General features: G+C 46.8%; 4 protein-coding genes across 9 annotated transcripts; 2 read left to right on the forward strand and 2 right to left on the reverse strand.

Moving 5' to 3' along the window:
- Positions 1 to 849: 849 nt before the first annotated feature.
- On the reverse strand, positions 850 to 20,240 carry P3H1 (prolyl 3-hydroxylase 1). Of its 5 annotated transcripts, none has more exons than XM_061601817.1 (15): positions 19,650 to 20,240; positions 14,698 to 14,850; positions 13,404 to 13,593; positions 12,883 to 13,014; positions 11,161 to 11,300; positions 9,900 to 9,989; positions 9,475 to 9,527; positions 8,131 to 8,252; positions 6,903 to 7,030; positions 5,130 to 5,225; positions 4,745 to 4,895; positions 4,533 to 4,650; positions 3,023 to 3,098; positions 2,515 to 2,655; positions 850 to 1,645 (listed from the first exon to the last, which is right to left on the reverse strand). In XM_061601817.1, the coding sequence occupies exons 1-15, from the start codon at positions 20,223 to 20,225 to the stop codon at positions 1,493 to 1,495; spliced, it is 2,319 nt and encodes a 772-aa protein (XP_061457801.1). In that variant the 5' UTR covers positions 20,226 to 20,240; the 3' UTR covers positions 850 to 1,492. The 5 variants fall into 5 exon arrangements, with proteins under 5 accessions (XP_061457801.1, XP_061457800.1, XP_061457804.1 ...); XM_061601816.1 differs by having other exon boundaries at positions 11,161 to 11,316; positions 12,860 to 13,014; XM_061601820.1 differs by lacking the exon at positions 14,698 to 14,850 and having other exon boundaries at positions 11,161 to 11,316; positions 12,860 to 13,014.
- A 271-nt stretch (positions 20,241 to 20,511) lies between these two features.
- On the forward strand, positions 20,512 to 25,494 carry C18H1orf50 (chromosome 18 C1orf50 homolog). Its single transcript, XM_061601824.1, has 4 exons — positions 20,512 to 21,338; positions 22,811 to 22,897; positions 23,116 to 23,247; positions 24,203 to 25,494. The coding sequence occupies exons 1-4, from the start codon at positions 21,177 to 21,179 to the stop codon at positions 24,386 to 24,388; spliced, it is 567 nt and encodes a 188-aa protein (XP_061457808.1). The 5' UTR covers positions 20,512 to 21,176; the 3' UTR covers positions 24,389 to 25,494.
- Positions 25,495 to 25,743: 249 nt separating this feature from the next.
- Positions 25,744 to 46,734, forward strand: CDC42 (cell division cycle 42). 2 transcript variants are annotated; one of them, XM_061601823.1, is made up of 6 exons: positions 25,744 to 25,900; positions 36,577 to 36,718; positions 37,875 to 37,947; positions 39,421 to 39,530; positions 39,645 to 39,842; positions 43,875 to 43,979. In XM_061601823.1, the coding sequence occupies exons 2-6, from the start codon at positions 36,614 to 36,616 to the stop codon at positions 43,962 to 43,964; spliced, it is 576 nt and encodes a 191-aa protein (XP_061457807.1). In that variant the 5' UTR covers positions 25,744 to 25,900; positions 36,577 to 36,613; the 3' UTR covers positions 43,965 to 43,979. The 2 variants fall into 2 exon arrangements, with proteins under 2 accessions (XP_061457807.1, XP_061457806.1); XM_061601822.1 differs by lacking the exon at positions 43,875 to 43,979 and adding an exon at positions 45,352 to 46,734 and having other exon boundaries at positions 25,755 to 25,900.
- A 14,582-nt stretch (positions 46,735 to 61,316) lies between these two features.
- On the reverse strand, positions 61,317 to 111,048 carry LOC133372304 (protein Wnt-4). The gene is made up of 5 exons (XM_061600707.1): positions 110,798 to 111,048; positions 77,395 to 77,630; positions 74,313 to 74,444; positions 72,035 to 72,177; positions 61,317 to 68,326 (listed from the first exon to the last, which is right to left on the reverse strand). Exons 1-5 carry the CDS (start codon positions 110,872 to 110,874, stop codon positions 67,859 to 67,861), a joined length of 1,056 nt encoding a protein of 351 aa, XP_061456691.1. The 5' UTR covers positions 110,875 to 111,048; the 3' UTR covers positions 61,317 to 67,858.
- Between the last annotated feature and the right edge of the window lie 31,268 nt (positions 111,049 to 142,316).

The following is a 142,316-nucleotide window of genomic DNA, read 5'->3' on the forward strand; positions in this document are numbered from 1 at the left end:
AATTGAATTCTCCCTTTTCTCAGCCCCTTTCCCCAAGTTCAGCTCAACCCCTCATTTCCTCCACCCTCCGCTCAGTACTTTCCTCTTGTGTCACGCCTGCTTTAGAATGCAGACCTTTTGTCTACAAGGTTTTCTATATGGTGCTTAAACTACTAGTGGCACTATAAAGCATAGAGCTGGAAGGAAACTTGGAGGTCATTCTCGCATTATCCAATTTCAGGGAAGCTATTTGAAGACAACTATCAAAATCCCCTTAACATTCCCTTCTCCCGATGAAACGAGACCCAGTTCTTTCACCAGTCTTGGTTACCAGAACCCTCCTTCTGGACACTCTGCAGTTTTTCTTAAAACATGACACACACATCAGAACTGGACACCAACCTCCAAATGCTCAGTCAACATTATCAGATGCTTGTTCAATATCGTTGTAGGCCTGGAAGGCTTATCATCTCTGCACTAAGCAAAGGAGGATTTAAGTTCTTTCAATGGTTGCTGGCCCTGGTACCTAAATGCAGTATTTATAAGCAGAGATTGCCTGTCACCACCACCTGATAATCGTAGACACACAAGGGATAACTGCCCACAGCCTCCTTGACAAAACCACCGCTGGAATTCCTTGATTAATTTCACATCATATTCAGTTGAAAAGTGTGTGTGCACATTCATTTGAAAAAAGTGTGTTGTGTATATATATATATATATATAAAAAGTACTGTATCTCTTTCTCTCTGCACATGTGTGTGTTATCTCTCTCTCTACATATATATATATATTAAAAGGAGGAAATATTTTCTTTAGCAATTGCCTCTGCGAGGCACTTAGTTGTTCAAGGGCAGGAAAGTGGTATCCATCTCATTTTATTTGGTACATTTTCATCCTACCCTTCCTCCACAAATCTCAGGGCAGTGCACGTCAGGTATACCCCCAGCGATCCTCACAACAACCCTGTGAGGTAGGTTAGATTGAGAGAGAGGGTGACCGGCCCACGGTCGCCTGGTAAATGTCTTGGCTGAGTGGGGATTTGAACGCAAGTCTTCCAGAACCTGAGCTTTCCCCCATACCCCAAACTGGCTCTCCGGTTTGGGAAGTGACTCAAGCTGAGCTGGAATACCTCTAGGAGGGCCTCTGGGCCTAGTCAAGGCAACAGAGCTGATATTTTTGGTTTTTTTTAAAAGAACCAAAGTCAGTGGTGTGTCCTGCCTCTGAGAAGCAGAACATAAGAAAGGGAGAGAGAGGTGGCAACAGGAAGGCCCACCCCCTCCCCAAAATAAGTCCCGTCAGGCCACAGCAACTCTACCTAGGACGTGCTATAGTCCCTGGCACTCAGGAGTGGCTGCGATCAGTTTTGTTTGCATGTCGGACAAAGGCCCCAATCCACAGGCTGGCAGTCTGCCACGTTGCTCAGCACCAGGAGAGCTCTGCCTGTTGTCCATCAGAGACTCTTGTTAGCCGCCGTGGGGTGTGTGTGCGTGTGTATTAGGGCGGGGGTCAGTTACAGCTCATCTTTCCCTACGGCAGCATCTCGTTCGGGCTCTTTCGTGGGGGCTGGTGTGGGTTTCTCCGTCACGGGTGCCTGGTCCGGAGGCAACTCTGCTTCCTCCGTGCTGAAGAGCATCCGGACCAGGTCATCGGCCTGGACTCTCTCCTGCAGAAGGGGAGAGGAGAGAGCTGGTTATTTGGAGGTGACCGGGTGTGCGTGCATCAGGCCCTTGCGATTGGTACAAGAGGCTCAGCCCTTTTTATTAGCGTTTCTCCAGCAATAATAAAGACAATAATGCTGGGGAAAACAGCAGGGAGTAGAAAAAGAGGAAGGCCAAACAAGAGATGGCTTGATTCCATCAAGGAAGCCACAGACCTGAACTTACAAGATCTGAACAGGGTGGTTCATGACAGATGCTATTGGAGGTCGCTGATTCACAGGGTCGCCATAAGTCATAATCGACTTGAAGGCACATAACAACATAGGTACTTCCTTAAACTGCAAGTTTTTTTGCCTATTAGTGAATTATTCCTCATTTATCTGTGTGCATTTGGGCAGCACCAATGATATTTCAGTTGGGTATGTTCTAACAGAAGGGAGTAGAAAAAGAGGAAGGCCAAACAAGAGATGGATTGATTCCATCAAGGAAGCCACAGACCTGAACTTACAAGATCTGAACAGGGTAGTTCATCACAGATGCTGTTGGAGGTCACTGATTCATAGGGTAGCCATAAGTCGTAGTCGACTTGAAGGCACATAGCAACAAAAAACCTGAGCAGGAGTAATAACGCTGGAGACAACCCACTGAAATGAATGGACATGACTAACTCAGATCCATTCACTGCAAAGGATCTACTGTGAGTAGGACTTAGTGAGACACAACTCACTATGTCTGCGCATGTGAAGGCACAGAAGGAAACAGGGTTTCCACTTCTCCACATCAGCATATCCAGACGAGAGAGCAAGTGACAGAGCACATATGTGCATGAGAGAGAGAGAGAGAGAGAGAGAGAGAGCGCAGCTGTGGCACATACCCGTTCGCCATGGCGGGGGTCCAAGGTGAACCACAAAGCGATGGCGCAGCGTTGGCCTTTGGTGACGGCTTTCACCCCATGGGGGTTTTCAGAGCCAGAGGAGAAGCCTACAGCCCGGCCACACTGGGGCTGGACCTCCGCCTGGAAACAAACATAGGGGATCAGAGGACCATTCCAAGTGGGATGGTGCATTGGTCAGCTGCTTTACTGGGTGGGGCCACTGGGAGCTACAGTCCAAGAATCTGGGGGGCACCAGGTTGGCAAAGGTGGCTCTGTATAGCCACTATGTGCTCTCAGCGTCTCAAGGGGAAGAGACAGAAAAAAATCTGCTCATGTGGAGAACGGACACACAGATTGCAGAATGCAGCACGGAGTCTGCTCCGTTGCAGAATTAAACACAGACGGCAGAATTCCGCAAATATTACCTTGGTGAAGGTTCTCCCCCCCCCCAAAGACGCAGACACACACCCTCTTAAGCAGCGAATACAAAGAGAAACATCCGACTCACAGTCACCGTCGTGGCATCCAGTTCCGTAAAGTAAAAGGCGCCTCCTTCAAAATCACCGTTTAGATAGAGAATGGCACTGGAATTCAAAGGGGGGGGGAGATGACAGCTTGTTTGTTTTAAAGCCCTTCTGAGTGGAGCAGAGAAACTTGTGAACTAACCTTCTCCGGGCTCATTTTGTGCCACCTGCTCTCATCACGTCCAGCAGAGTTCATCTGAGCCTTGAAAAGGGCACAGAGGTGAAGGAGGAAGTGGGAAAGAGCGTACCTCTTCCAACTTCCTGCTTTCAGCTCAGTGTGCTTTTCAGGGAAGAAAAAGGTAACCACCCTCACCAGCTCGTGGTCAAGGGGGCGGTGAATGGCGGTGGCAGCTCAGAGGCTTTGTCAGCCCCAGGGAAAGACCTCAAGGGCACCGCTACATCCACAGGCTCCAAACGGGCGACTCCTGGACTTTAATTTGGAGTGTTGCAGGACATGAAATTTGAGGGCTTGGGAACTGCTTTGAGTCTGCCTGGTGGAAACAAGTGGGATATACACTTTAAAAATCATGGAGGAGACACAGTTGGCGTGACATGAGTCAGGGTGGCCAGGGCTGGCTCCAGAGGACGGCCAGGATGGGCCCTGGCCGACGGGCCCCTACTTAGGGTGGGTGGGTGGGTAGCGCTCCCTAAGTAGGAGCATCAGCTCCTGATCCTGCTGTGGATTGCAAGAGGGAGCTCTCAGGCACTCCCCTGCTGCTGTGCATGCACTCAATGTCGGCCTGCATGCCCCACCTACCTCTCCCTTGATGTAAATATTGGGTGCACTGTGGGTGCAAGCCTGCCATCAAGGAAGATGGCGGCTAAGGTTTCCCTAAGGAGCTGATGCCCTGCCGCCATCTTGGTTGGTGGCAGGGATACATGCGCGTAGCACGCATGCGTACCATCGACCAAGATGGCAGCGGAGGCATCAGCCCCTTAGGGAAACCTTAGCCGCCATCTTTGTTGATGGTAGGCATGCGTGCGCAGCGTGGGCAGAATTCACCCAAGGAAAGGTGGGTAGGCAGGTGGGGCGTGTGCCGGGGCCTAGGGCAGGCTGGGGCCCAAGGGCCCCGGCATGCCTGGCCCCGGCTCTGGGGGCTGCGGTGGGGTAGAGAGAGAGAGAGAGACGGGGTGGCAGTGAGAGAAATGAGGGAGGGAGCTCTGCAGTCCTGCCAACTCCATCCATTGCTGACTCTGACCCAGCCCACTGCCAGAAAAGAAGTTCCCCACCCCTCCCTTAAAAAAATAATAAATCCTGGGCCACCAGGAGGATCTTGTCGGCACTCTGGGGTGAGAAGCCTGCGGCCTTCCAGACACGGCTGGACTACAACTCCCGTCTTCCCTGATCTTTGGCTGTGCTGGCCAAGCCGGATGGGAATTGTAGTCCAGCAATACCCAGAGGGCCACAGGGTCTGCCCCACACCTTGAGAGGCAGTTGCCGGTGATAAAGAGAGTCTCTCCCCCCCCCCCCAGCATTTTCCCCACAGGCATCACCTGTAGTCCCGAAATGTGTACGCTGGCGGCTCCTTGACACACACCAAAGCCTCAGCATTAAGGATGCAGTTGTCCACGTGCACGGGATGGCTAGGATCCGCCCGGTCTTCCTGCTTATCTACACAGGAGACAGGCAGCATTTAGGACGTTGTATAGCTGCAGCTACCTTGCCACACCTCCACAATCACACTCTGCAGCGGCGTCCCACTTGCCTTCGATAGCGGTGCGGCACACCAGATGCGAGTAGGAGAAGTGCAGGGGAGCATCCAGGCGGAAATACGACTCCATCACCCGCCGGACCTTCTCCGTCACGTTGTAATAGAGGTATGCACTGTGCATGGGCACTTTGCCTTCCTGTCCCAGCTGCAGAGGCAAAAAGCACGTAGGGAAGATGGCCACACCACCAAGCGCTCCCCTTCCTCCCCCACACACAGACTAAGGCTCCCCCCGCCTCGTCTCTGCTCCCGTTTGGGAAACTGGTCTTCAAAGTGCATCGCTGCAGCGACAACGGTGACACCTGCACCCTCCTTCCCTGACATCCATGTGCCTGGATTCCCCGACCTCCCAGAAGCCTGGCCTCGGCTTCCCGAGGCTTACCTTGAGTGCTTTATAGACGGTCACGCCGTAGAAGGTCTCTGCAGGTGTGTGTGGGGAGGTTTTCCCACGATAGCCATCCCCGGCAGAAGCAGCTGCCTGTGGAGGCATCAGGGAGAAGGTATATAAAAATTGTGCATTCCAGCCCTTGTTTCGTTTGCGGGTGAAGGATGGGGAACTCGAGCAGGAGAAGAGAAGACTGAGGGGAGATAGGATAGCACTCTTCAAGTATATGAAAGGTTGTCACACAGAGGAGGGTCGGGATCTCTTCTCCATCGTCCCAGAGTGCAGGACACGGAATAATGGGCTCAAGTTACAGGAAGCCAGGTTTCGACTGGACATCAGGAAAAACTTCCTCACTGTTAGAGCCGTATGACAATGGAACCAATGACCTAGAGAGGTAGTGGGCTCTCCGACACTGGAGGCATTCAAGAGGCAGCTGGACAGCCATCTGTCGGGAATGCTTTGATTTGGATTCCTGCATTGAGCAGGGGGTTGGACTTGATGGCCTTATAGGCCCCTTCCAACTCTACTAGTCTATGATTCTGAGAGACCTCTCAAGCCAGCGGACATGCCTAACCCTTTACTTAGTTGCACGCGGACAAGTACGACAGCCGTACTTGCATACAGGGTTGAGCAATTCCTTGCCTTTCGCCTCCAAACAAAGGCAGCCCATACATCAGTGGCTGGAGCCTCTTGCTTTGCACGTAGAAAGTCCCAAGACCACAGCATCTCCAGGTAGGGCTGAGAGAGACCCCTTGCCCGAAACCATGGTGAGCTGCTGCCAGTCAGTGTGGACAATACTGAGCTAGATGGACCGACGGTCTGGCTCAGTATACAGCCGCTTCCTACGACCCTATAGAACTTTATGCCCCAGTTTAATCATAAGCTTGAAAGTTTGGCGCAGGGATCTTTGGGCGCTCCCCTCCATGTGCAGTAAGACCAGTTTCCTGGTGTGCCCAACTTTGAGAAACTGCAACTTGTTCAAGCCCATGGTGTACCAATCCTAAGTTGCGGCTTGGGCAGACCAGTTTCCCACATCAGGAGCGTGATGGGAAACTGGTTTGTTCCCAACAGTGAACGTATGCTGGTTGTTAGAAGAAAACTTTAAAAACTAGTGCCTAAGTTTGCTTTTCCCCCTCTCTTTCTTCTCCCTCCCCATCTTTCTCTTTTAATGTTGCGTCTTTCTGATCCTCCTTTGCTTTTTCCCTGTCACCCTCCGCATCTCTTTTTCTCTTTCATGTTGTGCCTTTTAGGTCTTCCTTAATAAAAATTAAAAAAATCAGCCTGTAAGCCACTCTGCAAGTCTTTTTCGGTAAGAACCTGGGAGAAACAAATTAATACAATAAAATTTCCTTCCCTCACAAGCAAGGAGGGTGTTGTAGGTCTGTAGCACATTCTCATAATAGGAAAACATCTTACATTTGAACTGGGACGTAAAGGTCACATCCACACCATACATTTAAAACATGTGACTCCCCCCAAAAAGAATCCTGGGAACTGTAGTTTGTTACAGGTGCAAGGAATTGTAGCTCTGTGAGGGGTCAACTACAGTTCCCAGGATTCTTTGGAGGAAGCCATGTGCTTTGAATGTATGATGTGGATGTGGCATAAGTCGCATCTTCCTCCTGAGTCCATAGTCATGCCGCACGGGTTGAGGATTCCGGGATCAGCTGGAGGAGTGGGCGCAGCTCAGTGGAGCATCTGGCAAATCAGTCCCCGCGAGGTTCACGCACTTAAAACCAAGACCTTGAAGAGAGGTGGTCAGCCACTTACGTTGGTTAGACTCTGCAGGGCTGTACACTCTTCCTCGGAGAGAACGCCGTCAACCACCACGCGCTGGGAGCCGTTCAGCAGCTTGGAGTTCATGGTGACGCTGAGCCCGTCGTAGACCAAGGGGCCTCCTGTTTGTGTGGGGGCGGGCAGGGGATGGACAGACAAAGGGACAACCAATTTATTTATATTTATCAATACATTTGTATGCCGGTATTTCAGTCAAGAAAACCAAAGTGGTTTACAATAAACAATATTTATTTATTATTTGATTTATATCCCACCCTTCTTCCTGGCAGGAGCCCTATAAAAAAAATACAGTAAGAACCATTAAAAATACAATAAAAACAAAGGTCGACTATTGCAAAAAGGCATCTTCTTAATTGCTTGCAGAAGCCTGGTGGCACAGAAAGTTTTTCAGCAGGTATTTAAAGGTCAAAACAGAAGTGAGGATTTGAACCCTTGTCTCCCGGGTCCCACTCTGACACTCTAACTGCTGCATCACACTGGATCTCCACGTCTTTAAGCCTCTGCCCCTTCTTTCTTAAAATTAAAAAAAGAAGCCATCTTCAAGGGCAGCCCCACATACAACATCTTGCAGCAGTCCAGACATGACATTACGACAGCATTACGATACCAGTCTGTGACTGTGCTGGAATTGCTTTTTAAGATGCTTTTAAAGTTGTTTTTTTAAAAGATGTTTTAATGTGTGTTTTTTTAACGTGGCTTAAAGTGCTTTTAGCGTTGTTGTTTGCCACCCACGGCTCCTCCTGGGAGGAAGGGCAGGATATACATTAAATAAACAAAACAAAACATTGCAGCTTTGCCCTAGGAGAGGCTATCAGGCTGGTGCCCCAGCGTCAGCTACTGGATGATAGTCTGTGCTTACGGAAGCATCCAGAGATCTGGCTGGCTGGCTTAACGCAGGAGCAGCCAATCTGATGCCCTCCAGAAGCTGCTACAACTCCCATCATCCCTGTCCACTGGCCAGGCTGGCTGGGGCTGATGGGAACTGGAGTTCAGCAACACCTGGGGGAGGGGCACAGATTCTCCATCCCTGTATTAAGTGACCTCAAGTAGAAGGGGAATATGCATATCAAAGGTGGTAAACCTTTTATCTCCTCCAGATGTGGTTGGGCCCCATCTCCCACCCGCCCTAGCCAGCAGGGCCAATAGTCAGCAAGCTGGAATCCCCTATGCCCGAGTAAGACCCCTTCAGACCCCTTCTCACCTTCCCGCACCAGCTTGCTCATATCCGTGGACTCTTTCGTCTTCTCCACCACCAGCGTCTCGATCTCCTTCATGAGGTTGCCAATCTCCTCCGAGATGCGGGCTGCCGTCTCACGCTCCGCCCTGCAGAGGACGCAGAGGCAGCGAGTTTTCATCCACCGGAAGAACCACAAGTAGAGTGAGAACATGGGACAGAGGCGGATTTGAAACCTTGCTCAGCCAAGAGATGAGTGAGACGTCACTCTGACGCTTGGAAGCCCCCCCCGCTACACACAACACACACACTCCTGTGTGTCTGAACAATCTCTGACAAAAGGTATCGGCATCTCTAGGTAGGGCTGGGACATACATCTGCCTGAAACCTAGGACAGCTGCTGCCAGTCAGTGTAGATGCTACTGAGCTAGGTGGACCAACGGTCTGACTTGGTATAAGGCAGCTTCCTGCATTCCTATGAATGAATGTTGCAGGCAAGATGCCAGGAGAGCAGGGAGTCCAGTCTGTGGCTGTCGGGGAGATAAGTAAGCGAGAGTTTGCGGGAAGTGATGGAAGAGCATAATGAGAAAATGGTTAAGAAGGGCAAAAGAAAAGGCAGTCTAAGAGAGGGGCAAGGACCTTTGTTTAGCCTGAGGGCTACATTCCCACGGGCAGCCAGCTGCCAAGGTGGGTGGGGCCAAAGGCAAATGTGGGCGGAGTAACAAAGACACATTTTACTTTTGCACAGTAGGCTAGTTTGCACACCCACTCGCGCTCCCCTCTCCAGCCTCCGCCCAGGCAATGAAGAGGCGTGATCTGAGTTCGAGGACACCTTCTAGCCAGGCAGAAACATTCACAGCAGGGCTGCTCAGGGGCATGGAGGTGGGGCCACAGGACAGACCTGAGGACCTGATAGAGAGGGCTGGAGGACCGCATTTGGCCTCTGGACTTGAGGTTCTTGCCCCTCGTCCTAAGGGCTTGGCCAATCTCCTCGACTTACACATTCTCTTCCATGTGCGGCGTAGCCCCAAGGAATTATATTTCTGGTTATATTGTATTTTATCATGATATTGTACGTCGCCTAGAGTGGCCGTTTATTCGGCCAGATAGGCGACTCACAAATAAAATTTTATTATTGTTATTTATTTAACCAGGGCCTGCGGAAAGGTTGCCCTGAAGCGAAATCTCACCTGACCAACAGTTGTTTCAGTCTTGACCTGAAATCGTCTGCTACCTGTGCAAGGCCCCCAGAGAACCGACTTTAGCCAGACATGCAGGCCCCCCAAACTCCCGAAAGTTGGAAAAGGAACTCAGGAAGAAAAAGCAGGGGCGATGCAGATACAAAACAATGAGATTCAAAAGGGGGCTCACTTCTGCTTCTCCCGGAGCCTCTTCGGAATCACTTCCTCAGGGGTCCACGTGTCCTTAAAAGCAGGAAAGCAGGGGGAATTGGGATGAGCTAAGGCAGGTGCTCCGAAAGAAAGGCATATTCTGGCTTAATGTGTTGATTGTAGTTGCTTTATTATGGGCTGTATCCACCTAGATTTTACTCAGAGTAGGCCAATTGAAGTTAGCGAACCTATGTTAATTAAGTCCCTTGATGTCAATAGGCCTACTCTGAGTAGGACTAGCATTGCATACAACCCTAGGGGTTTCCCTTGTGGCAAGGAGTTCCACAGCTCAACTTTTCCTTTGCCACATCCAGGCCTCACCCAGGCCTTGCCCATCGTTCCTTAAAAAGGGCAAAGGATCCCTGTGTGTGAATTCCTGGCAAGGGGCCAGGGGTCTCTGCTTACCGGGTCCACAAACGGGATCCCAAAGACGTCGTAGGCAAAATACAGGTGCTCCTTCTCCAGAAGGCTGCGCCGCTGATACAAGTGGACTTCCTGAGTGGGCAAAGCACGGTGGGAAGAGGCCAGAGGTCAGAGCAGACAAACTGATTCCTCGATTAGCTGGGAAAACCTGTGGGCCTTCAGATGTTGGACTCCAACTCCCAGCAAGCCCCAGCAGCCGTCATGGCTGATGGCTGGGAATGATGCGACTCGTACTCCATCATCATGCTCACTTTGGTGGGAACGGATAGAGGGATCTGTCACCGCTTCCCACCAAAGTGAGCATGATGCGAGGCTTGACGCACTATGTCACGGAGGCCGACGTCAGGGGTGGCAAAGCCCTAGGCTTCCCAATGCTGTTAGGCTTCAACGGCCATCAATCCCATACAGCAGGGACAATGGGTGCTGCAGTCCTGCAACGTCTGGAAGGCCACAGGTTCCTTACTTGTATGCTTGAAGCTGGATTCTGGCAGCGAGCAGGGGGGTTAGACTCAATGGCCTTATAGGCCCCTTCCAACTATGCTATTCTGTGTTTCTATGATCCTACCCCTGGGTAGGGATGGGTGAGAAATTCAATGCAGTTCTCATTTCAAGGTGAATCTATCAAATTTGCACTTTCCGAAACAATATGAGGTCCAAAGCACAGCCATCTTTCGAAATTTGCACTTAACCGAATTTTGCAATGCAGTTTGCCGGCCGAGCATTTACAAAAATGCATAGGTTAGGGGAAAGCGTGCGTAACAATGAATATACGAGTGAAAATATACATTACATCATGAGAAATTGCTTGCAGAAATGTGTACAGTAGTCAAAATGTGTTCATCAGGAGAAATTTGCATTAAAATTCTGGAGAATTTTCATGAGGATTTTTTTTTTTTAAATTGCAGATTGCTGCAGAAATGTGCAGAACGGAATTTAAGACGGGAAAAGTGAGAAGCTGAGAGAACTAAAATGGACAGATCTTTGCATCCCTGCCCCTGGGTTAGAACGATGCAGTTAACGATAACAGTGGGATTTGGAACAACACTTGTGTGGCTGTCGCAAGCTGTGGCTCACAGCTCAGTTGGAAGAGCACCTTCTTTGCAGGCGGGAGGACCCAATAGGATCAGTCCCTGACGTTCTCCAGTTAAACAGGTCTCAGCTTTAAAAGACTGTTAAAACATCTTTGCCAGAGACTGTGGAAAGCTGAAGACGCCTTCTAAAATTCTACCCCCGGGACACTCACCTTTCTGGGATGTATGGGCTTGGCGAGGTTCTCCCCCAGCACAGCTGTGTAGTAAGCCAAGTTCTGATTCATCACTTCATCATTAGGGAAGAACAGCAAATAGGTTTGTGCACACTCAATGGCCTTCTCATAGTTGCCGCCTGGAAAAGTGGAGAGCTGGCATGAATGCATAAAAACATAAGAAGGGCCTGCTAGATGAACCAAGGGGACCCACCTAGTCCTATATCCTGTTCTCACAGTGGCCAACCTGGTGCTCCAATGGGAAGCCCCCAAACAGGACCTGAGCACAACGGCAACTCTCCTCGTTTGTAATTCCCAGCAACTGGTATTATTCAGACTCATACTGCTTTTCTGACAATGGAGATGGAACATATCAACTGTGGCTAGTAGCCATTCATAGCCTTCTCCTCCGTGAACATTGTTATTGTTGTTGTTGTTATTATTATTATAATAATAAGCCAAAATGGATTCAAAGCTGTTTACAACTATAAAATCAATTATGAAACACATACATAATTAAAACACACAACTGCAATTCAATCAGAATATTAAATCATCAGAAACCATTAAAACTTGGGATATCCCCAAGTTCTAATATTATATGAAAAGGTTTTTTTCCTCTTTCCACACCACACATGATTTTGGCCACATCCACACCAGACATTTATTCCACATTAAACAGCCACGGCTTCCCCCAAAGAATCCTGGGAAGGGTAGTTTGGGAAGGGTGCTGAGAGTTGCTAGGAGACCGTTATTCCCCTCACAGAGCTCCAACTCCCAGAATGCTCTAGGAAGAGGGGCTGATTGTTAAACCACTCTGGCCACTAATCCTTTTATTTTATTTACCAGGTTAACATACATCAAGCATTGCCAAGTGCTTCAGCACGGAGAAGAACTGCGGAACTGAAACTATCTCCTAAGAGCTCCAGAAAAAAACACAAGTTCTTTGTTTCTGGGAGAGGCGGAAAGAAAATGGCACCACCTGCTGGTAACAGCTGCAAAAACCACTGTACTAAATTGTTTTATAAAAACGGTACATAATTTATTTCCTTACATCTGTTTGTAGTCACGTCAGTAGGTCTACTCTGGAGCAGGAGGAACATTAGATACTACCCAACAGAACAGACCCATTGAAGTAAATCTACATGATTAACTTAGGTCCATTCATTTCACTGGGTTTACTGTGAGGAGTTGGATAATACGCAAATATTTATTCTGTACCATAATGCATGCATGATGCATTTATGTATATGCTTCAAATATATTTAGTTATTTGCTTACAGTAGTTGTTTGTTTCCATAACAGAAGCCCACACCTCTACTGGCATTCTACTGGCTTTTGAACATGCTCCTGTCTACACCGGCATTTCTCCTTGATCTCTTGATCTGATTCTCCTGTTTTAGTTGAGGTGCTGTTTTAATGGGATTATTTTTACTGCATCATTTTAATTGTCGAAGTTTGTATTTTAATGTTTGTGTAATTGGTTTTTATTCTTGTGAACTGTTCAGAAGTTTAGTTCTGCACCAAGAGGCATATAAAGCAATAATATTTACTGTATGCAATATGATGCATTTATGCATGTGACATAGATGGGCATCTGCAGCAATTTTGGGGGGGAGGCAAGGATCCAAAGTAAATCAATGAAAAGGAGAGAGGAAGCTAGTTTCTCTCCCCCCCCCCGCGCAAATAAGAATAGTACCTGTACATTTGGCCACAACTTACTGTTGTAGTAGGCAAACTGAAGGTAGTTGAAATGAGATGGGAGGAACTCTTCGATGGGCTTTTCATGGCCAGCTTGAGAAGCGAGCTCTGTGGCACAGACTTGCTTGCAGCTCAACACTTGCGTGTAGTGATCTGGTGAAAAAAAGGACAAAGAGTTTGCCAGATCGTATGCGACTTCAGGCGTGGGACAGGTAAGGCCATGGCTCCAAAGGAACAACCAGGAGCTGACTTTCAGCTCACTTTAATTGTCCATTTGCAAGCAGGGCTTGCTCATCATTGCTGACAGCAAGCCCCACTTTGCCCATCTGCAGGTGTGGTTTGGATCCAATTTTTCCAAACCCGAGCCCGCAAATGAGCTTCAAAGGGGCAATTCAGCTGGGCAGTTCTTATGCTCTTAAGTGGGGCAGTCCAACAACAAATCGACCATGTGACCACTGGCTGTGCCGGTTGTCGGAGATTCCTTTCTCCCGTTCACAGGATGCAGACAACACCAAATCCCACCTACAACATGCGGCGCTCACCAATGATAGCTTGGAAAAGGTCGGCGTTGTACTCCAGATAGTTGTAGCCCTCGTAATCGTACGCCCCCTCGCAAAGGGCTCGGCACTCGGTGCTGGCGACCCAGTAGCTTTCCAGTGCCTTCTCCAGGTGCAAGATGGCTGCCTGCGGCTTTTCCTCCGTGTAGTAGCTCACACCCAGGCGGAATTCTTGCTGCAAAAGAAGTTAAAAAAGTAAGAGCTCGCATTTGTATTTAGAGGCAAGAGGAGACTATAAAGGAGACATGGGGCACCTTTGGCCCTCCAGATGTCGCTGAACTACAACTCCCATCAGCCCCAGCAGGAACAGCCAATGGCCACAGGTGGTGGGAATTGTAGTCCAACAACATCTGAAGGGCCAAAGGTTCCCCACACCTGATATAAAGGGAGGCATGTGTTGGAAGCGCCTTATCCTCCCCTGGGTTGTTCTGCCAGGAGTTCTTAATGGGGACCGTTAAAATATACACATATACAATATCTCTCCTTCTCTCTCTCTCTCTCTCTCTCTCTCTCTCTCTCTCTCTCTCTCTCATGGACCCCCCCCAACAGACCACATGTACCTCTCTCCCTTTCTCTCTGCCCAAATATCTCCCTCTCTTTCACCCCACACAAACACAAACATTCAGAAGAACCCCTCTATGGGTGAAAGAATGGTCTGCTATTTAAAAAACAAAAACCCACACAAGGGCCGCCAACCTGACACTCATGCCAGGGGTTGGCAATCCCCAATATAGATGTTGGAGGCTCCGCCCCTTTGGGGCTTTCAGTAAGACCCAGATCCAGACAGGTGCTTACATGTGCTTCCTCCTGAGTAGACCCAGGAAGGCACTTTGACGGTAGCCCTTACTCCTGTGACCCTGGAGGCGATGGGGAGTTTCCAACCAGGAATCCAGGCAAGCGGTGTGTGAACTACAGTCCTGTGGTTGGAATGACAACGTTTGAATGCTCCTCAAGGATGCTGGCGATGTGAGCTTGTGTGTGTGTGTGTTGTGTGTGTCCATTCTGCTTCTCCTCCACCACCTCCAGGGCAGGGTTGAACTTTTTGACACCTGCCTGCCAATTCTCCACTTCAAAGCCTACCCCCCCCCGCCACCGTGGAAAGACCAACTTGGAGACCAGGTTTGTGGCTCACAACGTGCAATTCCTGCAGTCGAGGCTGCATTCTGCACCATGTTAGGGTGCGAGTCCAGACTCACAGGCAGAATCTGGACTCAGTCCTGGTGATGGAGAGAATCGGGGAGGGGCACTGGTGGTGGGCGCCAGCCAGCTGCGTCCTCACCATGTGCGGCTTGGCCTCCAAGTCCACGAAGTCCGAGTCTTTGACGCCGGCCATCATCTGGTAGTACTCCAGGTTCTGCCGCATCTCCACGTGGTCGGGATTGGCTGCAAAGAAAGTGTGGGCCGCTGCCACCGCTTTGTCGAGCTTGTGGATCTGAGGACCGATGGGAAAATATAAAAGCGATGTGGCTGCATCAGATGAACTCAAACGCCTCCCTGCCCCAACCTGGCACACACACTTGGCAATGGGAAGCAGTAATGGCAACCAACTTGGATGGCTTTAAAAGAGAATCAGACAAATCCATTGGGGAATAAGGCTAACAATGGCTACCAGCCACAACGGCTATGCTCTCCCTCCATGGTTTATTATTATTATTAGGATTTGTAGCCCACCCTTTCTCCCGAAGGAGCCCAGGGCTCTGAATTCCAGTTGCTAGAAACCACAGGAGGAGAGAGTGCGCTTGCACTCAGGCCGTGCTTGCAGGCTTCCCGCAACAGGCACCTGGTGGGCCACTGAGAGACCAGGATACTGTGCTTGGTGGGCTAGTAGCATGATCCATGAAACTTTTGCAGGCACAAATAGCACCAAAAGTGGGACGGCATATAACCATCCCAATACCATAGTGAGCCCAAATAATCATGAATGCACAATGAGGAGGACAGCTGGAGGGGTATGCTTACTGACGGGGACGAAAAGTATAGTCGCTGGATGGGTTCAACATGATGCATCTTCAAATCCCCATCCATGGACATACAACTTGTGCTACTGAAAATCAGTCTGTGCATTATCCTCAAGGATGGCACTACCACCTGTTGTTATGGGTGTTGTGTGGGGGTGGAACGATTGTGGGTGAGAGGAGGGAGCGCCAGGGGTGGGGAGTCTGTAGTGTCACCCCACCTTTTGGTAAGAGCATAAGTTGGGGAGGTAGCAGCAGACATGGGAGTCATGATGCGACTTGTACACACACACTCGTGTGTTTGGTGGGTGGGGTTGTTTTGTTTTCCTGGTATATTTGTGTTTCAATCTGTTAGTAGTGATTATGATTTATTATGTTAGTCATTTTAGGTTTAAGATTTTTTTTAAAAAAAGTTTTGTGTTGTCTTAAATGTGTAATTTGGTTCTTACGATGTTTATTGTTAATGTTGAGATGTTAATGTTTAAGATGGTTTCTTTTAAATGTTTTGTATTGTTTTAAATGTGTAATTTGGTTTGATTCCCCCCCCCCAACACTGTAAACTGCTTGGAGGCTTTTTTTCAAGCATGAAGTGGTATATAAATAAAATTTAATGGGAAGAGAAACAGCCTGCAAATGCATCCGGGTGAATGCAGAGCAACCAACCGGGGCACATCAGTCACCCTGTCAGATGTCGAAGTAGCCAGAAGACGAAGGAGTGAACGTTTTGGCCTTTAGGAACGAGCAGAGCTTAGGAACCAGCCGTGGAGGAGTGGATGAGCAGGCATGGGGTGGGTGGGAGACAGCCTGTCTCTTTCCACATTTCCTTCCTGGGCTCCCCATTTTCAGATCGGCTCTGAAACCCGAGACAGCAGTGGAGTTTTCTCCCCCTTTTCCTTCTTCAACAGCATGGCCCCTCCAAGTACGTGGCACAAAGCCCCTCCTAAGGAAGGAAGGTGGAGGGGAAGGGCTGAGCTTCTAGCCGCAGGGGAATGGGGGGGGGCAATGCTTTCTAAGTGGCTGGAGCAAACATGTGGCAGACACAGGAAAAAAAATGGATGGAGGATGAAAGTGGATCAGGGAGACGGCCGGCTCAGCTTTGCAGAACTGGAAACAAGAGGAAAGGCACAGCGCTTTCTGCAAAAATGGGCACTGGATCCCCACAGCACATTCATCAGCCCCCTTTTGTCCCCTTCTGCGACGCTTACTCAGATCCAGGCCTCCTCCAGCACTGCTTCTTATATAAGCCCCAAACGTTCCCAGATTTTCTGATCATGCCAGCAGGAAATCTGGAACAACCCAGGGGCAGATTCTCTGGTCTAGGTCAGTCTAACCGCCAACAGAAAATGGAAATGGACTGCCTTCAAGTCAATCCCGACTTATGGCGACCCTATGCATAGGGTGTTCATGGTAAGCGGTATTCAGAGGGGGTTTACCATTGCCTCCCTCCGAGACTAGTCCTCCCCAGCTGGCTAGGGCCTGCTCAGCTTGCCGCAGCTGCACAAGCCAGCCCCTTCCTTGTCCGCAACTGCCAGCTGGGGGGCAACTGGGCTCCTTGGGACTATGCAGCTTGCCCACAGCTGCACAGGTGGCAGGGCACGTCACCCCTGAGCCACTCCCTGTGAGGTGATCTTTAGCTGGCCCTTGACGCCCAGGAGACATGAGCGGGGATTTGAACTCATAGACTCTGGACTCCCAGCCAGGCTCTCCTCCCCACTGTACTATACCAGCTTCTTACTTCCAACAGAAGGGCCAGGATTTCAGGCCTGGGGCAAAGTTCGGAAGGGGTGGTTGGGGGACTCATGAGATTAATTGCATTGCAACTGACCCAGCAACGGGTGCATGAGAAAGGCCGAGTGCACTATCTCAGAGAAGAGGTTTTTTGTTCCTCTATCCTAGATGGAGAAGTGATGCACCAACAGCATTGCTCTATGAACCTAGATCAGGCCAAAGGCCCATCTGGACCAACCTCCTGTTTTCACAGTGGCCAACCTGACACCTCAAGTGGGAAGCCCACAACCAGGTCCTGAGTGCCACAGCACTCTCCCCACCTGTGATCCCCAGCGAGTGGTATTCAGAGGCACACTACATCCAATGCCGGAGGTAGCACACAGCCATCATGGCTAGTAGCCTTATCCTCCCTGAATGTGTCTGTTCCTCTTTTGAAGTCATCCACGCTGGTGGCCATCGCTCCCTCTTGTGGGGGGCAAGTCCACAGGAAGTATGCGCTGTATGAAAAGCCCCTTCCTTTGGCCTGTCCTGAATCTTCCAACATCCGGCTTACACAGGATGGCCGCAGGTCCTAGTATTATTGCAGAGGGAGAAAAAATGTCCTGCCCACTTTCTCTGCACTGTGCATAATTTTATACACCTCAATCATGCGCCCCGCACTTGCCTTTCCTCTCAAGTAAAAAAGCTCCAAATGTTGTAACCTTCCCATAAAGGAGTTGCTCCATCTTTTCAGTTGCCCTTTTCGGAACCTTTTCCAGCTCCACGATACCCTTTTTTGAGGTGAGGCGAAAAAACTTGCACACAGTATTTAAAGTGCAGTTGCACCATAGATTTGTTTAAAAAAGGCATTATCCTTCCCCTTTCCTTTGTGGAGGTTGCCACCACAGCACTGACAGAGGACCACATCGCCTTTGTAGTGGCAAGGGCAGGGCACTGGAGAGACCCCCGCAGGATGTGGCTGCGCATCTGGTTCGCCATTTTCTGCATGTGGCACCATCAGATTGTGTCAATGCGCCAGGCGCAGGCATGTGCCTAGGTAAGCATGACCAGTCTGAATGATCCAGATCTACCAGGCAACTCCAAGATACAACCCCAAGGGCTACTGATCAAGCTATTTCCTGGCTCTCCAGAGACACTGTGATTAGTGGCCAATTTCATTTTCATCTCTCCTAATTATTCAGCCTTAACAGAAAAGAAGAAAAACATTTGGGGCTCCACTGAAAGAAAGATTCATTGCTGGATCTGATCACATATTATTATATTTATATCCCACCTTTCCTGCAAGGAGCTCCAGGTGGTATGCATGGTTCTCCTCCCTCTCCATTTTATCCTCATAACAACCCTGTGAGGTAGGCTAAGCTGAGAGATTGAGACTGGCTCAAGGTCACCCAGCAAGCTTCATGGCTGAGTGGGGATTTGAACCCTGGTCTCCCAGGTCCTAGTCCAACACTCTACTTACTACACCATGCTGGCTTTCATGCCTATGTCCATCTTCCAGCCCAGTGTTGTGTCTCCAGCAATGCACAGCCACATGCCTCTGGGACACTCACAGGCCTAGTGGAGACTGCCATCCTTATTCATTCCCAGTGTTAAGAAATGGTATACTGCTCTGAACTGGGGAGGTTTTGTTTTCAATGCCATGGCTCGCGCAATTTGTAATTCTTTTGGTTTGCCCCCCCATTTACTCCCTGAAGGGTCCCGATCCACTTGAAAAGGACACCCACCCACACCAGAATGTTTCCAATGCCAGTTCTACTCAGAGTTTGTTGTTGTTGTTATGTGCCTTCAAGTCGACTACAACTTATGGTGACCCTATGAATCAGCGACCTCCAAAAGCATCTGTCATGAACCACCCCATTCAGATCTTGTAAGTTCAGGTCTGTGGCTTCCTTTATGGAATCAAGCCATCTCTGGTTCGGCAGTCCTCCTCTTCTATTCCCTTCTGGTTTTCCCAGCATTCTTGTCTTTCCTAGTGAATCATGTCTTCTCATTATGTGTCCAAAGTATGATAACTTCAGTTTCATCATTTTAGCTTCCAGTGACAGTTCTGGTTTAATTTGTTTTAACACCCAGTTATTTGTCTTTTTCGCAGTCCACAGTATGCACAAAGCTCTCCTCCAGCACCACATTTCAAATGAGTTGATTTTTCTCTTATCCGCCTTTTTCACTGTCCAACTTTCACATCCATACACAGAGATCGGGAATACCATGGTCTGAATGATCCTGACTTTGGTGTTCAGTGATATATCTTTGCATTTGTGGACCTTTTCCAGTTCTCTCATAGCTGCCCTCACCAGTCCTAGCCTTCTTACATTAAAACAAAACGACTTTTAAAACTTTTAAAAAAAGTTTCAATGGGTCTACTCTGAGTAAAGCTAGCATCTAGGGTAATTTTAAAAGCTAGTTTTGTCTCCCACCCTGGGCTCCTTCTGGGGCGAGGGCGGGTCATTATTACCATTCTTAGAACACAGCACCCTCTCCCCATCCCACCCCACATTTACTCCGCGTAGGGTCCCGATCCATATGAAGATTTCCCCCAGCCCTATACCTTGAAATAAGCCACTTGCAGATAGTTGTAAGGGCTCCGCTTCTGGAACTCCAGCTCCGTCTCCTCGCCCAGCTGGTAGCGGGAGACGCCGTCGGGGAGGCACCGGCGGAGACAAGCGGCGCGGCGGAGGAGCTGCCCGAAGAAGCGGAGATCGTCCAGCGGGCGCCGCTCTCCGACGGCGGGAGGCGGCTGCTCCTCCTGCTCCGTCGAGCGAGGCCAGGCGCCGTCGGCGGTGCAGTTAGCGGCGCAGCGCTGGCGGCAGTGGACGAGGCGCGCCCCGTGCGCCTCCCGCGCCCGCAGCGCCCGTTCCATGTGCAAGATGACGGCGCGCCAGTCCCCCCGCGCGTAGGACTCCGCGCCCGCCGCCAGCAGCTCGTCCGCCGGCGCCCAGGAAGGGTCCGCCTCGGCCCCGACGGCAGCGAGGGAAAGCAGCACCAGCAAGAGCCGAAGGAACAGCCCCCGGGCCACCGCCATCGTCGCTCGGTAGCTAGCCGCGAAGGGGCGTACCGTGTCGCGGGCGGGCAGGGAGGCAAAGATGCTGGCCCCGCCCCGGTAGGAAAGTAACCACGCCTCCATCGTAGAGGCTCCTTCCTTTGCCTTAGAGCATCATGGCCACGTCGGCGGCGCAAACTCTGCCTGCTCCGGAGATGCGCAAGATGTATTAGCAGCTAAAAGTTCGGGGGAAGGGGCACTAAAAAAAGTAGGGGCGCTTTATTTTCCCTGAAATAAATTTATTTTTGGGGGGGGGAAATGTAGGTGGGCTAGGAAAATTTTAGGCTAGCCCTCGCCCTGGCTTTCTGTTAGGTTAGGGGGTCCCCATGTTTTTATTATTTATTTATTTATTTATTTATTTATTTATATCAGCACGGAAGAGGAGTGTGTTAGCTACTGAGAAGACTCTTCTCAGTGGCTAGCACCCTTTCGTGCTGATTGACTTGTAGGATGCTGGAGACATAGGACCCTTCTTTCAAAAACATATGGGGTCTAAGACCCCCCGAGACCCTGGACGACTACATCCTTACTTCCGAGCAAACATGTAAAGGACTGTGATCTTTTAAATGCCTCACTCTTAACAAGTCCTGGATCAGAAAGAGCAGGGACTTATATCTTGCGTGGTATCTTTTTGCATGTGTTCTGTGTGTGGGTTGACCCCTGTTGCTTAATCAAAGCGACCACAAAATTATGAATTTCCCTTGAGGAAGGAGGGGGGAGAGACAAAAAGTCCTACTGTTACCCGTAATAATAAGTCATCAGCCTAGTGGTGGCTGTCCTTTCTTTTAGCTAGTCTATGCCCTGCGCCCAGGAGCTCCGCCCCCTCTCCCCGCAGGCCCGCGCCTACCGAAGACAGCCACACCCCCTCGGTTCTCCTGAGACTCCGCCCCTTCGGCGACGCCTGCGCCTTCCTCCGTCGGCCGACTGCCGGCTCCGCCCACCCAGTTCTATCCTGGAAGCCTCGCCTCCGGTTTCGACGTAAGGAGCACAGAGGCCAATGGGAGGCCGAGGGGGCAGAGCCTATTCACTCTCGGAATGGCGGCGAGTGAAGCCGGTGTTGCGGCGGGGTCTCCGGTTGCCTCTGCTCAGGGGGCGGCATTGATGGAGCAGAGCTGCCGCGAGGGCTTCCAGTTAGCGCCCGCCGCGCGGAAAGCGCGCCCTTCGGACTTGGTGGCTCTGGCAGAGCAAGTGGAGAAGGTGAGCAAGGGTGCCTCTGGGCGCGTGCAGAGTGCCTTGTTGCCTGAGCGCTTCTGGCGTGTGAAGAGTGCTCCCCGTCCCCCCCTCCCCAAGTATGCTCTAAATGCATAGTGTGGATAAGCCCTTGGTTTCCGTGGAGAAGGTTCAGAGTTGGATCCCTCTCACTCATTGAAGTTAATGGAGCCAAGTTCGCCAGCTCCAAAAATTGCCCTACCTTCCTGGATTCAGTGGGGCTAACTCCCAGGTCTGTGTGGTTAGGATTGCGCCTTAAAGCACAAACAAAAATAGGGATGCCTTTCAAGTGGGCCAACCCCACCCACCCCACAACGCCCCCGGTGGGGGCAGTCCTGTTAGGGGGAATGCCCCACCAACTCTCAGTCTACTCTACCAGCCCCTGCCTGCCTGCCTGCCTGCCTGCTTGCTTGCAGGCAGCCCAGGGAATGGCATTGGCTGTCAGCCTTCGTCTCAGTGTTTCCCTTGTAGAACTCAGGAAGGAGGATTGTGTGGGTGGGTGGAATTAGAATTAGTAATTACGTCTGGCTACCCTGATCATTGGCTCTGGCCCCATCTACCGTTGGTCTCCCTTCATTCTGCCCTGCCAGTTCCAAAGGGTACCATCCCTCCTCCCCCAAGCCAAAAACTCGGTTTAAGAAAAAATAGGGCAGTCGCCCTAGTCTGGAAACTTGCATTGCTCCATGCATGCATTGGGTGCGCACAAAGCATCAAATACAGCCGTCTGCTCAGGTGCAAAGTTACTGGGTGGCCTTTGGCGGCTATTGTGTACTCCTCCTCGATGTGGAGAGGCTATTGAAATATATAACCCCCCTACCCCCAAAAAAACCCTGGAAGTGGTATAATATTCATTATGTGGGTTGCTGGTTAGATCGGCCTTTCCCAACCAGTGTGCCTCCTGATGTTGTTGGAGCACAACTCCCATCAGCCTCAGCCAGCATTGCTAATGGTCAGGAAAGATGGGAGTTGTGGTCCAACAACATCTGGAGGCATGCTGGTTGGGAAAGGCTGGGTTAGATGCTTCCGCTCTTCCTTCGTTTTGACTTGTAACATTTCAGGAAATGCAAACCGAACCTGCATATGGGATCAGTTAGTCTCAAGATCTTAGTCCTTGCTAAAATGGTAAACCTGTGCCTAGGCTGTAGCTCTTCAGGCTGCGAGTGGTGGTGAGGGGAAGCACATAATGTTTTCTAGTCAAAAAGAAAAATCCATACATGTGGAAAAACCCAAATATCGGGCATTCTTCTCTTCTCCCTGATGTCTAGCTTTACGTGTCTGGGTGTCTTCAGTCATCTGCAGTCTGAAGTGATGTAGCCCAGACACAGATCTACCACCTTACTGAGAATTAGCTGTTGGGTGTTTTGGTATGTTAAAATGTTGATCTTTTGATGTTTATAGGGAGCCCCCAAAATCTCTCTTTTTTTTTTTTTAAAGTATACTAATTCTTTTCTTTTCTACAGGCCGATGATTTCATCCGAGCAAATGCCTGCAACAGGCTGACCGTCATAGCAGAACAAATCCGATACTTGCAGGAACAAGCCCGGAAGGTAAAGGGGTATTCCATTATCAAGACCCTGTGCAATTCTAAAACAGCACATGCCAGAGAGATTTTCTCCTGGACTTAAGGAGTACAAACAAAACCTCTCCTGCTATGTGGCCCCTGGAAGGCTTCCAGGAAGGGAATGCAGCCCTCCCTGATATAAATTTCCATCCAGGGGGGAAGGAGAGAGTTTATCTCTCTCTCTCTCTCTCTCTGATGTTTTAGGTTTTGGAGGAAGCTAACAGAGACGCTGATCTGCACCACGTCACCTGCAACTTTGTGAAAAAGCCAGGCAGCGTCTACTACCTGTACAGACGGGAAAGTGGCCAGCGCTATTTCTCCATGCTTTCCCTTAAGGTACCGAGTAGTTCTCTCTTGAAAGGAAAGGGAAGGGTCGCTCCGGTATTTGAGAAAGTGTCCTGCTTTTTTAGCAAAATGCTTGCCATAACAAACCCACACAACAGGGGGTGTGGAAGTGTTTTTGGCCCAGTGGGCCAGATCTTTATCTCTCCCGACCCCTCGGAAACCAAGGCCAACTTTGACACATGTGCGGGACCAGCCACCTTCCAGTCTGGTGACTGATAGGTGGGCGGTCTTGCCTACCTGTCAGAGTTGGGTTGCGGGGGTGGGGGAACGGTCCGCTTTGCTGCCGCATTCCCCGCAGGAAATATGCTGGCCAAGCGGCATCTATCAGGATCGAGCTGTCTGCTCCCCAGCGGATGAGTGGAGGCTTCAACCCTCCTCTCTCTTCAGGGGCCTGTCTTGCCAGCGCCCCCTCTGCAGCACCTAGCAGGATTGAACCCCAACCATCAGCGGATTGATAGGTGGCCGTGTTTTGGGGAAATGGCCTTGTGGGCCAAATTGGATCCCCCCAGCAGGCCAGGATTGGCCCATGTGTCAGCGGCTTGCCACCCTGCTGTAAGTAAATGGTAGAGGACGTTACTTTTCTTGCAGAACATCCTGGGTTCAATCCCTGGCATCTCTGGGTAGAAAGATCAGATGATGGGAAGGGATCTCTGCCTTTGGGGGTCCTTCAACTTTGCAGCCCCAGATGTTATTGGACTCCAACTCTCATCATATCCCGCCAGCTTGGCCGATGTTTAGGGATGACAGGACTTGACGTCTGACCACATCTGGGGAGCCAGGGTTGAAGAAAATGTTCACTCAGTGACAGGGCATCTGGTTTGCATGCCACTTTTGATAGATTTGATGTGCCATCGAGAATGCAGAGCAGCCGTTTCTCCAGGCATTACGGGGCAGTTGATACGTGTGGTTTTTTCCCCCTCTTCTCTTTCACCCCCGCCTTTCTTAGGAATGGGGGGCCAGCTGCCCAAGCGAGTTCCTCGGTGCCTTCAAACTGCAGCACGACATGTCCTGGACCCCTTCCGATGACATTGAGAAGCGTGACGCTGAGCTCAACGTCCTCGAAAAGCTGCTGAACCAGCAAGTGGCGCTACCCCCCTGCAGCGAGCCCAACTTCCGAGGCCTTACTATGTGATGTGACCTAGACCACCACCTCTCCACCCCTGAGCTTGGTGCCCTCCAGATGTTTTGGATTGCGACTCCCAACAACCCCAGTTATTTATTTGTTTATTTGGATTACAGCGTCCATTCTGGCTGGGGCTGATGGGAGTTGTAGTCCACTGTTCTTCAGCTTGGGGTCCCCAGATGTTGTTGGACTACACTTCCCATCATCCTTGGCCACAGGCTAAGCTGGCTGGGGTTGATGGGAGTTGTCTGATGAAAATAAAGGATTGGTTATACACATTTAGTCCATGCAACATGTTCCACAGTGGCATGCTTTTGGAAAGGCCTATCTGGAGCTAACACAGAATATTGGTATAAGCTAAAACTAAGTATAAGATAAAACTAACACAAAAACTCAGAGTCTCTAGAGGTCAAAGCAAAAGTGATACGTTTATTTTGACTTGGTCTGATTTTGTACAATACGCGAACAAGGAAGAACACAATCAAGTTCGTTTGCCAGCATATAAAGGGATATGATTTCTTTAAGTGGGTCTTTACTCTTTTCTTTTCTGGTTTATCCCATGCCCAGAAAGAAAAGGCATAGAATAACCCTAAGCAGGATAAGCAGTGTAATGAAAATTGTAAATGAAAATTGTAAATGAAAATACTGTGGCTTTCAAAGTTGAATTCCACTGTAACACCAGTCAATATGAGTTTATTTTAAATTATTTTTGAGTACCTAAGTTTGTTAATGCTGTATGATTTATATATAATGTTTTGATGATGTATGATGGTTTTTAACAATGGAGTAAAATTAATAAAGATTGATTAAAAAAAACACCCAACTCCCATCAGTCCCAGCCAGCATTCATTAGCATCTGGAGGGCCCCCCTTCCTGATCTAACACAGATGTCATTGCAATTGCTACAACAGGCAGAGGGAAATAATCATTAAGTGGTCGGTTTCAAGTGGTCTTGCAAGTCTCAGGGTCTCGGTGGACCACTGAATTTTTTTTCCTGCCTGTTGCAGCAACTGAAGTCCCATAGAATTCAAACAGCAATGCAATAATGTAAAAATATATATACAATATAATACAAAAATATTATACAAGAAATAAAATAAGCAATTAAAAAATAATATGAATATTCAACGCGGCTGGTGTCTCATCTTCAGCGGCAAATCCGCAGACGTTGCATGAAGCCTTCGCGGGCCGCAGTTTGGGGATCCCTGATACAGATAGTGGAGGGACGGAGGGAGGAAAACCCATCCCGAGAAGAGCCTGGGTGGAGCTGCCGCGATGCGTAGGGGGGAGGGGTTCGAGAATGAGCAGTCGAGCGCGGCTGCTCCGTTTACGCGCTCACCCTCCCTCTTCCAAATGAAAACCGAAAACTCCTCAACTCCCTGAGGCTCCGCCTTCTGCGGAGGGGGGGAACGCGGTGACGTCAGCGCGCACAGCCGTGCCCTCCTCCCGCCCTTGCTGCCCAGCCGAGGAGACCCCGCAGCGAGCTGCCAACGCCCGGCGGAGGAGAGCGAGCTCCGTGAGGTAAGGGTGCAGGCTTGAGGCGAAGGCGACCCGGCCTAGCCCGGTTGGGGCCCGCGGTCCGCAAGCCGGGTCGGCTGGGTGGCCTGTTAGCGGTGGGGCGTCTCGGGTCTCCCGTTGTCTCGTTTCTTCCGCTCGCCTCGTTCTCGGGGTGGGGGAGGAGGAGGAAGAGGGAAAAAACGGTTTCTTGAGGGAGGTGGTGGGGGAGGGGCGACCGGAAGTGCTGTGAGGAGGAGGAAGAAGGGAGGAGGAAGGGAGGGGGGCTGAAATGGGAGGGGGGCGCCATATGAGGGGGTGTTTCACGCTTCAGGGCGGATACTGGGCGGCATGTCCGTGCCAGCCCAGCCAGCTTCCTCCCATCTCTTTTGCTGGCCTATCACCCCCCGGGTCTTGCTTCCTCTCGCCGCCCCCCCATTTCTTTCCCTCCCCCCATTTTAACCCGTTTCTTTCCCCCATTTTTTTCGCCCCCCCATTTTAGCCCATTTCTTTCCCTCCCCCCATTTTAACCCGTTTCTTCCCCCCCATTTTAACTCCTTTGGTATTTCACTCCCCCATTTTAACCCATTTATTTCACTCCCCCATTTCGGCCCCTCCCTCTTTTTTAACCCATTTCTTTCTCTTCCTCGAGTTCTCTCTCTGTCGCCTACACACACTCTTTGCATACCTGATAACGTCCCCCCCCCGAAAAAAAACTCTCCCCACCTTGATGTTGACTGGGTCCTGAGGCTCCAGTGGTGCCTTACACCAGTTTCTGCTGAGAGGGAGAGAATTCTTCCCAAAGGGCTTATGGATGGGACCTTGGCAGGGGTGGGGGGCAAGTTCTTGCTACTTTAAGGCTTGCCCTGTAGGGAGCAGACAGAAGTGAGAGGGGAGGGGAATGGAAAAGGGGGGCTTCTGTGAATGTGTTACTCTCCCCCTCTGGTCCTTCCCCCCCGGGGGGGTTACAAAAGAGGAGCTGACAGGTCTCTGCTCCCCAAAGGGCTTGCAGAGAGTGAGGGGGCAGGCCTCTGCCTCTTGACAGGCCTGGGATGTAGGAAATATATGGGTGGTGGGCAAGCAAAAAGGGCACTTCTGTGGAACATGTCCTTACCCTCCCCTCCCACCCAGGAGCTTACAGAGGGCAGGAGGGTAAGTCACTGCCCCTGGGGGTCTTACAGTGGAGGAGGAGTGGGCAGATGCCTGCTTCCATCACTTTTGCAGTGTAGGGAACAAGCCGGAGGGGGACAAGGGGATTTTGGTGGGATGTGTCCACGATCTCCCCACTCCCCAGAGCTTATAGGGGGTTGGAAGATGAGTCCTTGCCCTGAGGGGTTTGCAGTGTAGCTAACAGGCAGGAGAGTTTGTGGGCTTCCCGTTGGAGCTTCCAGAGGGCAAGAGGGTTTTTTTTTCTGTATTGTAAGAGGTTTGCAGTATGGAAAACAGGCCCAAGGGCAGGTTAGAGTAGCAGGGGACAGGTTGACAGGTTGGCCAGTCACTGCCTCTCAGCCTAAGAGGGAGGCAATGGCAAACCCCCTCTGAATACTGCTTACCATGAAATCCCTATTCGTAGGGTAGCCATAAGTTGGAATCGACTTGAAGGCAGTCTATTTAAATAATAAATAAATAAATATTTCCATTTTGGGATCAAGAATAAGTGGAAAGCTTGCAATCTGGAAAACAGAAAGGAGACAGACAACATGTAGAGGGAAATGGAGGATGGGGGAAACATGCAGTTATTTCGTACTCAGTCTTGGCTACAACAGGGGATAAAGGTAACAATACTGACCTCTTAACTAGGATTGCAGTAAGTTTGGGTGTGAAGTGCTGTGAACTCTAAATGCTGTGGGTTGCATGCAGTCTAGAGCAGTTGCATTTAAATTCATGGGGCAAGATAGTCATGATGTGACTTAAGTTTTGTTGATTTCGTTGTGAACTAAGTGCAGCTAACTTAGTCTGGGCCCAACCCAATGTTACTTATTTCTCTTGTCTACAGTATGAAAATCATAATACTGGACTACCTTATGTGATACCCCCTGACTTGAGATTCCCCCATGCCTCCAAAGCTAGTGGATCAGCAGAGAGGCTTAGCCACCAATCAGGAAGTATTTCTATAATCTCCCCTATCAAATCTTGTCTCTGTTGCCAGGATCTCCTTAGGTGGCCTTAGATGAAGCTGCTCGAACCTAAGACCTCCCCCATCGGTGATATTTGGGAAGGGATGTTAATACCGCTGGCATAATTGATAGGGTTGTTACCAGGATTGCCACAAGTTAATGCATGTGGAGTACCTTGAACATCATCTCCCCTCCCAAATCTGCAGTATGGAAATTATAATACCAGTGGCTAAGAGACGAGTTTTGATTTAGGACATCCCTGATTCGGATTGTGCACCACTGCCATGAACTTGCTAGGTGGCACATAGACAAGCCTCCCTTCCTGCCTCACCCACTCAGTCAGAAATATTATTGCTATCCACGCATACTTTTTTTTTAATGAAGAAATGGGGGAGACCGGTTACTGCCCTTGAGGGCTCAACAAATATAGAAAGAGACACAAGGAAGATAATGGAGAAAGGGTGGGATGGATATGTGGTTATCTTAGTTACACCTTGGTACAACAGAATGTTAGAATTAGGGTAGTACTGACCTGTTGCTAGGGTTGCAACAAGTTAATACAAGTGAAGTGTGCTGAAGGCATTGCTAGATATAATCGTATCTGCAATATGGGAGCTGTAATTCTGTTCTATCTTAAGGATTTGTGTAGTGCAGTAGCTACATGACTGAGCTTCAAAACAGATCTTGCCTAGTTTGAACTTACCTCTTTCTCCCCCCACATTCATAGTATGGGAATGATGGTGATAATGACCCACTTATTGGTGAGGTAATGTGAAATGCATTAAAATACTATAAATTTGTGCTACAGTACCAGTAAAATTTCACTAATCAACGCCAGCAATCTACACATATTATATAAATACTTATTAGATTGTTAGTGTAGTGGTATCGTATCTTAGCCTTGCATTTTTAGCAGCTCACCTGGTCACCTTGGGCAGTAAGGAATTCCATGCAGGGGGATGAATAGATGGGCAGATGAGGGATGGATAGCTCTGCAACTCTTCTGCCAGCCAACTTTGTGTTCATGTTGGCCATGGAGAAAGGGGAAGCCTCCTTGTCTGGCCAGCAGAGAAACTAAGCAAGCGGGTGAAGAAGCAATAGGGTCATTCTCTGCCAGCCCATGTGGTAGAAGGCAGTCGTTTTAATAGCCTGCTTTGAGGGGCTCTTGGAAACACAGGCCACTAGCCCATCTAGTACACAAATTCTAAAAAGGTTAGTAACTTTTGGGGCTTATTTACAAGGCTGGTGTATCATGACAATAATAAGAGGGGGGATTGAGGTACATCATGTGTCCCTTGAACCTATAACTTTATTGTGCCAATACCTGGTGTTACACTTTTTAAAAAGTGAAGCATCTTAAAACATATCCCATGGGACAGAATTTATTACTTACACAGAATAACTTACATATGGAGCTGTCTTGTACTCCACTGTTATGTGTACAGCTGGTGTTGCAGAGTGGCAAAGAGATCAGTTGAGAAAACCCTGGTTCACTTTTAAACTCTGCGCAAGGGAGCCTTAGGAAGGCTACTCTCTCCCAGCCTCAGTCTCCTCTCTCTTTCCTCCCTACCCCTGCAACAACAGGATAATAATGAATTGCTTTAGAGCAGGCATAGGGAACCTTTGGCCCTCCAGATGTTGCTTACCTGTAACTCTCATCAGCCTCAACAAGCATGGCCCATGGTCCTAGAGGGCCCTGGAACATGGGAAGGTGTTTGGTGTGTATGCTCAGCATGCTTAGTGATGGTGTTGTCAAAAGAGATTTTGATGTTATTGACCCTGTTTTGCTGTTCAGTGACCGCAAACAATAAAGATGAAGACCCTGTCTTGAATGTTGGCAGGCTCTCAAGAAGAGGTTGAAGGGATGGGTGTGTCTGAGCATGTCCAGAGTACACACTTTTCTGCCATCTTGGCCATCTACATATCTGTGTATGTCATTACCAGAAATAATTGCGCCTTCTGCTAAAATACACAGCATTTTGCACAACTAATCTGAGGCCTTGTAAACGCAGGGTTTTTTGTTTCATTGCAAAGTGGAATAGTAATTTCTCCTGATCAGCTAATACTTTGTGATAGTGCGTGGAGGAACAGCATATTGGCTTATAGCAACATAGGAAGGTGCTTTATCCCGAATCAGACCATTGGGCCATCTAGCTCATTACTGCCTACACAAGGCAAGGAGTCTTTCCCAGCCCTATTTGGAGATGGTGGGGATTCAATATGGGGCTTTCTGTATGAAAAGCAGATGCTCTACCACTCAGCTTCGGCCTTTATTACCAGTCTTATCCCTGCATGTTAAGGAATTACTGGTCCCCTGACCACTTTCTCTGGAAACATACGTCAGTGGTACTATTTGGGTATTGAGATGGGCAGCAGCATGCCTCCTGTTAACAAATATTGTACTGGAAGAAGGACACCTCCACAAAAGTGTTGTGCTAGAAACACAGGGCTTTGTTCAAGCCTTTATGCGTGCAATGAGATGTATGCGTATGATGAGCAGTTCTTTATGCCTAGCCTGGGCACAAAAAGGCCATCCGTATAAGCCATTGTGTTTATTTAATTTTGCAATGTAAGCTCTTTGCGTACATCTTTTAGGTTGTTTTTCTGATTGCTTCTGATACTGGGCATGTTCTTATGCTAAGCATTAGATATTGATATATATTGTGTAGCATCTAACATAGATTGAATGATGTAATATCACTTTCTGATGGAAAGGCTTCCTGGGAAGCATCCTTCATGGTAGGAACAATTGGTGATATGGTACTACTGCAAGATACAGCATATTTAAAACCTGCCTTTCTATAGGGGCTCTGTCTTGTGTAGCCTTCCTTGGCTAGGAATTTATGCACTTAATCTGACCTTCGCTGCCTGTTAGCCATAAATCAAATTCCCTAATGTATGTGTCTAGGGAAGTTAACCTAGGTATTTCTTGTGCATTTATGCAGACAGATGCTAGATGGTGTTAGATAAATGTCAGCCGTGTTCACCCAGAATAATTCCATTGATTGCCATAGGGTATTTGGAGGACTTTTGTATATGTTACTGGCACCTAGGCATGGTGTGAACAAATCTCAGCTTACTCCTTGAGTACTGTCTGTTTACAATAACATTGGTTTAGATGGCTGAATTTCTTTAAAGATGGGATAAGTAGATACTGTTTTAACTATTATGATTCTTCCATGTAAACTACATCTCTGAGAAAACAGTTGTTACTTGTTTGTGTAGCTAAGCAGCCAGCAAGCTGTCCTTCTCTGCTTGTTGATCTAACAGTTTCCTCTTCTTCTAGCTTGTTATCTTCATTGCATAAACTCTAGATTAGTGTTTCCAAACTTTTCTCTCTCTCCTCACAGACAACTTGAGAATTGCTTGGGATCTTGGCAGATCAGTTAATGATTTTTATGTCTGTTGTAGCAGTTGTCATGTGCTGTGCTAGATGCTGTATGATTTTAATTGTATTTTATTGCTGCTTTTATTTCTGATACTGTATTTTGCTTGAGTACAATTAGCATTCTATGGCATTCCAACTGTAATACAGTAAGATACAATGTAGGAAGTCAAAGGAACAATAAAATACAATTAAATATCAATGTGAATAATGTGTACATGCTGTGGGCCACCTGAATAAAGCTCACGGAACATAGTTTGGGAACCCTTGCTCTAGATTCCTAATTGGGGCGGGGTGTGTGTCACTGATAGGAATCCTTTGCTGTGCAATTTATGCAATTTTTTGGAGCACCCAACTTTTTTTGGCCATAGGCACATTTGGAAATCGAAGGACCCCGAAATACCAGTTTCAGAGAAGAACATGGGCAGTGCTCAGACCCTTCCCACAATAGGCAAAACATGTAACACCCTGTAAAAACCAGTTTTAAAAAAAGAATCTGACCACACTCTCAAGTACAGATAACACTCCCAAAGATTTTTAAAAAAAACTTTTTTTTAAAAAACAAAACAAAAAACCATAAAATAGGAATGGTCAGATGCCAGGTGCTGCATTGGAGACTTTAGTTTAAAGTAAACCTTATCAATTATATCTTTTTAAAAAGTCATATAGCCTTATCATATTCTTGATAATTTTTAATTCATAATTATATGAATTAAATATTCTTCAAGCAATGCATTCAGTTGCATGCCTAAAACATGCTGTGTCTTGTTTGAGGTATTGATTTTGATGGGACCTAGATTAATGTAACACTGTTGAGGATTGTAATCTTTGGCTTAGTGAGATTTACTCCCAAATTTACCTGTGTTTATATTGGACTGTTAGTATCCAGTAATGTAGTGGCAAATTCAAATGTGCAGGGTTATAGTCATGATAGTCACGATAGTCACAGCAACACACTCTCTCCTTTTTTGACACTTATGGATAGTCACAGCCACACGCTCTCTGCCTTTTTTTCTTTTGCTGCTGGATTGAGAATGAAATCCTTGTTAATGCCTTCCCTCACAACAGCAGGTGTCCCTAGGAGCCAATCAGTATGAAAGGGGAGAATGTTAGCTACTGAAAAGAGTCTTCTCAGTGGCTGACACCTTTCACTTAGATTGGCTCCAATCAGCAGGAAAGGAGAAGTAAGTAAGTTAGAAAACTCTTCTCAGTGGCTAGCATATTTCCCTTTCATGCTGAATGTTTCGTAGGCCACTGGAGATAGAGGGACCCTGCTGGGACCCTGCTCCCAAAAAGGCAAAGGGTCTAAGACCCCCTGAGACCCTGGATGACTACACCCTGTTAGTAACATATATGCCTACTTTATAGGTCTTGGCTGTACGTTATAATTACCGTTTTAAACCAGTGGTTCTCAAACTTGTGTGTCCGCAGGTGGATCCTGATATGTTCCAGGATAGGTCATATGAGGAGCTATTTTCATGGCTTTTTCCCCTAGACTGACTGCTCATTGTTAGTATCGTGTGGCTCACTTAAGAGACAGGCTTGCTTGCCATCTCCTCCTCTGTCATGCTTTAATTCGATTCTCAAATATATAACCATTGTAACATGAAAAATGTAAAAATTGTTCAGTGTTAGCTTCTGATGTAATAGTCCTATGCTTTTTTGTTGTAAAGGGGGAAAGTAGAGCTTCAGAGCTGGGAATATTTGACAAGTGAGGCCTGAAAGGCTGAGTAGGCTTACAGGTGGGGTTTGCTTCAAACGTTTGAACCCAGTGCTTTCTTTTTTCTGTCTCTCTGTGTTAAGAAGAAGTTAGTATACTGAGTTTTTAAAAAGTGCAGCTGATTTATGTGTGTGGAATTCAGGTAGCTTCTTGGGGCATGGTGAGTGTATTAGTTTTCAAGGCACCAGTAACCTCTTGTGATCGATAATCCAGGGGTCTGTTAGCTCTGTGCTTGCTAGGAACATCTGTAAAGTAAAGCATCTGCTCAGTGCTCTCCCTGGTTTCCTCCATTTGTATTCTCTTTGGAATATGTAATCTGAACAGGATGGTGATATGTGTGGAAATTGATTTTCCATCTCACTTTAGAATTATGAAAGCAAGTATCAGGATGAATATTTTTTTAAAAAACATCAGGACTGTATTTTTATTTTCTTAAAAAATAAAGTTCCTCCCAGAATTATGAGGTTTAATTAAAACGTTTGAAATTAATCTATATCTGTTGTTAATCTCCAAAACTTTATCCATGACCCTCTGTCTAACACATTTAATCATGTTTTTCTGTGTAATGAATGGGGGAAATTTGCCTTTTGAAATCAAAGCATTATAAATAGGGCACAGTGTGTGTCACATGTGTATTGTGAGCTTGACCCTGGGATCTGGGGGCAGTGGCACTTCATCACTCGTGTTTGGATCCCATTTCTGGTTCCCAAAAATCATCCACCGAGCTTACCTTGGTGAGCTCAAATTCTTGTTTGAAGACCTTTTAACTATCTGAGTTGCGCAAGTATGCTTACTCTTAGGTTATATATGTGACTGTACCAATCCTTATCTCTGGAATGTTCTGGAAATGTAGTTCTGCAGCAAACGGTCTTCCTTCGTGCTTTTACAAGTATGCAAAAGAGACAAACTGAAGTCCTCTAATTCAAAGTTATCCTTCTCTCTAAGTAGGATGTTGCGGCTGTCAGGGTCAACAAAATTTGGCTCATTTTGTAAGCCAGCTAAAATTTGTTCTTGTCATGATCCCTTGCCCTCGGAAGGGGCAGAGTCTTCTAACATTATGCTGAGCTCGAGATCTCTCACAACTGTGAGATGAGCCTCATCCTCCTCCACAACTGAGGAAAGGAATAGAGTTTTGTCCCCGTTCCACTAAGTTTCAGAAAGCAGGAAGAAGTCTTGCGTCTCAGAGGCTCAGTGCAGCATCAGTGAGAGGTCCTGGCATTTTCCAGTGGTTCTGAAGTCAGCTGGTGAGACCCTTCACGTTGCTCCAGGCATAAACTCTCCTTGATCTTGTACTCTCACCAGAGGAAAAGAAATATTTGCCACTGATGGGCTGGTGAGGGCAGTTGTGGATGTGGGCTGCATTAGTAAAGATTCTCACTTACTCTCCTAGGTAGTATAAAGGTTGTGCAAAGGTGTACATGTGTTTGACCAGTTATGGCAGGCTGTTAGTATATACTTTGGTTTAGGAAATAATCTGCATTACAAAATGGGAAGCTTTATCTAAATTAGTCTTGGTTGCATAATTACTTGAACCACCCTGGAAATCATCGTTGAATGTTCATTTAAGTTTGCTCTGTGGGATAGTATAGGTAAAGTTGGAAGGACTATCTAGCTTTCCTTGGTTCCTGCTGTGGTGAAGTCTTAGAATGGGCAATACTCCTGTTTCCCAATTTTTGTAGAAACGCTTCATGAACTAGGTGAAATGTGACACTTGTGAGGGAAGGAAAGTCAGGAAAGCTCTGCTGAAATTGCATCACACAGTGAGATGGGGCTTATGCTCAAAGTAGGTGGGGCTGCCTCAGAAAGCCCAGTGTAGTGAGGCTCCAGTTGTGTTGCCATAGTGGTGTACCAGTACTCTACTGAGTGAGGTATACCTTGATGAGAGGGTGTTAACAAGTGTTTTCAAGGCTTTCCAAAAACTGCCTGTTAACAGCTCATACGCAAGCTGGGTGTGTGCCATCTCACCTTATCATCCAGTCTTCCACAATACTTTTCCAGTCTTACTTCCTTGCTGGTGTGTCTCTGCAAAAGACATAGAAAAGGACACTTAGAAAAGGAGCAAAGCAAACTGCGTTGACTCAAAGGAGAACACACCCTGCAGTAGGAGGGAGTTGTGACCTCATCAATCTGTGCATATCTATGCTGATAAAAGTAAGAACAATGCATTTAGATTAAGGAAATGACTAGCTGTAATAAACTCAGGGTTTCTTAAGGAAAGTGGGTGAGGAGGGGACAGATGCATATATTTAACTTGCTGAAACGGTTCATCTTCAGAAAAGAGCACGAACCTTTCACGATGGAAATAGCCAAAGCAGCTGCATCTGGTTGGTCTCTTCTTTCATTAACTGAAAATTGATTTCGAACACTGAAGGATGGAAATTGATGTTGGGCTGAATCATATATTGGAGGGTTACTTTAAATGTAATAGGTCTCTTAATAGGCAAAAGGGGTGGTGGAAAAGGCAATTTCTCTCCTATGTTGCAGATATTGGTCATATTTTAAAAAGTGTAGTTAATTTGTGCCATCAATTGTTTGGTGTTTTTTTTTTGCTTGGCTGGAATGTTATTGTTACTTCTGGGTGTCTGCTTGTAAAACAGGAAGGAAAGGGGTTGTGGTTAGAAGCCAGACTCCAGTTGTGGTGCAGGATATGTAGGCTGAAGGTTCCAAACTCAAGACGTTTAAGGCTTTTTATTAACTTTGCATGTCTGATTAGATAAAAAATGATGTCTGTAGAGCTAGATGTATATTACATCACTGCTTGATAGACAAAACCATATGATATGGAGATACATCATGCAAAAATGCTAATTTCCTCCTCCTTGTTCCTAAATCTCATTTCAAATCAAAGACACATTTCTGTTAGTACCTTTTTAGCAATGCTTCCTTCACCAAGAAAGCCCCTTGAGCTCACAAGAAAGCTTCCTGAGCCACCAAGTGATGAGGAAACAAAACTAGAGTCTGACTGGAACTGGCTATAAGCAGTTGGGGTTCGTTGGCAGATGTTGAGGAGGAAAAATGGTTCCTTTTGAAAATCTCTTGTCTCTGACATTTTGTTTCAACAATTTAGCTGTTCCAATTGCCATGGGACATAAAAAAGACTTTTTTATTTCAACAAGCCTTTGGAACTGAAAGCTGTTAAGGACAGGTCTTGAAGGGTGCTGCATTATTGTTGCCTAATTGTATTATTTTAAACTGAGTTTGAATTATTTTAACTGTATGTATGAATGGTTTTAATACTGTAAATTGTTTAATTTGATTTTAATCTAGACTTTTGTATGTTTTTAATTATATGTGTGCTTTTATCTGGAAGCCGCCGTGAGTTCCAGTTTTGGAAAAAGGGCGGGGTAAAAATAATGATAATAAATAAATAAATAAATTTAGCCAAAGTTGTTGGTGGGCTTGTACAGAAGCTGCAATAGTGATGAAAAAATGTTTCCCACTGTTATATATGAACGAGACTTGCCTTTTTCTTTCTTTCTAGATTAATCTGGGACCTAATAAACTAGCAAGCTTCAGCTATGCAGACAATTAAGTGTGTCGTTGTGGGAGATGGTGCAGTTGGTAAAACGTGTCTTCTAATTTCTTACACAACAAATAAATTCCCCTCTGAGTATGTACCAACGGTGAGTAAAGGACAACATTTTTCCTATTCTTCTTTTCTTTTCTGTGCAACATGGAGAAGAGAGAATAATAACCCTGTCAATTAGAGCATATACTGGTACATGGATAGTTCCCGATTTTTGTGCATTTCCTTTTAGTTTTCTTGGGATAACATGATGTTGGCTTAGCACTGTTTTCTGTGTGTTTTCGTATCTATATTGACTGTTTGGGGGAGTCAGTATTCCTCCTAGCTTGTAGAATTGGGAATTTGCAGGTTCGTTTTTGAGGTCATTGGTTCTTATTCCATATGGATGATCAGATGAGTCTCCAGTTTGCCCTGCCCACTTTCCATTCACTCACTATGCAGATACTCACAGACTATGATCCCTCTTTCAAACAGATTTTTTTGCAGTAGAAAAAACAAAACTAGTGATTGACTCCAACCTAACAGATCAAATATTGACTATCATTAGATATTGATACTGAGTTTTACATTTTTTCTGATAAAAAATTATCAGCTTGAATGTTTTTAGTTAAGGCGTCTTGTTGGAAAGGATCATGTTCTGTGAATGTGTGCATGTTCACACCTGTAGTGCAGTAGATCAAGCATTCAGCTTTGACCACTCTGATTGACCATAATCTGAGACATGAACCCATTTGAGTAAAGATCATTTTAGTTTCTTTTGCCTATGCAGTGCAAGTGTATTTCATTGGTTGGCAAACATGTCATCTGAATTAAGGTGTGAACATTAAAATGCCATCAAGAGCTCGAATCTTTATTAAGTTCCTGTCTGGAAAAGTTCCTGTCTTTAAAATGGCAACTCTGTTTAACTTTAAAAAGAATAGAAACTATTTTGTTTGTTTTAACTACTTGTTGCAGTTAGTTTTTAAATTTGATCTTCAATAGACTAGAGACATTTTTATTCTTTATGCTTCATGTGAGTGCCAACTGCCAATTTTGAAGAAGATAGTTTGCTTTTTCATAAGTTTGATGTCATTGGCTGGTGTGCTGACTTTAATATTATTGCGTCCAGCAGTGATGGATGGACTCTGCCTTCTGATTAGGTCATGAACACAGGTTCACACTTGTTTAGACTATTGATTTACCTGACTGTGTGGCTCATGTTTGGAATGTGATGTTGTGACTCTGAGGTTTGTTTCTTGTCTCTCATTCCCCAGGTATTTGATAACTATGCTGTAACAGTGATGATTGGTGGAGAGCCATATACCTTAGGCCTATTTGATACAGCAGGTAAGTTCTCTTTTGAAGGCCAACCTTGGGGGAAGAAGGTGACTTGGCTTTCTAGATGCTTTCCTAAACTCTTTGATTTTTTTGAATAAAATTCCAGCTCTCAAGTACACACAAACATAGCAGAATATGACTTCATTGTTTGTCCATAGTAGTATTTCCCAATTGAAGCTCACCACCTCCTGGTCATTGTCCAGCTATCCTGCATTCTTTGCCTTTCCTCAGGCAATCTTTGAGCTCAGACCATTTTGCGAGGGTGTGAAAGGTGTTTACGTTACGAGAGAGAAACTCTTTATTTTCCTAGTAGAATGGGTAGAGCCCACTTGGGAAGCACCTGCATTGGGAGAATGGAGAAGAGAGGGGGTGAGGGTGGAGCAGAACAGTGAAGGAAAAGAAGTACAGTCTGTATAATGGGAAGAGTAGAAAAGAGGATGCAGTATAGTTTGTGTGGATGGGGGAAGCCTTATTGTACTGGGGGCATATGTCGTATATAAAATGGCATAGTTCACACTTTGTGGATATTTTATGCATTATGTTGCTATTATGTTGGAGTATTAAGTGTGCATGTTTCTGATTTCAGCCCAGGAACACCATATTGGTAGCACTCTTTTCCCTTTCTTGCATTTAGGCAAGATGGAAGTAGCTGTTTATGCTGTCTCTGTGATGCTCCGCAGTATTTCTAGGTTGGGAGATGAAGCACAGGGTGACCAGGGCTGCCAGTCCTTGCTTTTAAAACACCTGACATGGGCACCTGGGGATAGATATAGTAGTGTACATGAATAAGCTGCTGTGGCAGATCAGCAAGACGGACAGTTCTAGTGACGTTGTGGTTTGTCACATTCTGCTCAACAGGGAGCAATGGCAACTTCTCAGAGGGTGATTGGCAATTTACATGGCAGCATTGCCTTGTAGTAATAAATAAATAATAAATTGTTTGGGATCAGAGAAGTTCCTAATCTCTAGTAGTATTTTTCCCCCTGTAATGATGTCCGTTAGTGCAGCATAGTGTTGGAAGAGAGCTTTGCACATACCATGGACTGTGAAAAAGACAAATACTTGGGTGTTAGAACAAATTAAACCAGAACTATCACTAGAAGCTAAAATGATGAAACTGAAGTTATCATACTTTGGACATGTAATGAGAAGGCATGACTCACTAGAAAAGGCAATAATGCTGGGAAAACAGAAGGGAGTAGAAAAAGAGGAAGGCCAAACAAGAGATGGATTGATTCCATAAAGGAAGCCACAGACCTGAACTTACAAGATCTGAACAGGGTGGTTCACGACAGATGCTATTGGAGGTCGCTGATTCATAGGGTTTCCATAAGTTGTGATCGACTTGAAGGCACATAACAACAACGTGCAGCATAGGTGTTAGAAGTTTATGTATACTTATAGCTGCATAGTTATCTGGAAAGATGGTCCATTTATACGCTCCCCCTAAGCTCAGGCTTCTGATGTCATTTTTTTTTATAGGACAGGAAGATTATGACAGATTACGGCCCCTCAGCTATCCACAGACAGATGTGTTTCTGGTCTGTTTCTCAGTGGTCTCACCATCTTCATTTGAAAATGTGAAAGAAAAGGTGAGTTTGTCCTGACCCCAAATCCAATTTCTGTAAGGCTTTGTAAAACATGTCCTGCGCTGTTTGATCTCCTGAACTTTGCATAGTGACCATTACATTCTGTCTTCTCTTCAGTGGGTACCTGAAATCACTCACCATTGTCCAAAGACTCCTTTTTTGCTTGTTGGGACCCAAATTGATCTCAGAGATGACCCCTCAACAATTGAGAAACTTGCCAAGAATAAGCAGAAGCCTATCACTCCTGAGACTGCCGAAAAGCTGGCACGGGACTTGAAGGCTGTCAAATACGTGGAATGCTCTGCACTGACACAGGTAAGGCTTCTCATTTATTGTGGTCTGGACTGCTATTTTTTCCTTAGCAGCAGAGGCGAATAGCCAGTCATGCTATTTGGAAGGTGAGTTCTTTCTCTAGGGTTCATTCTGATTACATGTGAAGAATTTAAATACTGTTGATGTGAAGGTACTAGAACTGCTGTCAAGTGTTCTGCACTTATTCTGTACCTTTCAGATGTTTATCATTAACAATACAGCACAAGCATGTATCTTGGCAGGACAGTTAATACTGTTGTGAAAAAAAGGCTAAATTATCATTCTGATTAGAAATTCGATAGTAAATAAAGCTGTGTATCTTAACGTTACAGGGTGCTGGTATTCCATAGGGGTCCTAGGTGGTAGTGTCAGCAATTCTGATGCCAGAACACTAGCTAAAACAAGTGGATGGGCACATTTGGCAACCCATGTTAAGTCCCACATAGCACATGCAGATTGGAGGTGTTTCTCACCTGCCTTTGATGCACAGCAAGCCTGCATTCATAAACTTAAACTGGCATGTAAGATGGTGTACTTGATCACTTGATTACTCCCTTATAGGGCATGTGTTTTGGTGAAATATTAGTGATAGTATGGAACTGGAATGGTAGTTATAGTGGAACAATTGATGGTCCATATAAAGAGTAATAAGGCTGAACTTGCACAAGCAAATGAGTAGCTTAAGGGTTTGAATAAACCTTTTTCTGCCTGTTGTAGGCATTGCACCCAAACTATGAAACATTTTCAGAAAATTGGCTTTCAGGGATTTGTGACTAGCCGTGCCTGACTTACTTTCATAAACACATATCATTTTTAAAGTTTTAGCGACAGCAAAAGAAAAGAAAGCAGACAGAAATGATATACCTATATGAAATGTGGCTGAGATCGAAAAACGTGTGCCTTGGGTAGCGTTTTATTTGGACATAGAATTCTAACATCACCAAGTATAGGGCTGGATGGATTTCTGATTATAATTCTGTGAACAGCATTAAGGTTTGACATGACTTTTCACCATCACTTGGTGGTGATTTGTACAGGATAGTTTTGAACTGTGGCCACCAGGTGCTCTCATTCATTGCTGGATCAGACACTTCTTTGTGAGGGTCATGGCTTGAAGTTTTGTTGTACCACCATTCACAGATGCTGACTAGAAATTCTAACCAGCTTTTTGTGCACAATTCTTCAAGTAGGGCAGCCTTCGCTGTCCTGGCGCCCCCTAGATATTTTGGACTACGAGTCCCATCAGCCTCAGCCAGCATGGCTCTGCTGCAGCGGGTGACGGGACTTGTAGTCCAAGTCATCTGGAGGGCACCAGGTTGGTGAAGACTGAACTATGGAATCCTTTACTTGTACCTGGGATGGTTTTGAGAGGGATGCTGGCATTTTAGAGTGAAAAATGGAGGTCGAGATTAAGTTCAGGAATCTGTACATACATATTTAACATTCCAGTCTTATTTTTCAAAAAGAATTTGAGATGAAACTATTCATTGTTCTCTTATGAACGGCTGACACACTTTTATTTTGCAGCAATCATTGTGGCTTCTGACGTTACTATTTACTATAGCCTGGAGTTGGCTGTACAGTAGGGCCCTGCTTCTCGGTGCCCCACTTTTCAGTGTTCCGCTAATACGGCGCCAGCAGAGCGATCAGCTGGAGGGGGGGCTGCAGCTTCCCACACTCCAGCTGATTGCGCCGAGGAGGGAAGATCAGCTGTAGTGCGCTACAGCTGATTTTCTCCTCTTCTGGCTCGATCAGACTCCTGCTCGAGTTGATCGTGCCCGAGGAGGGGAATGTAATGTTAAAATAAGTATTGATGCTTTAAGAGTTCTAAACTTTTTTGAGGGGGAAAGTCTCTATAGAGAAAATGGTGAATAAAAATAACTTTTTTTGTAAAATGGTTTTTTTTTACCTGCTTTAAAACAGATCTAAAACAAATTAGATCTAAAGTAGAGTCTGTGTTTACAGCCCTTTCACACTCATGACCCAGGATCATGTAAACTGTTTTTCTTTGTAAAGAACAAATCAAGGGAGGAACAGTGCTTTCTGGTGTAATAGATCATTTACATTATAAATCTGATACTTCTCTCATGGGACTGGCCAATGATTATAGATGCAGGAATTGGGATCTAGTCCCTGGTTGCAGGAGATCCATTATCTGACTCTCCTGAGGATGTTCAGCTGCACCTACCTTCCTGGATGATCTTGTAGGCCTATTTCATGACCTCTAATCACTTAATATCCACAGTTTGCAAGGTTCTAAAGTTATAAACATTTGACTTCATGTGCTCAGCAGTGTTAAATTTACTTCCATTTTATGCAAAGCAGTACTGGTTTTGTATTGAACAATTGATGCTTTATACCAAATAAAAATCACTAAATAATGATTTAGTAAAATACAATATAATTTCAGTTACAGAGCAACATGTTTGGGTGTCTTTAGCAAGAAACTGTTTAGGAGCTCTCTGAATAATATATGAGAAACTTGAGTCACTGATTTCAATTGGCCTTTTCTCTTTGTGGTTTAAATTGCTTTGACTTCAGATAATTCACTTTGTAAAAGGGAGAAAAAATGTTAGAAGTTTCAAATACCCATTGTCCTGGGAAATTTGCTGTTTTTCTTGGCCTAGTTATGAATCATTAGACTGGTTATGACATATATCTAGTCCATTGCTTGGTAACTTAAAACTTTATGTGAAAGTTTTCCATGAAACCAGTGTTCAAAGCAAGATGATTATCTAAAGTAGACCAATAAATGAAGAATGCCTCTGTTTGGGGTTGGGGTGTGCTTTGTGCAAGTAAGATGCATATTTGCAGGACCTGTTTTCTTCCAGTCTCTCTGACCTATTGGCTGTTGCATATAGCACAGTAGATTTAGGTGAGTCCAGTGTCTTCAGTTTCAGTTGCAAATATTTATCTGTCAATTTGTGACAGTGGCAAATCTGTTACAGAGTTGCTGTTTCTTTTCTTAGAAGGGCTTCTGTTGCTCCAGATCAGTGCTTTGTGCATTGAAGTGACTGTTGTAGACAGAACTATTTTGTTTGCCTGGTGTCCAGAACACATAGTTGTCTAGAGCTCCCATTTCTGATTGTCTGATCTGGCTTCAGTGACTCCAGCGGCCATAATTGCTGTAGCTGGCAAACTGTGAGGAGGGGTGGGTGGGGAGGGGAAGTGTCCTGCCCATAAGTAGCAAAGTGAAACTGGAAAGCAGCGAATGAATTGCTGGGCTGGGCTGCCCTGTGACAGCTCTAGCCTCACCCAGTCTTTCCTGTGACATCAACAAGTTGTGAAATAACCAGATCTTACATCAGGCCACAGATCTTGCCTGTGGTCCTCTTCCGTCCGTGCTTCACTGAGCAGGGCTTGCTGCTTAAATTAACTACAGAAGCAGATGGCCACACAGTGGCAGTGCCATCAGAACGTGAAATGGGTGGGACTGCAACTGCGCCAACAGGCTGTCTCTATAGGTAAGCAACTGCCATGTGATTTGCTTGGTAACGGTGTCAGTGTCAGGAGTATGCTCTCCTCAGTGTATTGTGTTTCATTTGGAGTGGGACATGCAGTTCTGAGGCTTTTACTAACACCGGTGAGGAACCTTTGCCTCTCTAGATACCGCTGAACGACAACTCCCATCATCCCTGGCCTTGGCCATGCTTGCTGGGGTGGATGAGAGTTGTAGTTCAGCAATATCTGGAGGGGCAAAGGTTCCTCACACCTGCATTAACACAGTAGAGGAACTCCTTCCCAGCTCTTTCTTCTAACTTAGGAGGTTCCTTGTGGGAAGACGTGGTATAATACTTCACTCGTCCGGGGGTGAAGACTTCTATTCAGGTAGCATTCTTGCTAACCCTCTGCTGTGCTTGTCTTGATTCCTCTTTCCCTTAAAGATCTACTTTTTAACAAAGTAAATCTGCTTTGCTGACCATCTTTATCCCGAGTGCTCTTTGTATCTGCTTGTGTGAGTGTGTGTGTCTGCTTCTCTCTCTCTAATCCTCTAACCTGGCTACTATTTTTTCTCTCCTCCCCTCTGTCTTATAGAGAGGTCTGAAGAATGTGTTTGATGAGGCTATCCTAGCTGCCCTGGAGCCTCCGGAAACTCAACCCAAACGGAAATGCTGTATATTCTAAAAGAGTTTCCTCTTTTCCCTTTCTTGTTGCTGCTTCCTCTGTCCTGCTGCTGTAGAAAGTTGGTTGAAAAACAAATAAAACCATCCTGATTGAAAGAAGCTGTGTCTTTACTTAATGTCTTAGAGCAAACTCTGTATTAGCGTTTGGATAGGAAACTGCTTATACAATTAATTATGGCTATGGAACATGAACTGGACTCGCTTAAACCTGGATCTTTTATAGCTTTATGGGTTAGGTTGCTAAGAGACTGAGGGTCTCATTTCAAAATTTAAACTGGAGAGGAATAAGTGAAAACCTGGTTAAGATTTTTTTTATATCCAAATGAGAAGTGATGTGCAATTCATTTTTCTCTCTCTTGTGGCTCTGTTAACTGTATTTGCATGATGATTGTATCTGACATGGTGACCTGCAAGCGATGCTGAAATGGTGAAGGATTCTCTGATTTTACTGTGTGCAGTGGGGCTTGCTGTTGCTTTGGCTGTTTGTGCTGTAGTGGAGTATTCGTTGATCCTCTGGGTGGGAGGGGAGGGAAGTTCAGTGTACCTGCTACTGCTTGACAGACTTCTAACTTCTGTTTTCGGTGACATATTAGCACTCATTTTTATTCATTCTCAAAGCTTGCAACTGTGTAATGTAAAGCTTTCTTTAAAACAAAGTCACATCTTTTTGACTTCTGTTGTCTGAAGGAAGGAAAAGACATACCATTGTAGTACTTTACAATTCAAAATTAAAATTAGTTGTTTGTATAAATGTCTGATGAAGCATTATTCCTGTCTGCATTCATTTGCTTCAGTTTAACATTTATACGCTATGATACCTATCTGTTCATTTTCTCATTTTTGGATTCTACTGTCATTTCCTGCTTCTGAGTCTACTTCTGCTGCTTCAGTAACGTATGGTACGTGACAGGATCTTGACTGATTTGTGCCAAAGAGTTCTCCATTCTTGCTTGCTTGCTAATCTAAAGTGGGTGTCACTTGCCCCTTTTCCTTGAATCATTACTTCTTTTTCAACATGGGATAATGCATTGCCATTAGCATGAGAGGTGATACACTACACCCACATGCACACACATCCATGGGAACTGCTTTAGAACGTGCACTCTATTTCTTGAAATATCTAAGCTTGCGGAAAGTGTTCTCGCGCTATTTTATGGCTTTAAATGTCAGGTACTCTCCTTTTTTTAGGTTCTTTAAAAAGCGATTAAATATGCAAATGTGGTTTAGACAATTAGAACATCTCAGATACCCGGAAAGGAATATTGCTTCGCTGCAGGATCTTCATCTCTTCTCAATATTTAATTTTGTCTTTGTGGGCTTTTTAAAACACAATTTGCTTTTAATAACCCAGAAAATGAGACAGCCCCTTTCTCTTTGCCCCTTTTCAGAAAGGCCTAAAGAATGTATTTGACGAGGCGATATTGGCTGCCCTGGAGCCTCCGGAGCCGAAGAAGAGCCGCAGATGTGTGCTGCTATGAACGTCCCTTCACGGCCCCTTCTGCAAAGCTGGTGTTGATGTCATACTAAAAGCAATGTTGAAATCAAACTCAAGATTCAGATTTTTCCCATTTGTCTTTGCAATAATGACAGATGCCGTGTGCCCTCCTCCCATATGCTCCCTGTGTGAGATGCAAATGTTAGTGCTCTTCTCCAGTGCCCTTCAGTTAGATTAATTTTTTAAAAAAAGAAAAAGTGATGTATTTCAACAAACACTGATCAGTACTAGGGTTTCTGTTTACTGTTTAATTTTTTGTTTTTAAAATTCAGGCATGCTTGTGGTGATTTTTCTCTGTAACAGACTAACTTTCAGGCTCTGGCCGTTAAGCCTTTCCCCATCAGGCTAGGCTGGCGCTACTTGGATTCTCTGGTTTTCTGTGGCCAGCTTGCAGTCTGGGGGGTGAGCAGGCTTCAGTCCTTGGAACAGATTCTGGAAACGAGAATGTCCCCAAACTGGTGCTCCTTTGAAGAGGGTGCAGTGCATCCTTCTAATCTGCATCTCCTCTGAAGTTGCCTTGGATCTGTTTCCCTTTCTTTCCTCCATGCAGGCCAGAAATTCCTATCTTGACCTTTAAAACATGAAATATGTAAACATGCCCTTTGTTTATATATTCAGCCAAAAGCTCTTTTTGTTGTGACACACACACACCTACATGAACCCCACCTAACTTTGCCAATTACTATTTTTTTTTGTAGCTTTCAAAACTTGACATCATTAGACATTAATTGAAAGGGGAGAACTGTATCTTCTTCAAGTCAGCTCAGTCCATTGGATTTCCTTAACAGCCAGACCCTCTCTTGGCCAGGAGAAACTTCTGATCAGCCACACGAGTGAGATATTGAAACTCACCCACGTGGCCTTTGCCTGCTGTAATGGAGGGTTGAAGGTAACCAGCTGACTATGCCTCAAAACGGTTCAGTGTTCTCTTTGAAGAGAGGGAAGGAGACATGCCTCATTAGGAGAAAATGTGGAGGGGAAAGATGTTCAGCATGGTACCTTGGGGACCAGTAGAGGAATTACCTTTAAAAGTGCATTGTGTGTCAGCAGCTGTGACCTCCCCAGGTGGTTGCTTTAGTGTAACAGATCATATGAGGGTCTTTGACTCCAGTGTTAATAAGAATCTTACCAGAACTATACTCTGGATTAATACTTCTCAATTTCCCCAGACTCTAATTCTTGTAGTCTCATTAGTGTTGAACTGATGCTTTTTTCCATGTTTAAGTTCTTTGTATATGCATTTTTCAGATGTATTAAACATAAAGTATCTTCACAAGCTGGGCTGAGAATACTTTTATTTTCCCTGATTTGTCTAAGGGTTGAATCCAGCTAAGTTTTACTCAAGTAGGCCCACTGAAGTTAATGGACCTAAGTTAGTGCTGATTGGAGACTTCTTGGGCAGTTACATGCTCAAAGGGTAGTTTCCTGACAATTTCTAATTGCTACCAAGACAGTAAAGAGCGAGCCTCTTTTTGCCTTGTAGGGAGGATTTCGGAGGGGTTTTTTTAACTTTGTACATTTTGGGATCCTTCAGCTTAGAAGAAAATGTCCCTTGATTTAGTTTGTGCTTGTGGTTTACATTTCGTATTCCGAATGTGATGTTTTTCCTCAAAAGAGAAGTCTGTTCTCTGGTTGTAAAATAACATCAAACAAATAAACCTTTTGGGATGTCTATGAATAACCTCTTGCACTCTGGGCTTCTAGCTATTAAATCACTTCTCAAAGCCTAGTTAAAGTAAAACATCTTCAAGAAATTCCTAGAGTAATAGAATCCCAAGGATGAGTTACGTATAGAATGTGAGAGTAGTCTTCTGGCTCCAACTATATTTTTTGTGGATTTATTTTTAAAAATGACCAGTTATTATGATGCCTTTGTCTTACGCCAGTGTTCTTTGCAAGTTGCCCAAGGCCTGGCATATACCAATTCAGCCTATGAGCTGATCATCCTCTGATACTGCAGTGCTGATGCTGGATTTCTCATGTAAGTGTGCTCTAGTAGGGACCTCAGCTCAGCCAATTCTTTATTCCAGGGGTGGCTAACCTTTGGCCCTCCAGATGTTGCTGGACTACAACTCCCATAATCTCTGACCATTGGCCATGTCAGCTTGGGGTGATGAGAGTTGGAGTCCAACATCAGCCGGAGGGCCCCTGTTCTGTTCATTGCAGAATACATCCAGCCTTACTACAGTAGGCCAGCTGAGAGTGTAACCTTGGCACCGTGAGATCCATACTTAATTTGGAGGGGGGTTATTTGTGATCAGGATTGTTTTTAAATGGGAAGAGGAAACGAAACATTGGAGGCAGTTAAGTGGTCCCAGGCGATGGTCTGAAGGCACATGAGGCCACCACCTTGCTGAAGCAGGTCTGGGTCTGGTCAGTGCCTGGATGGGAGACTGCCTGGGAACCACATGTATGCCACCTTGAGTTTCTACAATGAAAGAAAGGTGGGGTATAAATGTAAGAAATAAAGTGCCCAGCAGGGTACTCGGGGCCACCTCTCTGATCACTGGATGTCCTGCCCTCACTCGCTCTTGATTTTTTAATCTTTACTGGGCATTGTCCACATTGATCTTTAAAGCTTTTCTAGACTTTTGCAACTTCATAGTCACAAGGGAACTGAGAAGGACAGTTTGTGATATTCTCTGCTTGTGCAGTTTGGATGGCAAGGCTCTCAAGCAACAAAAGTTGCTCACGTGCATATAACCAAGCTATGTACACGGTAGATTTGAATGGATTGTCAAGGGAAGTCAGTTGCCTTCAGTCCAGATTGAACAGAAATGGAATTTCCCCCAGCCATCAGTCCAACAAAGAACTGGTGTGTGTTCTGTTTTGTGTGTAAGTATGCAAAATCTTGCTAGGGATTTTTCTTCAGTTACCACTCTATTGGTAAAGTTGTATGTTGTCCTTCAGCTTGGGCTAGACAGGATTGTGGGGGTTGGATCACAATATCGTATGGACAGCATTTTGAAATATATTTTCCTCTCTTCTCTCCAGCAACTTTAACTATTATTTGCTATCTGCCAAATGCACTTAAGGTGGCCTGCAATTTAAAATACTGAAGCAAGGAAACAGAACAAATATGGAAGAATTTTCTTAGGCCACTGGTGGTCTCTTAACCAGCTGATATGAGTTCCTTCGCCTGTGTCTTCATCCCCACCTACCAGGGATTGGTTGCGAGCACTTTCGGAAGAAATATTGACACAAGGCAGTCATTGATTCCAAATGCAGACACTGCTCTTCCTGCTTCTCCCCTGTAATATGAATTAGGATACCTGTTCCTGTGACACCATGCGCTGACCTGTGGAGTCAGTTGATCCCAGCTTGGGGAATAGGACCTGTGTGTTATGTGGGACTATGGAAGGTTTCCCCAACCGGGTGTCTGTGAGATGCTGCTAAACTACAACTCCCATCATCACTTATGGTTGGCCATACTGACTGGGGCTGACTGAGTCTAGCAACATCTGGGGGGTAGCCTGGACAACACACGAGGGTGTATATGTTCACATGCATTAATCCCTTGGAATCAAATATTTGCCTTCCAAATCGGCAGTATCCTTCAAGGTGTATTAGAAGAATTTCCAAGGGGTGCAAGTCCACAGTGACTTCCTCTGAACACCCTGCTCACTGGCCACTTCCTCATGAGGTTGGCAAGGGCAGTTACCTCCCATCCCCTTCAAAAGTACATGTTACTGAAGGAGGAAGTTTCATCTGTGACGTGATGTTCTCCTGGTTATAAGCTGCTTTGAGCATTTGTGTGTGTGTGTGTGTGAAAAAGTGGCTTACCAATGGTGTTGATGGTCATGAGGCAAGAGCGAGATGCATTTCCCTCTTCCTGTTCTATGTGGTTTTCAAGGCTCAGATTGGCACCTGAACAACTGAACATAAAAATGGAACAACCCAGAGGGGTAAAGAGAGAAAGGGGAGAAAACTGGGAGGGGGGTTGGATAATGGAGCAACTGGGGAGGGGAGGTGGAAAGGAGCACCTGGGATACTCCAGGACATGGGGGTGGGGCGTGGAAATGAAGCACATGCAACATACAGTTCCAGTAAAATGGATAATTTCAACATCTTGTATGAGTAAGCGGTGACATAGTAGAAGTGTATACAGCTATTCATGGTATGGAGAAAGTGTTATGAGGGAGAAAAGCTTTTCTCTATCCACAAGAACTTACAGACATCAGTGAAGCTGAATCTTGGAAGATTCTGGACAAACAGAAGAAATACCTAGTTCAGCTATGGAATTCATTCTCGCGAGAGGCAGTGATAGCCACCAACCTGGATAGCTCTAAAAGAGGATTAGAGAAGTTCATGGAGGATAAGGCTATGTTCCACTGTTGCTGTCAGAAGTTCCTGGAAACTGCAGGAGGGGAGAGTGCTCTTGCACTCAGGTCCTGCTTGTGGGCTTCCCATAGACATCTGGTTGGCCACTGTGAGAACAGGATGCTGAGCTCGATGGGCCACTGGCCTGATCCAGCAGGCTCTTAAGTTCTTGTATAAGGTGAATGTCCAACTAACAATCTGAGAACCAGTTTTGTTACCCAGCAAATTGGAACAAAGTTGTGATAAAACTCAGAGTAGTTTCACTTCTACATAAAAATCTGAATGTTGTCACAGATTCCTTGCTTCCCTTTGGGATTTTGTATGGATACTTCAGCCAAGTATCTGACCTATATCTCTGCGAAGCCATTGTTGCTAGGTAATGTATTCTTTTGTTAGTGTTGGAGTGGAGAATCTGCAGGCTACAACTCCCGTAATCCCTGACCGTTGGCTCTGCTGGCTGGGACTGATGGGAGTCCCAACAAGATCGGAAGTGTTTGCAGGTTCCTAGCTTCAGTGATACAGCTTCTGTTTTGCTAGCTTTAATCCCTGGAATCTCCAGGTAGTGCTAGGAGAGTCCCCTGTCTGAAATCCTGGATAGCTGCTGCCAGTCAGTGTAGACAATGCTGAATTAGATGGACTCCATATAATGCAGCTTCCTAGGTTGTCTTGTGAGATATTTCCCAGCTGCTGAACCAGTCTGGAAAATAGCATGTATCCCTTTAATATAGAAGTTGGGCGTGCTTGATACATAGCTTCTGTTTTTATTAATTTTTTAAATATTAAATTTTACAAAATATTTTTTTAATAAAAAGGGGAAATGGGAAACCCCCCTGTCAGCTCACATTAAGAATACAATAACCGTCAGTACTTCCATCTGAAATGGGAAGTCTGTATAAGCCCTCCAGATGTCCAAATAGGTATCCACAGAAGATTGGTGTTGATAGAAAATATGCTCAAGTATAGCAAGGGCAGTGAGGTCCCTGGACCATTGTTGAATAGAGGGTGAGTTTAATAGAGGCTTGAAGCAGAAGAGACCATAAGGCCTTGCAAAATCTACTTTTGTTCTCCAGCCTGTGTTGTGTCCCAACCCACAGTGGAGATTGGTCCAAGGAGGCAAATGGGCCACTGCCCCACCAACCTCAGGCTGCCCTCACCCAGCCCCTACCCATGTGTTGTCCTTGTAGACTTCAGCAAGGAGGAGAGTAACAAAATGAGAATTGGCTGGCTCCACCTACTATTTGATTTCCTGCCTTCCACCCACCAGTCTTGATGGGCACCAGCCAGCAGTCATCTACCGAGAGCTGGTTGATGTGCTTGTTGCAGAATTTAGGATGTATCCTAATCTGCACTTCTGGAAGAGGCCACTAGATGGTGGAGCTGGACCAATTTTGCCAGTGCTGCTTCTCAGTTGACTCCCCCCACCCCAAAGAAGAGGGAAGGCTTCTGTTACAAGATGTCCATGGGAGGTGTGACTTGTCCTAGCAGTCTGTGGCTGGCGTTTGCATGCAGTTGTTTACTTACTTACATCTTTGCGTTGCCTCAGCGTTGGCTGTGTAGAGTGGGCAAGCTGCCGAGCTGTTTACAAATGTGCTCCAAAGGGATCAACAAGAGATGTTTCTGGAAGAGCTGAACAGCTGGGACCAGGTGTGTTGAGGACCGGACCCTGTTCTAGAAAGTCCGCATGCTACAGCTCCTAGCCGTGCCCTACTGTTCTTCCGGCAGTGCTGGGCCCTCTGTGATGGCCAAGGGCTCTGGGTTACAGAGACATTGGGGTGTCCAAGGTTGCAGCCTCTTCCTCATCCATGGACAGTGTGAGGATATCTTCAGAGGTATGCTGGACGGCTGCCTTCACTGTAGGTCAGCATTCCAAGTTTGTTTATTTATTTTATTTGTATCCCGCCCTTCCTCCCAGCAGGAGCCCAGGGCAGCAAACAAAGCACTAAAACACTTTAAAACATCATAAAACAGATCTTAAAATACATTAAAACAAAACAGCATTAAAAACATTTTAAAAAACAACCTTGAAAAGGGTTAAAACATTATTAAAAAAACATATTAAACAATTCTGACGCAGATGCAGACTGGGATAGGTCTCAACTTAAATGGCTTGTTGAAAGAGGAAAGTTTCACCTTGTCCTTTCCATTTCTGGAGCGAGCATAACCCTCCACCCATCTTCCTCAAATGTGCATTTTTGCTACTAGGAAAAGTAAATCGAAGTAAAAGGTGTTGGGTTGTTGTGGGGGGGGGCATAAGCTGGGCTTGTAAATAGCTTCTTGCCTGACTTCTTATGTTGAGTAAGATTGGCTTCAGGGCATGGTGGCGGGGGGGGGGGGCAGGCACAGGGCTGAACCCTGATAAAGCAGGTCTTTTTGACAGTGTGTATCGGGGGGGGGGGCTTCTGTTGAGGAGTCATCTCCATGGACTTAGTTTATTTATATGCTGCTTTTCCATGCTGAGCTGTCCCCAGAGCGGCTTCAGTGAATGTTCACTTATCAAAATACAAAGTGCTGGGGTGGGAGAGAGAAGACAGTTTACAAAAACATATCAGTGAATTCAGGACAGGACAAAAACCGTCAATTTAGCAAACAGAAGGAAATGGCTATTACAAAAAGAAATAAGCCAGATTTAAATACATCAGTACAGAGCAAAAAACAAAGTTCCAGCTGTTGCTGCAGGTCTTAACTGCACTCTAAGGAACCTCAGCAGAGCCTGGCTTACATACAGTGCAGAGGGGAAGGGTCCTCTCACCAGGCTAGATGGCTTACAGCTGGCTCCGTCTTCTCTCCTCCGGAGGAGACCGACGGCAGCAAAAGGAAAGGTTGAGGAGGGTAATAATGGGGAGTTCTCTTACCGGCCTCCAATCGCTGGTGCAAGTCTTACTGCCTGCTGGGTCATGTGTCAGGGACCACGTTATAGCAGCGGGTAGGTTGGGAGCCAAAAGCAAATGGACCACACTCTTCTCGTGGCAGCCCCCTTTCACCCTGTTTTTCCTCTTTGTGAACTGCGTGGTATTAGGCCAAGCACTTCATGAAATTTGGCTGAAAGCCGCATGTTGCCCTCTCCTGTCCTTACAGCAGGTGTGGAGAAGCTTTGGCTGTCTCGATGTTGCTGAACTCCAACTCCCACCAGCCCTACCAAGCCTGACCAGTGGCCAAAGATGAGACAGAAGAGCTGGGATTGGCTCTTCTGTTACAGCACGCTTGCCACTTTCCCTTCTATTTCTGCCTTGAACTTTTTTCTTTTGTTTCTTTCACAATTAATCTTGCAAGTTCTGCAGCGTAATCCCACTAGGCTGTCAGACTCTTGATATCCTTTGATGGAAAGAGCAAGGCCAGCCGACCAAGGACTGGCAGTTTACATCCTATAAACCTGTCTGCTGGAGCCTTGTGGTTATAAACCCTGTGCTTTTTCCAGCAGGTGAAGTCCAATCTCCTCAGACTTGATTCTTTTGTTTTGTGCAGCAGCCCAGGTCCTCATCTCTCGTGCAGAAACGTGTGTATGGTTCTAAAGCAGGTGTGGGGAACCTAAGGTTGCTGAACTACAATTCCCATCATCCCTGGCCATTTCCCATGCTCTCAGGGCCTGATGGGAGCTGTAATTCAGCCACATCTGGAATGCCAAAGGTCTTATTTGTTTATTATTAAATTTATATCCCGCCCTTCCTCCAGAGCTTCCCCACACCTGTTCTTAGGGAATAGCACTTTCCTCCATAGATCTCTCTCTTGAACATATTCGCACAGTGGCTTGAGCAAGGAGAACAGGGGTTGCCAACTTGGCACCTGTGGGCACAATGGTATCCTTGAGGTCTTCCCATGCGGCCTTGCAAATCTTCTTACCCTCCATTAGTCATAAGATAGGGTGGTTATTTTTTTCTCCCTTGAAACCACATAGAGCTGAAGGAGGAAGTGGGAGAGAATGCCACTCTTTCCCACTTCCTCTTTTAGCTCTATGTACTTTTCATGGCTTGGATGAATTCTGTTGGATCTAACTTTTGGCCAGATCCCTTGGAAAAATGGTGTGCATGTGTGTACACACACAGTGTTGTATCCAATATCAGTCCTACTTGGAAGTACATCCATTGACGTTAATCGACATGGCTTAATTTCAGTGGGTCTGCTCTGAGCAGAGCTTAGTTGGCTGAACCTATACTTTTTCTGTCACTCTGAGGGTGAGGTAGAGGGAGATTTGGGGGAGAGAAATAGTCAGAGGAGGTGACATCCACAGCAGTCGCTCAGAAGTCTAAATGTGCCCATGGGCCTAAAGAAGTTGGTGGCCCCTGGACTAGAGAATCATGGCAAGCCTAAAGCTCCTGTGTGTCTTAGCATGTACAGTCAGAAGTGGGGGCTGTTCCTTGTGTAGAAAACAGCTCCGGCAAGTCATGACTCTGCTTACGAAATGTTCCTGAGCAGGGCCGTGCCCTACCCTGACTACAGAACGCTTTGCTGTGGCCTGGCCATACCATGGGAGCTGACGACTTCTGAGTGCTTCCTTGCCTTGGGTCCCAATGATGTTGTGTTCTGCTGCTCTGTCCAGGTCTGGAGGGTGGAAAACACCCTTGGATCAGCCTCCCTCCTTCCCCTCTGTCTCTCTCTTCCCCCCCCCCCCCCCCAGTTGTTGTTTCAGCTGTAAGTGTTGAAGCGGTGTTGGCCAGCATGCCTGGATCTCTTGCCCACGCAGGTGCTGTTTGCAGAGTATTTATATCATCTCAATGGAGCTCTTCGAAAGCCGGAGCTGTTTTGAAACCACAGCCCCGGCCTTGCATCCCTTCCACCTTTAGTCGTGACCGCGGGTGCATGTATGTGAAGCAGGGGGAAGAGTTTGGCATACACAGGGCCTTGTTGCTTGCTTTTCCCCGCTCCTTCCTTGACCCCAGGCTCTCGGAACACAAGCTGTCTTTCTGCCACTTGCCGAGTGACTTGCTCTCTCTCTCTGTGTCTGTCTGTGTGTGTGTGTGTGTGTGTGTGTGTGTGTGTGTGTGTGAGAGAGAGAGAGAGAGAGAGAGAGAGAGAGAGAGAGACTTGCTGGCCAGGCCAAGCAAGTCTGTGCCTCCAAGGCTGCCTCTTAACCTGAAGAAGCCTTGGGGTATGCGTGTTGTTCTTGGCAGGGCTGGCCCGGCCCTTTTCAAACACAGAGGTGAGTGTGCGTGGAGGTGCTGAGTGAGAGCCAGCCCGTGCTGTTTGTGTTGGAGCTGGCTGCACGGGAAATTAGTTTCAACTCTGCTGCTAATTGCTCCCGAAGTGCAAGGCTCTGTGAAAAACACACACAATAAACCTGCTAGGGCGGCCAGTGGCTTACCGGCCCGCTTCACAAACGATAGTGATCACGGGGTTCTTGCTGCCTTAGACCTCAAGTCAGGAAGGCGGGACTTCTGGAATAGGTGCCATTTTCCCCAGTGTTCCCTTCCATTGGTCCAGTGTGGCCCTCCAGGCTTCTCTGTTTGGCCTTCGGAACTCCACTGGTCCTGTGCCGCACCCTCCAGATTTTTTTTTTTTTTGCCTGACTGGTACGTGTCCTTGAACAATGCCTCTTACCTGGATGGAGAAATGTGTGTGTAGAAACCTCTGACTATTGCATGGCTGTCGCCTACTGTACAACGATTAAAAGGTGCATCCATTACACTGCATCCACTGCCATGTGGCCCTTGGAAGGCTCCCTACCAGGAAATGCATCACTTAGGCTGAAAAGAGTCTCCACCCCTGCATTAGTCTGTTTTGGCTAGATGTTTAGGGGGCACTTATGCTACCTATTCCAGAAGGCTTGAACCCAATGATAAAGCCATCCATATTAATTTAAAATGGAAATGGACTGTCTTTCAAGTCGATTCCGACTTATGGTGACTATGAATAGGGTTTTCATGGTAAGGGGTATTCAGAGGGGGTTTGCCATTGCCTCCCTCTGAGGCGGAGAGGCAGTGACTGGCCCAAGGACACCCAGTGAGCTTCATGGCTGTGTGGGGATTCGAACCCTGGTCTCCCAGGTCGCACACCACCAGGTCAGGTACGTGAGGCCAAAGGGGACATTTTAGATTGAGCATTGTGAGCATGCTAGATTGTCTTTTGCTGGCGCCTTGCTGTTTCAACCTGGCCACCAGAGTCATCTGTCGCAGATTCTTGAAGGGTATGTAATCCTAAGAGTGCCTGCTTACACGCTTTAAAACGGGCAGGGAACCTGTGGACTTCCAGATCTTGTTGGATTCCCAACTCCCATGTAAGCCCCAATCAGTATTGCCAATTGTCAGGGATAATGGGAGTTGTAGTCCAGCAACATCTGGAGGGCCACAAATTTCCCCATCCCTGGTTAAAAAAAAATTAAAAATCAGTTGTTGGCCTGCCACTTGAAAAGGCAGCTGCTGCACAGGTAGTCAAACCCTTCTGGTGTGCTTTGGAAGGAGATAGAGGAAGATGGGTCGTTGGGTCCATTCTGACCCTAAAGATCTTCCGGGTATGCAGCCTTGCGTTGGCTGCTGCTAATGCACCCTTCAGATACAGGAACTGCCTTATTGGTCCCTTTAACTCCTCCATTTTGTCTGCACTATTAGTTCTCAGCTGGTGGGTCAAGACTCCAAAGTCACCCAGTGAGCTTCAGGCCCAAGCGGGGGTTTGAACCCTAGTCCTAGTCCAGCACTCTTAACCATTTTGCCACAGTGGTGCCCTCATTCCAGCAGATGGCAAGCCCAGTTTGAGCTGTGTGTGTGTGTGCACCATGGGAGGTGTCCGCGCTTTGCATTGGCATAACCTGAGCTGCAGTTATGTTACAAGGCCAAATGCAGGAGGTTGATCTCAGCTGAGAGACAGAGAGAGTTGGAGCAGGAAATGAGGAATACTTAGAGAAACAATGCACACTTGTCGGGGCATTGCTGATTAAGATAGCTTTACATGCAGTAAGCAGTTGGAGCAAGGTGATTATAATGCTCCTTGGGGTGGAGAAATTTATTAAGGCAGTGCTCAGGTAAAATGATATGAGGCCTTTGCCATCAAGGAAGGCGAAAGAGAGAGAGAAGGCTTTCAGTTCTTTCCCATGGTGAAAAATAAGAGTTTAAATGCCATGGAGGAAGCTAAAAGTGTTTTATCTGAAAACCAAGAGACAGGTGAAAGGGATAAAATGACATAATTATTGAAGCGATGCAGTATGTTAGAATTACTGAAGGGTCAGAGATGGAATTTGCAAGGCAACATTGGAGAGAAAGAAATGGTAGGTGTAAGACGAATGTGGGAATAAGCTGGTAACTTTCAGTGGTTTTGCTTCTAGTTTTTATAAGACAGATGAGCCAGATGCATAGGAAGACCTTTCCTGCAGGTGTGGGGAACCTTTGGCGCCCTCCTGCTGTTGCTGCACTACAACTCCCATTGCCCCTGGTCATTAGCCATGCTGGCTGGGGCTGATTTATTATCATTTATTATTTTATTTATATCCCGCCTTTCCTCCCAGCAGGAGCCCAGATGAAAACCAAACCTGGATAACGGCTGCCCCAGGGTTAGCAAGCGGCTGTCCAGGGTCTCAAGCAAGGGCCATCCTCAGCCTTACCGAAAGGTGCCAGGGGTTGGACCTGGGACTTTATGCAAGCAGAGCAGTGTGTGCTCTTCCCCTGAGTTACGGCCCTTCCATTTTAACCCTGTAGACCCCACAAACGCTGGCAAGGTGCAAAAGAAGGACTGGACATATTAATGAAGGATAAGGCTATCAATGGCTACTAGCCACGATGGCTGCGCTCTTCCTCCATAGTTGGAAGCGGTATGCTTCTGAATGCCGGCTTCCTGGAAACCACAGGAGGGCAGAGCGCTCTTGCGCTCAGGTGCTGGCTTGCCGGCTTCCCATCCAGCCAGCCACTGCGAGAACAGGATGCTGGACTAGATGGGCCTCTGGCCTGATCCAGCTACAGGGCTCCTCCTAAGTTCTTCCATTCATAAGGGTTGTTGAATTCACTCCCTGCGAGGCCACCAGGGGGCATTTGCCATTTTTTTCTTGTTCTGAGCCGAGAAGCAGCCTGACTTAAACGTGGCCTAGCTGGATCAGACCAAAGACCCAGATACTTAAGAGCAGAGATTTCTCCCAGGGCAAAGGGGTGGAGGTTACCCAGGGAATGCCCAGCTGCCCAGGTGGGGCAAGGATCTCCCTGAGCGTTCCGAAGTCATGAGTGCCAAGACGTCCATTGATGTCATGCCCTGCCCTTTGCCTTGATTGGCCCATGCTGGAGAGGAATCTCCTCTTCCTTCCCCCCCCCCAAAGATTTGTGTTCTGTTTTCTGAGGGTTTGTTTCCCCTGGAAACTTAGGACATGCTGGGTGCCCCGTGTGGATCTGTTTCTCTTTCTTTTGCCTTTTGATCTGTTTGTTCCAAGGCTGAGAACAACACTGCAGAGACTCAAAAGAGGCCGTTTGTGTGTTTGCTTTCTGTTTTGTTCTGGTGCTCCGCCAGCACTTAACTTCTTGCCTTGTGAACATCGATCATGCCAGCCCTGCAGGACTTCCTACCAGGAGCCTGGCTCGGTCCCTTCTTTCCAGAAGAGTTCATCTCATTCCTGCCGTGATTGCTTCAGCGGCTGATGCTTTAAATGAGCGTTGTGTGTACAGAGGGCCTCCATGTGACCTTCTCTGTTCCCATGGGCAGTGATGTAGTGATGACCACTGATTTGGATGGCGTTAAAAGAGGTATCAGCTGGTATAGCACAGTGGGGCGGAGAGCCTGGCTGGGAGGCCAGAGTCTGTGAGTTCAAATCCCCACTGGTGTCTCCTGGGCGTCAAGGCCAGCTAAAGATCACCCCACAGGGAGTGGCTCAGGGGTGACGTGCCCTGCCACCTGTGCAGCCGTGGACAGGCTGCATAGTCCCAAGGAGCCTAGTTGCCCCTCAGCTGGCAAGCTGAGCAGGCCCTAGCCAGCTGGGGAGGACTAGCCCCAGAGGGAGGCAATGGGAATCCCCCTCTGAATACCGCTTACCATAAAATCCCTATTCATAGGGTAGCCATATGTCGGGGTGGTGCCCATCGTCACTAGTGGGGCGGGAGGCACAGAGCCCAACCAGTAGGTGGAGCCAGAGCCAATGACAAGCTGAGCCAGCTAATTCCAGTTTCGTCCCCATCCTCTTCCCTGCTGAGTTCTCCAAGGGTAACACTGAGACTGAGGAGGAAGAGGAAGAAGCTGACAGGTCTTGCCACCCCCTGGACTGCTCGTCAGTGGGAAGCTAGGCAGGCGAGGGCTAGCTGAGGTTGGTGGGGCAATGCCCCACATGCCCCAATGGGCCAGCCTTCACTGCTTATATTAATACATTGAACTACATTTGCCATTTCATTGCTCATTAGATTAGTCCTTTTGGCATGTGCTTGGTCTCTCTCTCTCTCTGCCCTCTTTCCTTCCCAGCTGCTGGGGAAAGCAGCCAAGCTCAGTCATCAGGAAATGACTGCATTTGGGCAGGGATGCACACATTGCTTTCCTGATGCAGCAATGCAGCCCTTAGGTCTGCTGTGCAGTTCAGGGGTGGGGATCCTCTGTGGCCCTCCAAATGTTATTGGCCTCTGACAAGAAAGGCAAATGGTCAGGGACGATGGTAGTCCAGCAACACGTGGAAGGCCAAAGGTTAGCTGCTCTTGGAACAGAACATAAGATAGAGCTACTCAGTGTGCTGCAAGTTGTTGGACTCCAACTCCCATCAGCCCAACCAACATGGCCAGTGGTCAAGGATGATGGGAGTTGTAGTCCAATACCATCTGAAGGGCACCACCTTGGCTACCCCTGGCATAAGCTAAACTGGGATGGTTATTATTGTTGTGACTACTACTACATTACATTATATCCAACCTTCCCTCCCAGATCACAGTCCAACCTTCTAAGCCCTACACTACACTGGCTCTACTGGAGCAACCTTAGGTGAAAAATCCAGCATGGGCATTGCAGGATCAGAGGACGAACAGCCTTATACATTTATTCTAGAGGCTAGGTCAGTGATTGGGAACCTGTAGCTCTTCTGGTATTGCTGAACTCCAACTCCCATCATAAATTGAGGTGGAATCCTGTAAAGACAGAGATGTGTCCAGAGTTCTCATGGGGAACTCGGTGGGTAGACGGTCTGCGCTGGGCAGGATTGCTCTCCCCTGGAAGGAGCAGGTCTGCAGCTTAGGGGTACTCCTGGTTCTAACATTGTCACACTGGAGTCTCAGGTGGCCTCAGTGGCTAGGGGTGCCTTTTTACAGCTCCGGCCCCTTTTGGACAGAGATGACCTGGCAGCTCTCCCTGCTCTGGTAACTTCCAGATTGGATTATTGCAATGCACTCTATGTGGGTCTGCCCTTGAAGATGACTCAAACTTCAGCTGGTCCAAAACACAGCGGCCAGATTAGCGGCTGGGGTTGCTTTTAGAACTCGTATAACCCCAGTTCTAAAATAGCTGCGTTGCTTGTCAATTTGTTCCTGGGCCCAACTTAAGGTACTCACGTTAGTGTTTAAAGCCCTAAATGACTTGGGTCCCAAATATCTGAAAGACCACCTCCTTCCCTACAGGCCCTTTTGGTAATTCTGCCCCCTCGGAAGCTCAGGGTGGTGGTGGCCCCGGAGAGGACATTCTCTGTGGCAGCCCCTAAGTTGTGGAACTCCCTCTTCACCGAGATGTGCCTGGCCCACTGTACAGTTTTAAGCAGATGCTGAAGACACACCTCTTTATCTTTGCCTTTGTCACCTGAGACATACATTTTTGGGACCTACCTTACTTTGTGATTTCAGGTTGTTTTTAATGCCGTATTTTAAAATGGGTGAAGGGCAGGTAATAAATGTTCATCATCGATCATCCCTGAGCATTGGCCATGCTGGCTGGGGCGGATGGGAGTTGTAGTCCAACACCATCTAGAAAGGCCTTGGAACTGGGGAGTTGCTTCTCCCACCGCTGGAATAGCACCACCTTCTTTAGGGCTTTTCATTTGCTTCTTCTACTCGGGCTAGGGGCTCAAGCACGTTCTTGGCATTTCTCATGCTTTCTGTCTACCACAGGAGTGGATAACGTCAGGTTTGGGGGTCAAATATGGCCCTTCAGCACTCTTTCCATGCTACACCTCTTATCAGTCCACACCCTCTGTTCTCAGTGTGTACTTCTCAACAGCCCAGCCCCACTCCTTCGAGTGTGATTTTGCCTAGCTTCATTGTGTTCAGGAGCAGTGATTGTCTCTTGCATTCCTGGTTAGAGGATAGAAAGGTTTGTGTGGTCTGTGGCTATTAACAGAAACATCTATCTTTCATACATTTTCCTTCACCCACTTTTGCCTCTGGCCTCGCTCGCTATACACACGCGGCCCTCGGAATGCAAAAAAGTTCCCCACCCCTTGTCTTCCAACCACAGGGACTAGCCCCTTGCTGTCACTGAAAAGCTCAGACTAACCCTCTTGTCACACAGCAGGAAGATCCGGGATGTTTAGTAAAGAGATATTGCAGCCTTTACTGAGCATCACTAAAGCTGAACATTTCTCTGTCCTTTCCCTTCCTGGCACAAGAGAAGCAGGCGAGTTCTACATTTAGCAAGAAACACAAGCTCCAATCAGCGGAACACATAATTGCCAGAATTACAGAAAAATCTCTCTTCTTTTTTTTTTTTAATAGGAAACAACCGCTAAAAATGTGAGTCAGACTACATGATGGAAACATTGCGGCCAATCATACAGTGTAAAAGAAAGGCGACCAAGGTTCAAAAACAAGAGTCAAAGTACCATGTGGTTTGGAATAGCAGCATCCAAAATCTTGCACCAGTCCAGCTTCCAAGTGAAAATGTTGTGCCACAGGGGAAACGTACGAGGGAAGTGGTCAGCCTGGCCTTCTCACTCCTGAGCTGCCAACAGAGAACAGAATGCTGTGACAGCCAAAATGATTCAGAGAGAGAGACCAAAAAGTACATGTTCACAGCAATTTCATGTTGTTTTCCCCTTAGCGGGTGAAACGCCATGGGCCTAGTGCCTAGTCACAAAGGGGGGTTGTGTTGAAACCCCTGATAAAACTTAAAACTCCCCCCCACACACACACTCTGTTTAAGCAGTGCCTTGTCTCTTGTGAAGGGCTTTTCCCAACTTTGGGACTTCGAAGCAGCAAATCACCTGGCATCATTATGATGTCAGATGGTTGACAGGCGGCCAGTCCTGCATGCCCATTCCTGATAAGGATCTGGTCCATAGAGCTGAAGACGTTCCCTAGGGAATGATAGGCCCAGTGGGATTGCCTCTATTACCTCCACTATTGTAGGCAATGGGTTTATAATTTATTTATTTTTTATTTGATTTATATCCCGCCCTTCCTGCCAGTAGAAGCCCAGGGCAGCAACTAAATCCAACTAAATCTTACTCAGAGCAGATCCATTGAAATGCATGAACCTAAGTCAGCCACGTTCATTAGCTTCAGTGGGTCTGCTCTGAAGGGGGCTAGCATTGGCTGCAATCTGATATGCTTAGCTGCTGGGAATCACAAGTAGGGAAGGAGGGAGGATCAGGGTTACAACTGGAAAATCTCCCCAGATTAAAGATTCTTGTGCAGATGAACAAATCAGCATCCACCTCAAAAGTGCCTCTGTGTGGAAGCAGAACATCTAAATCAGGGGTGGAGAAGCTGTGGGTTTTCCAGATGTTTTTGGACTTCAATTCACATCAGCCCCAGCTGGCACGACCAAAAGTCAGGGATGATGGGAATTGCAGCCAGGCAGTATCCGAAGGGCCACAGGTTCCCCATCTCCGATCTAAGGGTTTGATCCATCTATGTTACACGCAGAGAAGATCCACCATTAAAATTAATGAACGTTCATCAGTCATGTCCAATAGCTTAAATGGCTCTACTCTGAGCAGGACTATTACTGGATACAAATCCTAAATCTCTGCAAGCCACCTGATGGCAGCCTGTGACAAAGGGCAAATAAAGAGGCCCTCTTATACACACACTCATTATAGAAGTAGATCCCATTGAAGTCAATGGGCCTCATTTCTGAGAAGGCATGTACAGGATTGCACGGTAAAGGTTGTATCCAATTAAGTTGTACTTGAAGTAGACACACTGAAATGAGTGGACCTAACTTAGACAACATCCGCATGAACATTTAAAGCACTATTTAAACAGTCACAGCTTCCCCCAAAGAATCCCAGGAAGTGTAGTTTGTGAAGGCTTCTGAGGGTTGATAGGAGATGCCATATTCCCCTCACGGAGTGACAATTCCCAGAGTTCTCCGGGATGAGGGACCGACTGTTTAAACCGCTCTGGCAATTGTAGCTCTGGGAGGAGAATACGGTTCACAAACTCCACTTCCCAAGATTCTTTGGGGGAAGTCAAGACTGCTTGAAGTGGAATAAATGTATGGTATGCATGTGGCCTTAGTCTTGCTCATTCACATCAATGGGTCTACCCTGAGGGGGACTAGGATTGGATACAACCTGTTGTCTCCTACCTGCCAGTGCGGTTCATTGGAAGTCCTGTGCACATTTGTATAGAGGGCTTTTCCATCCCTTACTTATGAAGGCAGCCACCCAAAGGCCCACGAAAAGCACCACCACACACGCTTCTCCTGCTTTCTCTCCAACGGCTTGCAGGCCTGGTGGGTGAGCAGAGCGCATTTTTCTGCTCCATGGGCCTCACGTTTGTCTTCCTCCCAACAGAGCGAAAGGGGAAAGGTTAGGAAGGGGGGGTAGGATGCAGACACGCATTCAAGGCTGTCTCTGCTGTGGCAGTGATGGGGCGGGGGAGTGCTGTGGTCACTGGAACAAGCTCCAGATGAGGTCCACCTGGAACATCTTGGCCGCCGAACGACACGGCAGCAAAAACTCCGTTGCGGGAGCTGAGCCGATTGCCCGGAATGGGCCCCTTTGCATTCTCTGCCAGGAGGGAGAAGGAAGACCCCACATGCTGCCCCATTTGCACCCTTCCCTGTAGATTCCTGTCTCAAGAGGACAGCCGGCTCTAGCTCTTGCTGTGGGTTTGCAAAGAAGGGGCCGAGAAGCATCTCTGCGTCTTTCTCTCTTGCCTTTTTAAAAGCGGAGGCCTCTCTCCGTGCGCTTGAGTCAGCATTGCCCGTTGGAAAACCCGGCCTGCAGCTCCTGGCAGACGGATCACAGGGTGAACCACAGAGGCCGTCATATCTGCCCTGTCTGGCTCACGTTCATCCTGAGCATCCCCAGTTCCTAAAGTGCCAATCCCAAATGCGTGGCTAGATGTTCCGATGAGGAGGGACACACGTCCTTAACCGTGATGCCCTTCCAGCCGGGGACACCACTGTGTTTCTGCCCCCTCATTCCCCCTAGCAGTGGTGGAAAATAGAAAAGCCCTGCCGAATCAGGCCGAAAGCCATCTAGTCCAACATCCTGTTCTCACTGTGGCCAACCAGAAGCTCCAACGAGAACTCCGCAAGGCAGGGCCCCGAGTGCGACAGCACTCCCACTTGCGATTCCCAGCGGCTGGTATTCAGAGGTAGACTTCTCCTGAGATTGGGGGCAGTACACAGCCATCACAGCCTTACACCTCCATGGCATGAATGTGTCTAATCCTCTTTTAAAGCCATCCAAGTTGGTGGCCACTACTACCATCCTGCAGAGTACGTGCTTGGCGTACGTAAGGTCCCAGCTCCAATCCCTGGTAGGCAGGGAAGACTTCTTGAAACCACGGAGAGCCACTGCCGCTCAGCCTAGGCCAGCCGTTCCAAAGCATGGTGTCCTTCAGATGTCGTTGGACTCCAGCTCCTATCGGCCCCAGTCAGCCTGGCCAAGCGGTCAGGGGTGATGGGAGTTGCAGTCCAGAACTAATCTGGAGGGCACCAGATTGGAGAAAGGCTGATTTTCATCGGGACACCACCCCTTTTCCTTGACCGCTCGGCGTGACACTTGGAGTGACGTTTCTTGTCAGTCCCCCACTTCTGTTTTCTGCTCCAGCATCCTGCTCACAAACCTCAGTGCCAGGCCAGGTACGAGAGAGAGCTAACTCAAGTTAAGCCTTCTTGAGGCACTTTCTCCCGCTTTTTGGGATTAGTCCGACAGATGCAGCTGCCAACAGGACACTTCTCAGGACAACGGCCAAGGAGGCAGCCAAGATCAGCACGTAAGATTAGAGCTGCTGGGCACATCGCTTGAAGAGTGACCCTTGCAAATGTCAGCCTGATCTTGGATTGCTTTTTCTTTTGTTTATGTTGACTTCTTTTTTTTTAAGAGTTCCAAGCTAAATTAGCTCATGGGTTTGTTTTTCTTGACATGAAACAGCATTGACACTCGCCCTTTTCAGCTCCGCAGCGTCATCCTGAGTCAGCCCGCTCGCTCAATAATAAGGGGAAGAGGCTCCCTGCAACCTTGAGAGAGCGCCTGAGCTGAAGAGCTTTTCTTTCCTCTTTCTTCATCTGCTGAAAAACATAGCAGACCGTGTGGCACTCACTGAGAAAGATAACACAGTGGCCTGTGGTATACATGACTTTAAAAAGAAGGGGGGGGGACCCTACTTAACAGGTCTCTAGACTGCTACAGCCGCTAGCCGGAAGTGCAACTTCATTTTTGCAACCATCTAAAGAGCAAATTTAGGGAAGGGCCGTAGCTCAGTGATAGAACATCTGCTTCGCATGCAGAAGGGCCAAGGTTCGGTCCCCGGCATCTTCAGATAGGACTGGGAGAGATTCCCGGTTGAAACCCTTGAGAGTTACTGCCAGTCAGCGTAGGTGATACTGAGCTTGAGAGGAAATGGCCTGACTCAGTATAAGTCAGCTTCCTCTGTTAAGGGAAGGGATAGGGCTGGGAGAGACCCCTGCCTGGAACCCTGGGGAGCTGCTGCCAGTCTGTGCAGGGAGTACTGAACGAGATGGACGAATGCTCTGGTGTGGTATAGTGAAGGGCTGTGGCGCAGTGGTTACAGCATCAGTTTTGAACGCAGGTGGTCCCAGGTTCAATCCATGGCATCTCCAGCTGGGGCTGGGAATATCCCGTCTGAAATCCTGGAGAGCTGCTGCCAGTCAGTGCAGACAATACTGAGCTAGATGGACCAGTGGTCTGACTTGGTTTAAGGCCACTTCTTGTGTTCCTGTATCTTAAGGGGAGGGCCGTAGCTCAGTGGCAGAGCACCTGTTTCTCTGCTTCTCTGTTTTTCAGCCTAAGCCAGGGGTTCCCCAAAACAGTGGCCCATGGAGCACCAGCTGCCCAAGAGCTTCATCGAGGTGGTCCGTGGCATGTCTACATTAAATATATCGATTTGTAATTGTTCTTTTATTTCTTGCGCTGCAGTTTATTGTGTTACAATGGAATGTGAATTGTAATACAATAAAGCACAATATAGGAAATAAAAGCAGCAATGAAATACAGTGGAAAAAATGATACAGCATTTAGCGTAGCAGATTACAATCGCTGCAACATGCAGAAAAATAACTGAGTGGTCTGCTAAGACCTTCAGTAATTTTCATAGGGAAAAAAAAATATTTGGCAATCACTGGCATAAGGAATAATGTTTCAGGGCCGTTGCAGCACTCGGGTTTTGACAACCGAGCTAGCTGTTCAGTTGGTGCTGGTTTAGCTTCCTAGGTCTTGCTTGCATTGTACCCAGAATCTACTGGAGTACTAAATGCCACAGGAGAGTTGAAAGGGACCTTTGGCCCTCCAGCTATAGCTGAACTACAACTCCCATCATCCCTGGCCATAGACCGTGCTTGCTAGGGTGGATGGGAGTTGTAGTTCAGCAACATCTGGCGGGCCAAAGGCTCCCCACTCCTGCCATAGGATGTTCTGGCACACCACGCCTCCAAACAGCCTTGAGAAATCAGCAGGCAGCGCAGACTATACTGAGCTAGATGGACCAATGTTCAGAACTGGTATAAGGCGGCTCAAAGCTGGCCACGGATACTGCGAACCTTGGGAATGGAGATCTCTTTCAGGACCTTGAAAGTCTGGACTAAAACCTGGAGTGGATTCCACTGCCCCACTGACATGGCACCATCAGCCACCACTGACCAGAGGTCTAGGGGAAGGGGTGGGGGGACCTCAGGGCCAGGGACAAAATGCAGGCCTCCCTACCTGGCCCTTGGGATTGTGCCCAAGCCTCATCCTCCCAGGCCACAAACCTCCCAGGCCCTGCTCTGCGCCTTCTTCAAGTGATTTTACCTGGCTAGAATGCATCCTTGAACTGTGATAATACCTCTGTCTCAACTGGATGGAGGACGGGGGGGGGGGGTGTCTGATCATGCTTACTTTTTTTTTTGCCACACCCACCACTGGCACGTGGCCCCTTGCAGGTTGTCCATGAGGGGAATTTGGCCCTCAGGCTGAAACAGGTTTCCTTAGGATCTACATCTAGAGGCCTGGCTCAAGTTAAGCCCCAGCTGACATCAGAAATATCTTCAGGGCAACCAGGAAGGTCAAGGAAGCTTGCCTATGAGGGCTTGTCTCACTCGGGGGAAATCACTTTGCTCTTAAAAGTGGCACGGGGCAGAAAGTGAGCGAGAGGAGGCTCACGGGCCACAATCCACCGGGATATGCTGCATAAGCCCCATAGAAGTGAACCAAGCGATGCAAGAGCTCATTTTGATATACTGGAAGCGTTCTTGGCCGATCCCACCCCACGTTTATTATGCTGGAGATACAGGAATGGAGGAGGGCAGTTGCCCATTCCTTGATCTGCCTCAGATCCCTCCACTCCACCACAATGCCCTCATGATAGACAACTAGTTGCATCCAGAAAATCTCCATAATGCAAAACACTCTGCATTTTTTTCAAAAGAAAAACCCACAGATTCAGGACTAGTTTCAAACATGCATTGTTGGAAACAGCGTTTGTTGCCGGGCATGACCTTCCCCATCCATTTCGGGTCTGTGGGTGGAGACACAAGGGCCTCGGGGGGGAGCAGCCTTTCCCCACGGCACCATGGAGCAGAAGGGACCCCGAGCTGGGAGGAAGGGTTTCTGGTTAGGGCAATAAATACAGCAGGCCAAAGATGGCAACGATGACATTTAAAAAAAAATACAATCACTATTGGAACTTTTAAATATTTTTCCTTTTTTAAAAAAATCTGTTTCCCTTTGAAGCGTCTCCCAAGCGGGGTGACCCAAGGCCCTCTCCCAAGGCGGTCTCTGGGTCCACCTCCGTCAGCCAGGAACGGAGGCTCCTCTGCCCATGTCACCGGCACGTATGCATCTCCGCAACACGGTGGCACTGTTTACACTTGACAAAGCAGCACCAGTGGAACTTGCAGCTGCACCGCTCCACCACCTCCACCTCGTCCGTGTGGAAGCCGCGGCCGCAGCACATCAGCTCGCAGCCGTCGATGGCCTTGGAGGTCTTGTTGCAGTGCCGTCCGCTGGTGCCCAGGACCCCGTTCCTCAAGTCGTGCTCGCAGAAGTCGGGGCTGGAGTCCAGGTAGACCAGGTCCTCGTCTGTGTGGGGCTTGAACTGGGAATTCTTGGGAACCAGCACTTTGGTGGAGCCGATCTTTCTCTGCTCAACCTCTGTGGCCCCGTCAAACTTCTCCTTCAGGACGTTGCCCACCTTGCGGAACGGAGGTATGGCCTTCCAGCAGGTCTTCACCTCGCACGAGCCCGACACGCCGTGGCATTTGCACTCCACCCGCATGTTGTTCAGGATGGCCTAGTTGGGGGGGGAGGAGCAGAGATTTATTGATTCATTCATAAAAGCATTTCTCTTCCGCCATGTTGTCTCATATCCAGGCTTTGGCTATAACTTGCACTTGGTTGCCTAAAGAACTTGATTGGTGCCATACCAAAGTACAACGTTAATACAATAAATCATCAATTGCGCATAATCATTAAAGGGAACGGCTAATCAAAATTTGTAAAAAATTAAGCAACTGCAGAAGCCTGCCAGCATAAAACGGCAGGTCTCTAAGAGACACCTGGAAGTCAGCGGCAAGGATGCCTGTGGGATCTCTGCTGGAAGCGTGTTTCACAGCATGGCACCAGCAACACTAAATGCCCAACTTCTGGTTGAGGCCAATTGTGCCTCTCTAACTGCACTCCTCTGATGATCTCAGTGATTGCACTGGGATATAAGGGCTCAGGCCATCCTTAAGGTATCCTGGACCCAAGTTGTTCAGGGCTTTGCATATCAACACAAGAACCTTGCCAAAAAATGTTTGTTGAAAACTAAGGGCCGTAGCTCAGTGGCAGCGGATCTGCTTTAAATTTATTTATTTATTTATTGCACTTGTATACCGCCCCATAGCCGAAGCTCTCTGGGCGGTTTACAGCAATCAAAAACATTAAAACAAATACACATATTTTTTAAAAAAATTAAAACACAATTTTAAAATTCAAAACAATATAAAAACAATTTAAAAACACATGCTAAAATGCCTGGGAGAAGAGGAAAGTCTTGACCTGGTGCCAAAAAGATATCAGTGTTGGCGCCAGGCGCACCTCGTCACAGACATCATTCCATGATTTGGGGGCCACCACTGAGAAGGCCCTTAAATGCAGAAGGTCCCAGGTTCAAGCCCTGCCACCTCCAGTTAGGACTGGGAGAGACCCCAGTCTGAAGCCCTTTAAAGCCACTGCCAGTCAGAGTAGACAGTGCTGAGCTAGGCAGGACAATGGTAGTTTTCTGTGTTCCTAAGAACCTTGAACTGTTGAGGGCCTCCCTAAACCTCATAGATTTGTATTAGTCCCACGCCTCCCCTCTTTCCTTCTCTGTCCGGTTTAACTGTTGCTAGAATTCATTACTGCAACCAGGTCCCAGATCGATCATTAAGACCATCTGGGGAAAGCACTACCCGTGGCCCCCCGTGGCCCAGAAGCACCACTCATGTCCACCAGGAGTTGGGCCTTCAGTGTAGAGGGCCCAACTCTATGGAACCGTTAGGAATCAGGCAGGCACCATCCTCATGGAGTTTCAGGTGCCAGGTTAAACCAGTTTTATTTGCTGGGTAAATGCTGGGCTAACGTTTTCTTCTTTGACACATTATTGTTTTCCATTATGTATAGTGTATGTTTTAATATTTGCAAGTTGCTTTGCAACCCGGCCGTGGTGAAAAGAGGGGTATGCATTTCTAAAAAAAACAAAATCGTAGCAGAGGATACAAAATGCACCACACACGTGCACGCACGCACACACACACCTGTTTTTTCACAGTAAAGAAAAGGGAGTGTCTTTAAATACAGTCATATCTGGTATTCCACTTTCCGATTGATCATGGATTTTCTTACATTCTTATTTTTAAAAGGCACAATTTGCATGCACATTTTTTGCCTGCATTTTTTTTTCTTTGCTGGGGTTGTTTCAATAACCTTATACTGTATTTAATGTTTATGATCTATGGACCACATAAACTGAAGCTGACACGACTGCTTCGATCTGTGGAACCATACAGTGCTCGTTCTGCATCTGTTAGGACTCGGTCTTTCAAAGTGGCAGCATCTTGGTATTCTAGTCATTAGGGAACCAATTACGTCTGTCTCTGCAAGCATTAATTTTCTGCTGTCCCTTACCCCCTTTTAACATGAACATAACCTGCAATTTTATTCAGGAAGCCTTACTGTGGTAACTTACCTGGGCAACTGCCAGTATCCAACCACCTCACCAGGAGACCGATGGCTGGTGCATACCCTGGACCTCACTCTTAATTTTTTCCCCGTCTAGGCAACCACACCTAGCCTCCTTTTTAATTTTCCACAATGGCCTTGAATGCTGCTGCATTGAAACATTCTGGGAAATGCTCCAGATTTTGTTAGACTGACCCTCCAGATGTTGGACTGCAACTCTCATTGTCCCTAACCATTGGCTGTGCTGGCTGGAGCCGATGACGCTTCCAAGCCCAGCAATGTCTGCAGGGCCACAGGTTCCCCAGCCTTTTTGGCTGAGATCTTCATCCCACTCTGTCTATACTGGATTTGAAATTCTTTTTACATATGAAACCATTTTTCGTTTTTTAAAATAGTTTTTATATAAGTTGTAGTCAACTTGAACGCACATAACAACAACAATATACAATAATATATGAAATTATATCACTTTTTTCATTGCTAATGCTTTTATTGTGAAATTGCTTCAAGACATTTTCTGGAAAGCGATTCATAAATGGAATTAAACAAACAAACCCACCCCATTTTAGGGGTAGAGAGATTAAATGCCGAGAAAAATAATTTTGGGGTGCATTTTCTACCCCAATGAGATTTCCAACTTATGGTGGGCTGATCTCTTGACTCCAGATAACATTTGTGTCTGTGGAGTCAGAAGACGCGTGCTTGACAACAGCCAAACACCCAGAGCCAGAAAACACTTATTCAGAGGATACTTCTGTGCATTCGATTGCAATGCTCTTTGTTCTATGAAAAACATGATGCTGTTTTTACTACCCTTATCCGCTGGCATTGGCTGGGTACTAAATACACCCCAATGCATTTCTGGGACATTTTATGCCCCAACCGGGTTTTTGTTGTTTGTTTCCAGAAGGAAATCAGTAAGTGGCAACTAGCTGAAATTTGGGGACATTGTACAGGTGACAGTTTGCAACAATGTCCTAGAAAGACTACCCTGCAGGCCTACTTATGTGTACATTCCACAGTGAAAACTGCTGAGGCTAGGTCTTGCTCCACAAAATTGGATGAACTTAAGTTAGTTCATATCTGCTTGTCCTTGGCTACCAAAATACAGCCCCCTCCGAGAAATTCTTGCAACTGTGTCAGTGTTTTGCTAGATCTGCAGGGGTGTTTTTTTAATGTTGTGGGGATAACGCAGCCTTCACCAACCTGGTGCTCTGCAGATGTTTGGACTATAATTCCCAACAGCCATGCCGGCTGGGTCTGATAGGCGCCATAGTCCAAAATCATCTGCAGGGCACCAGATTGGTGAAAACTTGGATTATGGAAGGCCCTGAAGCCTGGAAAGAGGAGAGATGATGTAGGCTCACACACAGCGCAGTGGCCAATAGCTGTCCTGCCTGTTGGGGAAGGGCTATAGCTCAGTGGCAGAGCATCAGCTTTGCATGCAGAACCTCCCAGATTCAATCCCTGGCATCTCCAGATAGGGCTGAGACAGATTCCTGCCTGAACTCCGGGAGAGCTGCTGCCAACCAGTGTGGCCAATAGTGAGCTAGACGACTGGGCTCCTGCTGGGAGGAAAGGTGGGATATAAATCAGATGATAAAATAAATTAAAAAGGCAGCTCTCCTATGCCTGTTGGCACTCGTCCCTTGCTCATTTATCCTCTGGCTTTGGAAGAGCCAACCAGTTGTTCCCCACGTACTTTCAATCTTTTCTCTGAAGCCTTGAGGGCTAGAAACTTGCTCTTTTTCAAAAGCAAGCCAGCACAGGAAGCAAATGCACAAGCCACTCTCCTTACCTTCCTTCCAGCTTCGTTGTTGTGAAGGTTCATGAGTGCCCGGCTAGAGGAGCCCCCTTTGCTCCTCTCCCTCACATCGATGAAAGACTGAGAAAAGGCCACCCCGTAGGCAATGTTGTCGGAACAGCCAGACCACTGGAAGCCTAGAGCAAGGGGGAGGCAGACAACAAATGGCAGCGCTGATGCAGGGGAGGAGAACGCAGCTTATTTAGCATGACGATGCAAGTGAGGCGCTTCCCCTTCCTCCTGTCGGAGGCCCCAAGGCAGGTGTGGGGGAAACTCAGGCCCGGGGGAAGGGGGGAAGGCGGCCCTCCAGGCCTCACTGTCTGGCCCTTTGGACTCCATGTTCCTTCCCAATGTGCCCTTGAGTGGCGATAATGCCTTTTGCATGTCTGGATGGTGGAAATGTGTGTGTGAGTGTAGACCTCCAACTTTTGCTGGAGTGCAACCAGGTAAGAGTCACACCTGTTGCTCCACCCACTTTTACATCTGGCCACACCCACCACCGGCATGTTGCCCCCAGAAGGTTTTCCCAATGGGGAATGTAGTCCCTGGGGCTGAAAACACACACCACACGTTCTTCACCCCAGCTCCAAGGAATAGCTCTCTCCATGGCTGAGAGGCAAGGCCAGGTCCGGGGTTGAGGCAGCCCTCAACATGATCCATTCTAAGCGTGATTCATATTCATATACCCCATCTCACCCACTTTTCCACACAAAGAATAATTAACAAGACTGACACCAAAACTAGACAAAATCTGAGCGTGTGCACGTTCCTTCAATCCATGAAGGAAATGAAATTGCATATGGGAGACTAATAGCTCTAAAGAAAAGAGCCCCCTCGGTTTTTCAGATGTTGCATTCCTGTTTCCTATCACGCATGAGAGGGAAGACCTCTTCCATCATGGCGCTGCCCATCTGCCATTTTTAAACAAGCAGATGCATTTCAAATAATTTACAAAATTAAAAATATGCCCAGTTAAGACAGGGACTTTTAGCTGATCTAAATGTATGTGCATGGATGTTGGAGGGGGAGACTGACGGGTGATTAAGGCTGCAATCCAAACCTCCCTTAAACCAGGCTGGATTGAGCTGTGAGGTTGCTCTGATCGCAATAACATCTGGAGGGTTACCCCCTCTTGGCTATGCCTGGTATACGTGGATCAGAGAACATGCAGTCTGATGTCCTACTCCCTCCATTAACAGCTGGTGCTCCAAAAATTGAGGCATAATCTTGCACAATTTCAGAACGCAAGCCTGAATCATCTGTTGTGCAAACAAAAAAGTCAGGGTTGGGGTTTTTTTTGTTTTTTTTAAAAAAAGTCTGAGCATCCAAACCTTCAACCCCTGTCCTGTCTGCAGTCTTGAGAGGTACCATCCAACAAAAGACACAAAACGAGGCTGCAGGCTGAGCTCAGCTGTGCTTTATTCCTCTGTGCCCCCCTCGAAAAAGGAGAGGGGCAGGAAGAGGCACAAATTTTAAGTGGAACCATGTAAACGTAACAAAACAAAATCAACAGCAGGGCTGACCGGCTAAGCTGTGGCCTTCCAAATGTTGCATGACTGCTACTCCCATCATCCATGACCATTGGCCATGCTGGCCGGGGCTGGTGTCCAGCAGCATCTGGGGGGGTGTCCAGTTCCTTATTCCTGATCAACAGGCTCTTGCCATCGCTATCCAGGCTGTCACCACTAGCATCCCAACCTCCACACCAGTGGTGAGGAACATGCGGCACTCATGTTGTTGGACTCCAACTCCCATCAGCATGGCCAATAGCTGGGGTTGATGGGAATTGTAGTCCAGCAACATTTGGAGGGTCACAGGTTCCCCAGCCCTGTTTTAAGGAGTCCATAGATGGGAACCCATGCAGTCCTAAGCCTCTGGACAAAAAGCTGTCTTCAAGGGCAGCCCCACGCACAGCATCTTGTGGTAGTCCAAAGATGGCATTACAAGAGCAAAAAACACACTGACTTTGCTCTTTCTGTCTCTGAGAGGCTGTAAGCTGGTGCACCAACCTCAGCTACCAGACGATGGTCTGGGCTACAGAGGCCATGTAAGCCTCCAAAGATCTGGATGGATGGTCCAACGCAGGAGTCGCCAAGCTGATGCCCTCCAGAAGCTGCTAGATTCCGATTCCCATCAACCCATTGGCCATGCTGGCTAGGGCTGATGGGAGTTGCAGTCTGACAATGTCTGGAGGGCCGTCGGCACCTAACCCTTGATTTAGGCCCTGCAGCATGTCCCCATCCACCCCTCCAGCTCCCACAGATACACTTACCCTGAGGGCTGACCCCATGCACAGTGCGATCGCACCCACATTTGTCAAGTTCTCCGCTGCTGCAGGCCCTTGTCACGGCGAAGGCGACGCCAGCAGAGGAAATTGCATACACAAAGGCAGCCTCCCGGGTCCCTGGCAGAGTAAGCAGAGAAGAGACATGAGCGAGCACCTAAGCCGTGTGTGGACAAGTGAGACAGATCGGCCAAGAATCTCATGGCTCTACACCGGCCGAACGACCTCGTGGCTCTACAGGAGCTGCCTGATACTGAGTCAGACCATTGGTCCATCTAGCTTAGCAGTGTCTACACTGGCTCACAGCAGCCCTCTGGGGTCAAGTCAGCTGGCAAATACTGGCATCGCTTTCTACGACTATCTAATCCATCCGGGAAACTGCTAAATTCTTTGCCAGGGCATCTTCCTTGTGGCAAGGAGTTGCACAGCTCTGCTTAACGGAGGTCCCCCACCCCGAGTTAAAGGAAGGAGAAAAACAACATTAAGGCTAATCAACTGGAGGTATTAATTTAGCAATGCCGGGATGTCAGGCGTTGTCAGTGACACTCCTTTGTGAATGGGCACTTGTGCTTCCTTTTCATACATTTACGCTTTAATGTAGTTGTCTTGGAAACGGCATAATTACAACTCATTCAGAAGTTCTATATTCACTTGTGTCTGAAAAAACAGTTTCCTGTACCACAACCCCATAAAACAACTTCTCTATGAGGAAAAGCTACGTGTGAGTTTCCCCAGAGAAACTCCAGACACAGCCACGCATGAACTCTCTGTTTGCTCCGTTGTCTCCCCTCCGGAGGAGGAGGAGACGCAGTGGTGGTTGTGTGCATTCCTCCTTCCCCAATCCCACTGCCCTCATGAGGGTAGGTGCATGCAAAGGGAGTGGACTAAAGAGGGATATTGGTTTAGCAGTTCCCAATTATGTCTTGCAACACTCAGTTCCTGCCAAGGGCTGGTTAGACTGGAACAGGCCCTTCTGTCTTGGAGGATCCTGGCATGGGCGGCTGCGTTCTCACAGCCCCCCTTCCCAATCCCTAACAGCCAGGAGGGAAGAGCGCAAATGCCCTTGACACACACACACACAGAGGCGTAAAAGCATCTCGGCGGTCAGGACAGCACAGGCACCCAGGGACTCCAAGCCACGGAGCAGCGACCTCCAAGTTAATCGAGGTTAATAGCAGGCCTGAGGTTCCTCGGTTTTGCTCTGCAGCCTCCCGAGATGGAGACGACTTCAGTCGCTGGCATTTGTGGCATTTCCAGGGCTAAACCTTCAGAAGCACAAATCGGCTGCCCTCTCTGAAGACGGGGGGGGGGGGCTTGTGGAGGAAAGTTAAATAGGATGTTTGCAATGGCAGGGGCGGTAACCTGAAAGGGAGGGGATGGAGCAAGATTGGGAGAGATTTCACAGAGAACAGCAGAGGCCTCTGTGGGGTTTTCTGATTTTTTTTGGGGGGGGGGAAGGATCTGAAGGAGGCAACAAAACCAATTCTAGTCCTTAATCCTGGATTCTTGAATCCTCATACAAATTCATGGGAGGATAAAAGGTCTGATTTAGCTGCTGTTTCAACCATGTCAACGAAATAGAGCCTCCATGTTCAGGTGCAGTCTGTCTTTGAATCCAAACTCCTGCAAACAAGCAATGGGAGGAGGCAGTTGTAAGACCATAAAGCCCTGCTAGATCAGGCCAAAGGCCCATCTAGTCTAGCATCCTGTTCTCAACCAGATGCCTATGGGAAGCCCCCAAGCCGGACCTGAGTGCAAACGCACATCTGCAGTTTCCAGCAACGGGTATTCAGACGCACACTGCCTCCAACAGTGGATGCAGAACATAGTCCTCCTGGCTAGCAGCCATTGGTAGCCTTCTCTTCCATGAATTTGTCTAATCTTTTAAGCCATCCCAGTTGGTGGCCATCACTGCTTCCTGTGGGAGCAAATTCCATAGTCTATTTATTTATTTATTTATTATTACATTTGTATACTGTCCCATAGCCGAAGCTCTTTGGGCTGTTTACAACAATTAAACAAATATACACATTTAAAACACTTTTTTTTAAAAAATAAAAACAATTTAAAAACACATGCTAAAATGCCTGGGAGAAGAGGAAAGTCTTAACCTGGCGCCGAAAAGATAACAGTATTGGCGCCAGGCGCACCTCGTCAGGAAGATCATTCCATAATTTGAGGGCCACCACTGAGAAGGCCCTCTCCCTTGTTGCCGTCCTCTGAGTTTCCCTCTGGGTAGGCACCCGGAGGAGGACCTTGGCTGTTGAGCGTAGTGTATGGGTGGGTTTGTGTCGGGAGAGGCGTTCCATCAAGTATTGTGGTCCCAAGCCATGTAAGGCTTTATAGGTTAAAACCAGCACCTTGAATCCAGCTCGGAAACATACAGGCAGCCAGTGCAAGCGGACCAGAATCGGTTTTATAGGTTCGAACCATCTGGTCCCTGTTACCAATCTGGCCACTGCATTTTGCACAAGCTGCAGTTTCCGAACCGTCTTCAAAGGCAGCGCCACGTAAAGTGCATTGCAGTAATCTAACTAGGAGGTTACCAGAGCATGGACAACTGAAGCCAGGTTATCCCTGTCCAGATAGGGTGAATCAGAGCAGTCGTCCATCAAGCTCAGTACTGTCTACACTGACTGGCAGGGGCTCTCCAAGGTTTCAGACAGGGCGTATCCTCAGCCCTACCTGAGATGCTGCTGGGGATTGAACCTGGGACCTTCTGCATGCAAAGCAGGCACTCTGCCACTGAGCCACAGTCCTTCTCTTGCAAATAAAGCAAGGCTCCTGTCCTCATGATGCAGGCTGGATTTAAATAGGAAGCTGCCTTTTACCAAGTCACATCGTTGGTCTGTCTAACTCAGTATCGGCTGCACTGACTACTGGCAGTGCTCCGGAATTTCAGACACAGGATGCTCCCAGCCCCATCTAGAGATGCCGGAGAGTGAGCCTGGGGCTTCCTGCGTGCAAAGCAGAGGCTCTGCCACAGAGCTCCAGACCTTCCGCTGCCCAGAGAGCATCCCACGAGCGAGCCAATGTACCAAGCGGGGAAAAGAGAGGGGGGGAACTTCACCTTGTGTGACCACCTTGCCAAAGACTGGGAGGCTGTCTAGGGTGGAGCAGTTCCAGCGGCGGTTGCGGAACTGGAACTGGCACTCCTCGATGGCTAGCTGTGCCCCCCGGCGCACCGAGTCCATGACTTCTAAATTCCTTTTGCACATCTGGACTTGGCGTTGGATCAGACCCTTCAGCTTCTCACAGGTCTCCTCCTCCGAAATGCTTCCCACCGAAGACAGCTTTGCCAAATATCTGTTAGGATGACATTGGGGAATGGGATGAGCAAGGCCAACAGTGGAGTGAGACAGGATCCTGACCCATCTAACAGCAAATCCAGGACCCTACAGCCAAACTGGGTGTTAGATGTGTTGGGAGTAAAGCACCAAAGCATGTCATGCGACCTGAACCAGTGTGGGGTGGAAAGACGGAAAGGCAATCTATTCTTCCTTCTGCTGATTCCTCCTCTGAAGTGTTTGTTGTTTTTGCAGGCTTTGCTCCTCCCCTCTCATGCTCCCTTCTCTTCCTGCCTTTGTTCTCAGTTAGTTAGTAGATGGCTCCCTGTTTCAGCATGTATGCCTCTACCTCTATGTAGTAATAAACCTTACGTTTCTTTACGCTTTCAACTACCAATCTTAACACACCAGGATTTTTTGCATAACTCTGCTGCAGTGCACACACACACACACACACGAAAACTCTAACAAAATGCATCTTTGCATTTAACAGGAAGGTTTTTAAAAATGCAAATAGCATCAGATAAGAGGGGTATGTGTGTGTGAGAGAGACAGAGATAATTATCAGAACTGCAGCAGGTGTAGAAGGAGAATTTAATCCTTGCCTCCCTTCCTGTCCCAAGTTCAATCCCCTGCGTCTCCAGGTTGAGCTGGTAGGGAACCCTGTCTGAAACCCCAGAGAGCTGCTGCCGGTTAGTGCAGACAATATGGAGCTATGAAGTCGAATAGGTCTGACTCAAGGCCAAACCAGATGTGACACAAGAAGCATCTTTGCATCCCACATGCAAGTTTTTGAAAGCACACAAACAGCATCAGCAAGGGAGAGGCGCGATAACGATCAGAATAGCAAAAGACGGGGAAGTAACCCTTGCATCACTCCCAAAGAAAATCCCTTCTCTGAAGGTATCATTTGCTGTGCAGGGAGGCATCCCACACTGGCCCCCTCCATATCAGCTGCAATTCTGATAATTATCAGTACACACACACACACACACAATCTGATACTATTTGCATTTTAAAATAACAGACAAAACCCTGCATGTTGGAAGCAAAGATGCCTGTAACGTCTCCCCTAGTTTGGCCCAGGTTCCTGTTATCTGTCCTAAGGACGCAAACATCTTTATTTACTTAATTTATAACCTATATTTGGCTCAGAGAGACCCTCCCCTCTCTCCAGTGGCTCAATCATTCAAAGTCATAGTAAAATGCATTGGAAATCACTACAAAAATCCTAAAGGCAGCAGAAAGAAAACAGAAATAACAAAAGTTCGACAGGTCTCCAAACACGTGGTGAAATTAAGAGCCCAGAGCCTGTTTTTTAAAGGTTAAAATAGAAATGGCAGGGCCAGCGCAAGACATTTTGCTGTCCCAAGGGAAGGAATGCAGGAATCAGCTTTACACTCAGTCAGTCCACTGGCCCTCCTAGTTCAGCACTGTCTACACTGACTGGTAGCATCACTTCAGGGTTTCAGGCAGGGGATATTCACAGCCCTACCTGGAGATGCTGGAGATTGAACCTGGGACCTTCTGTATGCAAAGCGGTTGCTGTACCACTGAGCTATGGCTGCCCCAAAGGGATAAGTTTGTTCCCTCACCCACCTACCCAGCCAAAAAATCCATGCACAGAAGCTGACTGAACTAGCAGGTTATTGTTGCTTCTAATGAAGCGGCAACTTTCACTGAACCCAAAACCAGGATCCTCGATTAATGCATTCAGGAAAGCCGCATGGCACACACAGCTCTGTCCTCTAACGCCTTCCTTTTACTGCCAGCTCCTGGCATTGGCCTCTCAAGTCAGCCAACTCCCTCTGCCTAACAGCAGGGACGGCTCTGCAAACAGGTTGGGCATTTCACAAAAAATAAAATCATAAACTGCCCAGTTTTAAAGCATTTATGTCATCGTGACAGCAACAGGGAAGATCTGCAGCAACAGGCATGAGGCCTGCTAACGGTAAACATTGCAAGACAACAACCACCCACCAAGAAAATAGATTGTTATTACCATGAAACCAAGGTATTCACTTTTTTAAAAAGTAACAATTTTATTACATTTTCATTCTGTCATTCCCCTCTCCTTCGCCCGCTGCCCAAGAAGCTCAGGGTGACATGCATAGTTCCTCCTATTTTATCCTCATAACGATCCACTTGTGCCTCTGGCCTTGCTCACCACTGGCATGTGGCCTCTGGAAAGTTCCCCGGAAGGGAATGTGGCCCTTGGGCTGGAAACGATTCCCCACCCCTGAGCTAATCAACTCTTTTGCAGGCAAGTCCCATTTTATCACAAGACTGGAATAGACCTGCGCGTCCCTCCCCCCTCTTATACAACAGTTGCTCGACACATCCCACCTTCCAAGTTTTCTTGAGTGAGCTTGATGCTTTTGCAAACACCTTATCGCTGCCGCTGCCGCCACCACCTTTATGCGAACAAGAGACTTGTCCTTCACTTCTTCAGGGACTAGAGGGCGCCAGGATCCTTTCCCCAAGATCCTGCAGGCTCCAGGTTCTGACTGACAGGGAGCCAGACGTCAAGAAGTGGAGCACGACTCCTTCACCATGCAACAAAACATGCATAATAAAGCCTAACTGCATGGCACAGTCATGTCCTAGACCACGCATCCGTCTAAGCACCACTGCTTTAAGTGTGCTGCTGTTAGGAATGGGGAGAAACTAGATTTGCATTTAACAGTGAACCTACCCTCATTTGCACTTTCCCAAACGATACATAAACTGAAACATGGCCAGCCTGCAAAATTCACACTTCTCCAAACGTTGCAATGCAGCTCTCTAGCCAAGGAACTCACACAAAAACGTATACCTTACAGCAAAGGGTGCATAAAAACACACACATTAGTGACAAGAGCATCCAAAAATGCATCAGAGGAAATTGCTATGCAAAAATTGTATGTACGTGTATGTTAGAAGAAACTCTGATAAATTTTCATGAGGAACACACACACATATCATTTACACATAATTGTGATTAACAAAACAGAACTTTGTAGTTTTCTAGCAAAATGTTTCGCCTTCCACCTTCATCAGCTGCTTACATGCAAATGTAACGACGCTGTTTCCAACAGGGCTGTGGAGTCGGTACTCCAGACCTTTGACTCCAACTCCTCTATTTTTCTACTGTCCGACTCTGACACCGACTCCTTCCTAAATAAAATAAAATAAATGGCAAATTTATATTAACTAGTAATAACAAATTTACTGTAGTAAAATGGTAGCACAAGGCATTTCATCACCACCATGTGAATCCAGAGCTTGGAAAAGTTACTTTTTTAAACTACAACTCCCATCAGCCCCAGGGATTGGGCTCTTGGGAGTTGTAGTTCAAAAAAGTAACTTTTCCAAGCTCTGGATTCACGTTGTGGTGATGAAATACCTTGTGCTACCATTTTACTACAGTAAATTTGTTACTACTAGTTAATATACATTTGCCATTTAGGAAGGAGTCAGAGTCGGTACATTTCTACCGACTCTGACTCCACCCAAAATTGCTCCCAACTCCGACTCCACGACTCTGACTCCGACTCCACAGCCCTGGTTTCCAAGGTGGCAGTTATAGAGCTTTAAGGACAGAATGCTCAGAGGGGCTTCATTCACAGAACCTAAGTGATGATGGAACTGTCCTCCAGGTCAAGACCACATGGTGCCAATGTATCCAGGGTGCAAATCAAGAAGTTCTCCTTGTTAGGCTGCAATCTAATACATGTCTACTCAGAAGTAAGCTCCACTGGGTTCAATGGGACTTAATCCCAGGTAAGTGCGTATTGGATTGCAGCCTTAGTTAATTTTGTTGGATCTGTTGGCATCTCTGTAGTGGCTATAGATAAGTCTAACAGGCTGTAGTTTTCAGTGTAAAATGTTTTGCAACTGGTTGCTCCAATAATTTAATCAAAATTGCCCATTTGTGACTTCAAAACGTGCATAGGTGTAGTTTTACCTACAAACTGGATATGAATCCTAGAGGCGTTCTGCATTTGTTTTACTGGGGGGGGGGATATTTATTTCTATGTATTTATTTATTAAATCTTTACCCCGCCCTTCCTCCCAAAAGGAGCCCAGGGTGGCATAAAAACCAAAAACCTCTGTTTTGTAAATCACAATTAACGTACATATATGTTTTTAAAAGGATTAACAGAATCCCTTGGGGTGAAGTTCTGTTTGTTGCTTTCAAAATTGTCCATATGAATGCCGATCTGATGTGGAAATGCAGAGAAACTGAACTGAAGAGTGGGGAAATGGGGAACTGACAGATTTAGCCATCCCTAGCTGATGGACGAAGGGCTTGGGGTATTCCCACCCCTCAAAAAAGAGAGAGAGAAAGAGAGAGAGAACTCTGCCTGGGAGGCTGTTACTCTCAAGCTCAACAGCTGCCCTTTGTCTCTCCAGAACAGAGAGGGATAGGACTTGCCCTGTCAGTTCTGAGGAGTCCCAGTGTATCCAAAGGCTATTAAGAGAAGCCAAAGTGGTGGACGGCCAGCCAAAGTCAGCAGAGCTAGGACACCGGCTGCCAGCGCTGGCTGCCACAACGCTCCCTCAGCACGGGCAGTGTCCTGATCACCCGAGGCTCCCTCAAAACCACTTCCCTCCTCAAGGCCAGGCTTCGCTTTTCCTGGCTCCCTTTCCTTTGAACAGAGTCAGGGCCTTTCAAGAAGTAGGCAAGCCAACCTTCTACTGGGCCAAGTTCAAGGTTTTGGTACTAACATTTAAGGCCCTGTGCCACTCAGGACCAGGTTACTCAAGAGGAAAGATCTGTTCATGTTGGTTCCCTCTGCTTCTCATTTTTCCACTGCTAAATTCAGTCTTCCACATTTCTGCATCAGTTTGCGATTTTTTTATTAAAAAAATCCTCATGAAAATTCTTCAGCATTTTGCTGTGCATTTCGCTTAATAAACACGTTTTTGTCTGTAGTTTTGACTGTGTACGTTTCTGCAAGCCATAAAGCACTTTAGTATGTTATTTTCATGAATATATTAATTTTTCCAAATATTTTTTCCTAATTTATGCAGTTTTGAAAACATTCCTTGGTTGGAGAACTGAGTCACAAAATTTGCAAAACTGCAAATTTCGAAGGATGGCTGTGTTTCAGTATTGTTTCAGAAAGTGCAAATTTGATAGACTCCGTGATGCACACAGAATCAAATTTCTCCCCTAACCCTAGAGACCGCCTTGCTCCTTACATACCCAGTAGGTCACTGCATTCCGAAGGAGAGTTTCTCCTAAAAAGTCCCCAAAATATCGGAATCCCACTTGACGGTAACTCAGAGCAGGACTTTCAGTTCTGTGTTCTTTCAGCCCCTGTTCTGTGGAGCACCCCAGTTGACGTAACGACCAGCTCCCACTTTCCGGAAAAAAAACCTAAAGACCTTTTTATACCAATAAGCTTTTGCAGCCAGATGAAAAGGTCTCTGCCATAGATGTTCATTTTGGGTCAATTTTGAACCTATCTTGTTGTTTTTTGCTGTTTTTAAAACTATTTTTTAGCTGTTTTAGTGTATGTTTGCAGATTGCCTTCAGATGCACGTAGGAGACGATTAATAAATTAGTTTTTAAAACATAATAGAACACATAGGAAACTTATGAAGCTGTCTCATCTTGAGTCAGACCATGGGTCCATTTTGCTCAGGAAGTGATCCTGGGAACTTCTGCATGCAAAGCATGGGTTCAGTCACTACCTTAAAGGTAAAGTAAGGTTCCAGTCCTCATGGTTCCAAATTAATAGCTGTTTAAATAGGAATAAAAGGAACTGGCTTATATCGAGTCAGACCATTGGTCCAGCTAGCTCAGTTTTGTCTACAATGACTGGTAACAGCTCTCCAGAGTTCCAGACCAGAATCTCTCCCAGCCCTACCTGGAGATGCCACTGGGGATTGAACCTGGGCCTTTCTGCACGCAAAGCAGCTGCTTGATCCCTGAGCTAGGGGCCCTTCCCAAGCAGGCTATGATTTTTTTTCCAGTTCCAGAGCCCGGTGTCAATCAATAGCTATTTTCTGCTGTATCTAATTATACTCTAAAGTGGCACACCCCATACTTGAAAGACATCCATCCATGCCTTCCCTCCCTAGTCATTCATGTGCTAACCCTCCATAGCTGTGATGCCCACCAGTAGCCAAAGGGGCAAAATCAGGCATATTTCGGACTCTTTCTTTTTTAACGGTGTGCAGTTTTGATCATCACAGCCTGAAATGCGTCCATTTCATACGAACGTTCAGCCTCTTTTAAGGCCTCTTTTTACAAAGGTGCCATGCTGAGTCCATCAGCCAGCCTCTAGTCCACTGTTATCCACTGTGATTGGCAGTGGATCTGCAAGGTCTCAGCAGTGGCAGCTGGTCACTCCATGTTGGTGGGGCAGTGGAATCCGCGCCAGGGTTTAGTGTGAACTCTCAAGGAGCTGTCCCAGGCACTTCAGCCACCAGCCACTACAGTCTCAGGTGTTTCCTGTCATCTGCTACTTGATCCAACTAGATCTAGATCAAACTAGAGACGCCAGGGTTTGAACCTTGGGACATTCTGCATGCAAAACATGTGCTCCATCCCTGAGCTACCGCCCCTCTAAAGGGATACATTTTGGAGGTGTCTGCCATGTGTTTCAGAGGGACAATCCTTTTCTGCTAAGTTTCCTTTTCTGGATAGGGGAGAAATTTGATCCAATTCACCTTTAAAGGTGAGCCAACCTAACTCAGACTGTCGGAAACAAGACACAAAGCCAAACACAGCTTTCGGACTCCTCCAAACGTTGCCATGCAGCTCTCCAGCCAAGTGATGCATACAAAAATGCAGATGCTAGGACAAAACATGCATATGAATGCCTACATTTGTGAAATGCAAAAATGCATTACGTTCAGAAAAACTGCTTCGCAGAAATGTGTAGATTAGGCGAACCTGCCTAGGGAAAAAAAGATGTGTCCATTCAGAGGAATCCCCACTAAAATGCTAATGAATTTTCATGATGGCTTTAAAACTGCAAATTGAGGTGGAAATGAGGATAAGTGAATGGAAGAGTGGGAAAATGAGAAAGTGAGAGAACCGAAATTGACACATCTGCCCATCCCTAATGGACACACATCATCGCCAAGCAGTCACAAGATAGGACTGCTCTGAATGGCACTGATCTGGCTCACAGCTCTTTGGGCGCCTGCTGGGCTCCAGCTCCCATCAGCCCCAGCCAGAATGTCCAATGGTCAGGGATGATGGGAGTTGTAGTCCAACAACATCTGGAAGGCCACAGGGCCCCTAGCCCTGTCCTATGGCTTCTCCAGTCCCCCTTCCCAAGGCAATGTTGCAAGTTAATGCAGATGGCTGCAGCGGCAGGAGAGAGTGGTAGCAGGTGACAGCACCCTTCTCCTTGGAGCATGGGAGGATTCCAGCTGGCAATGGAAGAAAACTCTCGTTCAAAGACCCAAGATATTTCCCAGATATTTCCAGACGATAGAAGCATCCAAAATTCAAGGGGAGGCGAGTCAGAGCCCAATGGATCCCTTTCAAACATTTCCAGAACAGATGCGCCAGATAAGAGCTTTCCCAAACAAACGCTTATTACTGTTAGAGAGGCTAAAAATGAAGATAAACCGTGTTGCTTCAATGATCGAGTGGGGTGTCATGGGATCAGAGCAACCGGCTTTAGAAATACAGTTGCCAGATGGCACTCCCTGAGACTTGCCAGTCCCACAGAATGGAACGGCTGGCCCTTCCTGCACTTTGCAAAACTCTCTAAATTAGGTACGACAGAGACTCTCGCTGTGGCCCAGGTCCAAAGCAGTCTTACGTTTAACTCATCTGATCGCCATAGGCGACCAAGGATTATACACAGGCAGATGAGAATGATGGCATAAGATGAGCATGGCGACTAGCCTTGTAAATGAATCCCACAAAGTCACTGGCCTTTTAACAAGATTAGACAGACAGACAGACAGATAAGATAAGATCCAAGACAAATACAGACTGTCACAGCACAGTGAAGGCTGAGCCTTACTCAAGAGCAGACCCACTAGAATTAAGGAACCAAAGTTAGTCAAAGGTCTTGTACTTAGGTCGCGCTTGAGGGCTTCCCATAGCATCTGGTTGGCCACTAGAAGAAGAGGATGCTGGACTAGGTGGGCCTTTGGCCTGATCCAGCAGGGCTCTTATGGATACTGCAGTCATGGGTCTACTCTGAGTAGGACTAGCATTAAATACAACCCAAGGTCTCTTACATGCACTTGCAACATGCTTCATCTGCAGTTTGCTTTCAGCTGTGCGACAAAACTTATGGGGGGTGGGGAGGTCAGGTAAGAACTGGTGTTTATGCAGGTAGGAGCAGGTAAAAGTGGTAGACAGGGGAGAGAGCAGAAATAAATGCATGAGTTACCAAGAGACAGAGGGAGAGATTTTCAGGGGAACATTGTTTTGAGAGCAAAGTCTGCTTGCTCCTCTAGGCCGAATTCATTCAAGCCAATTGACAAAGAATGCTAGTAGGAACATGTCTCGTGAGCCTTTTGCTCGCTGACAGTTTGACAGATTCTCCTCCCTTTCTATAGGGACAAAAAATTGCTCTGTGGCTTCTCAGGTTTGGGAGAGTCAGAGAGAAAGAGAGAGCATCCTTTTCTCTTTGAAAGCCAACCACTCATGTGCACGTTGAAGGAGGGTGTTCTCACTCAGGTTTCCATCTGCACATGGAAGCTCTGCCCAGGCCCAGAATCAGCACCTAGCACCATCAGGCAGTTATCAGGGCCCCGCTAGGACCCCCCAGCACTGACCCATATCCTGAGCATCTTCCTCAGTGGTGGCAGCTGCAGCAAGCAGCCTTTTCAATTTACCACAATCAGCAGTGCCACGCCAGGCCCGCTGGAGCATTATGGGAAATTAAAATGGCTGCCCTTAGGAGGCACCAGGCCAAGGGCTCCCTCAAAGCTGAAGCCAGTCTTAGCCAATGCCAAAGGCTGTGATTACATACCATATATTTAAAGCACATTTACCCCTTCAAATAATCCTGGGGACTGTAGTTTGTTAAGGGTGCTGGGAAATTTAGCTCTGTGAAGGGTAAGGTATAGTTCCCAGGATTCTTTGAAGGAGGGAATGTGCTTTAAATGTAAGGTATGTATGTAGTCAAAGTCTCCTCTAGACTGCTGCCTTTAACACTTTAACCTTCCTGGGTCACTCTCCTTTACTGGAACCTGGTTGCTTCATTCATTCATTCATTCATTCATTCTGTGCCACCTTTCCTCCAAGATCGTGGCATACACGACCCTTCTCACTCTCCCCTTTTATCTTCACAACAACCCTGCAAGGTAAGTTAGGCCACAGCCCAAGCGACTGGCCAAAGAGCGGCCAATGAGCTCCCTGGCCAAGTGGGGATTTGAACCAGGTTTTCCTTATGTCTAGCCCAACACGATTAACCACTGTACCAGCCACTGTTATGGGCTACAACTCTCATCAGCCCCGGCCAGCATGGCCAATGGTCAGGGATGATGGGAGTTGTATTCCAAAGCAGCTGCAGGTCACCAGGCCAGGGAAGGGTGCAGTACGCCACGCTGCCCAATTCTGCCACAGCCGTTTTCACCTTTGAATGACTTAACATGGCGCATGACCATAGGAAGCCTCACCATAGGAACTGGTCATGTGCCACAAGACTTCACACGCACCAGCATGCAAACTTTTGTCCCTCTGTAACACTGAGCTCTGCTATTAGGACAGTGAGGGGGCCCTCGTCCTCCTCTGAAGATTTACTCTGTGCAATCCGTCCCAAGATACCACGCAGTCACTGCTCTTCTAAAAAGCAACTCGTCAAGCTTGGGTTATCCATTGTCAGACCAGAGAAACAGCGAGCGTCTCCCCCAGAAACAAACAGCTCATCAGTTTAAACAGAAACCCACAACCCCGTTTGCTTGAACGTGCACAGTTCTGCACTTGCCCTGCCAACAACTTTTATTTAGTACCTAAAAGATCATCTAATCCCTTATATACCCAGTCGAGCACTGTGCTCTGCGGAAGAGGGCCCTCTTATCAGGATGTCTATTCCATACAAGAATTGGGCCTTTAATATGCTTGGCATCTATCCTTTGGAACTTCCTCCTACTAAATCAGGAGTGAGGAACCTTTGGCTCTCCAGATGTTGCTGAACTCGGACTCCCATCAGCCCCATTAACCACAGTCAATGGCAAAGGATGATGGGAGGTGTAGTTCAACATCTGGAAAGCCAGAGGTTCCCCACACCTGCATTAAATATTCAATGGGTGGAGACCTTCCTTTCTCAGCAAGCCTTTTAAGTAGAGATCTTTATCCAAGTCTGAATCTGTATTAGGATTGTTTGTAAAAAAAATGTTTTATGTGGAATTGCTTTTAATTGTTTCTAGGTTATTTTTATTGCATTGTTTTATCACTAAGGTGTTTGCCACCCTGGGCTCCTTTGGGAGAAAAGGAGGGATATACATTTAATAAATAAATAATAGTTTTAAGAAATTCTGAAACACTTTCAAAATTGGGGGGGGAGGGGATGACCTAAAGCAGTTCCCAATTTAAATAATAGGGTTGCATCCATTGCTAATCCTACTCAGAGTCAACCTACTGAAGTTCATGGACACAATGAAATTGGGCCCATTAATTTCAGTGGGTCTGCTCTGAATAGGTCTAGCATTGTAAATCCAAAAGATTTATATGCAATTATTATTATTTGGTTTCTGCAGCAGAAGTTCGATTGGGACTGGTGATTTTTCTCTCTCCGTGAAACCTTTATTTAGAATCAATATTGCATAAACGCACAGGAGGAGCTTCACATGGTAACATACAAGATTATGCCATTTTGCAGAGAAACAGCAAGCCCCCTTTCAGTAAAGGAATAATTAAACACACGGATCACCCAGCCAAAAACTTTATACGGAAGTCGGGATTCCTTATGAATTCCAAATCACTGCATACAACAATCAAGAATCAACAAAATGACATGAGGCTCCTGAAATGAAGAACGCTATCCCAGAGTGGACTGGGTGTGAAATGATTGGGAGTTCAGTTCTGGTACTGAAAACAATTCCCTAGGCTCAGAACTCGGAGTAGGGATGCACAAAGACCTTGTTTTCCATCCCGCCCTGTATTCGTTGCATACACCTAGGGATGGGTGAGAATTTGTCAGACCGTATCTCCCCATATGAGCCTGCCCGGGCATTGAGATCCTCAGGAGAGGCCCTTCTCTCAGTCCCAACACCTTCTCAAGCATGATTGGTGGGGACGCGAGATAGGGCCTTCTCGGTGGCTGCCCCCAGGTTCTGGAACTCTCTTCCTAGGGAAGCAGGAATGGCCCCTTCCTTGCTATCCTTCCGTCGGCAGGCAAAGACTTTTTTATTCCAACAGGCTTTTGGACTAGAAGATGTTGAAGATAGGGCCTCATAAGGTCTGTTGTATTGTTCTGTGGTCCTATTCTTAATGTGTTAAATTGTCTTCGTATCTTAAGTGTATGTTTCACCGTTTTAATGTCGCGAATAGTTTAATTCTATTTTAATTGTATATTTTTGTATGGTTTTTTTACCTATGTGTAGTTTTTATTTGTAAGCCGCCCTGAGTTCCAGTTTCGGAGAAAGGGCAGGGTAAAAATAGATTCATTCATTCATTCATTTTGATTCAGTTTGCATTTCAAGCCAAATCTATCAAATTCACACTTTCTGAAACTATGAGAAGCGAAACACAGCCATCCTTTGAAATTTGCACCTAAATCAGATTTTGCAATGGAGTTTTCCAACCAGTGTTTTTGAAAATGCATGTTAGGTAAAAGGGTGCATGAAAATTAACATGTGAGTGAAAATAACATACAAAAATGCATTGTATTAGGAGAAATAGCTTGCAAAATGTATACATGAGTCAAAACGACCTCCAAAAATATGTTTAGTAGGAGAAATGCACACTGGAGAATTTTCAGGATTATTTTTTTTAAAAAAATTGCAAATTGCTGCACAAATATGGAGAACTGAAATTTTTAAGATTGGAAAAATGAGAAACTGAGAAAACCAACATTGACAGATCTTTCCATCCCTACATGAAGCAGCGTTTCTGTTCCACTGCAGTTTGTCTTTCACACAAAATGACATTGCTCTCTGCTGTGGTAAAATGGCATAACCTAATGTACATTAATGACATAAAATTATGTAATTCCATCCATTTATTCCATCCATTCATTTCAATGCAAAGGAACACTGCAAATGGGAAAAAATGTAATCAATTACATAGCATTTGCATACAGAAAGCAGCAGCAACAGCAAATACCAGTTGTATTTACTGGATTGATTTCCATGCCAGACATGGGATGAATAAGCAAACATCGGCAATTGCTGCTCTTGCTTCTGTTTTCGTCTGACATCTCTAGCTCAGAGGCACCCAACAATTTAATTTCAACTATATGTCTTTTGCTGTGGCTGGTTTGGGTTAAAAAAAAAATCAAACTGTGTTCAGCAAGCCTGAAGACTACCTACTCCTATTTGAAAGACCAACATAAGCAAGAGACAAGTCTCAGCCCCAGGGTGCCTTGCAGCCCTTTGCATGGAGAGGAAATCTGTCTGTTGTCCTGTTGTCCTGGCCAACCCTGTTGGATTCAGACTCAGATTCACTGGTGTTTTTCTGCTTACGTTTAATGTGAAATCTCAGCTTAGAGCATTTCATAGATCATCTTACAGATTACACAGGACTCTGTGCCTCTACACAGCTTAATTAAGACATTGTCGCAGCAACTGAACATTCCCATTGAGACCCTTTAAGTAGGCTCAGGGCAGGCTTTCTATTTGAGTGGGAAAGGTTTCTCTGAATGGGACTGCGTGAGCAACGGAGCAGTCCTACAAACAGGTTGAAAAGCTGGCACTATCTGTGAGCGCCTGCTCATCTGCCTTTGCCTCCTTGGCGACGGCGGTGGCATTTCATCCAGATCCTCCACTGACACCGCCTCTGGTTGAGCCTCCAGTTTCTCATCCTCGGGAGGAGACATGAGTAGCGGCCTGGGCGACGGGGCGGGACAACGGACAGTGCTCCTTCCGTTGTAACTGGAAGGAAGGGGGTGGAGCCATCGCTGTCTAAACTGCTGAAACTTTCCCCTGCTTCAGACCCTCCCCACTGCAGCCCACTGGGCCCCTCCCCAGGGTCCCATTCTTCTTCCTCCTCCTCCTGATCACTCTGCCAGGTGTCTCTAGAAGGCCCATGACACTGTCAACCTTAAAAACCAATGCACCATAAAAAGTATTGGGGCGTTCCCTTCGACTGAATTGCACCTGCCAAGCACATCAAATTGTGCATTCTTGGACTGCTGTGGATTTGCCAGGTGAGTCATTGAGTGGGACACTGCCCGCCAATTAACCTCTGAGCGCTGAGAGATCCCCCTCCCACTTTTCGGAGATACCGTCAGCTAGGCCAATGGAGGAGGCTCTGCCAGCTCTGGAGAGCAGCCCTGCCCGCTCCAGCTAAGCTCAAGAGTTTCTGCTGGCAGGAGAAAAGGATCCCGTAAACCCACTCCTGTTTTTCTTGCAATGCTAAAATTAGCGGCTTGCAGGACTCAACAAGGGTAAAAAATTCCAGTAGACTTAAGAGGTAGCTTTTCTCTTGGTTCACCCTGCTGGAGGCTCTCCTCCCCTCCCCTTCCCCCTAGGTCATATACCCTCCCAAACCAACTAGACTATTGACTACATGCATAGAGACACATTCTTTAAAAAGCCTCTTCGTCAGTCATGGGGTGTTAAAACGACAGTGTATCAGAGAATTGCTACGAATATGTTGCATGGCCATTCCATTTCAACACCACCACCCTGTAGCTCAGGGGCAGAGAATCTGCTCTGCATGCAGAAGTTTCTAGGTTCATTCTCTAGCATCTACAGGTAGGGCTCAGAAGGGTCCCTGCCTGAAAGTTTGGGGAGCTCCTGTTTCTATTGTCTTTAGGGTACCTGTCGAAGACTTTCCTCTTTCAACAAGCCTTCTAAGGAGTGGTATTTTTTAAATCCCTGTTGTTATCTGTATTTGATTTGAAATGGCATTATTTAAAAAAAACAAAATGCAATTGTTTTAACCATTTTTATGTATGCAATTGTTTCAAATACATTTTTATCGTATTGTGAAGTTGCTTAGTGGGAAGCGACGAATAAATGAAAACAATAAATAAATAACTGGGACCAATTTTATCCACCTTGCAATATAATAAAGGGGAGGGGATGGAAGGATCTGTCCTCTCAGTTTCTCATTTTTCCAATCTTTAAATCAGTTCTCCACATTTCTGCAGCTGCTTGCAAATCTTTTTTTTTTAAGTCCTCATGGAAGTCCTTTAGCATTTTAGTACGACTTTCTCCTAATAAACACATTTTGTATGCAATTTTGACGACATTACACATTTTTTGCAAGCACTTTCTCCTAATATAATGCATTTATAAAAGGTAAAGGTGTCCCTGCACTTGTAGTGTGAGTCATTTCCGACTCTTAGGGTGATGTCTTGCGACGTTTACAAGGCAGACCGTATATATGGGGTGGGATTGCCAGTTTCTTCCCCGGCCTTCCTTTACCCCCCAGCATATGCCGGGTACTCATTTTACCGACCACGGATGGATGGAAGGCTGAGTGGACCTCGACCCCTTTTACCGGAGATTCGACTTCCTCCTTCCGTTGGAATCGAACTCCGGCCATGAGCAGAGCTTCGGCTGCGTTACCGCCACTTACCACTCTGCACCACGGAGGATCTAATGCATTTATAATGGATGTTATTTTCACCAGTATATTCATTTTCACGCACATTTCCCCTAATGTATGCATTTTTGTAAACATTCTTTGCTTGGAGAACTGCATGGCAACATTCAGAAAAGTGCAAACTTTAAAGGATGGCTGTGTTTCAGTTCTCATATTGTTTCAGAAAGCGCGGATTTGGCTTTAAATGCAAACTGAATCAAATCCCCCCCCTTGCAATACAGTCAAGGGGAACTCGATGCCCAGATAACATGCATGTCCAGACCAGAAAGGCATTGCACAGACCTGTTGCCCCTCCTGTACAGACAGTCCTCAGGCCATCTGAGGAAGGAAAACATTTGCATATAAACACCCAATCCACTTAGCAACCAGACCGTCCGCTGCCTGGCTCTTCTCGAAGTCAAGTCTTCACCTCAAGGGCTGCTGTGTCGCCACATGCGCACACACACTCTCGCAAATAAGCAGTGGGAAGGCACCACACCCTCGCTCCCATCTGAGGTGTCGCAAACCCGGCTCGGCGTCCTACGGTGCCTTTCCAAGGTCAAAAACTAACCCAAATGGGAACCACGCAAATCTCCAAATGGAAATGGACTGCCTTCAAGTTGATCCCGACTTATGGCTACCCTGGGGTTTCCCATTGCCTCCCTCTGAGGCTAGTCCTCCCCAGCTGGCTAGGGCCTGCTCAGCTGGCCACAGCTGCACAAGCCAGCCCCTTCCTTGTCCACAGCTGCCAGCTGGGGGGCAACTGGGCTCCTTGGGACTATGCCACTTGCCCACGGCTGCACAGGTGGCAGGGCACATAACCCCTGAGCCACTCCCTGTGGGGTGATCTTTAGCTGGCCCTTGACGCCCAGGAGACACGAGCGGGGATTTGAACTCACAGACTCTGGACTCCCAGCCAGGCTCTCCTCCCTGCTGTGCTATACAAAAAAATAAAGGAGGTTCCGGCAGGATTAGGCCAAATGCCCATCTAGTCCAGCAGGCTGTTCTCACAGTGGGCAACCAGACACCTCTGGGAATTCCACTTGCAGGACCTGACTGCAATGGAAAATCTCCCCGCCTGCGATTCCCAGCAACTAGCATTCAGAGACCTACTGCCTCTGAGAGTGGAGGGAGAACATACCTGTTGTGGCAAATGGCTATCAACAGCCATGCATATCCTCCAAGAATTTGTCTATAGGAATGTAAGAGCCAGCCCAACACCCTGTTCTCAGTGGCCTGCAGGCCTAGGAACTTTAAAAAAAGGAGACATGGATAAGACACAGAAACACACAACCCCGATGCATCGTTGGGTGAGGATGTGGGGCAGCATTCACCATCCTGGTGCCCACCAGATGTCTTCAACCACTGTTCTCCAGCGTTAGGTCCCCAGAGGTTGTTGGATTACAACGCCCATCAGCCCCAGGCAGCATGGTCAATGGTCAAGGATTACAGGAGTGGTAGTCCATTGACATCTGGGGACCCAAGGTTGAAGGGCAGCAGCTTGGACAACTCCCATCAGCCCTGGCCAGCGCAGCCTAGGGGAAGGCCAACTGAGAGGAAAGAACATTGGAACAGCCCTGCAGGATGGTGTCCAAGGTCCAATTGATCCAGCATCCTGTAGCAGGACCTGAGCCTCTCTCTCCCCAAAAACATTAATCAATATCACTGTAGCACAGTGGTTAAGAAATAGTGGGTTGTACCCAATGCTAGTCCTAGTCAGAGTAGACCCACTGAAATTAATGGATATGACTAAATTCATCTCAATGGGTCTCCTCTGAGTAGGGCATTTATTTATGTTTATATTCCACCTTTCCTCTGAGGAGTTCAAGGTTGCGTACAAGGTTCTTTTCCTCCCCATTTTATCCTCACAACAACCCTGTGAGGTAGGTTAGGCTGACAGACTGTGAGTGGCCCAAGGTCACCCAGTGAGTTTCATGGCTGAGAAGGGGTTTTTAATTCTGGTCTCCCAGGACTTAGTCCAACACTCTGACCACTACACAACCCTGAATCAGGAACTTTACATTTTGAATTTCACCTCTGCTATGATGCCATTAGATGGCCTTAAAGCAGGGGGTGCCAATGTGGTAGTCACTAGGTATTGGAAGGGTCCTATAAGGCCATCTAGTCCAATCCCCTGCTCAGTGCAGGAATCCGACTTAAAGCATCCTTGGCAGGTGCCTGTCCTGCTGCCTCTTGAAGGCCTCCACTGTTGGAGAGCCCACCGCCTCCCTAGGTCATTGGTTCCATTGTCATACCACTCCGACAGTTAGGAAGTTATTGGACTCCAGCTCCTGCCATCTTTGACCCCTGGCCATGCTGGCTGGGGCTGATGGGAGTTAGAGTCCAGCAACATCTGGAGGGCACTACCTCTGCCTTAAAAGCAACCCAATCCTTCCCCCTCTCTCTGCTTCCCAACTGCAACATGGGGATATCAAAACTGGCTTGCCTTACAAGGTTGTCGTCAGAATGACAACAAGATAAGGGACGTGAAGCACGGTGAGCATTTGAAAGCCCTATGAAGAAGGCCGCGTATTAATAAGCTCTTCGCAGTAAGAGAGCTGTGAAGGTATAGATCTCCAAGGAAATTCTTGAGCAGAGGAATAATAAAGGCACAGAAGAAATATTCAGTTCAACTTCACTAGTTTTTAATGAGGCTTGACCCCCTGCAATTGCCCTCTGCCATTGTTATCTGGGTTTTTCGTTAACTTTTCTTGGCTCCAACGTCTTTTTATTTACCGGCGACTTTATCAGATGCTGTTCTGTGTCTGTCTGTCTGTCTGTGTGTGTGTATGTGTTGCACACACACTCTCACACAGAACACTTGGCTGCTTTTGTTTCCCATGGCTTAATGGATTTTTGCATCTCCTGTTGCAAGGCTGCCTAAAAGCAACTTTGCAAAAAAAAAAAGTGGGGTAACATGTATTCAATTATAAGATCCCTTAGCTGCCCTTCAGTGCAAGGTCCCAGGGTGAGCTATACAGCAATACAATCGCATGCAATTAAAAACACTTTTTTTAAAAAAAGTAAAACACTTATAAGAACAAGAGCTGTGTGGTGTAGTGGTTAGAGTGCTGGTCTAGGACCTGGGAGACCAGAGTTCAAATCCCGACTCAACCATGAAGCTCAATAGATGACCTTGGGCCAGTCACAGTGTCTCAGCCTAACCTACCTCACAGGGTTATTGTGAAGATAAAATGGAAAGCAGAACCACGTACACCACCTTGAGCTCAATGGAGGAAAGGTGGGATATATATATATTATAAATAAACAAACAATCCTGCAATTCCAAGCAAAAGCAGCATAACCAAAACAGATGGAGTTGAGTCCCATAACATTAACTTGACTGTCAAAGGCTAGGGGCAAAGAGCTGCAACATTCACTTAGAATCAGAGGGGGCAGAATATTATTATTGTAAATGTTTCGCACAACACTGAAATATCTCCTCTCTATGTGCCTGAGTACCTAGCATGGGTTATATCCAACTCTTACTCAGAGTAGACCCATTGAAATTAATAGATCAGCTAACCATGCCCATCAGTTTGTATAGATCTGAGGAGGTTAGCACTGGATCCAATCCTATGTCTTTAGGAATAATGTTCATTACTATTTATAGAGTGCCTTTTTCTTAAATTCCCAAAGAAATTTTATATGCTTGATCACAGTACTAGAGCTGTAGCCATCTGGGGTCTTGGGGGGGTCTTAGATCTCTTACTTTTTGGGGAGCGGGATCCCATCAGGGTCCCTATGTCTCCAGCGTCCTATGAGCCAATCAGCATGAAAGGGAAGTGTCTTCTAACATGCTTCCTTATCCTTTCCTGCTGATTGGAACCAATCAGAGTGAACGGGGGTGAGTCAGCTACTGAGAAGACTCTTCTCAGTAGCTAACAAACTCCTCTTTCATGCTTATTGGCTCCTAGGAATGACTGCTGTTGTGGGAGAAGCCATTAACAAGGATTAATGTAATCGACTTGAAGGCACATAACAACAACAACTGATTGCAACCCATATAAACTGGATAATGTAGATTTAAGGAAAATATAACTGAAGACACCCTTTCAGAAGATACTATTAGGGAATAACAATTGTTAAAGATAATTTCCTGTTGTCATATCTGCTACAGGCTTCCACAACTTGGACAGCTCCTTGAAAGCTTGGACTACAACCCAGAGCGGATTCACTGCCCCATTGACATTAGCGCCACCAGCCTCCACCGGTTAAGGGTATGGTTTCAAATGGGTATCGAGTATAAGACCCTGTCCACTTGAATCAGTATATGATGGATATGAGTAAAAGCTTTCAAATATGGAAAAATATTATATCTTTATAGGTTTCAGGATTTAATATCACAGAGGAATACAGTCTCCTACTCGGAGATTAAAAGAAAATTGCAGGGGAATCTCCTGTTTGGTTAGAGTACTTCCAGATTCAATTGTGTGTTCAGGGATATGTCAGAATGCATTTTATTTATTTATTTATTTATTTATTTTCATTTCTAGACCGCCCATAGCTAATAGCTCTCTGGGCGGTGTACAAAACGAGATTAAAATACAATATAGAATAAAATGCATGAGCAATCCAGACAAGCAACAGCAGCTGAGAAGCTGATCATGAAAAACAACAAACACAGATTAGAAGAGATGTTATCAGCTAGTCGTCTAACATGACGACACTGAACCAGATGCAAATCAGAGAATATGACGAGTCCTCAAGACAGGGACGAACATGCCACTAGAGGGGGTGGGGGTGAGAAAATTAACGAGGGAAGGATTTTTACAAGTTATCGAGTAGAAACAAAATCACTCCTGCACTAATTCATAAAATCATTAAGAATTAACTGATGTTGGAAATGGTGGTTGTGGTGGTGGGGAGAGGTTTTTTCCTACACGTGGTGGGAGCTTTTGTTGTTGTTGTTATATGCCTTCAAGTCGATTTTGATTTATGGCGACCCTATGAATCAGTGACCTCCAATAGCATCTGTCGTGAACCACCCTGTTCAGATCTTGTAAGTTCAGGTCTGTGGCTTCCTTTATGGAATCAATCCATCTCTTGTTTGGTCTTCCTCTTTTTCTACTCCCTTCTGTTTTCCCCACAAACAATGGTGAAAAATAAAGATGTTAGGATATGAAATCCCACTGGAACCAGTGTTATTCTTATTGAATTATATCAGGGGGAGGAAACCTCTGACCCACTGTCCAAACTTGGCCTGCCATGGGTTCAAATTTGGCCCACCTGCCCCATAGCCGATGTCATATGTACTAAGGATGGGGGAGAATTTTGATATGGGAGCCATCCTTCAAAATTCACACTTATTTAAATTGTGTTATGCAGTTCTCCAGCCAAAGGATGGAACATGCATATATCAGGGGGAAACATGCATAAGAATAAATATAAGTGAACATAGAAAAACTTGCATCACATTAGGAAAAAATTGCCTGCAGAAATGTGTTATTAGGAGAAATTCTCACTAAAATGCTGGAGAATTCTCATGAGATTGTTTTTTTTAAAAATCACAAATTGCTGCAGAAATGGGGAGAACTGCATTTAAAATTGGAAAAAGGAGAAACAGAACTGAAATGGAAAGATACTTCCATCCTTAATCAGGACTAGCCTCATCATTTCTCAGTATAACCTTTTTGTAATATTGGTGCAATTACTTTTCTGTGCCCTTTTTTTTTTTGGTGATCTGAATGTTTCTAGCCTGTTGTGCATAATATGCTATTAAAGAACATGCACATGTGCTAATTTCGATGTAGAGGTGCAGATTTAGAAGTAATGAGCATTGTTTGAATAGAAATGCAACACATCTTACCCTAGCAGAGAAAGATGGTGACCAGTGTGCCTGCTCAGTGTGTGCTTAACTGCGGATGCTCCCCCACCCTTGGAAGTGTCTCCTACAAGAGATATTGATGGCCACCAGCCTGGATGGCTTTAAAAGAGGAGACGACAAATTCATGGATGATAATAAGGCTATCACTGGCTCCCAGCTATGATGGCTACGCTCTGCCTCCAGCGTCGGAGGAAGTATGCCTCAGAATGTCAGTTGCTAGGAATCACAAGGGGGGAAGTTGCTGTTGGGCTCAAAGCCTGCTTTTAGGCTTCCTGCCAGGGCCTGTGGCTGGCCACTGGCCTGATCCTGCAGGGCTCTACTTTTCCTAGCACTTGTGTCCCTTTCCTAAGGACAACAAAACACGCGGCTGCACATAACGTGTCGTTTGCATAGAGAGTTTGACAGAACATTCCCTTCTGTATATGATTTCACTGAAATGCTGTGGAATGCGAGTTCCAACAGGCTTAAATTTTTTTTTAAAAAAGGCTTTCAGGAGGGTGAGAGTAAGAAGAGCCAAAAAAACCACCCTCTTGTCTTGTAAAACGCTCCCTGAGCTTAACCACTAATCCGGGAGGGTTTTTCAAAAAAGAAAAGGAGAAAAAAAGAGCAAGACTCCACCAAGCCGCCTCCGGAGACGGCAAGCACCTACCCCCGCCAGCCTAAAGCAACAAAGAAGGCCACATGCACCTGGGCATGGAACAGGCAGGATCTTGGCCAAATGCAGGCCCCGCCCACCATTTCACCCCCCCCATGTGACCCACGCAGGCCTATCGCAATGCAGCGCATAAACAGGCCAGCAGTGAAGTGAAGGAGGGGAGGGGGAGAGAGGAAAAGTCCCAAGATGCACTCCACCACAGGAGCCACCTGAGTATTATTCGCCATTCACTGGCCCTCTGGCATTTCTAATTTCTCATCCCACTAGAACTCAGGGACATCCTATGGAGCTGAAGGCTGGAAGCGTCGGGACAGACAAAAGGAAGGACGCCTAAACGCACCAGCCGTGGCCACCAACTTGGATGGCTCCAAAACAGGGTGAGACTCATTCATGGAGGAGAAGGCTACCAACGGCTGCTAGCCAGGAGGACTGTGCAATGTTCTGCCTCCCCTGTCGGAGGCAGGGTGCTTCTGAATACCAGTGGCTGGAAACCGCAGGAGGGGAGAGCGCTCTTGTGCTCATGGGCATCTGGATGGCCACTGTGAGAGCAGGAGATGCTGGATTAGCTGGGCCATTGGCCTGATCCAGCAGGCGCTTCTAATGTTCTTAAGTGCATTTAGTCTCAGCGTTGCCTCTCCCCAGCCACACCCCTCCCTTCCCAGGCCGCATCCTTCACTGGTCTTGCTTTGCATCCTCCTTTAATGTTTTTGCCTGGCTGAAATGCCTCCTTGAACCCGGATCATGCTTCCTGCTTGTCCGCATGGAGGATAAGAGAAGGGTGCCTGGGGCCGGTCAGACATCTCCACACATCCACAGCCCAGCCAGGCAAAAGCACTCTCTGAGGTGTGAATCACAGATGGTGAGCAGATGGCAGGCAGCCATAGGCTTTTCTAAACCAGAGCAGGGCCGGTGTTGAAAGTCGGCATAATTGGGAACCTGCCAAAGCCCAGAGGGGCTCCCGTTGATAATCCTAAGAGGACCTCTGGCTCTCCTCTCCCTGCTCCTTGCGGCTGCTGCCCCTTCGCAGGCCGGCTCTAAGCAGACAGGCAGTGGCGAGGGCAAGGAGTGGCAGCTTCTCCTTCTGGTGAGGGCAAGCGGATGGGTAGTGATGACGTGGGCACTGAGGGCATCGGTGCCAAAAAGGAAAGCAACGGAAATCAGATGGGCAGCAATGACGTGGGCACTGAGGGCATCTTGACCAAGCCTGCCCTCCAGAATAAAAACTCTGGAGCCAACCAAAATTGAGCAAAATTGCACAGGGGAAAAAATATGTATGTTATGAGAAATTTGAACTAAAACACTGGTGAATTTTCACGAGGGCTTTAAAAAAATTGCATACTGATGTGAAAACAGGAATAACTGAACTCAACAGGAGCGGAATGAGACAATGAAATGGACAGATTCGCCCATCCCTGAAGGGCAAACGGCAGGCTGTAAAACGCAGCAAAACCCAGCACAGGCTTAGTCGCAACCTACACAGATCTACCGCGCTCGGGAGCAAGAGACAGGAGGGCCTCTGGCACGTTTCCCTCAAGCTCATACCCAGAACGAGTCGCAACAGTTACACGCTCATCTCCAGTAATGCATATGGTATGCAAAGCCCTCCCTGTTTGCTCTGGGGCTGGAGTTGATTTCTAGGTTAGACACTGGCAATGAAAATGCAACCCATTTAATAGGATCCCACCCAGCTGGTGAAGCACATTCTCTCTGCTATGCCTGCTCTCCCCATCTATTTATTTATTTATTATTTGATTTATATCCCGCCCTTCCTCCCGGTAGGAGCCCAGGGCGGCAAACAAAAGCACTGAAAGAAACCAAAACATCATAAAAACAGACTTTAAAATATATTAAAACAAAAGCATCTTGAAGAACATTTTTTTGAAAATCTTTAAAAACATTTTTAAAAGAAAAGGTTTAAAAACATACTAGAAAAGCAATTCCAGCATAGAAGCAGACTGGGATAAGGTCTTGGCTTAAAAGGCTTATAGAAAGAGGAAGGTCTTGAGTAGGCGCCGGAAAGATAACTTTATATACTTTCACTGCAAAGGTAAAAACAGAAGAAAAGCCTGGCTGGATCAGGCCGGTGGCCTATCTAGTCCAGCCTCCTGTTCTTAGTGGCCAGAGAGATGCCCCAGTGGGAAGCCTGCAGAGAGGACCTGGGTGCAAGAGCAACTCTCCCCCTTGCTATTCCCAACAACTGGCAGTCAGAGGCAGGCTGTCTCTGAAAACGGTGTGCCATCCCGGCTATCCGCCACCCATAGCCGTGTCCTCCATGAATTTGTCTAATCCCCTTTTACAGCCATCCAAGTTGGCAGCCACCTGCAGAGTCCCGTGCAGTTAAGAAAGCCAGACCAGACCAGCAGGCCTGTAGCTCAGTGGCAGAGCGCCTGCCTTTCATGCAGCAAGTCTCATCTCCTGGTAGAGCTGGGAATGTCCCCCGCCTGAACCCCTGGAGAGCGGCTGCCAGTCAGTGTAGACAGCACTGAGCTAGATGGATCCACGGTCTGACTCTGCACAAAGCAGCATCCTGCGTTCCCATGTTTTTAACCCGGCATTGAAACCCCATCAGGGCTGGTGCTACTTGCATCAGAGGTTTTCTGTGAGACCAGCTCCTTAAGGAAGGACCATATCCCAGTGGTAGAGAATCTGCCTTGCACGTCGAAGGTCCAAGATTCAATCCCCAACATCTCCAGGCAGGGCTGCGGGACACCCCGGTCTGACATCCCAGAGAGCCACTGCCAGTCCATGTGGGCAATACTGAACTAGGTGGACCGATGGTCTGGCTCAGTGGAAGACCCTTCCTGGGTCAGGCCCATCTAATCCAGCATCCTGTTCTCACAGTGGCCAACCAGACATAGGAACCTGGGAAGATGCTTTATACCGAGACAATCTGCTGGTCCACCTAGCTCAATATTGCCTGCCCTGACCAGCAGTGACTCTCTAGGATTTCAGACCAGGGTTCTGTCTCTGATCCTGGAGCTACCATAGCAGCTGTAACTTAAAGGCCACTTTCATTCCCAGAGCCCCGCCTTGCATCTTCCTGGCACGCAACATCCCTGGTCTCCCTCCGCGCACAGCTGGAAGCACCCCCCCACATGGCCAGCTGGATTAAAAAGAGCAGGAATGCTGCAGGGATTGTGAATGTTGATAAATAAGCACGTTTCCCCCCACTCCATTCCCATCCCCTCTGAAGGACAAGGTCGAAGAACCGGGCCTGTGGCGAGTTCCTGACACACACTGCGGGGAATCCCAACTCAGGTCACCACTGGGACGGCATCAAAAGGGCAGCTGTTCCGGGTAGGCCAGTGCTGCCTCTTAGAGGGGCAGACCTCACCTCGAAATGTTTTAATTGTTGTAAACCGGCCAGAGAGCTTTGGCTATGGGGCGGTATATAAATGCAACAAATAATAATAATAATATTAATAATAATAATAATAAAATGCCAACCCCTTCTCAAGAAGGACTTGTGGATTATAATTATCAGCGGTAGCAGTAGTCATCGCTTGGTACCCGAAGGTCCCCAAAGCGACTGACTCGCTGTTAAAACAAAAACGCATAAAGCACACTATAAAAACATAACAATAAACCACAACCAAACAATAGCAATAGCAACCCCCCATGCCAGCACAGGAAGGTTTGGCAGTGTATTAAAACAAAACATTGTCTCAATTTATCAAATGCCTGGGAGAAAAGGTACGTCTTTACGTGGCACCAGTAGTGTCGTGGCAAATTCAGAAGTGCAGGGTCCCTTCATGATAGTCACACCACATCGTCTCGCAGCCACGCCCCCTCTCCTTCACGTCCCTTGCTCTCCATGTTGTCTTCAAGTCCAGACGTCTCTAGGAGCCAATCAGCATGAAGGGGGAGGCAGTGTGTTAGCTACTGAGAAGAGTCTTGTCAGTGGCTGACTCACTTCCTTTCACTCTGATTGCCTCCAATCAGCATGAAAAGGCAAGGACTCTTCTCAGTGGTTAACATGATCCCTTTTCATGTTGACTGGCTGATACATAGGGACCTGGCAGGAGCCCTGCTCCCAAAAAAGCAACAGGTCTGCGACTCCCCGTGACCCCAGACGACGACACCACTGCCTGGCGCCAGTCGGACCTCACTGGTCAGTAGGGCTTACTTCCAGGTAAGGGGGTGCAGCTTAAGTTTCCTTTCATTGTATGGCAGCCCTAATGATAGAAATGGCACTTATGCAGCTAATTAGAAGATATTCATGTACATTATTTTAGAAACTCTTTTTTAAAAAAAAAACAAAACCCAAAACTATCCTGTAAGGCAAGTCAGTTTTTTTTTATCCCCATATTACAGACAAGGCTGAGAAACTGGCTTGCCTAAGAGCCTTGCGGGCAAATCCCTACGCAGAAGAATGTGCACAGGTCTGACATACAAAGCAGCAATGTTCAGAAACCAGCAGAACATTCCAATTGATTACAGGTCACTAAGGCAGCCATACCTGAACCACAGAACTTGAAAAGGTAAATTCCTGCATAAAACCGCTGAATTTCGGTGCTATTAATTTGGCTCCGATTTGAGACAATGGCTTCCTGTCCCACGAAATAAATGTTTTAACACAATTATCTTAGCGACGCTGAGTGAACCATCACCAGCTCGCGGCTGCAAAGGGTTGCTGTGTGTATTTCATATACTGTACATTTAAGCTCAGGTTCAATTATCAGCTTCCACCTAATTCAATTATCACCGACTGGACTTTTTTTTTTTGCACCTCAGTGCCATTCAGTTCTCACTTTACATTTTCCGCCTTCCTCGTGCCCTTACGTATCTCCAGCTGCCAGCTGAGATTTCACTTCATGCATCTGACAAGCTGGACTTTTCAGAGTCCATGAATGCGTATGCTGCAATGCATATGGGGGTTAGTCTTCGGATGTCACAGGATCCTTCAGTGCGTTTGCTGCAACAGAACAACACGGCGGCCCTTTGAGAAAGAGTGAATTCGTGGAGGAGTGAATACCGGGCCACCAGCTGAGCGTTAAAAGGGGATTTAGACAAACCCACAGATGATCACAAGGTAATCACTGGCTACTTGTAATGTTGTCTCTGAATAGCAGTTGCCAGAGGGCAGCAGTGGGAGAAGACTAGGGCCTTCACACCCTAGTGATAGGCTTCCCACAGGCATCCAACTGGCTGCGAAAGGAACAGAAGAGCCCACCTAGATCAGGCCGAAGGTCCATCTGATCCAGCCTCTGGTTTTCACAGGGGCCAACCAGATGCCCCTATGGGAAGCCTACAAGCGGGACTTGAGTTCAACAGCAACTCTCCCCACTCGCCATTCCCATCAACTGATATTCAGAGGCATACCTCCTCCAACTTCACTAGAAAAGACAATCACAATGCACATTCTGCATCTCAATGGACTGCCTTCAAGCCGATCCTGACTTATGGCAACCCTATGAAGAGGGTTTTCATGGTAAGTGGTATTCAGAGGGGGTTTACCACTGCCTTCCTCTGAGGCTGAGAGGCAGTGACTGGCCCAAGGTCACCCAGTGAGCTTCGTGGGAAGCCACAGACCTGAACTTACAAGATCTGAACAGGGTGGTTCATGACAGATGCTGTTGGAGGTCGCTGTTTCATAGGGTCGCCATAAGTCGCAATCGACTTAAAGGCACACAACAAAGACAAAACCTCCACAGTGGAGGCAGAGCATAGCCCCCTGGCTCGTAGCCACCGATTGCCTTCTCCTCCATGAATTTGTCTTTTAAAGCCATCCAACTTGGTGGCCATCACATCCAGCAGGAGCAAATTCCATAGTTGAACTATGGACTGGCAAACAGGACGCTGGCCTAGATTGGCCTTTGGTCTGACCCAGTGGGGCTTTTTGTGATTAAAAGATGCCCTACGCGTTGCTCAGACCCCCAGTAACGACGTGACGCCGGCCCCTTGCATGCATCCAAATCAAGGGCAAATCCCTGCTTTTGTATATGCAATGTCGGCTACCAGGGAGAATTCCCGTTTGGCCCATAAGTGCGCAAAGGAACCTAGGAAGCTCAGTAGTGGCTGCTCTGACTGTCAGTGGCTTTCCAGGGTTTGAGGCAGGAGACATTTCTAGCCCACCTGGAGATGCTGCCAGGGATTGAACCTGGGCCCTTCTGCATGCAAAGCAGATGCTCTACCACTGAACTATGGACCTTCCCTTAAAAATAAAATAAGATTCCAGTCCTCAAGGTTCTGAAAAGGGGGCTTGGTTTAAATAGGATTATACTGAGTCAGATCATTGGTCCATCTAGCTCAATATTTGCTACACTGACTGGCAGGATTTCAGACCAGGGTCTTTCCCAGCCATATCTGGAGATGCCAGGGATCGAACCTGGGACCTTCTGCATGCAAAGCAGATGCTCTGCCACTGAGCTATGGCCCATCCCTTTTAGTGCTCATGTGCAAGGACCATGGAAGTGGGGTCTCAGGGCTGGGACTTTCTCACTGGCAATCAGGAATGGATTTGGCGCTGCTTGTGTTTTAATGTGAACCTGTGCAATTTGTGCCTCCTGTAGGATGCACACCTTGACGTGGTGAGGGGGTTTGAGAGTGTCGAAGAAGCTGAGAGCAATGCCATCAGGAGTCTGGACCAAGAGGCTAGACTCCTAGCAGGGGCACCCAAGGCGGAATGGTCAAAGCTGAGACACCAGACTAGGATGCATCCAGACTCGGAGGAAGGCAGTGGTAAACCACCTCTGAATATCTCTTACCACGAAAACCCTATGAACAGAGTATCCAAAATGCATGAAACTGAGGTTATCATAATTTGGACACATCATGAGAAGACATGATTCACTAGAAAAGACCATCATGCTGGGAAAAACAGAAGGGAGTAGAAAAAGAGGAAGGCCAAACAAGAGATGGATTGATTCCATAAAGGAAGCCACAGACCTGAACTTACAAGATCTGAACAGGGTAGTTCATCACAGATGCTGTTGGAGGTCACTGATTCATAGGGTAGCCATAAGTCTTAATCGACTTGAAGGCACATAACAACAATAACATGCAATTTGCATTTCCCCAAACACGCAGACCAAAATGCAGCCAAACCTTTGAAAGCAGATCCCCAGCCCTACCTGGAGATGCCACTGGGGTCTGAGCCTGGGACCTTCTACATGCCAAGCAGATGCTCCAACCACTGAGCTACCCTTCCCCTGCATGGATCGCACAAATGGTGACTGTGAAAGAATCGCAGTGTGACAGGGAAGAGATATGGGGAGTTACATAAGCCACATGAAGCAAATTTCAGCATAACCCCCACTGCCATACCTAAATACCTATCAGCTCAAACTGTTTGCAGCTCCACTCCAAAATACTCCAATAACCCTTTGAACTCCATCTCCTTTGCCTTGCTCTCACCCTCTCGTGCCTGGCCTCTACCATCGGAGAGCCAAAGTGCTGGCTCACATGATGGAATACTCTTTCTTGTAACAAAGAACAACAATCATCTACACAAAATCTTCCTCGGAAGGGTTCTTGCTGTTCCCCACTCGCAGTTTAAAATGGTACAGATCAGAGATAGATGGACCACTTCAACGAGGACTAGAACCTTGCCCAGCCTGCTGTTACCTAAATAGGACAGACATTTAAATCCACACAAGCAAATTTAGAGGAGAGCCTCAGTGCCTGCTATTAGTTGAATTGGTGTTCATGGAAGGGTCCCCTGTACAAAATATTTCCTCATCAATGAATAGAACTCCACCCACCCACCACCCACAGCTTTCTCCCATAAGCAGGCCTCTTCTCGCTTCATCAGTTGGTAACTGCAGTATCAGAGAAGGATTTACATCTCTCAATGATTCCTTGTATGTGTAGGAAAGAAAAGTAGCTTCTGTGGGGAGGAAGTTGCAGATGGAGAGAAATTTTCATCTGGACTGTGGTGTGGCAGAGAAAAGGTTAAAAAAACTCCCCCCCCCCCAGCCACAGTCCTGATTGCCCCTTTCTGCTGCTATTTGGCATAAACAAAAAAACAGGCAATGCATTTACAAGTTACGGTATTGTGGAGTTTAGCCCTGAAACAGATTGTGTTTAAGGCCATACAAAATGCGCTGTTTCATCTCTGGTTGAACCCACAAAGTGCCCTTCAGTGCAGCAGCCAGTCTGAAGCAGAGATGGAAAGCTCTGTCAATTTCCATTCTCTCAGTTTCTCATTTTTCCAATCTTAAACTGCGTTCTCCACATCTCTGCAGCAATTTGTGATTTTTTTAATTCAAAAAAATCCTCATGAAAATTCCCCAGCATTTTAGTGTGAATTTCTCCTGATACACATTTTTGTAGGCAGTTTTGACCAATGTACACATTTTTATCAAAAAAAGGTCTCATCTAATGCATTTCTCTGTGTTATTTTTACTTGTGTGTTTAAGCACACTTTCCCCTAAGATATGCTTTTTTAGAAACATTGGTTGGTTGGTGAACTGCATTGCAAAATTCAAATAAGTGCTCATTTCAAAGGCTCTTATATTGTTTCTGAAAGTGCTAATTTGATGGATTCGGCTTGAAATGCAAACTGAATTGAATTGGTCACCCAACCCCAGGTTGGAGGCATCCCTGAGTCTTTACTGAAGAGTGTGACTCATTCATTTCCAGAGATTTTGTGGTGGGAAGAGAAAAGAAACACTGCTAGTTCAGCCCAGAAAGGGCAGCATGAAATCACAGCAAGCTAGCCCTCAATGCCATCTCTCTGCACCCTCATGAAGCCTTGCGCCAGGCATGCACAGAGCAAGGGGGGGAAAGAGCAGTTTAAATCATTTTCTTTAAAAGCCGTTGATTAGTGTTGGTAAGCAAAACAGCTGCAGAGAGTTAGGGGGGGGGAGAAAGAGCTGGGGGCAGTTCACCATGCCCAGCAGCTCTCAAAGAATCCATAACTTCTGTGGAAATGGCACAGGCTGCCACTTGCAACACTGTCTGCAGATCAGGGATGGAAAAATCTGTCAGTTTCACTTCTCTCAGGTTCTCCTTTTCCCAATCTTAACTTCAGATCTCCACATTTCTGTAGCAATTTGCAATGTTTTTAAAATCATGAAAATTCTCCATCAGTTTAGTGTTAATATCTCCTAAGAAACACATTTTTGTAGGCTGTTTTGACTAGTGCACACATTTTTGCAAGCCATTTCTCGTCATATTATGCATTATTTTCACTCATAATTATGCACATTTTCCGCTAACACACGCATCTTTGTAAACATTGTTTGCAAACTGCATTGCAAAATGCAAAGAAGTGGAAATTTCAAAGGAGGGCTGTGTTTCGGTTCTCATGTCGTTTTGCAAAGTGCGGATTTGATAGATTCAGCTTGAAATGCAAACGGAATCAACTTTCTCGCCCATCCCTACTGCAGATAGATCATTTACAAGAAAGCAAAGGTGCAGGTCGCAAACATAGTTTGAGGTGAAAAAACTGAGGCAGACAGTGAATTCAATAAAGGGTTAAGTGTGCACACAGGCCACTTTTGTGTTCCAGGTTCCCCCATCCAAAGGCCGCTTTTCCTCAGAAAAAGCAGCCTCCAGGCATCTGTTACATGTGTAGTTCCGCCCTAAACTGGTCACAAATCTGTGAGTCATGCCAATAGTCCCAGATCCAATCTCTAACATCTCCAGGTAGGGCTGGGGGGGAAATATCCTGCCTGAAACCCTGGAGATGCCAGTCAGTGTTGACAATATCAGCTAAGTGGGCCAAGGGTCTGAGTCAATGTAAGGCAGCCTCCTTATTCTTAAGAATAAGACAAAGAACACATTTTTTTTAAAAAAAACCCCAACAGTAGCTCTAAGGGAAAGGCAGAATAAAAGCATCTCAAGAGTCTGTTTAGGCAGTGAGACAAACCTCTCCTAGGGAGGCCACTGCTGCAGTGTAGAACCAGAGCTTGGAAAAGTTACTTTTTTGAACTACAACTGCCATCAGCCCAATCCAGTGGCCATGCTGTCTGGAATTGATGGGAGTTGTAGTTTAAAAAGTAACTTTTCCAAGATCTGCGAGGAACATAATTCAATATGCACTACATATTATATCCAAGGTTCAAAAATAAGGTTAAAACCCTACAATTTTGTGTCACAGAAAACATTATTCTAAACTTGTATAACTTATCAAGTGGAAGAATTAGTAGCTGGATTTTATAACCTGTATGAGAACGTTAAGAACAGTGCTGCTGGATCAGGCCAGTGGCCCATCTAGTCCAGCGTCCTGTTCTCACAGTGGCCACCTGGATGCCCCAATGGGAAGACCACAAGCAGGACCTGAGCACAAGAGCAACTCTTCCCCCCTTGTGATTCCCATCAAGTGGCACTCAGAGACGCACTGCCTCCAACGATGGAGAAAGAACTTATCCAGACATGTAGATCTTGATGTGTTTTAAACTTCTTGTAGTTTCTGCTGACTTTAATTGTCTTTTAAATATTTGTAATGCCTTGTTTTAAACTGTTTTTATTGGGTCTCCCCCAAAGAGTCACACAACAGGGCCCTTGGCCGTTGTCCTTCCAAACAACAAGATACCATCATTTCGATAAACATCATAAGACGGGCCCTGCAGGATCAAGGCAAAGGCCCATCTTGTCCAACCCTCTGTCCTCACAGGGCCAAGCGGATGCCCATGGAAAGCCTGCAAACAGGACACGAGTGCAACAGCAACTCTCCCCACCTGTGATCCCCAGCAACAGGTATCCAGGGGTATTCTGCCCCGGACAGTGGAAGAAGAACTACTTTAAAACCCTCTCGCTTCTGCAAAAAGGAGCATGTCCGCAACAAAGTGAACCAAAGTTTACACATTCTGAACAGGATTCATAAACACCCGGCGGACGGAACTCATGACTGAGTCATGCAGAAATCTCCACAAAGTCGGAAGTACAACAGGTGGCCATTAAATTTAAAATCTTATCGGCGCTGTGTCCAGATATTTAACTCTCAGTCTAGAGCGGCCTGCTTGGCATTTATTCATCTCCCGTTCAGGAAGCAATTTTTAAAAAACTTCTTTCAGAAAGCTTTTAAACTGAATAAAAGTAGAGGCCTTCACTTTCAATCTGCATTCATTTTCGTCTTTTTTTTAAAAAAATGTTACAGTGGACTTGTATTGCTTTCCATACGTTTGATCAAGGCTAATACTATTCGCTTAATTTCATGTGTGTGTCGGACTCGCCCATGAAACCACACCCTCTCTTCCAAAAACTGCTCTCCAAGGAACTCCAGCTGGCATGCATGAAGCTATTTCATTTTAGCCTCACAACAACCCCACAAGGTAGGCCAATCTGTAAAACGCCAACCAGTCCAAATCAGCCCAGGACACAGTTTCAGTATCAAGGGCCATCACTTTTCATATATATATATTTCTGGAGCTAACCCACTCACAGCACAGCCCTATTCCTCAGTCCCAGTGGGGCTTACTCCTAGGAAAGTGAACAGAGGATTTTAGCTCCAAAGACAGACACCAACAGCGTTGACATATCTTGAAAGTCAAGGATCAATCTTGCATCAAAGGGGCTTTGAAGACCAGAAACCCAGAGGCTGGGATATGGAAAGCCATAGTGAGGAAAAGGAAAAAAGGAAGAAGGGCGTGCCTGCCTCTGAGGATGTGCAAAAGGCTTCACTGAAGAGCCAACATAGCCTCCCCCTCCCCAGCTACTTGGAGTCCTGAAACACTTTTTCCCCTATAGAACTCACGCTAGCACCCTGAAGAATGGTGAGGGTATTATTATTATTATTATTATTATTAGGCTGTCATTGCTAAGAGCAGCCTGCTTCACTCGCCAGCCCTGGCTTCCAGAAGAGACGGGGTGGGCGCCTAATGTTCCTGAGAGAGACCCTAGGGGGGCAGAAGGGACCAGCTGGGAGTCGCGACCCCCCCCCTTTCCAGGTGAAACTCAGCCAGGCAACAAGACCCGGGGAAGAGGAGCAGGAGGACCCTCGACAGCTCCGTGCGCCTCCGCCGCCTGGCTCGCGGGCTCTGGAGGGCTGGGGCTCGCTTGTGCCGGCGGCACCTGCTGCAAGCGAGGGCGGCGGCGGCGGCTCTCCTCGACTGGGCTCCGGCTCCCCTCCCACCCCGTCGCGGCGCCCGCACTCACAGCCAGTTGCTGGCGTTGGCCGAGAAGGCGGCGAGGATCAGCAGCAGCAGCGAGCGCAGGAAGTAGCGCGGGCTCATCCTGGACGGCGCGGCCGGGCGGAGGAGAGGAGCGGGCACGGACGGCGGCAGGGCAGTCGGAGGAGGCGGAGGCGGTGGGGCCAGCGGCGGCGGACGAGGCGGGCCTCCAGCCCAGCCGGACCCGCGGCCGCCCGGGCTTAGGCGCTGCTGCTGCTGCCGCCGCCCGGCGCTCGGACGGCGAGAGCGGCGGGGCGCAGCCGGGCTGAGGCGCCGGCGGCAGCTGCGAGCCGGACTGTCAGCGCGGCCGGGTGCTCCCGGGATGGAGCGGCGGGCGGGCGGGGCGCGGCCCCAGGAGGCGGCTCTAGGGCGGGACGGGGACACCCCTGAGGCGGAGCGCCCGGCGCCCTGGAGCCGCCTCGCCGCCTGGTGCCGTCCGGGCCCGGGCCAGCCGCGCGCCGCTCAAGCGGTCTCCTCGGGAGTCAGCGGCGCGGCCGAGGCTACCGCCGGCTCTGTCAGGCGGCAGCGGGCTTCCTTCCGTGGAGACGGGCCGACGGCCGCCCTGGTCACGCTGCCAGCCTGTGCCTCCGACTTAGTTGGGAACACGCCTCGGCGAACGCGGTTGGAGTCGCTTCTGAGTAGATGCCCCAAGGCTGCCATTCTCGGCGTATGGCTCTGCTCCTGTGCCGTTTGCAAGGGGCTCTGTGTCCAAACGTGGAGGAGAGTTCAACTCGTTTTTCTCAAACACTCCTCCTCCATGTCCTGAAGTCCTTCATTCCCACATCCCAGGGTACCTCTTGGATCATGTGGTCTAGCCCAGCCTCTACAAATTTTATTTTACCTTACATGGATTTCCAAACCACACTTTTCTCCCTGGCCCCGGGTGTATGGAGTTACTCTGAAAAACACATTAAGCCTTCTGCACTAGCTCAGACATGCTCTCTCCCTTTTATTTTCACATAAAATTCCACCGCATGTGATTTCTCAAAGGAGAGGTGCTTGCCTGAAAACCTGGCCGTCTCTCTGCCTGGGAACACCAGGCTTTCTGATCCTAGAAGTATGGGGATGCTTAGTCAAGACAGTTGGGGGAGGTGGGGCACTCTGTGCATGCTTAGAGGAGCTTAGGCTTGCTTGTTTTGTCAGAGGGCTTCATATGCTATGAGCTCTGACAATGAACCCTGGCTTAAAGGCTGAGTCAGGGCAAGTTACGTGGAAGGGCCTTAGAGCATCAGTGACAGAGCGTCTGCCTTGCATGCAGAAAGGCCCAGGTTCAATCCCTATCATCTCCCAGGCAGGGATGGGAAAGACTCGTTGTCTGAAACCCTGGAGAGCTGCTGCCAATCAGTGTAGGCAATACTGAGCTAGATAGGCCGATGGTCTGACGTAGTATAAGGCGGCTTTCTATGGGACCTGTTGCATGAAATAGAGCCCTGTGCATGAGGTCTTTTGTTAAGGGGCTGGGACAGAAATCTACAAGCTCCCTCCTGCAAAATGTGTTTGGTAAATAGAGCTCTGTCCCCATAATTCTAGCCCCCAAAGTTTCTAGCCCTCTTGGCCAACAAGAGAGATTTGAAAGTGTGTAGGCTGGCATTACCAGCTGGCATCTCAGAAGCACAGGGGAGGGGCTGAACAGGCAGGGGGTTTGAGGACAGCGGTAGCTCTTTACACCCCCTTTAGCACGATGAGCAACTTACGCAAAAGAAGCAGAATTCACCTAAGCGTGGGGATATAGCCGGAAGCAGAACTAGGCAAACTGGCATGGGCTAAAATAACAGGCAGGCCTTGACCTGTCCTACAGGCATCTGGTTCCACTGGGTTTGCCCTTGCTGTGGTTCTCTGTGCTTTGGAGACCATTTTAAACCCACGTGGAGAAGAGCTGCGTCCTTCCTTTGTCTATAAACCAACCCTTCTTGCCTAGAGAGAATTGCTGTAATATCTCAGTGCACCAATCCACTGGGGGTGTTTTTTGGGGGGGGGTGTTTTCCAAACTGCTGCTATTTCCCTTCTTTTCGTTTTAAAGCCAGCTCCTTTCCACAATGCCTGACTTTGGACTTTATTTAGTAGAGAGACGGTGACTGTGTCGGATGTTGCTGGACACCATTGCTGTTTTGTTGGCCACCCTGGGCTCCTTGATATAAATTTAATAAACAATAGTAAACAACTGGCATCAGTCCTGACCACCAGCTACGCCTGAAGTCCAGCGGCAACATCGGGAGGGTCACAGATGCCCCACACCTCTGCCCTATCATTATTGTTGATTGATGATTCATTACGTTTATTAGTTGTGTTTTTGTGCCTGAGTACCTCACAGCGACTTACACAGGAAAACTTTTTTTAAAGTCATTAAATATATATATATATCTTATTTTGTTATAAGAAAGCCCGCATGAAAGGCGTACTGTATATATGCCCTAGGAACATAGGATACAACAGAGTGATTTGCTCAAGGCCGCACAGTGAACCTAGGGGCTAAGCAAGGTCTCTGCCCCAGTTCCCTCTGGTTAAGCTTAGCATGCTTTATGCACCGGCTCCTAAGAATCCAGATTTGCTAGCCAGGACCTCATGAACGGCATCCGAGGCAAGACTCAGAATAGAAAGAACTGGGCATGTGTAGCCTTGGGAAGAGAAGACTGAGGGGAGATATGATGGAACTCTTCAAGTCCTTGAAAGGTTGCCACACAGAGGGCTGGGATCTCTTCCCGATCGTCCCAGAGTACAGAACTCGGAATAATGGGCTCAAGTTGCAGGAAGCCAGATTTCTGCTGAACATCAGGAAAAACTTCCTAACTGTTAGAGCGGTATGACAATGGAACCAATGACCTGGGGAGGTGGTGGGCTCTACAACACTGGAGGCATTCAAGAGGCAGCTGGACAGCCATCTGTTAGGTTGGATTCCTGCACTGAGCAGGGGGTTGGACCCGATGGCCTTATAGGCCCCTTCCAACTCCGCTGTTGTATGATTCTATGATGCTAGACCACCAGTGAAGCATCCTAGCAGATACAACCTTCAGCCAGAGGTGGTTTTGGGGTCTTAGGCTATCAACAGTTGCCAAGCCAGCCACTAGAGGGAGACATGATTACATATAACCTAAGACTTGAACACCATCCTCCACGGGGTTGGGCCTATATATCTCCCACCCCCATCCCAAGATTACAGAGTCAGGTTTTCATACCACCACACGACCATCATTTCTGGAATAGGCTGATTTTTTTTTAGCCCATCAGTGCAGGAGCTCCAAAATGAATTTCAATAACCAAAATGAATTTCAATAAATTATTTAAGCTACTGGACTCAGAGGATAAAAGATGAAAAGTACTTGATCCTGAAAGGCAGGATAATGAAATCAATAAGGGCGCACACAAAAGGGCATGTCTAACCCAGCAGTCAAAAGTTTCCTTCCAACATGCTTCTGTAGATGAACCTGATGAACTACAAGACCCTTGGTCAATCCCCCATCTTTCAAACAAGAAAGCAAGAGCGTCCACAGAAACCAACCTTGATAAACAAAAAATGGCATTTACAGCTAATGAAAAAGAACCTGGTCTTTATTAACTACCCAAAACCAAATGGTTGGCTGACGCAATACGACCGCAAAGTACATCTGGTGAAGCTTATATCAGCATCACTTGCAATTTCCCTAGATTTAGACTCTATTTGGAAGATTGAATATCTTTATTATAATTACAAATCAGCTCGAGCAATGGTAACTTTCGCATCAGCTATTACAGCTGCGAAAATTTACTCAGCCAAAGAAGCGTTTAAAAGAAAAGGTATGGATGTTAGGAGGCATTTTAAGGATAATTCCCCCATTACATCTCTGGGAACTCAAAGGGAGGGGAAGAGATGCCCCTCTACTTTGAGGCAAAAGGAGCCACTGACTGGGAAATTAGTTGCGTTGACCAATGTCCCTGTTCTTATCTCGACCCATAGTTCAGGTGAAGTAACTACAGGCTCAGGGAATTTTAGGGGCATAAATGGCACTGGGGAGTCTCCAGAGAGCAATGATAATATTGCTCCTGGAAACTTTGCACCTGAAGAACGAATGCTAATTGGAAGCTTTGGTGCTCTCCCAGGACAGGAACAGTAAGAGATTTTGCTGCGACTTTCTTCCTTGAAAGAAATACTCCTAAATATGACCAATCGAGATAATGAGTCTAAATTAAATGATATCCGTCCGCTTGCTTCCAATACTAAAAAAGGAGGGGAAACCGCCCCTACCGGGAAAAGTTATGTACAGACCTCTCTGAGCCCCCTAAAGGCTTCCAATCAGTCAATAGACTGCAACACACTTCAGGGAATCCCTTCAACACACAAGTTACAATATCTTAATACAAAGGGACGGCTGGCTTTAAGCCCCGAAATTGTGGTACTGCAACCTTCTAAACTGACCCAAAATAACATCTCTTTTAAGCCTGGTGAGTTGGGGATCTCCCCAAAGTCAGCGGTATTTATTACATGTGATGGTACACACAAAAAACCTGTCCTTGCAGACCACAAAAATATGAGTGCAAAAACTACTGACTGGATAGCCTTACAATACTTGGAACCACATGAGAGTGGCCTACAAGATTCTGGTAACAATACACACAGACCTATCCCTCTAACATCTATCCCCTGTGCACCATCCTCCAACTGTCGTGTCTTGGAGAACTTAGGAGGCAGTATGGACAAAACTGAAGAGCTAGACTGACTACGACAGGGGAACGGCACCACCCCTCTAAAACATCTTTCTTGGAATATTGCTGGGTGGAAGTCTAAATGCAGTAATCAAAATTTCCTTGCCTATTTGAATAAGTGTGACATTATTTTGCCCCAAGAGACACGGTGTTGTGACCATATTTACGTCAATGGATTTGTGACCTTCTGTATGCTGCACTCCCTAACAAGAGCAAGGGCAGGGCCAGACAGGGACTGAGTATCTTGGTCTCCTCATCTCTGGATGCCAAGGTAACTGAGCTCCCAGACTGTGATCCCACCTTGCTGTCACTGATTTTGGAGATGAGGTCCGTACAGCTGACCTTGCTCTTACTTAATCTCTACTTCCCTCCTGCGGTTTGCAGGGAGGGCGCCATGCACATTGGATGGCCAAATTTACTCATGCACTCCCTATAATCGCAGGTGATTTCAATGCAAGGACTGGAACCTATCTGGTGGATGTCTCCACCTCTGGTGTCCATCCCTCTGCCAGCAGGGGACATCTTAACTCACGCCACTGGAAAGATACTCTTTTAAACCCTGCAGGAGTAGGTCTGCTTCAGTTTGTTTCCAAAACTGACCTGTGTATTTTAAATGGCTCCAGTGCTGGCGATGATTGGGGGGAGTTTACCTATGTTTCTCCCAGGGGCTCAAGTGTGGTCGACTATATTATTACCCATAAGGCCCTGAAAACTCTGGGTTATAGTTTCAGAGTAGCAGATTGCTTTGATAGCGACCATCTGCCGCTGGAATTTCTTTTGGCTATCCCTGGTGTGCTAGAGCTGAACACGCCACATTATGTACTCTGTAGCCCATCTACAGTGGTTAGCTTTAAAAAGATCAAGTGGTCCAATAAAACAGGACAGGCCTTCAACAGCTTTGTTCACCTTCCCCATACAATAAAACCTTTAGAACAAATAACAACAGATAGTTCGCCAAAAAAGGGCATAATGGCTTTTGAGGAGATGATGCAGGATATGTACTCCGCTCTCCAAACTACAAACGGTATTACAAAACACCCGACAGATAGAACAAACAAGTGGTTTGACAGAGAATGTGCTGATCTCAGGAAAAGAATTTGCTCTGCTTATCGCTGCTACCGCGTAAATAATGAGCGCCAACTCCCGCAGTCATATTATGTGCTAAGAATATAAGAAGCTTTTATATCGGGAAAAAAGTGAGGCAATCAGGGACTCTTGGCAAATGCTGATTGCAGCATCCATCACTCGTAGCACTAAATCCTTTTGGAAGCTTGTTTCCAGAGCTCTAGCTGACCATAATGGAAGCCCAGATTGTTATATCCCAGCAAATATCTGGGAGGATTATTTTCATGCTGTTTTCAACAACCCAAAAACATCTAACTCCAGTCCTCCCACTTATCTGCTCTCCGATATCCCTGACTGGCCCCCTGTTGATACTAATACTATTGAGGAACTATTATCCCAGTTAAAGACAGGCAAGGCCCCCGGACCTGATGGCATCCCTTCGGAGCTGCTGAAAAGTAATATCAGCTGGTGGGCCCCTCTGCTGGCCTCCCTCTTCACTCTAATAAACAAATCAGGAATAATTCCCACAATTTGGCTGAAAGCCTTCATAGTTCCCATCTATAAGGAAGGACCCAAGAACGACCTGAGTAACTATCATCCAATCAGTTTATTGTCTATAGTGGGGAAGGTGTTCGCCAGCTATCTAGACCTAAAGTTGAAAATGTGGATAAGTGACAACAACGTCTTGGGAGAAGAGCAGATAGGATTCAAACCAGGATGTTCCACACTCGACCACTGTTTGGTTTTGGCCCACCTAGTGCACAAACACTCTAAACCACGAGGAGGCAAACTTTTTACAGCCTTCACAGACCTAAAATCTGCTTTTGACTCTGTCTCTCGTGATCGTCTATGGAGCAATTAGAACTGCTTTCTATTGAGAAAAGGCTATTGCTCCTGATTCGCTTATTGTACCAAAATACATCTATCCAGGTACGATGTAGCTATCGAGGTCACTTCTTGAAGGAGATCTCCTCACGAGGTGTCAGACAAGGGTGTGTTCTCACCCCCACCTTATTTAACCTATACTTGGCTGATCTTCCTTCTGTCCTGGGAACGATACAATCCCATCCACCAAAGATTGGGCATACAAAAGTACTCATTCTGCTTTATGCACACGATGCGGTTCTAATTTCCCAAACCCGGCTGGGTCTTAAGAGACTACTCAGTGGCTTTGTAGAATATTGTAAAGATAATTACCTTACAATTAACTATACTAAATCTAAAGTAATAGTATTTTCCAGGAGAAACGTCAGGTACCTTTGGTTCATGGGGAACGACAGAATCGAACAGGTTGACCCCTACAAATACCTGGGTATCTGGTTCCATGAAACAGTCAGCTGGAGAATCCATGGCAAATATGTTAAGGCCAAAGCTGAGAATAACTTGGGTGCAATGACCCGCTTCTTTTTCACAAAGGGCGGGAAATTTTTGCCAGCAGCAGTACGTGTTTTAAGAACCAAAATAGTCCCGATGATACTCTATGGGGCCCCAATTTGGTATCCCTACTTTAAAGGATCACTTGAAGGAATTCAATCCTTCTTCCTTAGATCTATTTTTGGTGTCCCAAGATGTGTCTCTGGAGCTACCCTTAATTTGGAGGCTGGCCTTAACTCTTTAAAATGCTTAGCTTGGATCTATGTCATTCAATTCTGGCTACACTGCTGTCTTATGCTCACTCAAAGCTCATTTACGTCTCAGGTAATGAGGGACCCTCTTAAACCATCTTGGACCAAAGTGGTGGTGGATAAAGTTGTTTCAGCTGGCCTTTCTCCCTCCGACTTACTCTCTATGGAACTTGGTAGGGCCAAGGCGATTGTTAAACGGCGGCTAGTGGACATTGACATCCAAGAGCTTCTTGTAGCTGCTTCGGGCCCCTGTTCCCCTCGATCACTGGGTCTAACAGGTTTCCCTTGTAATGATGGGATGCTCTATCTAAGTTGGCTATCTGTACCTAAGTACAGGAGGGCATTTTCTCTGGCCCGATTCAACGCCCTACCTTCTAAACTCTTGGAGGGTAGATACGATAAAACTCCAAGGAATAATGGATGCTGCCCCTGTGATAACGCCGAAGTGGAGTCTGTTTTACATGTTCTGTTTAATTGTAGGTATTATGAAGGGGCCAGAAAAGACCTTTTATACCCTATTATGCAGTCCCTTCCAGGCCGCTCCCCTGAGTCTCTTCTGCCTGTTTTACTAGAGGGCTCTGACAAGGCAATTACCGTTCAAGTGGCCAAATTTCTGAACTTGGCCATTGTGACCAGACCCTGTAAGATTGTGAATTGTAATTAATTTTATCGTATTGTTTTGATGTCTGCCATAGCTCTGTCACCAAGCAGTCTCATGTTAATATTTTTATACCGTATTGTGGTTGGTTGACTGAAATAAAAAAAAAAAATTCAGTGCAGGAGCAATGCATGATTACCCATCCTGTAAGTTCACCAGGCATTCAGATCCTGGACCAGCACTGGTCTGGAGGTGTGGAAGGCTTCTAGATGTGTCCGGGTGGGTCTGCCTTGGGCGTTCTGGAGGCCTCTGATGAAAGTTGGTCCTTTTCTTCCAATTGACTGCCATGGTCACAGACAGACGCTTACACTTTGACATTACTAGATATGGAACTTTGTAAGTGCCCTGCCATGCTGAACGTGAACGCTGGCCATGCAAATCCAGAAAAAAAGTGAGTCCACCTCACCTTGTCTGATGCAAATTACCCTAATTTTAAATTTCAAGCTTATGTTTTCTGTAAAACCCACATCACTGGGAGCCGTAATGCTAGCTTTGATCTCCTTGGAGTACGGATGGAGGAGAAATTAGATTCAGTTTGCATTTCAAGCCGAATCTTATCAAATTTACTCTTTTCAAAACAACATGAGAACGGAAACACAGCCGTCCTTTGAAATTCACACTTAATCAAATTTTGCAATGCAGTTTGCCAACCAAACTATGCTTCTAAAAATGCATAGGTTAAGGGAACGTGTGCCTAAAAATGAAAATATGAGTGAAAAGAACATACCAAAATGCACTATGGCTTGCAAAAATGTGTACATGAGTCAAAACTGCTTACATAATTTAACTTGGATGGCTTTAAAAGGGGATTAGACACATTTGTAGGGAATAAGGCTATCGATGGCTAAAAGTCAGGATGGCTAGGGATCACAGGTGGGGAGAGCACTGCTGCAATGAGGTTCTGGCTGCAGCCTTCCCGTGGGCATCTGGTTGGCCGCTGTGAGGACAGGAGGCTGGACTTGATGGCCCACGGGCTTGATCCAGCTACAGGGTTCTTATATCCTTTGGGACACCAGAAATCTGGAGCCAGCCTTGCTGACAAACACAGGGGGCATTGCTAATAGCAAGCACCCTCAACCCAAGCAGAAAATTGCCTATTCCGTTAGTTACCTTCGGACTCCCCTTAGGATTTTAGTCCTTTACCTGGAGACCTTAAGAAGAAGGCCAGGACCGCAATCCCATACGGGCTTTCTAAGGCAGCCTTCCTCAATCTGGTGCCCTCCAGATGTTGGGACTACATCTCCTGTCAGCTCCACCCAACACGGCCAATAGTCAGGGATGATGGGAGTTGTAGGCCAAAAAAATCTAGCGATCACCAGGTTGGGGAAAGCTGTCCTAGGGCAGCCTTTCCCAACTAGTGGGCCACCAGATGTTGTTGGACCACAACTCCCATCAGCCTCAGCCAGCATTGCCAATGGTCAGGAAAGATGGGGGTTCTGGTCCAACAACATCTGGTGGCCCACTAGTTGGGAAAAGCTGCCCTAGGGAGTAAGTTCTGCTCAGATAAAGGGGGCTTCTTTCTGAGTAAGCATGTGTATAGGACCGTCGTGTCTGAATGCCTGCTTTGCATGCAGAAGAATTCAGTTCAACTCCTGGCTTCTTTAGGTAGAGAGAACCCTGAGGAGGTGCTACCAGTCAGAGCAGACTGTACCAGAGTGGATTTTATTTCATTCATTCATTTATTTAACAAAATCAATATCCTGCTTAATTGTGTGGAACCTCTATGTGGCTTACAAGAGGCATGAAAATGATCAATAAAAGTTGAGAGCAAGTAATTAAAAGCCCAGTGGGGAGGAGAGCCTGGCTGGGAGGCCAGAGTCTGTGAGTTCAAATCCCCGCTCGTGTCTCCTGGGCATCAAGGGCCAGCTAAAGATCACCCCACAGTGAGTGGCTCAGGGGTGACGTGTCCTGCCACCTGTGCAGCCGTGGGCAAGAGGCGTAGTCCCAAGGAGCCCAGTTGCCCCCCAGCTGGCAGTTGCGGACAAGGAAGGGGCTGGCTTGTGCAGCTGTGGCAAGCTGAGCAGGCCCTAGCCAGCTGGGGGGGACTAGCCTCAGAGGGAGGCGATGGTAAACCCCTCTGAATACCGCTTACCATGAAATCCCTATTCACAGGGTCGCCGTAACTCAGGATCGACTTGAAGGCAGCCCATTTCATTTCAGTTAAAAACTTTAAAACAGCAGTACATCAAAAAGATCAAAATACACCAACGTCTACAGGTCTGGGCAGGCTTCTTTTTTTCAGATGGACAAATAGCCTCATGGAAAGGCCATAGCCTGGTGGCAGAGAGGGATGGGTGAGATTTCAATACCGTTCGCATTTTATGCAGAATTTATCAAATTTGCGCTTTCTGAATCAGTATGAGAACCAACACACAGCCATCCTTCGAGATTCGCATTTGTTAGAATTTTGCGATGCAGTTTGCCAACTAAACAATATTTACGAAAATGCGTATGTGAGGGGGAAGTGGGCATAAATATGAACGCATGAGTGAAAATGACATGCAGAAATGCATTAGATGACAAGAAATGGCTTGCAAAAAATGTGTACCTTTGTTAAAACTGCTTACAAAAATGTGTTTATTAGGAGAAATATGCACTAGAATTTTCATGAGGATTTAAAAAAAATGCAAATTGTTGCAGAAATGGGGAGAACTGAATTTAAGACTGGATAAATGAGAAATGATTGAATAAACGGAGAGAACCGAAGCTGACCCATCTTTCCATCCCTAGTGGCAGAGCACCCGCTTTGCATGCAGGTTCAGTCACTGGCAGCATCTTCAGGCAGGGCTGGAAGAGACTCCCTGTCTGAAGTCCTGGACAGCCACTGCCAGTCAGTGTAGACAATACTGAGCTAGATCGACCAATGGGTCTGGCTCCTAGTTAAACCAGCCCTTTTCCCCCCCAGAACTATGAGGACTAGAAGCTTGTTTTATTTTTAAGAAAAGGACTGTCGCTCAGTGGCAGAGCACCTGCTTTGTATGCAGACGGTCTCAGGCTCAATTCCCCGCATCTCCAGCTAGGGCTGGCAGAGACTCCCTGTCTGAAACACTGGAGAGCTGCTGCCAGTCAATGTAAACAATACTGAGCTGGATGGAGCAATGGTCTGACTCGGTATGAGCAGCTTCTTGTGTTTCTGTGTACTGAAGGATTGTGTTGCAGAGTGTTGAAACTTCAGGTCAAACCTTGAAATGTGGCAACAGCCTATACTCCCTAACCCATGTGATGAGACTTTCACTGGAGAGAGCCTGAAAAGCTCCCCCCCCCTCTTCAACCCAGACTATTTTTGGAGACTTTTATAGCTGCAATTTGTTTATGAATGCAGTAAACATTCGAGGCGGCCCAGGCAGATGCAAGCACATCCATGACCGGTAGAAAGGCGAGTTGGGCCTCGGCCATTCGGAGAGGAGTGTGCAGCTGGCAGACGTGTGAGAGTGCCCTTTCCAGAGGTTGCAGATGTGTGGTGGACATTAGGAGGATATCATTTTATTTTATTTTTTTGTAACAAGCGTAATTGGTTTATTCCTGAGGCAAGCTGTATAAATAGGAAGAGAGGGGGAATGTTCCCTGTTCCAAGGCAAAGAGCAAACTGGCAGTTGGTTGGCCTTGATCCACTGAACGCCACAAGGTCTACAAGCAGCAGTGTGTCAGCCAGTCGTGTAATGCCAAATTCAGAAGTGCAGGGTCCCTTCACGACGGTCACAGCCACGCCCCCTTCTAAGAGAAGAGAAATCTTCTAAAATTATAGCCAGGCTTGAATGCTGCTTTCTGCTTCTCTGTCACCATTGGACCATCCTTTCTCGCTGTCCAAAAGATTGCTTGAATTACCGAATTCGGTGTCTACACATTTCTCTCCTGCTGCTCCCAACCTGCAACTGGTGCTGCTTCCTGGGTAGTAGTCACTGATAGCCTTACCCTTCGCAAATTTGTCTAATCTCCTTTGTAAAGGAAAGTATGATGCATAAGGACATCAGAGGAGGCCTCCTGGATCAGGCCAGTGGTCCATCTCTAGTCCACCATCCTATTCTCACAGATGCCCACAGGAAGCCGGAAAGCAAGATCTGAGTGCAACAGCTCTCCCAGTACTGAAAGCTAAGTGAATGTGTGTTTGTGTGTGTGTATTTGCAACATCTCTCCCCTCCCCTTCATCTTTTAACCTCTTGTTTTGCAAACATCACCCATGACACTTCAATAGCATCAGCGGGATGCTTGAAAGTTAATCCCCTTTTCCCGCTGGGCTCCGTTATCATTCTTTTGCTTTTGAAAGCAAAAGGAGCAACAAGGAGAGAGAGAGAGTATCCCACAGAGTATTTCAAGCCCAACAATATATTGCTTTGTTATGGAAGGGCTTCTGCGCATAAACCAACTCCTGTGAGGCATCCTAAGAACAGCCTAATCGGGGACGCACAAAAGAACAGACAGAGCCCTGCAGCTGAGCTGGGATGATTGAGAGTCCCCAGGTGATTCAAGAGCACCTTTGAGAAAACCGGGTGCCAATGGAGAGGGGCAGGAGCTCCCATCCTTTGCCAAGGGTAGTGGAGTTGCTCATTCGGGAGGGGCCGCAAGGATTGATGGATGGCATTGGAGGTGTAGGGATGGAGAAATCAGTCCATGTTGCTTCTCCCAGTTGCTGTTGCGCTTGGGAATTTCCCAGAGAAATCTAGTTGGCCACTGTGAGAACAAAGTGATGGGCAAAACAGGCCTTTAGTCTGATCCAACAGGGTTCTTCTTAAGCAATTTGACTCCTGTTCTCAGGTGTACAATCAAAAAGACAAAGCAGAAAATTAATGGGGTAATGTCATGACACAAAAGGAAAAGTGATTGGGAGAGAAGAGGAAAAAGGCAAACTCAGGCTTTCGTTCTGCCTTGCTGACCTTTGCAAACTGCTGTGGGAGTCGCCCCACCCTTTTTTTTCTTGCTGAAGAGAGGGTTAAAAATCTTTCAAATAATAAATAAATGCGGTAGGAATCGCCTTCACTCTAGCACATCCTTAAGATCCTCACAAAACTTATTTTTTCGGAGCTCACTTTGGTCTCAAAATAGTTAAATTTTGTATGTGATGCAAGGCCTTGAAGCTTGTTCTCACAAAATATGTCAGTGCTCTGCAGCAACCAGTAAAAATGAGAGGAGGCGAGGGACCCAAAACGTAGGGGGATGCTGTCAAAAATCGGGGATGTTTCTAAGAATAACGTGGATCATCGTTTTAGACAAGCAAAGTCAAAGCTGCTTCAGACAGCCAAGAGCTACCTTTGACACACTGGAAAAGCATATGTGATGGGAAAGAAATTTGATTCAGTTTGCATTCAATGGTGAACCTACCTACTTCACACTTTCTAAAGCAATGCACCAATTGAAACACAGCCATCCTTCAAAATTTGCACTTCTGAATTTTGCAGTACACTTCTTCATCCAAGTAATGTGCATCAAAATGCATATCCTAGGGTAAAGTGTGTATATTCATAAAGAAAACATACAAAAATGTGTAACACTGGGCAAAATTGCTTTGCAAAAAATGTGCATATTAAGCAAAATTGCATACACATGTGGACATTAGGAGACATTTGCCCTAAAAGGCTGATGAATTTTCACGAGGACTTTTTTTTGAAAATCACACACTGATGCAGAAATGTGGAGAACTGCATTTAAGGTTGGCTTTTTCGTTTAGAGAAAAGGCAAGTAAGAGGAGACATGATAGAGGCGTATGCAATTATGGAGTGGGGAAAGTGGATAGAGAGAAAAAATTCTCCCTCTCTCGTAACACTAGAACTTGTGGACACGCAATGAAGCTGAATGTTGGAAGATTCAGGACAAGCAAGAAAGGATTTCTTCACGCAGCGCATAGTTAAACTATGGAATTTGCTCCCAGAGGAGGCCATGATGGCCACCAACTTGCATGGCTTTAAAAGAGGATTAGACAAATGCATGGACAATAATAAGGGTTTGGGTGGCGACTAACCCTGATGGCTGCACTCTACCTCCACTGTTGGAGGCAGCGTGCTTTGGAATACCAGTTGCTGAGAATCAGAAGCTATTACATTCAGGTCCTGCCTGTGGGCTTCTTGTAGGCATCTGGCTGGCCACTGTGAGAACAGGATGGTGGACTAGATGGGCCACTGGCCTGATCCAGCGAGATCTTAAAAAATGAGGGATGTGAGAAACTGAAATGGGCAGTCTAGTTGATCCCTCCCCGTGAGAATCTCTTCAAGGCTGCCATCGCCATCTCTGGCATGATACTGCATTGCCTCCTTGTTGTTCTAGAACCCTCCTGGAATGTCAAATCGTCTCCCCCTCCAAATATATTTCATCAACCCCTCCTCCCCTCCTCCCAAAAGTGTCTTCCAAGGCTACTATGAATCTGAAATCCTGTTAGTCTTGAATTAATTGCTTTTTCTTGCCGGGCAGCGGCCTGGAACTGTCTGCCAATGCCGGCAATCATTAACCGGAGGGGGTTAGCAACGGTGAAAAGGCTCGTGCTGTGCCCGGCTTCGATTCTCACCGGCTTTTCTGCGCTGGCTTTCTTCCCCATACATCAGCCAACCTTTTATCTGGAAAGGGTCAGAAGGTTGCTCAACTGGATTCTTCTTTTTTTGTTTTATGTAAAAGAAACCTTTCCAGAACCACAACGCAAGGGTAACAAAGTGACTTATTTGACTGAATGGAAAAGGGACTGGGAACCCCAGGCACGGGGGGTCAGGGCTGGTATCCATTGTTCGGGGTACTCAGAGTAGACCCATTGAAATGAATGGACTAACTTTCATCCGCTAATTTCAATGGGTTGCATTCAACTACCTTTTACTCAGAGTAGACCTATTGAAATTGGCCATTAATTTCAATACTCTGAGTAAAACTTAGCTGAATGCGGCTCAGTGGGCCTACTCTGAGTAGGATACAACCCATCACAGAGCCAATGTGGTCAGTGTCAGATGGGGACCTGGGAGACAAGGATTCGAAAGCCCGCTCGGTCATGAAGCTCACTTAATGATCTTGGGCCAGTCACTGCCTCTCAGTTTAACCTACCTCACAAGGTTGTTGTGAGGATGAAATTGGGAAGGGTGGGGCCATGTTTGGATGCCACCTTGAGCTCTTTGGAGGAAAAGAGGGAAATAAATGTAACAAACGAACAAACATATGCCCCCCTTTCTCTACATAGCCTTCTGAACTCTCCCCAGGGCAACCCCCCCTACTGGTCTTGTTTCACACCTGAAGTGTTTTTGTTGAGCTGGAATGAATTCTGTTCATGCCTCTGGCTTGCCTGGCTAGAGAACAGAGAAGAGTGTGTGAGTGTGGGGGGAACTAGCCTACTTGTACACAGGTAAAACTTTTCACGTGTTGCTCCACCTACTTTTGCTTCTGGCCCCACCCACCAGTAGCATGTGATTCCTGGAAGGCAGTTCGTAAGCTGAAAAAGGCTGGGAGGAAGGGCGGGTTATAAATCAAATAATAAATAAGTAAATAAATACATTCAAAATGCTGGCTAAATCAATTAGGAGAGTGTGTCCAACAAACATCTCTCGCACATGTTCCCAGTTCCTGCCCTTGGTTTAATTAAAATGGTACAAGGCATTTTAAGTAATAGTTGTGTGTCTAAATGGACACCCAGTCCTAGCTTTGGACACCCAGTGGACGCAAATGGACAAAGAGGATGTAATCTATGAACCAAAAGCACAAATTCAGATTGGAAGCCACTGAAACACTGACTAGAGGTATGAAATGTTAGTGAAATTGAATAGAAACAGTCAAACGTAGGGGTGCATTGCACAATAATTCTTAGGGTTATTATTGCAAACCACCAGTCTTTCTGCAAAACTTCTCAAAAAAATCTCCCTCCCTGTACACTGTGATGTCTGGGTGGGTGCGGACCTTTGGGCAGTGCACGCTGATTTACCCAGCCTCGCAGTGGGATTAAGCGGGATCCCTTCGCACAACTGGGCAGTGTGAAACAGGAACTTGGACTTCCCAGACAAAGTTATTTTGGACGTGCTGCGTAAACCTTCCCCCCCCCTTTGGAAAATGTGACACGCTCTGATCCCCTCCTTTTGTATTTGCTCACCAAACACTAATTAAGGCATGTAATGAAGACAGGGGCGTCCATTAATAAAGAATAATTATGGAGTGGGATTAGGCAGCTTATCGGAAACAGGTGGCAGCCAGGAGCTCGTCTGCTTGAGGGTCAGCAGGCATGAGCTAACGTTCTCCCACTCATCCAGGACTAGGGGCTAATCCCTGGAACCAGGCCTCACCCTTTGCTGGTCCCCAGAACAGCCTTCGCCTTTGTCAGCTGTGCCTTTCCTTTGATACTTGACTTTTGTGGGATCGCGGTGAGGCCCCTAGCCTTGCTAATGAATTGTCGAGGACCCGACCAGGCAACAATCACCTCTTTCCTCCCCCTCCCCCTCTCTCGTCTCCGTCTTTATGTGGTGGTAATCCCGCAGGCGGGGATTGTTGTGTGCATTTTTCCCCAAAAAAATCCCCCTATGCAGCATTTTGAAGTTGTTCATCACAAATGTTGAAAATGACAGACACTGTCGCCTTTATGGGATTCACACGGACCTTTGCAAAATGTATTTCATTTTAGGACTAGGGATGGAATGACCTGTCAATCACAGTTCTGTCTCTTTCTCATTTTTCTCAAGTTAAATTTGGTTTTCCACATTTCTGCAGGAATTTGTGGATTTTTTAAATTAGAGAAATCCTCATGAACATCCTTCAACATTTAATGCAAATTTATCCTAATAAATACATTTTTGTATGCAATTTTGACTAACGTACACCTTTTTTTTTGCAAACAATGTCTCCTAATACAATGCATTGTTTTATGCTATTTCCACCCATATTTTCATTTTTATGCACACTGTCCCCTAACATATGCATTTTTGTAAACATTGTTAGGTTGGAGAATGGCATCGCAAAATTCTGAGAAGTGCAGATTTCGAAGGATGGCTGTGTTTTGGTTCTCAGATTGTTTCAGAAAGTGCGAATTTGATAAATCTGGCTTCAAATGCAAACTGAATCAAATGTCTCCCCCAGTCATACTCAGGACCGAACCTGTGGGGTTATCTCCAGCTAACTTTTAGTCAGAGTAGATCCATTGAAATGAATGGACCTATGTTCATTAATTTCATTGGATTTACTCTGAATGGAACTAATATTGGATACAACGTCATGTTTGCAACTGAAAGTTGGAATAACACAGAACTCATTAGTTGGGCTGCATGATCAGATGATTGGATGCTCATCTGAACACTCACCCAGAGTTTGTGTATAATCTTCCACGCACTATCTGGGAGCAAGTCACATCAGACTAAATACTTCTTCATAGGGATGAGAAAGCAATTCAATTCAGTTTGCATTTCAATTCAGTTTACATTTAAAGGCAAACCTATCTAATTCCCACTTTCTGAAACAATACACAAACCTAAACACGGCCATTGGTCGAAATTCACACTTCTCTGAAAGTTGCAATTACAGTGAAATGTGGATTGAAAACCATATATTATTGAACATAATATTCAAAGAAAATTGCTTTGCAAAAATGGGTATATTAGGGGAAATAGCACTGAAATTTCAGGGTTGTAGCCAACTAAGTTCTACATAGAGTAGGCCGATACAAATTAATGAATCTAAGTTAGTCGTCTCCATTAACTTCAATGGGTAGGACTAGAATGGAATGCAACCGTAAGTTTAAGAACATAAGAAGAGCCTGCTGGATCAGGCCAGTGGCCCATCTAGCCCAGCATCCTGTTCTCACAGTGGCCAACCAGGTGCCTGGGGGAAGCCCGCAAGCAGGACCCGAGTGCAAGAACACTCTCCCCTCCTGAGGCTTCCAGCAACTGGTTTTCAGAAGCATGCTGCCTCTGACTAGGGTGGCAGAGCACAGCCATCAAAGCTAGTAGCCATTGATAGCCCTGTCCTCCATGAATTTGTCTAATCTTCTTTTAAAGCCATCCAAGCTGGTGGCCATTACTGCATCTTGTGGGAGCAAATTCCATAGTTTAACTATGCGCTGAGTAAAGAAGTACTTCCTTTTGTCTGTCCTGAATCTTCCAACATTCAGCTTCTTTGAATGTCCTCAAGTTCTAGTATTATGAGAGAGGGAGAAGAACTTTTTTCTATCCACTTTCTCCATGCCATGCATAATTTTATACACTTCTATCATGTCTCCTCTGACCCGCCTTTTCTCTAAACTAAAAAGCCCCAAATGCTGCAACCTTTCCTCGTAAGGGAGTCGCTCCATCCCCTTGATCATTCTGGTTGCCCTCTTCTGAACCTTTTCCAACTCTATAATATCCTTTTTGAGATGAGGCGACCAGAACTGTACACAGTATTCCAAATGCGGCCGCACCATAGATTTATACAACGGCATTATGATATCGGCTGTTTTATTTTCAATACCTTTCCTAATTATCGCTAGCATGGAATTTGCCTTTTTCACAGCTGCCGCACACTGGGTCGACATTTTCATCGTGCTGTCCACTACAACCCCGAGGTCTCTCTCCTGGTCGGACACCGCCAGTTCAGACCCCATGAGCGTGTATGTGAAATTAAGATTTTTTGCTCCAATATGCATAATTTTACACTTATTTATATTGAATTGCATTTGCCATTTTTCTGCCCATTCACTCAGTTTGGAGAGGTCTTTTTGGAGCTCTTCGCAATCCCTTTTTGTTTTAACAACCCTGAACAATTTAGTGTCATCAGCAAACTTGGCCACTTCACTGCTCACTCCTAATTCTAGGTCATTAATGAACAAGTTGAAAAGTACAGGTCCCAATACCGATCCTTGAGGGACTCCACTTTCTACAGCCCTCCATTGGGAGAACTGTCCGTTTATTCCTACTCTCTGCTTTCTGCTTCTTAACCAATTCCTTATCCACAAGAGGACCTCTCCTCTTATTCCATGACTGCTAAGCTTCCTCAGAAGCCTTTGGTGAGGTACCTTGTCAAACGCTTTTTGAAAGTCTAAGTACACTATGTCCACTGGATCACCTCTATCTATATGCTTGTTGACACTCTCAAAGAATTCTAATAGGTTACTGAGACAGGACTTTCCCTTGCAGAAGCCATGCTGGCTCTGCTTCAGCAAGGCTTGTTCTTCTATGTGCTTAGTTAATCTAGCTTTAATAATACTTTCTACCAGTTTTCCAGGGACAGAAGTTAAGCTAACTGGCCTGTAATTTCCGGGATCCCCTCTGGATCCCTTTTTGAAGATTGGTGTTACATTTGCCACTTTCCAGTCCTCAGGCACGGAGGAGGACCCGAGGGACAAGTTACATATTTTAGTTAGCAGATCAGCAATTTCACCTTTGAGTTCTTTGAGAACTCTCGGGTGGATGCCATCCGGGCCTGGTGATTTGTCAGTTTTTATATTGTCCATTAAGCTTAGAACTTCCTCTCTCGTTACCACTATTTGTCTCAGTTCCTCAGAATCCCTTCCTGCAAATGTTAGTTCAGGTTCAGGGATCTGCCCTATATCTTCCACTGTGAAGACAGATGCAAAGAATTCATTTAGCTTCTCTGCAATCTCCTGATCGTTCTTTAGTACACCTTTGACTCCCTTATCATCCAAGTGTCCAATCGTCTCCCTAGATGGTCTCCTGCTTTGAATGTTTATAGAATTTTTTGTTGTTGGTTTTTATGTTCTTAGCAATGTGCTCCTCAAATTCTTTTTTAGCATCCCTTATTGTCTTCTTGCATTCCTTTTGCCAGAGTTTGTGTTCTTTTTTATTTTCTTCATTCGGACAAGACTTCCATTTTCTGAAGGAAGACTTTTTGCCTCTAAGAGCTTCCTTGACTTTGCTCGTTAACCATGCTGGCATCTTCTTGGCCCTGGCGATACCTTTTCTGATCTGCGGTATGCACTCCAGTTGAGCTGGAGTTTCTCATTGTGCAATGCAGTTTTCCCGCCAAGTAATGTGTACAAAAATGCATAAACCTTTTTATTGATGTATATTTTATGTCAACCACTTAAATTTAAAAAAAAACCAATTAAGCAGTACACAAATAGTGTTAAATATTTTTTAATATATTTTTTAAAAATCCCTAATTTGCCATTTGAAATTCAGAGGAAATTAATCTCAAAACTAGGTGACATGAACTCAGCCCTGACTCAGATACATGCAAAAAAAGTTTGGGACCAAGAGGGGGGTTGTTGCAGCATGGAGAACATAGCTTGCTCTCAGTTGTAAGCTGCTGCATACTAACAGATTGTCACAAGAAGAGAGCCATAGGTCAGAGAGATTGAAGACAGCCCTCTGCCCGACCCTACATCCTTGCTGAACCATTCTCTCTCCCCCCCCCTCCCATCCTGGTCACCTGTAGCAAGCAATTCAAAGGTTCACATGCCTTTTGCCTCTAAAATGTAGGAAGGTCCAGGATTGACTAGGGAAAGGTTGGTCAATTTCAGTTTGCTCCGTTTCTCATTTTATCCACAATCTTAAATTCAGTTCTGCAGCAATTTGTGATTTATTTATTTTTAAAAAAATAATCCTCATGGAAATTCTTCAGCATTTCTTGCAAATTTCTCCTACTAAATGCATGTTTGTATGCAAAATAAACACATGTTGTCAAGCAATTTCCCTTACATTTTTGTATGTTATTTTCGCTAATATATTCATTTTTATGCACACTTTCCCCTAATATATGCGCTTTTGTACACATTGATTGGAGAACTGCACTGCAAAATTCTGAAAAGTGCGAATTTCAACTGACGCCAGACTTGTATCGCTTCAGAAAGTGCACATTTAAATGCAAACTTTAAATGCAAACTATTTTTATCCCCCATCCCTAGGCTCCCCCTTCTAAGAAGGGCCTGTCTCCTTATAAGGAAAGATTATTGGAGACTTCAAAGCATGTTTTTTCTTTGCAAAAGGTGAAGCCGAGCTAATGGGTTCCCAGACAAAGAGTGCAATTTTTTTAAAGCACCATCAAATCCCCACAACACTAACTTTGGAGCCTCTCAAAGACTCCTCCTTGCCAGCATCAACTGCAAAAAACAAAACCCAGGCTTCCACACCCTTTTGACTCTCAAACTGTTTCTCTGAGGTGGAATATGTGCAATAGCTAGTAGCCACCAGCCATCAAAATCCGCCAGTTTCTCATTTAGGCAGCATTTTCTGGCAACAGTACCTGTTAAAGCAGGGTTGGGGAACCTGCGGACTCCAGATGCTGTTGGACTCCAGCTCCCATCAGTCGCAATCAGTACGGCCAGTGAGTGGGGATGATGGGAACCGTAGTCCAGCAGCCTCTCAGTTGCTACATGTTTCTTATGCCTGCGTTAAAGAAATACGGTTCATGATTAGCTACGCAAAAGCCCATAGTTGAGAAAGAAACAAAAGTCAGCTCTTCCCCTTATACAACCACGATAATGATACACTAAATGAGCCTTCGCCAACATGGTGCCCTCTAGCATCTCTCTCTCTACCCCTGGTGTCATCTTTCTCGACCACATTTCCCCACTCATCACCGAGCAGCATTGTCTGTGGTTGTATCTGGTGATCGCTCTCACTGCTGCCTCGGTTGCTTGGTTTGTTATTATGACATGATGGCCTGGCAGCGCTGTAGCCCCAAACATCTGGAGGGCACTGGGTTAGGAAAGGCTGCACGGCATGATTATTTTCTGCCTTTACAGACACGGCCCCTGAGACAAGGATCGACACAGCCTCCCCTTGTTCCACAGGCAACGCTGAGCGATGGCACCACCGAGGCCAGATTCCACCTCGATCCCACCACCTCCGTTTCCCTGCAGCCAAAATCCCTCCCCTCCGCAGCTCCAAATTGTTTTCTTCCTCCTACAAAACGCCTTGATCTTCCTGCCAAGCAATGCAGGGTGAGCAGCTGTCTGACACCAGTCAGCGGAGGGTTGTCATAAGCTCAATGCTCTTCCCGAGAGCGGAAAGGCTTTGTCTGAGAGTGTGGAGGCAGGAGGGACCCCCGTTGCCTGCCCCCGTTTCTTGCAGGAAGGAGTAGGGAGGTTCACTTATGCATCACCAAGAAAGAGGACATCGTGGGTCCAATGCTCGTCCTATAGACCCATTGGAGTTAATGGACATGACTAACTTGGAAGCATGGATCTCGAGGGGCCTGCTTTGAATAGAACTTAGGAAGGTACAATCCAGAGTTGCATAACATTTGCACACATGAATGTATTTGCACATGAATGTAGATGTACACTTGCCAGTTCAGAAATAATGGGTGGTATCTAATGCCTTCATTCCCTTAGAGCAGGTGTGGGGAACCTTTGGCTTGCCAGATGTTGCTGAACGATGACTCCTATCAGCCCGGGTCACACTTGCGGGGGCTGATGGGAGTTGTTGTTCTGCAACATCTGGAGGGCAAAGGTTTCCCCACACCTGCACAAGCATCAATCCTTGTATGAAGGGAATGGAGCTTTCCTCCTTCTCCTCCCCCCTTGTTCACCTTCCCCAAATCTGCTCTTGAGGGGGTGGGGGGAAACCCAAGACAAATATTTGGGGTGCATGAGGGGAGGAGAACGGGGCAAGTTCTGTGGCACAAGCATAAATCCTTGCACTAACAGAACAAGGGACGTAGCACTGCTTTGGACAGAAGCCACTGATTATCATCTAAACAGAAATGCAACGTGACGCAGCATAGGGGGGGAAACTGTGGCCCGATGGCCAATGTGCCTGTCTGGCATCCAGCCGCCAACCGTTTCTGGGCCACTTCAGGCCCTGTCCTCCTGTTCTCTCTTCATAGGGTTCTCTGTCTTTAAACCAGAGTTGGACCAGACAGGCCTTCAAGCAGAGGACTCCTTCCAATAAAGGTTGTCCTCTGCGGTGGAGACTGGTGCCTCTGATGCCAGTAGGGTAATGAATCCGCTCTGGGTTTTTGTCTGACCTTTCAAGGCGCTTCCAAGACGCTGAACGTCTTTTGGAAATAGGTTTCAGCACCTTGGACAGCTCTTTGAAAATTTGGACTAAAACCCAGAGTGGATTCACTGCCCCACTGACATCGGGGCCTTAGTCTCCACCGGTCCTCTGTAAAGTAGGCCTCTCTGGGACGGTGGTTCAGGAGAAGAGCTCCATGGTAGAGCATTTGCAGTGGTGGCTGGTGCCCATTGGGACTGGAAGCAGGGAGGCCAACAGCAGGTGGCGCCAGAGCCAATGACAGGCACAGCCAACTCATTCTAGTTTTATCCCCAACCTTCTCCCTGCTGAGTTGTGCAAAGGGCAACACGGAGACTTAACAGGAGAAAGTTGATAGCCAAAAGCCACCCTCTGGACTCATTGGAAGTAAGAATCCAGGCAGGCAGGAGCTGGCTGAGGGTAGAATGAAGCTGGTGGAGGACCATGCACCCTAATGGAGCAATCTTCACTTAGCATCTGCCTTGCATGCAGAAGGCCCTAGGTTCCATCTCCAGCTGGGGCTGTACATGCCTTCTGTCTGAAACCCTGGAGAAACCACTGGCAGTTAGTGTAGATCTGGTGTGAGGAACCTTTGACCCTCCAGAAGTTATTGGACTACGACTCCCATCTGCCCTAGCAAGCATGGCCAGTGGCCAGGGACAAAGGGGGTTGTAGTTCAGCAACACCTGGAGGGTCAAAGGTTCTCCACACCTGGAGTAGATAACACCGAGCTCAATGGACCAATGATCTGAAGCAGTACAAGCAGCTTCTTACGTTCTTAAGAGCAGCTATGAGTAGGGAAGGCGTATCTTGTCCGGTGATGTAAGGGAATCTCGTTTGCTGTCACCATTCTCCATTAAAAAAAATACCATGATCCAAAACTTCTGGCTGCCAGCAATGGACAGTCAGCTGGCCAAGATGCTACCCAGTAGCGATCACCCCTGAGGGCCAGATGAACGACTATCCACAAATTTCAAAAGAGATGGGCAGCCACGGAGAGGAGGGTCTAGGTTTCCTAGAGAAAGGTTTGTGCTTCACTTCCTCTCCCAAGCTGGGCTTGGAACGCTGTCACTACGCAGATCCAGCAATGCGGCTCCTTTTCATCACCCATCATGTAGCAGATGCACTCAGCCAGCAGGAGTGGAAGAAGAAAGGTGTCAAGTGGAGAAATGGTGGATGTATTTTTTTTTAGTTTACTTCTGTAACGGATCAACAACACAGCACCCGTGGGTGAACGTACACCCACAGAGGCTTCCCCTGGTGCCCCCAGGACCCTTCCTCCCCTGAAGTTGAAATAAGACTTGTTATAACCAAAAGAAGGCTTTTTCAAAATGTAAGTACCGAGGGAGTCTGACATTTGCAGGGTGTTGCAGACCCAATTTCCAGGGGTGGTTCCGGAGCCTGCGGCCCTGGGCTTTCTCGAAGAAAGGAAACACAGAATTTGGAGAAGAATGGCTGTTTTGCTTCGTGCCTTGATTCAGAAAGTGCAAACTAGTCAAGTTCACCTTTAAATGTGAACTGAATCTATTTCTCCCCCATCCTCAGTATACACACACACAATTCTGATTCAATTCGCATTTTGGGCCAAATCTATCAAAGCTGCGATTTCTGAACTGATATGGGAACTGAAACGCAGCCATCCTTCGAAACTCACATGCATTCGAATGTCACAATGCAGTTCGCCAACTGACGTTTGCAATGATGCATAGATTAGGAGAAAGTCTGCATAGACATGTACATAACACACAAAAGTGGCTTGCAAGAAATGGTGGGTGAAAACATGCACATTCGTCAAAACGCCCTACAATAATGTGTTTCTTAAAGAAGAAATTCACATTGAAACGCTGGAGAATTTTCATGATCTCTCTCTCTCTCTCTCTCTCTCTCTCTCTCTCCCTTTCTGAAAATTTTACTTGTGCAACCTTTTGAAATCTTTGCTACACACACCCTGGTATAAATTTAGCAAGACCACTTAGCTCTGGCATTGTGAATCTGAATCACTGTGATTATTTTGCACAGAATGGACTGAATTTCCGCAGAAATCTTTCAGCTCCAGTCTGCTCTCTTGCCTTTCCGTGCTGTGATGTCTTTCCTAGACAGAAAGCATCCACAACGGCAGCCTGGAAACATTCACCTTTGCTCCACCCTAAGCCCCCTATCTCACCACAAGCCCCGCAGGACAAGAGAGCTTGATCTCTCCTCCTAGCATCCTTGGGTGGGTAGGCAGCATGGGTGGGGGGGTGTATGTGAGGGGGTCAGAGGCGATGTGCCGTTTCTATTCAGCCTAACAGGATTATCTGCTGATCTGGAACGCTCCCACCACTGTGCAGATGACATTGTTGAGAGAGACTTCTCTAAGACCACCTCCTAATCCAGACCACTTCCCCCCCCCAGCAGGTCCTTTCCTTTGGAACGCAAAGACTTGGAAAGACATTTGATGCTGGCCCCAAAGCTGCATGACATACAATGGAGCTGAGCTCCTCTGAGGTCATCAAGGACAGAGTCCTTTTAGAGCAACATGGCTTCAGAGTGAGATTCTTCCTGGGTCTGCTGCCACAGCTGCCTGGATGAAAACCCCACTGGAGCAAGACACCGCCTGAAGCGAGAGCATTTGACAGGAGCATCTGTTGCTGTGGGGCTTCACGGAAAGCCCCTCGGCTGGTGAGTGGGAATTTTCTCCCAATTATAGCTTTATTCATCTCTGCTGTTTACGTCTTTTGATTTTTGGAGACAAGCAGCCAGCTTTTGACAATTTTATTTATTTAGCTGGAATCATTCCTTCTATTTCCAATGTTCAGGTTGTAAGTGCCAATCCTTACATAGCCAAAATGGTACCATCCATGCACAAGAAGGCAGCAGCAGGATTTGGGTTGGTGGAGGGAACTCCAAGGCTTCCAGAGGTCTAAAATATCTTCAGGAAACAAAGCCTAGGGGGTGGGGGACCCCCCAAATATCCCAATGAGTACAGAACATGTTTAGTGGTCACAGAATGCTGATCGACTGTTGGGTGGTGGTGGTGGAAAACAGGAGGAATGGAACTGAGTGATGAAATCTCCATACTGCAACATTCTGTTGCAGGTCTTCCTTGTTTCTTATGCATTTATCGTTTTTTATTGTTATTATTTTTTGGGCTAGCATCAGTTAAAACAACGAAGAGTCTTAGGATTTATTACAAATAGTCTTCAAGGATTAACTGTGTCATCCGCTTTTGCAGATTAGATACTACACAAGCATGTTCAAGAAGTATATCGGTAGATAAGTTTTTTTTGGGTGGGGAGGGGAATTTTAATTAATTTTAATTAATTTTAATTAAAATAGGGATGCTGAAAGGTCATGAAATGTAAGAAGGGACAGACTGTGTCATGTCTAGACAAAGTTCAAAAGCCCTCAGCCTACTGAGAATGCCCAAGGGACCACAAATTGTTTTAAATTTTTAAAAATGTGTTTTAAATTGTTTTTAAAAGATGTGTTTTAAATTTGTATATTTGTTTTTGATGTTTTTAGTTACTGTAAATCACCCAGAGAGCTTCGGCTATGGGACAGTATACAGATACAATAAATAAATAAAATAAATAAATAAATTCTATGTATCAAAGTTCAAGGTAAGATGAACGACTGTTCGTGCTTCCTTGGACATTCTCATGTGAACTTTAAGGCAGGGGTGGGAACCTTACATGGGGAGGGGAATGCGGCCCTTCAGGCCTCCCCATCTGGCCCTCGGAACCTTCCACAGGCTGCACTTCTCACTGACTCTGCTTCACACCCTGTGATTTAGCCCGGCTTAAACTCTGGAGAACCCTCTCCCTTGTCCGGATGGAGGATAAAGAAGTGAGTGTGAACATGTCAGTTAACTAGGCTTACTAGACAAAGGTAAAATTTGCATTCATTGCCCTGTCCATGTTAGTCTCTGTCCCAACACATCACTGGTTCCCCACTGCTGCAGGAGACGATTGGTTGCCCCACCCATTTTTGCTTCTGGCTCCACCCATCACTGGCACATGGCCTCTGGAGAGTTACCCAGAAGGGAATGTGGCCTCAGGGTGAGAAAGCTCCCCATCCCTGCCTTAAGGCACCACAAGACTCTACTATTTATTTATTTATTTATTTATTTATTTATTGCTGCAAGCTAATTAATCCATTAAGAATGCAATCCTTTGGGGAGTTAAGAGTTCCTCAACCCAGGGATCTGAACTGGTTTAGGCAAGGCTAATTCCACATGGGATCGGACTGCACAACAGCATTTAATTTACTAGTGGAGGTCAGTCTTTATGGATGGCAATGAGAGTGAGGGGCAAACATCTGTGGTGGAAAAAGACATTTAAAAATTGAATTTACTTTTGGTCCAGGGAGTGAAACATTTATTATTTATCTACTATGGATAATATCGATCTAGTGCAATCTTCTAGCCTGGGGGTGGGCAACCTTTTTGACCTGGCCAGAAGTTTATTTCCCCCCCCCATCCCCACCGGCCAAGTTTGTCAGGTGACTGGGAGTACCCATCTGTCAGTCATCTGACATCCTAACTACATCAGGTGATTGATGAGTGGGGATGGAGGGAGAGAGTAACCAGTGAAACAACACCTAGCAGGATTGAACTCTCCACTTATCAGCTAGGGGGTTAAATCCTGCTGCAAACAGTTGCGCGCACCTGCTCCCAGCAGGGGAACTGGCATGCACAGCCAAACAGAGCAGGATTTCACCCTTCGCTAGGAGACCCCCTATTCCCCTCTTAGAGCTACAGTTCTCAGAGTGATTTAATGATCCATCCCTCTTTCCTGGGAACTCTGGGAACTGTAGCTCTGGGATGGGATATAGGGGTCTTCTAACAACTCTCAGCATCCCTAACAAACTACAGTCCCCAGGAGTCTTTGGGGGAAGCCAGGACTGTTAAAGAGGGATCGTAGTTCCTGAAATGTATCCTGAAGACGTGGCCAGACACACATTACAGCTCCATGTGATTTTTTCTGGACACGCTCTTCCTTTGCAGTTACATTCAGAGCCTTTCTCCTTCTCCCGCTACACCAGGCCTTTTCTGTCTCCAGATTTATGAGGCTGCTCATCCTGTTATGGTTGCTGGCTGCTCCCACACAGAAATGTTTTCGAAACCTGGCTTCTGGCTCCCTGCAGAGTCTAGCAGGGATGCGGTTCGGGGCTTTGTTGTCACAGGAAATGCTGATCAAAGCCTTTGCTTGTTTTCCAAGATCGTCTCTTATCTCTCAGCTGGCTTCTTTGCTGTGGAAGACCCTTCAGGAAGTGATTGGAGTGTGTCAGAGGCACCCTGGAGCTGGCACAGAGGCCACATATGGCCCTTCTCACCTGGGAAAAAGGGATGGCATTTGGTTTGGTTTGCCTTTAAAGGCAAACCCAACTGATTTGCACACTCTGAAACAATGTGCAAACTAAAACATAGCCATCCTTCGGAATTCACACTTCCACGAATTTTGCAAAACACTTCTCCAGCCAAGTCATGTTAGGGCAATGCGTGCGTAGAAAGGCATATATGAGTGAATATATGACACAAAATTGTGTTCTGCTTGAGAAAATTGCACGCAAAAATGTGCATAGAAAATTGTGTATATTAGGAGGAATTTGCACTGAAATGCAGGTTAAATTTTCATGGGGGGAAAATGGCAATCTGCTGTGGAAAATTTGAGCAGAGGTTACTTCACTGGTTGACTCTCCCTGAAAGCTTTCTAGGTAGGTTGGGGAACAAGATGTGTTGCATCTACTGGCAAGAGTTGCTGGATCAAGGCTTCCAGCCCTTGATCAGTCAGTTCGAATCTCGTCCCCTCCCCCCACAACCAGAGTTAGACCAAAAACATTGGATGGAAATGGCGTTTGGGGGCAGGTTCTTCAGGGGGGAAAAAGCTCCACCTGCTGGAATGGCCTCCTCCATGCCGTCATCCAAGGTACAACAGTCTTCTCCTCCTTTGCATCTGGCCAACTCAAACCCAATAAACCCAGGACTGGCCCTACCATTAGGTAGAGAAGATGTGGGGAACCTTTGGCCCTCCAGATGGTGCTGAACTGCAACTCCCATCATCGGGTTGGACTCGATGGCCTTATAGGCCCCTTCCAACTCTACTATTCTACTATTCTATGATTCTGGCCAGTGACCATTCTTGCTGGGGCTGACAGGAGTGGTAGCTGAGCAACATCTGGAGGGCCAAAGGTTCCCCACACCCAAAATGAGGTGGCTGTTTCAGTCTGCACATGATGGGGGTCAAAGAGCACTAGAAGATGCTGGAAGACAGAGTTGTAGCCTGGCCTTCATCGTCAGGTGCAGTGGAAATGTATTCCCAGCGTCTCCAGGTCAGGCTGCGAGAGACTCCCTCCCTGAAACCCGGGAGAGCCTCTGCCGGCCAGTATAAACACTGAGCTAGATGGGCCAATGGTCTGACTCAGTATCAGGCAGCTTTCTATGTTCCTATTCAAGCACCTCTTCCTTTGGAACCATGAGGACTGGAATCTTATTTTTCCTTTAAGGGAAGGGACCACAGCTCTGTGACAGAGCAACCGCTTTGCATGCAGAAGGTCCCGGGTTCAATTCCCAGCATCTCCAGGTTCAGCTGGGGATGTCTCCGGCCTGAAACCCTTGAGAGAGTCTGCCAGCCAGTGTCGACAATACTGCTAGATGGACCAATGGTATAAGGTCATTATCAGCCCCTGCCATTTCGTCCCCACGCACTCCCAATGGAACTGGCTGCAAGTGGGGCCCTCCCCTTGTCCTCATGCCTTGCGCCTCGCCCGTTCTATTCCTGAGCCTCCCTTGCTGCAACTTGTTCAGGTAAACCCAGGAGAGATGCTTCAGGTAACATTCCTGGCTTCAAATATTTGTGTAACGTAGCTGTGGGTGGAGAAGAAGCGGGGCAGGCGGGGGAGAGAGAAATACCTCTCTGACTAATTCCATACAAATAGGCTAATATACTAAGGAATGCGATTATGAATAGGGGGTCAAAAAGCAACAACAACCAGCCACAGCTATCAGAATGTCTGATCCACACTGAACGGAGAGGGGAGCAGCAAACAGGCAGGTCAGCGGTGAAAGCGATGAGGCGCAGTGAGGCTCAGAGGTCTGGGAGAAGGGTCCGCCGTGCTTCCAAAATGCCAGCAGCTCCAGGGGCGTTATTTCGTTTGGATGCCGTTGGAGAACCGTTATCGTGATGAGCAGCACTCACTCGGGGGCAGCAGGGTCAGGTGCTTGGCAGGGCCCAGACAGTGGAGGCTGGCACATGAGGGCACAAGGGGCGCTGCCCTACCTCAGCCGACCCTCACCTGTGTCCCTTCTTATAGGCATCCTGGGTGGCCCTTCCTGTCATCTTCCTCCTCCTCCTTAGTCTCAGCGTTGCCCCTGGTAGAACTCAGCAGGGAGGAGGACTTGAAGGCACATAACAACAACTTGCTTGTCTGGAGGGAGGAGAGGGGTGTATGTAGGAACTAGCCTACTTTATAAAGGTAAACTTTGCATTATTTGCTCCTCCCACTTTAACCTCTGACTCCTCCCATCCCTGGCATGTGGCCCCTGGAAGGCTGCCCAGAAGGGAATGCGGCCCTCAGGTTGAAAACAGTTGGTCATCCTTGGGTTAGAGTGAGAACCTCAGACTCAAGGTTTAAACAGGCAAGTGACCCCTTTGTGTCTCTTGATCCCACTGAGTCATTCATTGAAGTACTGCTGCTTTGATGGCACCCGAACAAGAGCGGATGACAGGTCAGTGACTCCCTCTACTGGTGAGTTAAGATCTGCTTACCAGATTCCCTGATTTGAGTCTGATGTTGCCATCAAGAGAAGCCTCAGACCTCCTGGGGACCCCATTCATGATGTGGTGGCGTTCAACAGAGATGTACCCCAAAGATAAGGTCCATCTACCTTGGACATTGACTTAATATGGGGCGGGTGTAGCCATACTGATAAGCCATCTGCAGAAGGGGTGGTGCACTCTCCATAGGATTCAAAGTATCCAGCCTTCTGATTTAAACCCACTTGAAATTTGCAGGCTCTTCTGTCAGAACATCAGAATGGATTGTGACATCAGTTTCCCCCTGAAACTGGGGGAAAAGAAATGCCCTGGATAAATTAAACCACAAAAGCATGTGTGTGTAGATATTAATTGAAACTTTTATATAATTGCACAATTAAACTACCCCACTCTTGTGCAATTAGCTATTGTGCAAATAAAAAGGGCTGCATAAAACTAAGTTTACTCCGAGTAGAGCCATTGCAATTAATAGGCCTAAGTTAGTCATGCTCATTGATTTAAATGCATCTACTATATGTCTAACATTGGGTACAACCTCAGTATTCTAAAAGCTTGAGGTACCTTTTGTGGGTGAAAGTTCATTTTTAAAATATTATATTTGGTGCATTTTTACAGCAAAACAAAGGGAGCATAGGGGCACAGGAACCTGCTTTATACCGAGCCAGGTCCATTAGTCCATCTAGCTCAGTATTGTCTTCACTGACTGGCAGCAGAAGTCTCGCCCGGCCCTACCTGGAGATGCCAGAGATTGAACCTGGGACCTTCTGTGTGCAAAGAAGACTTTCAAAATTGGCTTTCAACATTCCTTAAAAAGTACCTCTGGAACAATGAGAGATCCTGACATTTTGTGTTCCACTCTGCTAAA

Source organism: Rhineura floridana, chromosome 18 (assembly GCF_030035675.1).
Source record: "Rhineura floridana isolate rRhiFlo1 chromosome 18, rRhiFlo1.hap2, whole genome shotgun sequence".
Taxonomy (NCBI): Eukaryota; Metazoa; Chordata; class Lepidosauria; order Squamata; family Rhineuridae; genus Rhineura; species Rhineura floridana.

Excerpts from the sequence above, each read along its gene's own strand:
- LOC133372304 (XM_061600707.1), bottom strand. The coding sequence starts at position 110,874 with ATGAGCCCGCGCTACTTCCTGCGCTCGCTGCTGCTGCTGATCCTCGCC. Across the intron at positions 77,631-110,797 it reads GCCAACGCCAGCAACTGGCT|ATATTTGGCAAAGCTGTCTT; the intron begins GTGAGTGCGGGC and ends TCATCCTAACAG. Across the intron at positions 68,327-72,034 it reads ACAACGAAGCTGGAAGGAAG|GCCATCCTGAACAACATGCG; the intron begins GTAAGGAGAGTG and ends CCCCCCAACTAG.
- C18H1orf50 (XM_061601824.1), top strand. The coding sequence starts at position 21,177 with ATGGCGGCGAGTGAAGCCGGTGTTGCGGCGGGGTCTCCGGTTGCCTCT. Across the intron at positions 21,339-22,810 it reads TGGCAGAGCAAGTGGAGAAG|GCCGATGATTTCATCCGAGC; the intron begins GTGAGCAAGGGT and ends TCTTTTCTACAG. Across the intron at positions 22,898-23,115 it reads TGCAGGAACAAGCCCGGAAG|GTTTTGGAGGAAGCTAACAG; the intron begins GTAAAGGGGTAT and ends CTGATGTTTTAG.
- CDC42 (XM_061601823.1), top strand. The coding sequence starts at position 36,614 with ATGCAGACAATTAAGTGTGTCGTTGTGGGAGATGGTGCAGTTGGTAAA. Across the intron at positions 36,719-37,874 it reads CCTCTGAGTATGTACCAACG|GTATTTGATAACTATGCTGT; the intron begins GTGAGTAAAGGA and ends CTCATTCCCCAG. Across the intron at positions 39,843-43,874 it reads AATGCTCTGCACTGACACAG|AGAGGTCTGAAGAATGTGTT; the intron begins GTAAGGCTTCTC and ends TCTGTCTTATAG.
- P3H1 (XM_061601816.1), bottom strand. The coding sequence starts at position 20,225 with ATGGAGGCGTGGTTACTTTCCTACCGGGGCGGGGCCAGCATCTTTGCC. Across the intron at positions 11,317-12,859 it reads AGTTGTGGCCAAATGTACAG|CTCTCCACTTTTCCAGGCGG; the intron begins GTACTATTCTTA and ends CATTCATGCCAG. Across the intron at positions 9,528-9,899 it reads GGATCCCGTTTGTGGACCCG|GACACGTGGACCCCTGAGGA; the intron begins GTAAGCAGAGAC and ends CCTGCTTTTAAG.